The sequence below is a fragment of the Prunus avium genome, chromosome 3 (genome assembly GCF_965620075.1).
Source record: "Prunus avium chromosome 3, drPruAviu1.hap1.1, whole genome shotgun sequence".
NCBI lineage: Eukaryota > Viridiplantae > Streptophyta > Magnoliopsida > Rosales > Rosaceae > Prunus > Prunus avium.
Window position 1 is genome coordinate 21,711,263 of NC_142286.1, and position 144,179 is coordinate 21,855,441.

Below are 144,179 nucleotides of genomic sequence, written 5' to 3' on the forward strand. Positions count from 1 at the left end.
GTCCAATTTCGAACACCTATTGATTTCGGATCGAGCCCAAAACTTGGGCAACATCATAATATGGTGGGGGGAGTCATTTTGGTGTGTTTTGAGTGAAATCCAATCTCTAGAAGTATGGAATACACCAACCACTCCAATTAGGAACGAACTGCCGGTGAACTTGAATTGTCCAATTTGGAACACCTATTGATATCGGATCGAACCCCAAACTTGTGCAACATCGTAATATGGTGGGAGGAGTCATTTGGTGAGTTTTGAGTGAAATCCAATTGCTAGAAGTATGGAATACACCAACCACTCCAATTAGGAACGAACTGCCGTTGAACTTGAATTGTCCAATTTCTCACACCTATTGATTTCGGATCGATCCCAAAACTTGGGCAACGTCGAAATATGGTGGGAGGAGTCGTTTGGTTAGTTTTGAGTGAAATCCAATCGCTAGAAGTATGGAATACACCAACCACTCCAATGAGGAACGAACTGCCGTTCAACTTGAATTGTCCAATTTCTCACACCTATTGATTTCGGATCGACCCCCAAACTTGGGCAACAGTATAATATGGTGGGAGGAGTCGTTTGGTGAGTTTTGAGTGAAATCCAATCGCTAGAAGTATGGAATACACTAACCACTCCAATTAGGAACGAACTGCCGTTGAACATGAATTGTTCAATTTCTCACACCTATTGATTTCGGATCGAACCCCAAATTTGTGCTGCATCATAATACGGTGGGAGGAGTCATTTGGTGAGTTTTGAGTGAAATCCAATCGCTAGAAGTATGGAATACACCAACCACTCCAATTAGGAAAGAACTGCCGTTGAACTGGAATTGTCCAATTTGGAACACCTATTGATTTCTGATCGAGCAAAAAACTTGGGCAACATCATAATACGGTGGGAGGAGTCATTTGGTTAGTTTTGAGTGAAATCCAATCGCTAGAAGTATGGAATACACCAACCACTCCAATTAGGAACGAACTGCCGTTGAACTTGAATTGTCCAATTTGGAACACATATTGATTTCGGATCGAAACAAAAGCTCGGGCAACATCATAATATGGTGGGAGGAGTCATTTTGGTGAGTTTTGATTGAAATCCAATCGCTAGAAGTACGGAATACACCAACCACTCCAATTAGGAACGAACTGCCGTTGAACTTGAATTGTCCAATTTGGAACACCTCTTGATTTCGGATCGAACCCCAAACTTGTGCAACATCATAATATGGTGGGAGGAGTCATTTGGTGTGTTTTGAGTGAAATCCAATCGCTAGAAGTGTGGAATACACCAACCACTCCAGTTAGGAACGAACTGGCGTTAAACTTGAATTGTCCAATTTGGAACACCTATACATTTCGGATCGAGGCCAAAACTTGGGCAACATCATAATATGGTGGGAGGAGTCATTTGGTGAGTTTTGAGTGAAATCCAATCGCTAGAAGTATGGAATACACCAACCACTCCAATTAGGAACGAACTGCCGTTGAACTTCACTTGTCCAATTTCTCACACCTATTGATTTCGGATCGAGCCCAAAACTTGGGCAACATCATAATATCGTGGGAGGAGTCATTTGGTGAGTTTTGAGTGAAATCCAAATGCTAGAAGTATGGAATACAACAACTACTCCGATTAGGAACAAAATGTCGTTGGAATTGAATTGACCAATTTCTCACACCTGTTGATTTCAGATCGAGCCCAAAACTTGGGCAACATCATAATGTGGTGGGAGGAGTCATTTGGTGAGTTTTGAGTGAAATCCAATCGCTAGAAGTATGGAATACACCAACCACTCCCATTAGGAACGAACTGCCGTTGAACTTGAATTGTCCAATTTCTCACACCTATTGATTTCAGATCGAGCCCCAAACTTGGGCAACATCATAATATGGTGGGAGGAGCCATTTGGTGAGTTTTGAGTGAAATCCAATCGCTAGAAGTATGGAATACACCAACCACTCCAATTAGGAACAAACTGCCGTTGAACTTGAATTGTCCAATTTCGAACACCTATTGATTTCGGATCGAGTCCAAAACTTGGGCAACATCATAATATGATGGGAGGAGTCATTTGGTGAGTTTTGAGTGAAATCCAATCGCTAGAAGTATGGAATACACCAACCACTCCCATTAGGAACGAACTGCCGTTGAACTTGAATTGTCCAATTTCTCACACCTATTGATTTCAGATCGAGCCCCAAACTTGGGCAACATCATAATATGGTGGGAGGAGCCATTTGGTGAGTTTTGAGTGAAATCCAATCGCTAGAAGTATGGAATACACCAACCACTCCAATTAGGAACAAACTGCCGTTGAACTTGAATTGTCCAATTTCGAACACCTATTGATTTCGGATCGAGTCCAAAACTTGGGCAACATCATAATATGGTGGGAGGACTCATTTGGTGAGTTTTGAGTGAAATCCAATCGCTAGAAGTATGGAATACAACAACTACTCCAATTAGGAACGAATTGTCGTTGAAATTGAATTGACCAATTTCTCACACCTATTGATTTCGGATCGAGCCCAAAACTTGGGCGACATCATAATATGGTGGGAGGAGTCATTTGGTGAGTTTTGAGTGAAATCCAATCGCTAGAAGTATGGAATACACCAACCACTCCAATTAGGAACGAACTGCCGTTCAACTTGAATTGTCCAATTTCTCACACCTATTGATTTCGGATAGAGCCCCAAACCTGGGCAACATCATAATATGGTGGGAGGAGTCATTTGGTGAGTTTTGAGTGAAATCCAATCGCTAGAAGTATGGAATACACCAACCACTCCAATGAGGAACGAACTGCCGTTCAACTTGAATTGTCCAATTTCTCACACCTATTGATTTCGGATCGAGCCCCAAACTTGGGCAACATCATAATATGGTGGGAGGAGTCATTTTGTGAGTTTTGAGTGAAATCCAATCACTAGAAGTATGGAATACACCAACCACTCCAATTAGGAACGAAGTGCCGTTGAAATTGAATTGACCAATTTCTCACACCTATTGATTTCGGATCGAGCCCAAAACTTGGGCAACATCATAATATGGTGGGAGGAGTCATTTGGTGAGTTTTGAGTGAAATCCAATCGCTAGAAGTATGGAATACACCAACCACTCCAATTAGGAACGAACTGCCGTTGAACTTGAATTGTCCAATTTCGAATACCTATTGATTTCGGATCGAGCCCAAAACTTGGGCAACAACATAATGTGGTGGGAGGAGTCATTTGGTCAGTTTTGAGTGAAATACAATCGCTAGAGGTAAGGAATACACCAACCACTCCAATTAGGAACGAAGTGCCGTTGAACTTGAATTGTCCAATTTGGAACACCTATTGATTTCGGATCGAGCCCAAAACTTGGGCAACAACATAATGTGGTGGGAGGAGTCATTTGGTGAGTTTTGAGTGAAATCCAATCGCTAGAAGTATGGAATACACCAACCACTCCCATTAGGAACGAACTGCCGTTGAACTTGAATTGTCCAATTTCTCACACCTATTGATTTCGGATCGAACCCCAACCCTGTGCAACATCATAATATGGTGGGAGGAGTCATTTGGTCAGTTTTGAGTGAAATACAATCGCTAGAGGTAAGGAATACACCAACCACTCCAATTAGGAACGAAGTGCCGTTGAACTTGAATTGTCCAATTTGGAACACCTATTGATTTCGGATCGAGCCCAAAACTTGGGCAACATCATAATATGGTGGGAGGAGTCATTTGGTGAGTTTTGAGTGAAATCCAATCGCTAGAAGTATGGAATACACCAACCACTCCAATTAGGAACGAATTGTCCAATTTGGAATACTACAACTACTCCGATTAGGAACGAACTGTCGTTGAAATTCAATTGACCAATTTCTCACACCTATTGATTCGGATCGAGACCAAAAGTTGGGCAACCTCATAATATCGTGGGATGAGTCATTTGGTGAGTTTAGAGAGAAATCCAATCTCTAGAAGTATGGAATACAACAACTACTCCGATTAGGAACGAACTGTCGTTGAAATTGAATTGGCCAATTTCTCACACCTATTGATTTCGGATCGAGCCCAAAACTTGGGCAACAACATAATATGGTGTGAGGAGTCATTTGGTGAGTTTTGAGAGAAATCCAATCGCTAGAAGTATGGAATACACCAACCACTCGAATTAGGAACGAACTGCCGTTGAACTTGAATTGTCCAATTTCTCACACCTATTGATTTCGGATCGAGCCCCAAACTTGGGAAACACCATAATATGGTGGGAGGAGTCATTTGGTGAGTTTTGAGTTAAATCCAATCGCTAGAAGTATGGAATACACCAACCACTCCAATTAGGAACGAACTGCCGTTCAACTTGAATTGTCCAATTTCTCACACCTATTGATTTCGGATCGAGCCCCAAACTTGGGCAACATCATAATATTGTGGGAGGAGTCATTTGGTGAGTTTTGAGTGAAATCCAATCGCTAGAAGTATGGAATACACCAACCACTCCAATTAGGAACGAACTGCCGTTGAACTTGAATTGTCCAATTTGGAACACCTATTGATTTCGGATCGAGCCCAAAACTTGGGCAACATCATTATATGGTGGGAGGAGTCATTTGGTGAGTTTTGAGTGAAATCCAATCGCTAGAAGTATGGAATACACCAACCACTCCAATTAGGAACGAACTGTCGTTCAACTTGAATTGTCCAATTTCTCACACCTATTGATTTCGGATCGAGCCCAAAACTTGGGCGACATCATAATATGGTGGGGGGAGTCATTTGGTGAGTTTTGAGTGAAATCCAATCGCTAGAAGTATGGAATACACCAACCACTCCAATTAGGAACGAACTGCCGTTCAACTTGAATTGTCCAATTTCTCGCACCTATTGATTTCGGATCGAGCCCCAAACTTGGGCAACATCATAATATGGTGGGAGGAGTCATTTGGTGAGTTTTGAGTGAAATCCAATTGCTAGAAGTATGGAATACACCAACCACTCCAATTAGGAACGAACAGCCGTTGAACTTGAATTGTCCAATTTGGAACACCTATTGATTTCGGATCGAGCCCCAAACTTGGGCAACATCATAATATGGTGGGAGGAGTCATTTGGTGAGTTTTGAGTGAAATCCAATCGCTAGAAGTATGGAATACACCAACCACTCCAATTAGGAACGAACTGCCGTTGAACTTGAATTGTCCAATTTCGAATACCTATTGATTTCGGATCGAGCCCAAAACTTGGGCAACAACATAATGTGGTGGGAGGAGTCATTTGGTGAGTTTTGAGTGAAATCCAATCGCTAGAAGTATGGAATACACCAACCACTCCCATTAGGAACGAACTGCCGTTGAACTTGAATTGTCCAATTTCTCACACCTATTGATTTCGGATCGAACCCCAACCTTGTGCAACATCATAATATGGTGGGAGGAGTCATTTGGTCAGTTTTGAGTGAAATACAATCGCTAGAGGTAAGGAATACACCAACCACTCCAATTAGGAACGAAGTGCCGTTGAACTTGAATTGTCCAATTTGAAACACCTATTGATTTCGGATCGAGCCCAAAACTTGGGCAACATCATAATATGGTGGGAGGAGTCATTTGGTGAGTTTTGAGTGAAATCCAATCGCTAGAAGTATGGAATACACCAACCACTCCAATTAGGAACGAATTGTCCAATTTGGAATACTACAACTACTCCGATTAGGAACGAACTGTCGTTGAAATTCAATTGACCAATTTCTCACACCTATTGATTCGGATCGAGACCAAAAGTTGGGCAACATCATAATATCGTGGGATGAGTCATTTGGTGAGTTTAGAGAGAAATCCAATCTCTAGAAGTATGGAATACAACAACTACTCCGATTAGGAACGAACTGTCGTTGAAATTGAATTGGCCAATTTCTCACACCTATTGATTTCGGATCGAGCCCAAAACTTGGGCAACAACATAATATGGTGTGAGGAGTCATTTGGTGAGTTTTGAGAGAAATCCAATCGGTAGAAGTATGGAATACACCAACCACTCGAATTAGGAACGAACTGCCGTTGAACTTGAATTGTCCAATTTCTCACACCTATTGATTTCGGATCGAGCCCCAAACTTGGGCAACACCATAATATGGTGGGAGGAGTCATTTGGTGAGTTTTGAGTTAAATCCAATCGCTAGAAGTATGGAATACACCAACCACTCCAATTAGGAACGAATTGCCGTTCAACTTGAATTGTCCAATTTCTCACACCTATTGATTTCGGATCGAGCCCCAAACTTGGGCAACATCATAATATTGTGGGAGGAGTCATTTGGTGAGTTTTGAGTGAAATCCAATCGCTAGAAGTATGGAATACACCAACCACTCCAATTAGGAACGAACTGCCGTTGAACTTGAATTGTCCAATTTGGAACACCTATTGATTTCGGATCGAGCCCAAAACTTGGGCAACATCATTATATGGTGGGAGGAGTCATTTGGTGAGTTTTGAGTGAAATCCAATCGCTAGAAGTATGGAATACACCAACCACTCCAATTAGGAACGAACTGTCGTTCAACTTGAATTGTCCAATTTCTCACACCTATTGATTTCGGATCGAGCCCCAAACTTGGGCAACATAAAATATGGTGGGGGGAGTCATTTGGTGAGTTTTGAGTGAAATCCAATCGCTAGAAGTATGGAATACACCAACCACTCCAATTAGGAACGAACTGCCGTTCAACTTGAATTGTCCAATTTCTCGCACCTATTGATTTCGGATCGAGCCCCAAACTTGGGCAACATCATAATATGGTGGGAGGAGTCATTTGGTGAGTTTTGAGTGAAATCCAATTGCTAGAAGTATGGAATACACCAACCACTCCAATTAGGAACGAACAGCCGTTGAACTTGAATTGTCCTATTTGGAACACCTATTGATTTCGGATCGAGCCCCAAACTTGGGCAACATCATAATATGGTGGGAGGAGTCATTTGGTGAGTTTTGAGTGAAATCCAATCGCTAGAAGTATGGAATACACCAACCACTCCAATTAGGAACGAACTGCCGTACAACTTGAATTGTCCAATTTCTCACACCTATTGATTTCGGATCGAGCCCCAAACCTGGGCAACATCATAATATGGTGGGAGGAGTCATTTGGTGAGTTTTGAGTGAAATCCAATCGCTAGAAGTATGGAATACACCAACCACTCCAATGAGGAACGAACTGCCGTTCAACTTGAATTGTCCAATTTCTCACACCTATTGATTTCGGATCGACCCCCAAACTTGGGCAACAGTATAATATGGTGGGAGGAGTCGTTTGGTGAGTTTTGAGTGAAATCCAATCGCTAGAAGTATGGAATACACCAACCACTACAATTAGGAACGAACTTCCGTTGAACTTGAATTGTCTAATTTCTCACACCTATTGATTTCGGATCGAGCCCATAACTTGGGCTACATCATAACATGGTGGGAGGAGTCATTTGGTGAATTTTGAGTGAAATCCAATCGCTAGAAGTGTGGAATACACCAACCACTCCAATTAGGAACGAACTGCCGTTCAACTTGAATTGTCCAATTTCTCACACCTATTGATTTCGGATCGAGCCCCAAACCTGGGCAACATCATAATATGGTGGGAGGAGTCATTTGGTGAGTTTTGAGTGAAATCCAATCGCTAGAAGTATGGAATACACCAACCACTCCAATTAGGAACGAACTGCCGTTCAACTTGAATTGTCCAATTTCTCACACCTATTGATTTCGGATCGAGCCCCAAACTTGGGCAACATCATAATATGGTGGGAGGAGTCATTTGGTGAGTTTTGAGTGAAATCCAATTGCTAGAAGTATGGAATACACCAACCACTCCAATTAGGAACGACCTGCCGTTGAACTTGAATTGTCCAATTTGGAACACCTATTGATTTCGGATCGAGCCCAAAACTTGGGCAACATCATAATATGGTGGGAGGAGTCATTTGGTGAGTTTGAAGTGAAATCCAATCGCTAGAAGTATGGAATAAACCAACCACTCCAATTAGGAACGAACTGCCGTTGAACTTGGATTGTCCAATTTGGAACAACTATTGATTTCGGATCGAGCCCAAAACTTGGGCAACATCATAATATGGTGGGAGGAGTCATTTGGTGAGTTTTTAGTGAAATCCAATCGCTAGAAGTTTGGAATAAACCAACCACTCCAATTAGCAACGAACTGCCGTTGAACTTGGATTGTCCAATTTGGAACAACTATTGATTTCGGATCGAGCCCAAAACTTGGGCAACATCATAATATGGTGGGAGGAGTCATTTGGTGAGTTTTGAGTGAAATCCAATTGCTAGAAGTATGGAATACACCAACCACTCCAATTAGGAACGACCTGCCGTTGAACTTGAATTGTCCAATTTCGAACAACTATTGATTTCGGATCGAGCCCAAAACCTGGGCAACATCATAATATGGTGGGAGGAGTCATTTGGTGAGTTTTGAGTGAAATCCAATCGCTAGAAGTTTGGAATAAACCAACCACTCCAATTAGCAACGAACTGCCGTTGAACTTGGATTGTCCAATTTGGAACAACTATTGATTTCGGATCGAGCCCAAAATTTGGGCAACATCATAATATGGTGGGAGGAGTCATTTGGTGAGTTTTTGGTGAAATCCAATCGTTAGAAGTATGGAATACACCAACCACTCCAATTAGGAACGAACTGCCGTTGAACTTGAATTGTCCAATTTCTCACACCTATTGATTACGGATTGAGCCCAAAACTTGGGCAACATCATAATATGGTGGGAGGAGTCATTTGGTGTGTTTTGAGTGAAATCCAATCACTAGACGTATGGAATACACCAACCTCTCCATTTAAGAACGAACTGTCGTTGAAATTGAATTGAACAATTTCTCACACCTATTGATTTCAGAACGAGCCCAAAACATGGGCAACATCATAATATGGTGGGAGGAGTCGTTTGGTGAGTTTTGAGTGAAATCCAATCGCTAGAAGTATGGAATACACCAACCACTCCAGTTAGGAAGGAACTGCCGTTGAACTTGAATTGTCCAATTTGGAACAACTATTGATTTCGGATCGAGCCCAAAACTTGGGCAACATCATAATATGGTGGAAGGAGTCATTTGGTGAGTTTTGAGTGAAATCCAATCGCTAGAGGTATGCTATACACCAACCACTCCAATTAGGAACGAACTGCCGTTGAACTTGAATTGTCCAATTTGGAACACCTATTGATTTCGGATCGAGCCCAAAACTTGGGCAAAATCATAATATGGTGGAAGGAGTCATTTGATGAGTTTTGAGTGAAATCCAATCGCTAGACATATGGAATACACCAACCACTCCGATTAGGAACGAACTGTCGTTGAAATGGAATTGACCAATTTATCACACCTATGGATTTCGGATTGAGCCCAAAACATGGGCAACATCATAATATGGTGGGAGGAGTCATTTGGTGAGTTTTGAGTGAAATCCAATCGCTAGAAGTATGTGATACAGCAACCACTCCAGTTAGGAAGGAACTGCCGTTGAACTTGTATTGTCCTTTTTGGAACACCTATTGATTTCGGGTCGAGCCCAAAACTTGGGCAACATCATAATGTGGTGGGAGGAGTCATTTGGTGAGTTTTGAGTGACATCCAATCGTTAGAAGTAAGGAATACACCAACCACTCCAATTAGGAACGAACTGCCGTTGCACTCGAATTGTCCAATTTGGAACACCTATTGATTTCGGATCGAGCCCAAAACTTGGGCAACATCATACTATGGTGGGAGGAGTCATTTGGTGAGTTTTGAGTAAAATCCAATCGCTAGAAGTATGGAATACACCATCCACTCCACTTAGGAAGGAACTGCCGTTGAACTTGAATTGTCCAATTTGGAACACCTATTGATTTCGGATCGAGCCCCAAACTTGGGCAACAACATAATATGGTGGGAGGAGTGATTTGGTGAGTTTTGAGTGAAATCCAATCGCTTGAAGTATGGAATACACCAACCACTCCAATTAGGAACGAACTGCCGTTGAACTTGAATTGTCCAATTTCTCACACCCTTTGATTTCGGATCGAGCCCAAAACTTGGGCAACATCATAATATGGCGGGAAGAGTCATTTGGTGTGTTTTGAGTTAAATCCAATCGCTAGAAGTATGGAATACACCAACCACTCCAATTAGGAACGAACTGCCGTTGCACTCGAATTGTGCAATTTGGAATACCTATTGATTTCGGATCGAGCCCAAAACTTGGGCAACATCATAATATGGTGGGAGGAGTCATTTGGTGAGTTTTGAGTAAAATTCAATCGCTAGAAGTATGGAATACACCAATCACTCCAATTAGGAACGAGCTGCCGCTGAACTTGAATTGTCCAATTTGGAAAACCTATTGATTTCGGATCCAGCCCAAAACTTGGGCCACATCATAATATGGTGGGAGGAGTCATTTGGTGAGTTTTGAGTGAAATCCAATCGCTAGAAGTATGGAATACACCAACCACTCCAATTACGAACGAACTGCCGTTGAACTTGAATTGTCCAATTTGGAACACCTATTGATTTCAGATCGAGCCCAAAACTTGGGCAACATCTTAATATGGTGGGAGGAGTCATTTGGTGAGTATTGAGTGAAATCCAATCGCGAGAAGTATGGAATAAGCCAACCACTCCAATTAGGAACGAACTGCCGTTGAACTTGAATTGTCCAATTTGGAACACTTATTGATTTCGGATCGAGCCCAAAACTTGGGCAACATCATAATATGGTGGGAGGAGTCATTTCGTTAGTTTTGAGTCAAATCCAATCGCTAGAAGTATGGAATACACCAACCACTCCAATTAGGAACGAACTGCCGTTGAACTTGAATTGTCCAATTTCTCACACCCATTGACTTCGGATCGAGCCCCAAACTTGGGCAACATCATAATATGGTGGGAGGAGTCATTTGGTAAGTTTTGAGTGAAATCCAATCGCTAGAAGTATGGAATACACCAACCACTCTAATTAGGAACGAACTGCCGTTGAAATTGAATTGTCCTATTTCTCACACCTATTGATTTCGGATCGAGCCCAAAACTTGGGCAACATCATAATATGGTGGGAGGAGTCAACTGGTGAGTTTTGAGTGAAATCCAATCTTTAGAAGTATGGAATACACCCACCACTCCAGTTAGGAACGAACTGCCGTTGAACTAGAATTGTCCAATTTGGAACACCGATTGATTTCGGATCGAGCCCAAAACTTGGGCAACATCATAATATGGTGGGAGGAGTCATTTGGTGAGTTTTGAGTGAAATCCAATCGCTAGAAGTACGGAATACACCAACCACTCCAATTAGGAACGAACTGCCGTTGAACTTGAATTGTCCAATTTCGAACACCTAGTGATTTCGGATCGATCCCAGAACTTGCGCAACATCATAATATGGTGGGAGGAGTCATTTGGTTAGTTTCGAGTTAAATCCAAACGCTAGAAGTATGGAATACACCAACCACTCCAGTTAGGAACGAACTGCCGTTGAACTTGAATTGTCCAATTTCTCACACCTATTGATTTCGGATCGAGCCCAAAACTTGGGCAACATCATAATATGGTGGGAGGAGTCATTTGGTGAGTTTTGAGTGAAATCCAATCGCTAGATGTATGGAATACACCAACCACTCCAATTAGGAACGAACTGCCATTGAACTTGAATTGTCCAATTTGGAACAACTATTGATTTTGGATCGAGCCCAAAACCTGGGCAACATCATAATATGGTGGGAGGAGTCATTTGGTGAGTTTTGAGTGAAATCCAATCGCTAGAAGTATGGAATACACCAACCACTCCAATTAGGAACGAACTGCCGTTGAACTTGAATTGTCCAATTTGGAACACCTATTGATTTCGGATCGAGCCCAAAACTTGGGCAACATCATAATATGGTGGGAGGAGTCATTTGGTTAGTTTTCAATGAAATCCAATCGCTAGAAGTATGGAATACACCAACCACTCCAATTAGGATGAACTGCCGTTGAACTTGAATTGTCCTATTTGGAAAACCTATTGATTACGGATCGAGCCCAAAACTTGGGCAACATCATAATATGGTGGGAGGAGTCATTTGTTGAGTTTTGAGGGAAATCCAATCGCTAGAAGTATGGAATACACCAACCACTCCAATTAGGAATGAACTGCCGTTGAACTTGAATTGTCCAATTTGGAACACCTATTGATTTCGGATCGAGCCCAAAACTTGGGCAACATCATAATATGGTGGGAGGAGTCATTTGGTGAGTTTTCAGTGAAATCCAATCGATAGAAGTATGGAATACACCAACCAGCCCAATTAGGAACGAACTGCCGTTGAACTTGAATTGTCCAATTTCTCACACCTATTGATTTCGGATCGAGCCCAAAACGTGGGCAAAATCATAATATGGTGGGAGAAGTCAATTGGTGAGTTTTGAGTGAAATCCAGTCGCTAGAAGTATGGAATACACCAACCACTCCAGTTAGGAACGAACTGCCGTTGAACTAGAATTGTCCAATTTGGAACACCGATTGATTTCGGATCGAGCCCAAAACTTGGGCAACATCATAATATGGTGGAAGGAGTCATTTGGTGAGTTTTGAGTGAAATCAAATCGCTAGAAGTATGGAATACACCAACCACTCCACTTAGGAACGAACTACCGTTGAACTTGAATTGTCCAATTTGGAACACCTATTGATTTCGGATCGAGCCCAAAACTTGGACAACATCATTATATGGTGGGAGGAGTCAATTGGTGAGTTTTGAGAGAAATCCAATCGCAAGAAGTGTGGAATACACCAACCACTCCAGTTACGAACGAACTGCCGTTGAACTTGAATTGTCCAATTTGGAACACCTATTGATTTCGGATCGAGCCCAAAACTTGGGCAACATCGTAATATGGTGGTAGGAGTCATTTGGTGAGTTTTGAGTGAAATCCAATCGCTAGAAGTATGGAATAGACCAACCACTCCAATTTGGAACGAACTGCCGTTGAACTTGAATTGTCCAATTTGGAACACCTATAGATTTCGGATCGAGCCCAAAACTTGGGCAACATCATAATATGGTGGGAGGAGTCATTTGGTGAGTTTTGAGTGAAATCCAATCGTTAGAAGTATGGAATACACCAACCACTCCAATTAGGAACGAACTGCCGTTGAACTTGAATTGTCCAATTTCGCACACCTATTGATTTCGGATCGAGCCCAAAACTTTTGCAACATCATAATATGCTGGGAGGAGTCATTTGGTGAGTTTTGAGTGAAATCCAATCGCCAGACGTATGGAATACACCAACCACTCCAATTAGGAACGAACTGTCGTTGAAATTGAATTGACCAATTTCTCAGAGCTATTGATTTCGGATCGAGCCCAAAACTTGGGCAACATCATAATATGGTGGGAGCAGTCATTTGGTGAGTTTTGAGTGAAATCCAATCGCTAGAAGTATGGAATACACCAACCACTATAGTTAGGAACGAACTGCCGTTCAACTTGAATTGTCCAATTTCGAACAGATTTCGGATCGAGCCCAAAACTTGGGCAACATCATAATATGGTGTGAGGAGTCATTTGGTGAGTTTTGAGTGAAATCCAATCGCTAGACGTACGGAATACACCAACCACTACAATTAGGAACGAACGGTCGTTGAAATTGAATTGACCAATTTCTCGGACCTATTGATTTCGAATCGAGCCCAAAACTTGGGCAACAACATAATATGGTGGGAGGAGTCGTTTGGTGAGTTTTGAGTGAAATCCAATCGCTAGAAATATGGAATACACCAACCACTCCAGTTAGGAACGAACTGCCGTTGAACTTGAATTGTCCAATTTCACACACCTTTTGATTTCGGATCGAGCCCAAAACTTGGGCAACATCATAATATGGTGGGAGGAGTCATTTCGTGAGTTTTGAGTGAAATCCAATCGCTAGAAGTATGGAATAGACCAACCACTCCAATTAGGAACGAACTGCCGTTGAACTTGAATTGTCCAATTTGGAACACCTATTGATTTCGGATCGAGCCCAAAACATGGGCAACATCATAATATTGTGGGAGGAGTCATTTGGTGAGTTTTGAGTGAAATCCAATCGCTAGAAGTATGGAATACACCAACCACTCCAATTAGGAACGAACTGCCGTTGAACTTGAATTGTCCAATTTCTCACACCTAATGATTTCGGATCGAGCCCAAAACTTGGGCAACATCATAATATGGTGGGAGGAGTCATTTGGTGAGTTTTGAGTGAAATCCAATCGCTAGAAGTATGGTATACACCAACCACTCCAGTTAGGAACGAACTGCCGTTGAACTTGAATTGTCCAATTTGGAACACCTATTGATTTCGGATCGAGCCCAAAACAAGGGGAACATCATAATATGGTGGGAGGAGTAATTTGGTGAGTTTTGAGTGAAATCCAATCGCTAGAAGTATGGTATACACCAACCACTCCAGTTAGGAACGAACTGCCGTTGAACTTGAATTGTCCAATTCGGAACACCTATTGATTTCGGATCGACTCCAAAACTTGGGCAACATCATAATATGGTCGGAGGAGTCATTTGGTGAGTTTTGAGTGAAATCCAATCGCTAGAAGTATGGAATACACCAACCACTCCAATTAGGAACGAACTGCCATTGAACTTGAATTGTCCAATTTGGAACATCTATTGATTTCGGATCAATCCCAAAACTTGGGCAACATCATAATATAGTGGGAGGAGTCATTTGGTGAGTTTTGAGTGAAATCCAATCGCTAGACGTATGGAATACACCAACCACTCCAATTAGGAACGAACTGTCGTTGAAATTGAATGGACCAATTTCTCACACCTATTGATTTCGGATCGAGCCCAAAACTTTTGCAACAACATAATATGGTGGGAGGAGTCATTTGGTGAGTTTTGAGTGAAATCCAATCGCTAGAAGTATGGAATACACCAACCACTCCAGTTAGGAACGAACTGCCGTTGAACTTGAATTGTCCAATTTGGAACACCTATTGATTTCGGATCGAGCCCAAAACGTGGGCAACATCATAATATGGTGGGAGGAGTCATTTGGTGAGTTTTGAGTGAAATCAAATCGCTAGAAGTATGGAATACACCAACCACTCCAGTTTGGAACGAACTGCCGTTGAACTTGAATTGTCCAATTTGGAACACCTATTGATTTCGGATCGAGCCCAAAACTTGGGCAACATGATAATATGGTGGGAGGAGTCATTTGGTGAGTTTTGAGTGAAATCCAATCGCTAGAAGTATGGAATACACAAACCACTCCAATTTGGAACGAACTGCCGTTGAACTTGAATTGTCCAATTTGGAACATCTATTGATTTCGGATCGAGCCTAAAACTTGGGCAACATCGTAATATGGTGGGAGGAGTCATTTGCTGAGTTTTGAGTGAAATCCAATCGCTAGACGTATGGAATACACCAACCACTCCAACTAGGAACGAACTGTCGTTGAAATTGAATTGACCAATTTCTCACACCTATTGATTTCGGATCGAGCCCAAAACTTGGGCAACATCATAATATGGTGGGAGGAGTCATTTGGTGAGTTTTGAGTGAAATCCAATCGCTAGAAGTATCGAATACACCAACCACTCCAATTAGGAACGAACTGCCGTTGAACTTGAATTGTCAAATTTGGAACATCTATTGATTTCGGATCGAGCCCAAAACTTGGGCAACATCATAATATAGTGGGAGGAGTCATTTGGTGAGTTTTGAGTGAAATCCAATCGCTAGACGTATGGAATACACCAACCACTCCAATTAGGAACGAACTGTCGTTGAAATTGAATTGACCAATTTCTCACACCTATTGATTTCGGATCGAGCCCAAAACTTTTGCAACAACATAATATGGTGGGAGGAGTCATTTGGTGAGTTTTGAGTGAAATCCAATCGCTAGAAGTATGGAATACACCAACCACTCCAGTTAGGAACGAACTGCCGTTGAACTTGAATTGTCCAAATTGGAACACCTATTGATTTCGGATCGAGCCCAAAACTTGGGCAACATCATAATATGGTGGGAGGAGTCATTTGGTGAGTTTTGAGTGAAATCCAATCGCTAGAAGTATGGAATACACCAACCACTCCAATTAGGAACGAACTGCCGTTGAACTTGAATTGTCCAATTTGGAACATCTATTGATTTCGTATCGAGCCCAAAACTTGGGCAACATCATAATATGGTGGGAGGTGTCATTTGGTGAATTTTGAGTGAAATCCAATCGCTAGAAGTATAGAATACACCAACCACTCCAATTAGGAACGAACTGCCGTTGAACTTGAATTGTCCAATTTGGAACATCTATTGATTTCGGATCGAGCCCAAAACTTGGGCAACATCATAATATGGTGGGAGGAGTCTTTTGGTGAGTTTTGAGTGAAATCCAATCGCTAGAAGTACAGAATACACCAACCACTCCAATTAGGAACGAACTGCCGCTGAACTTGAATTGTCAAATTTGGAACATCTATTGATTTCGGATCGAGACCAAAACTTGGGCAACATCATAATATAGTGGGAGGAGTCATTTGGTGAATTTTGAGTGAAATCCAATCGCTAGAAGTATGGAATACACCAACCACTGCAATTAGGAACGACCTGCCGTTGAACTTGAATTGTCCAATTTCGAACACCTATTGATTTCGGATCGAGCCCAAAACTTGGGCAGCATCATAATATGGTGGGAGGAGTCATTTGGTGAGTTTTGAGTGAAATCCAATCGCTAGAAGTATGGTATACACCAACCACTCCAGTTAGGAACGAACTGCCGTTGAACTTGAATTGTCCAATTTGGAACACCTATTGATTTCGGATCGAGCCCAAAACTTGGGCAACATCATAATATGGTGGGAGGAGTCATTTGGTGAGTTTTGAGTGAAATCCAATCGCTAGAAGTATGGAATACACCAACCACTCCAATTAGGAACGAACTGCCGTTGAACTTGAATTGTCCAATTTGGAACATCTATTGATTTCGGATCGAGCCCAAAACTTGGGCAACATCATAATATAGTGGGAGGAGTCATTTGGTGAGTTTTGAGTGAAATCCAATCGCTAGACGTATGGAATACACCAACCACTCCAATTAGGAACGAACTGTCGTTGAAATTGAATTGACCAATTTCTCACACCTATTGATTTCGGATCGAGCCCAAAACTTTTGCAACAACGTAATATGGTGGGAGGAGTCATTTGGTGAGTTTTGAGTGAAATCCAATCGCTAGAAGTATGGAATACACCAACCACTCCAGTTAGGAACGAACTGCCGTTGAACTTGAATTGTCCAATTTGGAACACCTAATGATTTCGGATCGAGCCCAAAACTTGGGCAACATCATAATATGGTGGGAGGAGTCATTTGGTGAGTTTTGAGTGAAATCCAATCGCTAGAAGTATGGAATACACCAACCACTCCAATTAGGAACGAACTGCCGTTGAACTTGAATTGTCCAATTTGGAACACCTATTGATTTCGGATCGAGCCCAAAACTTGGGCAACATCATAATATGGTGGGAGGAATCATTTGATGAGTTTTGAGTGAAATCAAATCGCTAGAAGTATGGAATACACCAACCACTCCAATTAGGAACGAAGTGCCGTTGAACTTGAATTGTCCAATTTCTGACACCTATTGATTTCGGATCGAGCCCAAAACTTGGGCAACATCATAATATGGTGGGAGGAGTCATTTGGTGAGTTTGAGTGAAATCAAATCGCTAGAAGTATGGAATACCACAACCACTCCAGTTAGGAACGAACTGCCGTTGAACTTGAATTGTCCAATTTGGAACACCTATTGATTTCGGATCGAGCCCAAAACTTTTGCAACATCATAATATGGTGGGAGGAGTCATTTGGTGAGTTTTGAGTGAAATCCAATCGCTAGAAGTATGGAATACACCAACCACTCCAGTTAGGAACGAACTGCCGTTGAACTTGAATTGTCCAATTTGGAACACCTATTGATTTCGGATCGAGCCCAAAACTTGGGCAACATCATAATATGGTGGGAGGAGTCATTTGATGAGTTTAGAGTGAAATCAAATCGCTAGAAGTATGGAATACACCAACCACTCCAATTAGGAACGAACTGCCGTTGAACTTGAATTGACCAATTTCTCACACCTATTGATTTCGGATCGAGCCCAAAACTTGGGCAACATTATAATATGGTGGGAGGAGTCATTTGGAGAGTTTCGAGTGAAATCCAATCGCTAGAAGTATGGAATACACCAACCACTCCAATTAGGAACGAACTATCGTTGAAATTGAATTGACCAATTTCTCACACCTATTGATTTCGGATCGAGCCCAAAACTTGGGCAACACCGTAATATGGTGGGTGGAGTCATTTGGTGAGTTTTGAGTGAAATCCAATCGCTAGAAGTATGGAATACACCAACCACTGCAATTAGGAACGACCTGCCGTTGAACTTGAATTGTCCAATTTCTCACACCTATTGATTTTGGATCGAGCCCAAAACTTGGGTAACATCATAATATGGTGGGAGGAGTCATTTGGTGAGTTTTGAGTTAAATCTAATCGCTAGAAGTATGGAATACACCAACCACTCCAATTAGGAACGAACTGCCGTTGAAATTGAATTGACCAATTTCTCACACTTATTGAACTCGGATCGAGCCCAAAACTTGGGCAACATCATAATATGGTGGGAGGAGTCATTTGGTGAGTTTTGAGTGAAATCCAATCGCTAGAAGTACGGAATACACCAACCAGTCCAATTAGGAAAGAACTGTCGTTGAAATTGAATTGACCAATTTCTCACACCTATTGAATTCGGATCGAGCCCAAAACTTGGCCAACATCATAATATGGAGGGAGGAGTCATTGGCTGAGCTTTGAGTGAAATCCAATCGCTAGAAGTACGGAATACACCTACCACTCCAATTAGGAACGAACTGTCGTTGAAATTGAATTGACCAATTTCTCACACCTATTCATTTCGGATCGAGCCCAAAACTTGGGCAACATCGTAATATGGTGGGGGGAGTCATTTGGTGAGTTTTGAGTGAAATCCAATCGCTAGAAGTATGGAATACACCAACCACTGCAATTAGGAACGACCTGCCGTTGAACTTGAATTGTCCAATTTCTCACACCTATTGATTTCGGATCTAGCCCAAAACTTGGGTGACATCATAATATGGTGGGAGGAGTCATTTGGTGAGTTTTGAGTGAAATCCAATCGCTAGAAGTATGTAATACACCAACCACTCCAATTAGGAACGAACTGCCGTTGAACTTGAATTGTCCAATTTCTCACACCAACTGATTTCGGCTCGAGCCCCAAACTTGGGCAACATCATAATATGGTGGGAGGAGTCATTTGTTGAGTTTTGAGTGAAATCCAATCGCTAGAAGTATGGAATACACCAACCACTCCAATTAGGAACGAACTGTCGTTGAAATTGAATTGACCAATTTCTCACACCTATTCATTTCGGAACGAGCCCAAAACTTGGGCAACATCATAATATGGTGGGAGGAGTCATTTGGAGAGTTTTGAGTGAAATCGAATCGCTAGAAGTATGGAATACACCAACCACTCCAATTAGGAACGAACTGCCGTTGAACTTGAATTGTCCAATTTCTCACACCTATTGATTTCGGATCGAACCCAAAACTTGGGCAACATCATAATATGGTGGTAAGAGTGATTTGGTGACTTTTGAGTGAAATCCAATCGCCAGAACTATGGAATACACCAACCACTCCAATTTGGAACGAACTGCCGTTGAACTTGAATTGTCCAATTTGGAACACCTATTGATTTGGGATCGACCCCAAAACTTGGGCAACATCATAATTTGGTGGGAGGAGTCATTTGGTGAGTTTTGTGTGAAATCCAATCGCTAGAAGTATGGAATACACCAACCATTCCAATTAGGAACGAACTGCCGTTGAACTTGAATTGTCCAATTTCTCACACCTATTGATTTCGGATCGAACCCAAAACTTGGGCAACATCATAATGTGGTGGTAAGAGTGATTTGGTGACTTTTCAGTGAAATCCAATCGCCAGAACTATGGAATACACCAACCACTCCAATTTGGAACGAACTGCCGTTGAACTTTAATTGTCCAATTTGGAACACCTATTGATTTCGGATCGACCCCAAAACTTGTGCAACATCATAATATGGTGGGAGGAGTCATTTGGTGAGTTTTGTGTGAAATCCAATCGCTAGAAGTATGGAATACACCAACCACTCCAATTAGGAACGAACTGCCGTTGAACTTGAATTGTCCAATTTGGAACACCTATTGATTTCGGATCGAGCCCAAAACTTGGGCAACATCATAATATGGTGGGAGGAGTCATTTGGTGAGTTTTGAGTGAAATCCAATCGCTAGAAGTATGGAATACACTAACCACTCCAATTAGGAAAGAACTGTCGTTGAAATTGAATTGACCAATTTCTCACACCTATGGAATTCGGATCGAGCCCAAAACTTGGGCAACATCATAATATGGTGGGAGGCGTCATTTGGTGAGTTTTCAGTGAAATCCAATCGCTAGAAGTACGGAATACACCAACCACTCCAATTAGGAAAGAACTGTCGTTGAAATTGAATTGACCAATTTCTCAAACCTATTGAATTCGGATCGACCCCAAAACTTGGGCAACATCATAATATGGAGGGAGGAGTCATTTGCTGAGTTTTGAGTGAAATCCAATCGCTAGAAGTAAGGAAAAGACCAACCACTCCAATTAGAAACGAACTGCCGTTGTACTTGAATTGTCCAATTTGGAACACCTATTGATTTCGGATCGAGCCCAAAACTTGGGCAACATCATAATATGGTGGGAGGAGTCATTTGGAGAGTTTTGAGTGAAATCCAATCGCTAGAAGTATGGAATACAACAACCACTCCAATTAGGAACGAACTGCCGTTGAACTTGAATTGTCCAATTTCTCACACCTATTGATTTCGGATCGAGCCCAAAACTTGGGCAACATCATAATATGGTGGGAGGAGTCATTTGGTGAGTTTTGAGTGAAATCCAATCGCTAGAAGTACGGAATACACCAACCACTCCAATTAGGAAAGAACTGTCGTTGAAATTGAATTGACCAATTTCTCACAGCTATTGAATTCGGATCGAGCCCAAAACTTGGGCAACATCATAATATGGGGGGAGGAGTCATTTGATGAGTTTTGAGTGAAATCCAATCGCTAGAAGTATGGAAAACACAAACCACTCCAATTTGGAACGAACTGCCGTTGAACTTGAATTGTCCAATTTGGAACACCTATTGATTTCGGATCGAGCCCAAAACTTGGGCAACATCATAATATGGTGCTAAGAGTCATTTGGTGACTTTTGAGTGAAATCCAATCGCCAGAACTATGGAATACACCAACCACTCCAATTTGGAACGAACTGCCGTTGAACTTGAATTGAACAATTTGGAACACCTATTGATTTCGGGTCGACCCCAAAACTTGGGCAACATCATAATATGGTGGCGGGAGTCATTTGGTGAGTTTTGAGTGAAATCCAATCGCTAGAAGTATGGAATGCACTAACCACTCCAATTAGGAAAGAACTGTCGTTGAAATTGAATTGACCAATTTCTCACACCTATTGAATTCGGATCGAAACCAAAACTTGGGCAACATCATAATATGGTGGGAGGAGTCATTTGGTGAGTTTTCAGTGAAATCCAATCGCTAGATATACGGAATACACCAACCACTCCAATTAGGAAGTAACTTTCGTTGAATTTGAATTGACCAATTTCTCACACCTATTGATTTCGGATCAAGCCCAAAACTTGGGCAACATCATAATATGGTGGGAGGAGTCATTCGGTGAGTTTTGAGTGAAATCCAATCGGTAGATGTATGGAATACACCAACCACTCCAGTTAGGAACGAACTGCCGTTATACTTGAATTTTCCAATTTGGAACACCTATTGATTTCGGATCGAGCCCAAAACTTGGGCAACATCATAATATGGTGGGAGGAGTCATTTGGTGAGTTTTGAGTGAAATCCAATCGCTAGAAGTATGGAATACACTAACCACTCCAATTAGGAAAGAACTGTCGTTGAAATTGAATTGACCAATTTCTCACACCTATTGAATTCGGACCGAGCCCAAAATTTGGGCAACATCATAATATGGTGGGAGGAGTCATTTGGTGAGTTATGAGTGAAATCCAATCGCTAGAAGTATGGAATACACCAACCACTCCAATTAGGAACGAACTGCCATTGAAATTGAATTGTCCAATTTCTCACACGTACTGATTTCGGATCGAGCCCAAAACTTGGGCAACATCATAACATGGTGGGAGGAGTCATTTGGTGAGTTTTGAGTGAAATCCAATCGCTAGAAGTATGGAATACACCAACCACTCCAGTTATGAACGAACTCCAGTTGAACTTGAATTGTCCAATTTCTCACACCTATTGATTTCAGATCGATCCCAAAACTTGGGCAACATCATAATATGGTGGGAGGAGTCATTTGGTGAGTTTTGAGTGAAATCCAATCGCTAGAAGTATGGAATACACCGACCACCCCAATTAGGAAAGAACTGTCGTTGAAATTGATTTGACCAATTTCTCACACCTATCGAATTCGGATCGAGCCCAAAACTTGGGAAACATCATAATATGGTGGGAAGAGTCATTTGGTGAGTTTTGAGGGAAATCCAATCGCTAGAAGTATGGAATACACCAACCACTCCAATTAGGAACGAACTGCCGTTGAGGTTGAATTATCCAATTTCTCACACGTATTGATTTCTGATCGAGCCCAAAACATGGGCAACATCATAATATGGTGGGAGGAGTCATTTGTTGAGTTTTGAGTGAAATCCAATCGCTAGAAGTATGGAATACAACAACCACTCCAATTAGGAACGAACTGCCGTTAAACTTGAATTGTCCAATTTGGAACACCCATTGATTTCGGATCGAGCCCAAAACTTGGGCAACATCATAATATGGTGGGAGGAGTCATTTGGTGAGTTTTGAGTGAAAGCCAATCGCTAGAAGTATGGAATACACCAACCACTCCAATTAGGAATGAACTGCCGTTGAACTTGAATTGTCCAATTTGTAACACCTATTAATTTCGGATCGAGCCCAAAACTTGGGCAACGTCATTATATGGTGGGAGGAGTCATTTGGTGCGTTTTGAGTAAAATCCAATCCCTAGAAGTATGGAATACACCAACCACTCCAATTAGGAACGAACTGCGGTTGAACTTGAATTGTCCAATTTCTCACACCTATTGATTTCGGATCGAGCCAAAACTTGGGCAACATCATAATATGGTGGGAGGAGTCATTTGGTGAGTTTTGAGTGAAATCCAATCCCAAGAAGTATGGAATACACCAACCACTCCAATTAGGAACGAACTGCTGTTGAACTTGAATTGGCCAATTTCTCACACCTATTGATTTCGGATCGAGCCCCAAACTTGGGCAACATCATAATATGGTGGGAGGAGTCATTTGGTGAGTTATGAGTGAAATCCAATCGCTAGAAGTATGGAATACACCAACCACTCCAATTAGGAACGAACTGCCGTTGAACTTGAATTGTCCAATTTGGAACACGTATTGATTTCGGATCGAGCCCAAAACTTGGGCAACATCATAATATGGTGGGAGTAGTCATTTGGTGAGTTTTGAGTGAAATCCAATCGCTAGAAGTATGGAATACACCAACCACTCCAATTAAGAACGAACTGCCGTCGAACTTGAATCGTCCAATTTGGAACACCTATTGATTTCGGATCGAGCCCAAAACTTGGGCAACGTCATTATATGGTGGGAGGAGTCATTTGGTGAGTTTGGAGAGAAATCCAATCACTAGAAGTATGGAATACACCAACCACTCCAATTAGGAACGAACTGCCGTTGAACTTGAATTGTCCAATTTGGAACACGTATTGGTTTCTGATCGAGCCCAAAACTTGGGCAACATCATAATATGGTGGGAGGAGTCCTTTGGTGAGTTTTGAGTGAAATCCAATCGCTAGAAGTATGGAATACACCAACCACTCCAGTTAGGAACGAACTGCCGTTGAACTTGAATTGTCCAATTTCTCACACCTATTGATTTCGGATCGAGCCCAAAACTTGGGCAACATCATAATATGGTGGGAGGAGTCATTTGGTGAGTTTTGAGTGAAATCCAATCGCTAGAAGTATGGAATACACCAACCACTCCAATTAGGAACGAACTGCCGTTGAACTTGAATTGTCCAATTTGGAAGACCTATTGATTTCGGATCGATTCCAAAACTTGGGCATCATCATAATATGGTGGGAGGAGTCATTTGGTGAGTTTTGAGTGAAATCCAATCGCTAGAAGTATGGAATACACCAACCATTCCAATTAGGAACGAACTGCCGTTGAACTTGAATTATCCAATTTCTCTCACCTATTGATTTCGGATCGAGCCCCAAACTTGGGCAACATCATAATATGGTGGGAGGAGTCATTTGGTGAGTTTTGTGTGAAATCCAATCGCTAGAAGTATGGAATACACCAACCACTCCAATTAGGAACGAACTGCCGTTGAACTTGAATTATCCAATTTCTCTCACCTATTGATTTCGGATCGAGCCCCAAACTTGGGCAACATCATAATACGGTGGGAGGAGTCATTTGGTGAGTTTTGAGTGAAATCCAATCGCTAGAAGTACGGAATACACCAACCACTCCAATTAGGAAAGAACTGTCGTTGAAATTCAATTGACCAATTTCTCACACCTATTGAATTCGGATCAAGCCCAAAACTTGGGCAACATCATAATATGGTGGGAGGAGTCATTTGGTGAGTTTTGAGTGAAATCCAATCGCTAGAAGTATGGAATACACCAACCGCTCCAATTAGGAACGAACTGCTGTTGAACTTGAATTGTCCAATTTGGAAGACCTGTTCTTTTCGGATCGAGCCCAAAACTTGGGAAACATCATAATATGGTGGGAGGAGTCATTTGGTGAGTTTTGAGTGAAATCCAAACGCTAGAAGTATGGAATACACCAACCACTCCAATTAGGAAAGAACTGTCGTTGAAATTCAATTGACCAATTTCTCACACCTATTAAATTCGGATCAAGCCCAAAACTTGGGCAACATCATAATATGGTGGGAGGAGTCATTTGGTGAGTTTTGAGTGAAATCCAATCGCTAGAAGTATGGAATACACCAACCGCTCCAATTAGGAACGAATTGCCGTTGAACTTGAATTGTCCAATTTCTCACACCTGTTGATTTCGGATCGAGCCCAAAACTTGGGCAACATCATAATATGGTGGGAGGAGTCATTTGGTGAGTTTTGAGTGAAATCCAATCGCTAGAAGTATGGAATACACCAACCACTCCAATTAGGAACGAACTGCCGTTGAACTTGAATTATCCAATTTCTCACACCTATTGATTTCGAATCGAGCCCCAAACTTGGGCAACATCATAATACGGTGGGAGGAGTCATTTGGTGAGTTTTGAGTGAAATCCAATCGCTAGAAGTACGGAATACACCAACCACTCCAATTAGGAAAGAACTGTCGTTGAAATTGAATTGACCAATTTCTCACACCTATTGAATTCGGATCAAGCCCAAAACTTGGGCAACATCATAATATGGTGGGAGGAGTCATTTGGTCAGTTTTGAGTGAAATCCAATCGCTAGAAGTATGTAATACACCAACCGCTCCAATTAGGAACGAACTAACGTTGAACTTGAATTGTCCAATTTCTCACTCCTGTTGAATTCGGATCGAGCTCAAAACCTGGGCAACAGCATAATATGGTGGGAGGAGTCATTTGGTGAGTTTTGAGTGAAATCCAAACGCTAGAAGTTTGGAATACACCAACCACTCCAATTAGGAAAGAACTGTCGTTGAAATTGAATTGACCAATTTCTCAAACCTATCGAATTCGGATCGAGCCCAAAACTTGGGCAACATCATAATATGGTGGGAGTAGTCATTTGGTGCGTTTTGAGTGAAATCCAATCGCTAGAAGTATGGAATACACCAACCACTCCAATTAGGAACGAACTGCCGTTGAAATTGAATTATCCAATTTCTCACACGTATTGATTTCTGATCGAGCCCAAAACTTGGGCAACATCATAATATGGTGGGAGGAGTCATTTGTTGAGTTTTGAGTGAAATCCAATCGCTAGAAGTGTGGAATACACCAACCACTCCAATTAGGAACGAACTGCCGTTGAACTTGAATTGTCCAATTTGGAACACCCATTGATTACGGATCGAGCCCAAAACTTGTGCAACATCATAACATGGTGGGAGGAGTCATTTGGTGAGTTTTGAGTGAAATCCAATCGCTAGAAGTATGGAATACACCAACCACTCCAATTAGGAACGAACTGCCGTTGAACTTGAATTGTCCAATTTGGAACACCTATTGATTTCGGATTGTGCCCAAAACTTGGGCAACGTCATTATATGGTGGGAGGAGTCATTTGGTGAGTTTTGAGTAAAATCCAATCGCTAGAAGTATGGAATACACCAACCACTCCAATTAGGAACAAACTGCCGTTGAACTTGAATTGTCAAATTTGGAAGACCTATTGATTTCGGATCGAGCCCAAAACTTGGGCAACATCATAATATGGTGGGATGAGTCATTTGGTAAGTTTTGAGTGAAATCCAATTGCTAGAAGTATGGAATACACCAACCACTCCAATTAGGAACGAACTGCCATTGAACTTGAATTGTCCAATTTCTCGCACCTATTGATTTCGGATCTAGCCCAAAACTTGGGCAACATCATAATATGGTGGGAGGAGTCATTTGGTGAGTTTTGAGTGAAATCCAATCGCTAGAAGTACGGAATACACAAACCACTCCACTTAGGAACGAACTACTGTTGAACTTGAATTGTCCAATTTGGAACACCTATTGATTTCGGATCGAGCCCCAAACTTGGGCAACATCATAATATGGTGGGAGGAGTCATTTGGTGAGTTTTGAGTGAAATCCAATCGCTAGAAGTATGGAATACACCAACCATTCCAATTTGGAACGAACTGCCGTTGAACTTGAATTGTCCAATTTGGAAGACCTATTGATTTCGGATCGAGCCCCAAACTTGGGCAACATCATAATATGGTGGGAGGATTCATTGGGTGAGTTTTGAGTGAAATCCAATCGCTAGAAGTACGGAATACACCAACCACTCCAGTTAGGAACGAACTGCCGTTGAATTGAATTGTCCAATTTCTCACACCTATTGATTTCGGATCGAGCCCAAAACTTGGGCAACATCATAATATGGTGGGAGGAGTCATTTGGTGACTTTTGCGTGAAATCCAATCGCAAGAAGTATGGAATACCCCAACCACTCCAATTAGGAACGAACTGCCGTTGAACTTGAATTGTCCAATTTGGAAGACCTATGGATTTCGGATCGAGCCCAAAACTTGGGCAACACCATAATATGGTGGGAGGAGTCATTTGATGAGTTTTGAGTGAAATCCAATCGCTAGAAGTATGGAATACACCAACCACTCAAATTAGGAACGAACTGCCGTTGAACTTGAATTGGCCAATTTCTCACACCTATTGACTTCGGATCGAGCCCCAAACTTGGGCAACATCATAATATGGTGGGAGGAGTCATTTGGTGAATTTTGAGGGAAATCCAATTGCTATAAGTGTGGAATACCCCAACCACTCCAATTAGGAACGAACTGCCATTGAACTTGAATTGTCCAATTTCTCACACCTATTGATTTCGGATCGAGCCCCAAACTTGGGCAACATCATAATATGGTGGGAGGAGTTATTTGGTGAGTTTTGAGTGAAATCCAACCGCTAGAAGTATGGAATACACCAACCACTCCAATTAGGAACGAACTGCCGTCGAACTTGAATTGTCCAATTTGGAACACCTATTGATTTCGGATCGAGCCCAAAACTTGGGCAACGTCATTATATGGTGGGAGGAGTCATTTGGTGAGTTTTGAGTAAAATCCAATCGTTAGAAGTATGGAATACACCAACCACTCCAATTAGGAACGAACTGCCGTTGAACTTAAATTGTCCAATTTCTCAAACCTATTGATTTCGGATCGAGCCCCAAACTTGGGTAACATCATAATATGGTGGGAGGAGTCATTTGGTGAGTTTTGAGTGAAATCCAATCGCTAGAAGTATGGAATACACCAACCATTCCAATCAGGAACGAACTGCCGTTGAACTTGAATTGTGCAATTTGGAAGACCTATTGATTTCGGATCGACCCCCAAACTTGGGCAACATCATAATATGGTGGGAGGAGTCATTGGGTGAGTTTTGAGTGAAATCCAATCGCTAGAAGTATGGAATACACCAACCATTCCAATTAGGAACGAACTGCCGTTGAACTTGAATTGTCCAATTTGGAAGACCTATTGATTTCGGATCGAGCCCAAAACTTGGGCAACATCATAATATGGTGGGAGGAGTCATTTGGTGAGTTTTGAGTGAAATCCAATCCCAAGAAGTATGGAATACACCAACCACTCCAGTTCGGAACGAACTGCCGTTGAACTTGAATTGTCCAATTTCTCACACCTATTGATTTCGAATCGAGCCCAATACATGGGCAACATCATAATATGGTGGGAGGAGTCATTTGGTGAGTTTTGAGTGAAATCCAATCCCAAGAAGTATGGAATACACCAACCACTCCAATTAGGAACGAACTGCCGTTGAACTTGAATTGTCCAATTTGGAACACCTATTGATTTCGGATCGCGCCCAAAACTTGGGCAACATCATAATATGGTGGGAGGAGTCATTTGGTGAGTTTTGAGTGAAATCCAATCGCTAGAAGTATGGAATACACCAACCATTCCAATTAGGAACGAACTGCCGTTGAACTTGAATTGTCCAATTTGGAAGACCTATTGATTTCGGATCGAGCCCAAAACTTGGGCAACATCATAATATGGTGGGAGGAGTCATTTGGTGAGTTTTGAGTGAAATCCAATCCCAAGAAGTATGGAATACACCAACCACTCCAATTCGGAACGAACTGCCGTTGAACTTGAATTGTCCAATTTCTCACACCTATTGATTTCGAATCGAGCCCAAAACATGGGCAACATCATAATATGGTGGGAGGAGTCATTTGGTGAGTTTTGAGTGAAATCCAATCCCAAGAAGTGTGGAATACACCAACCACTCCAATTAGGAACGAACTGCCGTTGAACTTGAATTGTCCAATTTGGAACACCTATTGATTTCGGATCGCGCCTAAAACTTGGGCAACATCATAATATGGTGGGAGGAGTCATTTGGTGAGTTTTGAGTGAAATCCAATCGCTAGAAGTATGGAATACACCAACCACTCCAATTAGGAACGAAATGATGTTGAACTTGAATTGTCCAATTTCGAACACCTATTGATTTCGGATGGAGCCCAAAATTTGGGCAACATCATAATATGGTGGGAGGAGTCATTTGGTGAGTTTTGAGTGAAATCGAATCCCCAGAAGTATGGAATACACCAACCACTCCGATTAGGAACGAACTACCGTTGAACTTGAATTGTCCAATTAGGAACACCTATTGATTTCGGATCGAGCCCAAAACTTGGGCAACATCATAATATGGTGGGAGGAGTCATTTGGTTAGTTTTGAGTGAAATCCAATCGCTACAAGTACGGAATACACCAACCAGTCCAATTAGGAACGAACTGCCGCTGAACTTGAATTGTCCAATTTGGAAATCCTTTTGATTTCGGATCGACCTCAAAACTTGGGCAACATCATAATATGGTAGGAGGAGTCATTTGGGGAGTATTCAGTGAAAACCAATTGCTAGAAGTGTGGAATACGCCAATTAGGAACGAACTGCCGTTGAACTTGAATTGTCCAATTTGGAACACCTATTGATTTCGGATCGAGCCCAAAACATGGGAAACATCATAATATGGTGGGAGGAGTCATTTGGTGAGTTTTGAGTGAAATCCAATCGCTAGAAGTATGGAATACACCAACCACTCCAATTAGGAACAAACTGCCGTTGAACTTGAATTGTCCAATTTGGAAGACCTATTGATTTCGGATCGAGCCCAAAACTTGGGCAACATCATAATATGGTGGGAGGAGTCATTTGGTGAGTTTTGAGTGAAATCCAATCGCTAGAAGTATGTAATATTCCAACCACTCCAATTAGGAACGAACTGCCGTTGAACTTGAATTGTCCAATTTGGAACACCTATTGATTTCGGATCGAGCCCAAAACTTGGGCAACATCATAATATGGTGGGAGGAGTCATTTGGTGAGTTTTGAGTGAAATCCAATCACTAGAAGTATGGAATACACCAACCACTCCAATTAGGAACGAACTGCCGTTGAACTTGAATTGTCCAATTTGGAACACCTATTGATTTCGGATCGAGCCCAAAACATGGGAAACATCATAATATGGTGGGAGGAGTCATTTGGTGAGTTTTGAGTGAAATCCAATCGCTAGAAGTATGGAATACACCAACCACTTCAATTAGGAACGAAATGCTGTTGAACTTGAATTGTCCAATTTCTCATACCTATTGACTTCAGATCGAGCCCAAAACTTGGGCAACAACATAATATGGTGGGAGGAGTCATTTGGTGAGTTTTGAGCGAAATCCAATCGCTAGAAGTATGGAATACACCATGCACTCCAATTAGGAACGAACTGCCGTTGAACTTGAATTGTCCAATTTCGAACAACTATTGATTTCGGATCGAGCCCAAAACATGGGCAACATCATAATATGGTGGGAGGAGTCATTTGGTGACTTTTGAGTGAAATCCAATCGCTAGAAGTATGGAATACACCAACCACTTCAATTAGGAACGAACTGCTGTTGAACTTGAATTGTCCAATTTCTCATACCTATTGACTTCAGATCGAGCCCAAAACTTGGGCAACATCATAATATGGTGGGAGAAGTCATTTGGTGAGTTTTGAGTGAAATCCAATCGCTAGAATTATGGAATACACCAACCACTCCAATTAGGAACGAACTGCCGTTGATCTTGAATTGTCCAATTTGGAACGCCTATTGATTTCGGATCGAGCCCAAAACTTGGGCGACATCATAATATGGTGGGAGGAGTCATTTGGTGAGTTTTGAGTGAAATCCAATCGCTAGAAGTATGGAATACACCAACCACTCCAATTAGGAACGAACTGCCGTTGAACTTGAATTGTCCAATTTGGAACACCTATTGATTTCGGATCGAGCCCAAAACTTGGGCAACATCATAATATGGTGGGAGGAGTCATTTGGTGAGTTTTGAGTGAAATTCAATCGCTAGAAGCATGGAATACACCAACCACTCCAATTAGGAACGAACTGCCGTTGAAATTGAATTGTCCAATTTCTCACAGCTACTGATTTCGGATCGAGCCCAAAACTTGGGCAACATCATAATACGGTGGGAGGAGTCATTTGGTGAGTTTTGAGTGAAATCCAATCGCTAGAAGTACGGAATACACCAACCACTCCAATTAGGAACGAACTGTGATCGGTTCATAATTGTATATCATTTTGTACCCTTCTAGCTTATGATTTGGTTATGTTATTGAGTTAAACTTGTGTTTTTAATCCATTTTCTGTTTTGATAAGTCCATAATTTCGTACACTTGCTTGCCTTCTTTACTTAGTGATTTTGCTTAGTTTCTCTTTATTTTGAGTCACTTACCTCTGTTTTTGTGTTTTGTAGGTTAAGCTAGCAAGAGATCACATTTGATGCAATCCATGCATGTTAAGGGCTGATTGGGATAAGAGCAAGAGCTTAAAGACAAAACCAAAGTTGGGCCACACTTCTTGTCAGTCCAGTTTCGTAAGTCACCTTGCAGGTCTCATTTCAGCAATCTGCACAATTCGGATGAGGAGACATTCTTCATAGAAGTTGTTCAATTGGGTGTCTAGTATAACATATCCAAAATTCAGCCCAATTGAACATATGTGGAGTCCTTAGCCGGTCCAACACTGAACCATGCTCAGGAGGATTTGCAGCTGCCAGCTTTGAGCCTTGTCTCCTCCTTTGAGCCATGTGCCTCACCCATGCTGCAACTGACTTTGGATCCAACATAATGAGTGAAGTGGGGAGACATTCCAGCTATGAAATTCTAAAGGATCAAGTTGGTACATGCTGGAGTTATTATAGAGAAAGCATGTGCATGCATGTAAAGCATAAATGAAATGAAGTCAATTCCAGTCTCTGTTCGGCATCCAAATTGCAAGGCCCAAAACGCATACTTCTACTACTCCGATGGGAATACTTTCTTCATAGAAGTTGTTCCAATGGGTGTCTACTATAACATATCCAAATTGGAGCCCCATTGGATAGGTTTTGAAACCTCTGGCCTTCCTACACCAAGTCTGGTTCAGAAGACTCGTTTTTGTTCAACAACCAAAAGAAGACCACATGAGTTGGCAGCAAAAGGCAGCCACAATTGATCACCTTTGATCCCATGTGAAGAAAGCTTGAGGTGCAGCAAAAGAAGTATGGGATGGGATTGATTCCAACCACACTAACATAGACAAGATGAAGTGGGAGTTATGGGTTGTATTAAATGAGGAATGGTGGTGTTGGATTTCATCATGATGTTCCTCCCTCTTAGCCCTATAAATAGAGGAGTCTTCAAGCTACAAAATGCACTTCAGCCATCCTCCACACTTCCATCATCCATAAATCATCCTCATACATTCCCACAACCCCAAACACTCAAGCAATCAACCCAATACTCTAAACTGCCCCAAAATCACCAAAACAGCTCCAGAAAACCTCCCTTCCATTTCCCTACGAATTTCCTCTTTCTCAGCCATCACCACTCACTCAAACTCATCTCAAATCACCTCCATATCCTTCATACATCCTTCTAGACGTGGAGAAGCTCTTGGAGAAGCATTGGACACTACAAGAACTTCAGAAAAGGGTTTTTCTACTCTTATGGCATTCATTATGTTTTCCCATTTCTATTTTAGTTTCTTTTCCATTATGAGTAGCTAAATCCATAACTAGGGCTTCGATGTAACCTAACATGAATATTCTGGGTTTATAAGTTTGGAGTTTCAAGTTTGATTCATGATTCATGTTCTTATTCATTATGCTTATAAGTTAACATGCTTGTTTGAATGATTGATCACCATTAGAACTTGTTTGTTAACTATCTTGGTTTGAATTAAGAGTAGACACCATGCTTTAATTCGAATTGAACTATGAATAGGAAGAGTATGTATGGACATTCGACAACAGGGATTAGATACATGCTTGGTTGTTTAAATTGTTCTTCTATGCTTAATGGGTTCCTAATGCTTAATTTTAGGTTAGACAACAAATGATCAAATTAGGGAATTAGGAACACAAGGTTAGGACCAAACACCATGGCCTAATCATACTTTAGCTAGAATCAATCTTTGAATCTGAATTAGACTTGTTACTTGACTCCATATAACCCAGAATTGAATTGTTATGGTGATTCGAATGCCCTAGTCTCCAAATCTGTTTTCCAACTCTTAAAACCACTCTTTGTTACACTTGTTTATTTGCTTTCATTTGCAATTTCAGTTTGCTCACTTCCTTTCACAATCACAATCACTCTCACTTTAATTTCTGTTTTAGACTTAACTTCCTAACTTCTTGAATTCGGTAATCTACGTACATAACTAATTTGAACTTCTCAGTCTTCGTGGGTACGACCTCGTACTTGTCTTGCTATACTACTAATTGCCCCGTACAATTGCGAGTTAACATAATAATTAACAACAAATTTTGGCGCCGTTGCCGGGGACTGAACGAAAGTTCTTCCCTGGTTATGTGCCCAAGGTTACCCTATTCTTTTTAGTGTTTCTAATTAATCTAATTTTCTGTTTCAGGTAGTTTATGTCTAAAAGACCGTTCCTTGAACAAGTGAGGTCTTCGTTCCAACGCTCCAAATCTTTGAACGCAGGACCATCGTTGCAACCCAACCGGGTGATCTCTGAAGTTCATAATCGTCTAGAAAGAGAGTTGTCAACTGCAAAAGAGCAAGCTCTTGCCACATTTACAAGTATTGCTCTCCACACTGAACTTCCTGGTTCTTCACCTTCAAATTCGGAAGCAAGTTCAGACCAAGAAGAAGAAGAAGAAGAGATGGCTGCCAATGAGTTCATGGGAGAACTTGATATCCCAACAATTCCAGCATCTCCTTCAAGCATTTTGATGCCCACTGTAGCTCGAAATTATGAGCTTAAATCTTCTCATCTTAATATGCTGCCTTCCTTTTATGGTTTACCTAATGAAGATCCATTAACTCATATAAAGGATATTTTTAATGTTGTGAGTTCTTTTCCCTTGACAGGTGTGACAGAAGATCAACTTCGAATGAGAGTGTTTCCATACACTTTGAAGGATAAGGCGAAATATTGGTTGAATTCTTTGAAGCCTGGTTCACTCACTACATGGGCTGCCATTCAAAAGAAGTTCTTGGAGAAATACTTCTCCACGCAAAAGACCGACATGCTTAGGGATAAGATCTTGTTATTTGCACAGCAAGATGATGAATGGTTTTGTGAAGCATGGGAGAGATTCAATGGGCTGCTCAACCAATGTCCTCATCATGGGATTCCATTGAAGCTTCAAATGCGTATGTTTTATAAAGGACTAACCCTTTCTAGTCATAATATAGTCACCAATTTTGCAGGTGGTTCTTTTAAAACCAAAACTCCAGAAGAAACATACGAACTCTTTGAGGAGATAGCAATGGAGACCCAACATACGGATACAAGAGGTAAACGTGTTATTAGTGGTTCTAATGATGCTTCTAGTGTGCAGATTTCAAAACTGGAACAAAAGCTAGATGCTCTTCTTGCATTAAACTCAAGAAGCCCTTCGAAGGAAGTGTGTAGTATTTGCGAAACTCCTGACCATGCTACCATAGCTTGTCCACTTGGGGCTGGATATCCAGAATTTGTGCAAGAGCAAGCTAAGTTGGTAAATTCCTACAACCAAGGTCCAAGAAATGATCCATACTCTCAAAGTTATAATCCAGGTTGGAGGAATCATCCAAACTTTTCATGGAGGAATACTCAGAATCAAGCCAATCCCCCTTCATTCCAAAAGCCACAACAAACATCATCATTGGAGGATATAGTTAAGCAGATGGCAGTCAACCAATCCAATTTCCAGCAAACTACACAAGCTGCCATTGCCAAATTGGAAGTTCAAATAGGCCAATTAGCTGCTGAAATAACTCAAAGAGCACCTGGGAAATGGCCAAGCCAAACCGAGATCAATCCAAAGAACCAAGAAGCCAAGGCCATTCATGTGCTCAGATCAGGTAAGATCATTGATAGTAAAGTTGATTCTAATCTTTCAAATGATGTTGTGATTGTAGAAGATGAAGAGGAGGAGACCACGGCTACAGAAGGGGAACATCTCAAAACTTCTCAATCTGCTCCTAATGCCAAATCAGATTCTCAGGAATCCAAACAATTCCAATTGCATAAGAGAGATGACAAATTTGTGCCACCACATCTTCAAGAAGATAGATACGTGCCACCCGCTCCATATGTTCCATCGATTCCATTTCTAGGCCATCTTAAGAAAGCAAAGCAAGATAAGGCTTTTAAAGAGATTTATGATATTTTGAGTAAAGTCAATATCAATTTGCCTTTGCTTGATGTTATTGAACAGATTCCTGCATATGGAAAGTTCATCAAGGACTTGAAAACTCACAAGCTCAATTTCACTCCAAATGAAGATGTAAAGCTTGACCAGAATGTAAGTGCTGTGTTGCAAAGGAAGCTTCCACCCAAGGACGGAACCAGGAATTTTTATAGGGGTGGGCTAATTTTTTTTTTCCAATAAGATATCTAACATAAACTTGTTTGTCATAAAGTAATATATACATAAACACCAAATTAAACACACATTGTCAAACCTCAAACAAATAATACATTGCTTAAAAAAAAAAAAGAGCTTACCTAATGAAGTGGAACCCTACGCTCCTTGAGTGCATCAAAGTCATCAATTATTGAATCTGAATCAATGTTCACCGAAATTTCTTTCTCGATATAGACAATAATTCGCAAGATACTCATCCTCCATCTTGTTGCGAAGTACAGTCTTAACATGCTTCATAGCTGAAAATGCTCGTTCTGTAGTTGCTGTAGATACTGGAAGAGTTAACACTAAACGAATCAACCTATCAATCAAATAATAAGTCTTTGCTCTGTTCGTTTTGATGAATCCTAGACATAGTTCAGAAAGAGTAGACATGTTTTGAAAGATACCATGATGTTGGTCAAACTTAAAAGGTTCTAGCTGACATCTCAACAAACGCAAGTCTTTAACACTGAAATCATCGGGATAAAATTTCTCTGCAAGTTTGCAAATATCATCAATCTTAAATGCTTTAAAATCATTGCTAGGGTCCAAAGCAGAACTAAGAATAAGAAGTTCCATTGTTCCTTCACTGAATCTACTGTTTAATTCTTCCAATTGATAATCTATTGTATCATTGAATAAATCAACCCGGTAATGATGCTCATTTGTAATATCATCATGTTGTTGACAAGAACGACGCGTACCAACTTTATAACGAGCATTCATATCTGGCATATCAATGTCATGCTTTTTGCAAAATGATTCCACATTTTCTAAGAAAATATCCCATCCATCCAATCTAAATTTCTTCAGAACATCTTTTGTACTACGAACTAAATTCATAGCTGTCAAGATATCTTGAGATTTATTTTGTAATGCTCGACAAAGGCTATCAGTAAATCCCATTATTTTTTCTAACAAATGCAAGACAAATATGAACTTGTAAGATGTCATCGCTTGGAAAGTACCAGTAGCTTCCCCACGTATAGAGTTAGAGGCTCCATCCTTAATCAAGGTCTCAACAACTGTACAAGATGCATTATACATATCTATTAAGTCTGAACAAGAATCATAATGAGATCCCCAACGAGTAGCTCCAGGCCGATGCAAAGTACCAATCTGATTAGCCCCTTTACCTGTCGCACGTTCACCAGTACCCAACATATTTGCAATATCCATTTTTTGAGTAGATTGTAACTGACCATGGCGCTTGGGGGAAGCAGTGATGAGATTGATAATTGAATTCAATGTTGAAAAGAACAACCAAATAGAAGCCACATCTTTTGACGCAGCAACTAATGCTAATTGTAGTCTGTGAGCAAAACAATGCACATAATATGCATAAGGACAATCTCTAAGAAATAATGCTTGTAGTCCATTCCATGCACCTCTCATGTTGCTAGCACCATCATATCCTTGACCTCGCATTTTATCAATTTGGAGATTAGAATTAATAAGGACCCGAGATATCTCTTGTTTAAGTGTTAAAGAACTAGTATCTTCAACCCTCACAATCTCAAAAAAACGTTCTCGTACAAAACCATCCTTATCAACAAATCTTAACACAATAGCCATTTGCTCTCTATTAGATGCATCTTTTGCTTCATCAACTAGAATACAATAATGCGATTCTCCAACTTCTTCACGAATTTTAGTTCGAACTTTGTCTGCAAGAATATGCAAAATTTCCTTCTGAATCAACCCTGAGATATATTTAGCATTTCCAGGAGCATTATCTAAAACAACTTCATTAACTTTGTCATTCCATTGAGCTGTATATTTTATCAATTCAACAAAATTTCCACGATTCATTGAGTCTATCGATTCATCATTACCTCTAAGAGCACATGCTTGAAATGTAAGCCACCGAACACTCTCAATTGTTGCCTTGAGCCGTAATCGGTTCTTTAATATTTGCTCTTTCGGTTGTTTCTGAATAACTTTCTCAATATGTTGAGATGATTTCATTAAGTCCTCAGCACATCTTATATAGTTGTTATGTGGTGAAGATGGACCTCCAACATGAAGCAGAAATGCACAATTCTTTCCATCATTTACTCTTTTCCAATTGTTGAACCCATCAGTAATTAGTGCAGACCTACTTGCTGGATTTTTTTCAAAAACAAAACATGGTAAACAATATGCCATGTGTGATGAAGGAGAATACTCTAACCATGGAAACTGTGAGAACCAAGAATATTGAAATCGACGTCTCTGTTGCCCGAACACGGTCCTTCGATACTCAAAAAGTTTAGGTTGATAAGGCCCCAATTTGATATAAGCCCTTCGAACCTCATCATGTTGATTAATGGGGTATTCACAAATTGCAATGCGTTTCCCTGGATCCCGTTCTAAACAAGTAGCATCAAATTCTTTAGGGCCAACTATTTGAGATTCAAGATGAGTAGGTTCTTCCGGAATCGAAGTATCATTCCCACTTTTTTTAAAGAATGAATCAATAGTTTTTCCTCTCTTTGTCAATCTATTATTATCATCATTTGACATTATGTCCAAACAAGAAATAATACTATAAAGATAGAGAAGCAATAATGCTAACGCAATCAGCAATCCAAAATATGCAATCCAAACTGCATAAAGCAAAATATGTAATAGTTTATTGCATTGCATTTGCAAATTGCATCTACTGCCATATACCATCAAGAACTATAGATAACATACGCCAAAATTTCAATTAAAAAAAATCAATAAGATTATTGTACCTGAAGAGTGTATTGTAGCCTTTGGTAGAATTCCAATTTCAAATTTCCTTATTTTCTCAATACCTGTAGAAATACATATAAACCCAAATATTAATTTAAAATGACATTTTATCATTTACCAAATGCGCCATAAACACATAAATTGAATTTTGAAATACAAACTACAATGATGAAGTTTACCTCTTGTGAGGAAATCAGTATCGCCGGCTCATTCATTATCAAGATGCAAGAGGAAATCAGTATCGCCAAGAGTAAGACCAAGAGAAACGAAAACAGAGAAGAGAGCTGAAGGTTAATAGGGAAAAGAGAAGAATGTCTGCGATGGGAGAAGAGAAGAATGTTTTTTATTAGTTTATTATATTAAAGACAAGGAATGTGATGAGCTTTGTTGTTTTGTCAAACTAATATTAAACAAAAGAAAAAAGCACAAGACAAGGGAACATGTTCGGCTGACATTAGGCACAGATGATGGGCTAATATTTTTGGGAGTCAAAATAACCGTATAAAATCTGCACTCAGTTTAATATTTTAAAATTTTTGCACTGGGCTAGAGCCCACCTGAGCCTATACACAGTTCCGCCCTTGACTCTAGGTACACAGCCAGATACTCTAAACTGCCCCAAAACACCAAAACAGCTCCAGAATATGGTGGGAGGAGTCATTTGGTGAGTTTTGAGTGAAATCCAATCCCAAGAAGTATGGAATACACCAACCACTCCAATTAGGAACGAACTGCCGTTGAACTTGAATTGTCCAATTTCTCACACCTATTGATTTCGGATCGAGCCCAAAACTTGGGCAACATCATAATATGGTGGGAGGAGTCATTTGGTGAGTTTTGAGTGAAATCCAATGGCTAGAAGTATGGAATACACCAACCACTCCAATTAGGAACGAACTGCCGTTGAACTTGAATTGTCCAATTTCCCGCACCTATTGATTTCGGATCGAACCCCAAACTTGGGCAACATCATAATATGGTGGGAGTTGTCATTTGGTGAGTTTTAACTGAAATCCAATCGCTAGAAGTATGGAATACACCAACCACTCCAATTAGGAACGAACTGCCGTTGAACTTGAATTGTCCAATTTCCCGAACCTATTGATTTCGGATCGAACCCCAAACTTGGGCAACATCATAATATGGTGGGAGGAGTCATTTGGTGAGTTTTGAGTGAAATCCAATCGCTAGAAGTATGGAATACACCAACCACTACAATTAGGAACGAACTGCCGTTCAACTTGAATTGTCCAATTTGGAACACCTATTGATTTCGGATCGAGCCCAAAACTTGGGCAACATCATAATATGGTGGGAGGAGTCATTTGGTGAGTTTTGAGTGAAATCCAATGGCTAGAAGTATGGAATACACTAACCACTCCAATTGGGAACGAACTGCCGTTGAACTTGAATTGTCCAATTTCTCGCACCTATTGATTTCGGATCGAGCCCAAAACTTGGGCAACATCATAATATGGTGGGAGGAGTCATTTGGTGAGTTTTGTGCGAAATCCAATCGCTAGAAGTATGGAATACACCAACCACTCCAATTAGGAACGAACTGCCGTTGAACTTGAATTGTCCAATTTCTCGCACCTATTGATTTCGGATCGAAACCCAAACTTGGGTAACATCATAATATGGTGGGAGGAGTCATTTGGTGATTTTCGAGTGAAATCCAATCGCTAAAAGTATGGAATACACCAACCACCACAATTAGGAACGAACTTCCGTTGAACTTGAATAGTCCAATTTCTCACACCTATTGAGTTCGGATCGAGCCCAAAACTTGGGCAATATCATAATATGGTGGGAGGAGTCATTTGATGAGTTTTGAGTGAAATCCAATCGCTAGAAGAACGGAATACACCAAACACTCCAATTAGGAACGAACTGCCGTTGAACTTGAATTGTCCAATTTGGAACACCTATTGATTTCGGATCGAGCCCAAAACTTGGGAAACATCATAATATGGTGGGAGGAGTCATTTGGTGAGTTTTGAATGAAATCCAATCGCTAGAAGTTTGGAATACACCAACCACTCCAATTAGGAACGAACTGCCGTTGAACTTGAATTGTCCAATTTCTCACTCCTATTGATTTCGGATCGAGCCCAAAACTTGGGCAACATCATAATATGGTCGGAGTAGTCATTTGGTGAGTTTTGAGTGAAATCCAATCGCTAGAAGTATGGAATACACCAACCACTCCAATTAGGAACGAACTGCCGTTGAACCTGAATTGTCCAATTTGGAACACCTATTGATTTCGGATCGAGCCCAAAACTTGGGCAACATCATAATATGGTGGGAGGAGTCATTTGGTGATTTTTGAGTGAAATCCAATCGCTAGAAGTATGGAATACACCAACCACTCCAATTAGGAACGAACTGCCGTTGAACTTGAATTGTCCAATTTGGAACACCTATTGATTTCGGATCGAGCCCAAAACTTGGGCAACATCATAATATGGTGGGAGGAGTCATTTGGTGAGTTTTGAGTGAAATCCAATGGCTAGAAGTATGGAATACACCAACCACTCCAATTAGGAACGAACTGCCGTTGAACTTGAATTGTCCAATTTCCCGCACCTATTGATTTCGGATCGAACCCCAAACTTGGGCAACATCATAATATGGTGGGAGTTGTCATTTGGTGAGTTTTAACTGAAATCCAATCGCTAGAAGTATGGAATACACCAACCACTCCAATTAGGAACGAACTGCCGTTGAACTTGAATTGTCCAATTTCCCGAACCTATTGATTTCGGATCGAACCCCAAACTTGGGCAACATCATAATATGGTGGGAGGAGTCATTTGGTGAGTTTTGAGTGAAATCCAATCGCCAGAAGTATGGAATACACCAACCACTACAGTTAGGAACGAACTGCCGTTCAACTTGAATTGTCCAATTTGGAACACCTATTGATTTCGGATCGAGCCCAAAACTTGGGCAACATCATAATATGGTGGGAGGAGTCATTTGGTGAGTTTTGAGTGAAATCCAATGGCTAGAAGTATGGAATACACTAACCACTCCAATTGGGAACGAACTGCCGTTGAACTTGAATTGTCCAATTTCTCGCACCTATTGATTTCGGATCGAGCCCAAAACTTGGGCAACATCATAATATGGTGGGAGGAGTCATTTGGTGAGTTTTGTGCGAAATCCAATCGCTAGAAGTATGGAATACACCAACCACTCCAATTAGGAACGAACTGCCGTTGAACTTGAATTGTCCAATTTCCCGCACCTATTGATTTCGGATCGAAACCCAAACTTGGGTAACATCATAATATGGTGGGAGGAGTCATTTGGTGATTTTCGAGTGAAATCCAATCGCTAAAAGTATGGAATACACCAACCACCACAATTAGGAACGAACTGCCGTTGAACTTGAATAGTCCAATTTCTCACACCTATTGAGTTCGGATCGAGCCCAAAACTTGGGCAATATCATAATATGGTGGGAGGAGTCATTTGATGAGTTTTGAGTGAAATCCAATCGCTAGAAGAACGGAATACACCAAACACTCCAATTAGGAACGAACTGCCGTTGAACTTGAATTGTCCAATTTGGAACACCTATTGATTTCGGATCGAGCCCAAAACTTGGGAAACATCATAATATGGTGGGAGGAGTCATTTGGTGAGTTTTGAATGAAATCCAATCGCTAGAAGTTTGGAATACACCAACCACTCCAATTAGGAACGAACTGCCGTTGAACTTGAATTGTCCAATTTCTCACTCCTATTGATTTCGGATCGAGCCCAAAACTTGGGCAACATCATAATATGGTCGGAGGAGTCATTTGGTGAGTTTTGAGTGAAATCCAATCGCTAGAAGTATGGAATACACCAACCACTCCAATTAGGAACGAACTGCCGTTGAACCTGAATTGTCCAATTTGGAACACCTATTGATTTCGGATCGAGCCCAAAACTTGGGCAACATCATAATATGGTGGGAGGAGTCATTTGGTGAGTTTTGAGTGAAATCCTATCACTAGAAGTATGGAATACACCAACCACCCCAATTAGGAAGGAACTGCCGTTGAACTTGAATTGTCCAATTTCTCACACCTATTGATTTCGGATCGAGCCCAAAACTTGGGCAACATCATAATATGGTGGGAGGAGTCATTTGGTGATTTTTGAGTGAAATCCAATCGCTAGAAGTATGGAATACACCAACCACTCCAATTAGGAACGAACTGCCGTTGAACTTGAATTGTCCAATTTGGAACACCTATTGATTTCGGATCGAGCCCAAAACTTGGGCAACATCATAATATGGTGGGAGGAGTCATTTGGTGAGTTTTGAGTGAAATCCAATGGCTAGAAGTATGGAATACACCAACCACTCCAATTAGGAACGAACTGCCGTTGAACTTGAATTGTCCAATTTCCCGCACCTATTGATTTCGGATCGAACCCCAAACTTGGGCAACATCATAATATGGTGGGAGTTGTCATTTGGTGAGTTTTAACTGAAATCCAATCGCTAGAAGTATGGAATACACCAACCACTCCAATTAGGAACGAACTGCCGTTGAACTTGAATTGTCCAATTTCCCGAACCTATTGATTTCGGATCGAACCCCAAACTTGGGCAACATCATAATATGGTGGGAGGAGTCATTTGGTGAGTTTTGAGTGAAATCCAATCGCCAGAAGTATGGAATACACCAACCACTACAGTTAGGAACGAACTGCCGTTCAACTTGAATTGTCCAATTTGGAACACCTATTGATTTCGGATCGAGCCCAAAACTTGGGCAACATCATAATATGGTGGGAGGAGTCATTTGGTGAGTTTTGAGTGAAATCCAATGGCTAGAAGTATGGAATACACTAACCACTCCAATTGGGAACGAACTGCCGTTGAACTTGAATTGTCCAATTTCTCGCACCTATTGATTTCGGATCGAGCCCAAAACTTGGGCAACATCATAATATGGTGGGAGGAGTCATTTGGTGAGTTTTGTGCGAAATCCAATCGCTAGAAGTATGGAATACACCAACCACTCCAATTAGGAACGAACTGCCGTTGAACTTGAATTGTCCAATTTCCCGCACCTATTGATTTCGGATCGAAACCCAAACTTGGGTAACATCATAATATGGTGGGAGGAGTCATTTGGTGATTTTCGAGTGAAATCCAATCGCTAAAAGTATGGAATACACCAACCACCACAATTAGGAACGAACTGCCGTTGAACTTGAATAGTCCAATTTCTCACACCTATTGAGTTCGGATTGAGCCCAAAACTTGGGCAATATCATAATATGGTGGGAGGAGTCATTTGATGAGTTTTGAGTGAAATCCAATCGCTAGAAGAACGGAATACACCAAACACTCCAATTAGGAACGAACTGCCGTTGAACTTGAATTGTCCAATTTGGAACACCTATTGATTTCGGATCGAGCCCAAAACTTGGGAAACATCATAATATGGTGGGAGGAGTCATTTGGTGAGTTTTGAATGAAATCCAATCGCTAGAAGTTTGGAATACACCAACCACTCCAATTAGGAACGAACTGCCGTTGAACTTGAATTGTCCAATTTCTCACTCCTATTGATTTCGGATCGAGCCCAAAACTTGGGCAACATCATAATATGGTCGGAGGAGTCATTTGGTGAGTTTTGAGTGAAATCCAATCGCTAGAAGTATGGAATACACCAACCACTCCAATTAGGAACGAACTGCCGTTGAACCTGAATTGTCCAATTTGGAACACCTATTGATTTCGGATCGAGCCCAAAACTTGGGCAACATCATAATATGGTGGGAGGAGTCATTTGGTGAGTTTTGAGTGAAATCCTATCACTAGAAGTATGGAATACACCAACCACCCCAATTAGGAAGGAACTGCCGTTGAACTTGAATTGTCCAATTTCTCACACCTATTGATTTCGGATCGAGCCCAAAACTTGGGCAACATCATAATATGGTGGGAGGAGTCATTTGGTGATTTTTGAGTGAAATCCAATCGCTAGAAGTATGGAATACACCAACCACTCCAATTAGGAACGAACTGCCGTTGAACTTGAATTGTCCAATTTGGAACACCTATTGATTTCGGATCGAGCCCAAAACTTGGGCAACATCATAATATGGTGGGAGGAGTCATTTGGTGAGTTTTGAGTGAAATCCAATGGCTAGAAGTATGGAATACACCAACCACTCCAATTAGGAACGAACTGCCGTTGAACTTGAATTGTCCAATTTCCCGCACCTATTGATTTCGGATCGAACCCCAAACTTGGGCAACATCATAATATGGTGGGAGTTGTCATTTGGTGAGTTTTAACTGAAATCCAATCGCTAGAAGTATGGAATACACCAACCACTCCAATTAGGAACGAACTGCCGTTGAACTTGAATTGTCCAATTTCCCGAACCTATTGATTTCGGATCGAACCCCAAACTTGGGCAACATCATAATATGGTGGGAGGAGTCATTTGGTGAGTTTTGAGTGAAATCCAATCGCCAGAAGTATGGAATACACCAACCACTACAGTTAGGAACGAACTGCCGTTCAACTTGAATTGTCCAATTTGGAACACCTATTGATTTCGGATCGAGCCCAAAACTTGGGCAACATCATAATATGGTGGGAGGAGTCATTTGGTGAGTTTTGAGTGAAATCCAATGGCTAGAAGTATGGAATACACTAACCACTCCAATTGGGAACGAACTGCCGTTGAACTTGAATTGTCCAATTTCTCGCACCTATTGATTTCGGATCGAGCCCAAAACTTGGGCAACATCATAATATGGTGGGAGGAGTCATTTGGTGAGTTTTGTGCGAAATCCAATCGCTAGAAGTATGGAATACACCAACCACTCCAATTAGGAACGAACTGCCGTTGAACTTGAATTGTCCAATTTCCCGCACCTATTGATTTCGGATCGAAACCCAAACTTGGGTAACATCATAATATGGTGGGAGGAGTCATTTGGTGATTTTCGAGTGAAATCCAATCGCTAAAAGTATGGAATACACCAACCACCACAATTAGGAACGAACTGCCGTTGAACTTGAATAGTCCAATTTCTCACACCTATTGAGTTCGGATCGAGCCCAAAACTTGGGCAATATCATAATATGGTGGGAGGAGTCATTTGATGAGTTTTGAGTGAAATCCAATCGCTAGAAGAACGGAATACACCAAACACTCCAATTAGGAACGAACTGCCGTTGAACTTGAATTGTCCAATTTGGAACACCTATTGATTTCGGATCGAGCCCAAAACTTGGGAAACATCATAATATGGTGGGAGGAGTCATTTGGTGAGTTTTGAATGAAATCCAATCGCTAGAAGTTTGGAATACACCAACCACTCCAATTAGGAACGAACTGCCGTTGAACTTGAATTGTCCAATTTCTCACTCCTATTGATTTCGGATCGAGCCCAAAACTTGGGCAACATCATAATATGGTCGGAGGAGTCATTTGGTGAGTTTTGAGTGAAATCCAATCGCTAGAAGTATGGAATACACCAACCACTCCAATTAGGAACGAACTGCCGTTGAACCTGAATTGTCCAATTTGGAACACCTATTGATTTCGGATCGAGCCCAAAACTTGGGCAACATCATAATATGGTGGGAGGAGTCATTTGGTGAGTTTTGAGTGAAATCCAATCACTAGAAGTATGGAATACACCAACCACCCCAATTAGGAAGGAACTGCCGTTGAACTTGAATTGTCCAATTTCTCACACCTATTGATTTCGGATCGAGCCCAAAACTTGGGCAACATCATAATATGGTGGGAGGAGTCATTTGGTGATTTTTGAGTGAAATCCAATCGCTAGAAGTATGGAATACACCAACCACTCCAATTAGGAACGAACTGCCGTTGAACTTGAATTGTCCAATTTGGAACACCTATTGATTTCGGATCGAGCCCAAAACTTGGGCAACATCATAATATGGTGGGAGGAGTCATTTGGTGAGTTTGAGTGAAATCCAATCGCTAGAAGTATGGAATACACCAACCACTCCAATTTGGAACGAACTGCCGTTGAACTTGAATTGTCCAATTTCTCACACCTATTGATTTCGGATCGAACCCCAAACTTGTGCAACATCATACTACGGTGGGAGGAGTCATTTGGTGAGTTTTGGGTGAAATCAAATCGCTAGAAGTATGGAATACACCAACCACTCCAATTAGGAACGAACTGCCGTTGAACTTGAATTGTCCAATTTGGAACATCTATTGATTTCAGTTCGAGCCCAAAACTTGGGCAACATCATAATATGGTTGGAGGAGTCATTTGGTGAGTTTTGAGTGAAATCCAATCGCTAGAAGTATGGTGTTCGGTTCATTTTTGCACATGATTTTTCATGTTATTCACCCACTATTTTGAGTTAGTTCTTGACATTTTATAGCTTTTTACTTCCTTTTTGTGTTTTCTTAGATTTTACCTTGGTTGGAATGAAAATGAGCTAAAAGTGCACTATTTGTTATAATTTCTGTTTTTGTTCATTTTCGTAGGTCAACTTCTTGGCCTGGGATCAACATGCTCCGGTGCTCGGATGAGGTCATGATCTTCACGAGACTTGTTCCAATGGATGTTAACTACAACATATTCAAATTTGAGCTCCATTGGACAAGTATTGCCCATCCAACCAATCCAGCATGTTACCACAGCTCTGAAAATCCGAACTTGGCCAGCTTTTATCTCCTTTGTGTTATTTTGATTTTCTTGTTACCATAACTCTTGGTAACAAGAAGTTACCTTAGCTTTGAGATAATTTCTGAAGCAATTGGCATCTTTGTGAGGACAAAGCTTCATGATGGCAAGGGGACAATGGGCTAAGGCTTTATCAAAGGTGGTAGTTTTATATTAAAAGGTAAAAGCTGGAAAGGAGGAGAGAGGGAGAAGAAGTCAAAGGGCAATCTGATTTGGGGGAGCTTTGCAACGGGAGAGAGAGGCTATTCCATCAGTCTACACATTGAGAGCAGATTTTGGAGAGGGAGCTAAGAGAAAGCCAAGGTGCAGCCAAGAAAAGTGGAGAAGAAGACTTCCACCATTGATGATCTTGAAGCTTTCATCATTTTCTGAAAATCTGTAAACTCTTTCTAATTTTATTTTGAGTTTGTATTTGGAATAAGTATGAGCAACTAAACTCCATAGCTAGGGCTTAGGTTGAAGCCCTAAACATGATTACCTTATTGTTTTGATGCTTGAGTGTATGAATTTCTAAATATTGTTGATGAATTCCAATTCACCAAATTAATCTATCCTTGATGTGTGTTTTTCCTTGGTTGGCCATCTTTGAAAGCATGCCTCTTGAGATTGTTGGGATTATGTGTATCTTCATGTTTTCCTAAGCAATAGATGGATGGAGTAAGAACCATCCATGTGAATTGGTTTCTTGAATACCTAATGTAAACACCATGCTATTAGGATTCTTGTGATGTTCATATTCTCTTTGAACTTAATGGGTTTTCCTTGTAATCGAATCGAAGTACGAACCATACCTAGGTTCGGTTATGAGGAGAGCACAAGTATTGTAGCACGAACCATGCACTTTACGTATATTAGAGAGAATCAATGCGTCTTGAGCCACGACCCATGGTCTTGATTGCGAACATCTTCATCAACACGTTTAGAGTTCATCACTTGAGTATTCATGAACTTTGGTAGAATTGTTTAGGGTGGATTCCGAAACCCTAGTGTTTGTTACATTTTAATTTCACAATTTGATAATTCATCTCTGCCTTTCTCATTTAAATTCAAAGTCCATTTACTTTCATGCAATAGAAATAGGTCACTTGAAACAAATCAAAACCCCCCCCAATGTGTGTGTGAGTTGTGAGTTCGACACGTGGTGTGTCTTTGTTACTAAATTTTATTTGTTTCCGTAATTGTTTTGGACTTTTGGTCCGCGCTATGTTCTTGCATTTTCTGTTCTGAATCCAACCGTATAAAGAACGTGAATTTTCGACGTACGGTTGGAAAGTTATAGACAAAACACTGGACAGAGGTCGAAACTGAAAAACAGAGAAACGAATCTGCCCAAAAACGACCGGTCGTCACTGTTCACTGTTCACGGCGCTGTTCATGTCATTGTTCACTGTTCACGGCACTGTTCACAGGTGATAAACAGGTGATAAAATGGCGATAGAAAATGCTGTTTGTGTTTTTCTTTAGTTTTCTTGTGTTGTTTCATTTCTTTTGCACTTCTTTACTTATTTTTAGTTTCCATTTTGCATTTGCGTATTTGTGGTGTGTCAATTAAGTGTTCTTTACGTACTCAAATTAGAACTTATAGGGAGCCGACAAGTTCTTCGTGGGATCGACCCCGTACTTACATAATCTATACTTCAATAGATTCGTGCACTTGCGGGTATTTTTAATTGGTTGTTGCACATTAATTTGTGTCCTTTTAGGAATGCAACATATGGAATACACCAACCACCCCAATTAGGAACGAACTGCCGTTGAACTTGAATTGTCCAATTTCTCACATCTATTGATTTCGGATTGAGCCCAAAAATTGGGCAACATCATAATATGGTCGGAGGAGTCATTTGGTGAGTTTTGAGTGAAACCCAATCGCTAGAAGTATGGAATACACCAACCACCCCAATTAGGAACGAACTGCCGTTGAACTTGAATTGTCCAATTTCTCACACCTATTGATTTCGGATCGAGCCCAAAACTTGGGCAACATCATAATATGGTCGGAGGAGTCATTTGGTGAGTTTTGAGTGAAATCCAATCGCTAGAAGTATGGAATACACCAACCACTCCAATTAGAACGAACTGCCGTTGAACTTGAATTGTCCAATTTGGAACACCTATTAATTTCGGATCGAGCCCAAAACTTGGGCAACATCATAATATGGCGGGAGCAGTCATTTGGTGAGTTTGAGTGAAATCCAATCGCTAGAAGTATGGAATACACCAACCACTCCAATTAGGAACGAACTGCCGTTGAACTTGAATTGTCCAATTTGGAACACCTATTAATTTCGGATCGAGCCCAAAACTTGGGCAACATCATAATATGGCGGGCGGAGTCATTTGGTGAGTTTGAGTGAAATCCAATCGCTAGAAGTATGGAATACACCAACCACTCCAATTAGGAACGAACTGCCGTTGAACTTGAATTGTCCAATTTCTCACACCTATTGATTTCGGGTCGAACCCCAAACTTGTGCAACAGCATAATACGGTGGGAGGAGTCATTTGGTGAGTTTTGGGTGAAATCCAATCGCTAGAAGTATGGAATACACCAACCACTCCAATTAGGAACGAACTGCCGTTGAACTTGAATTGTCCAATTTGGAACACCTATTGATTTCGTATCGAGCCCAAAACTTGGGAAACGTCATAATATGGTGGGAGGAGTCATTTGGTGAGATTTGATTGAAATTCAATCGCTAGAAGTATGGAATACACCAACCAATCCAATTAGGAACGAAATGCCGTTGAACTTGAATTGTCCAATTTGGAACACCTATTGATTTCGGATCGAGCCCAAAACTTGGGCAACATCATAATATGGTGGGAGGAGTCATTTGGTGAGTTTTGAGTGAAATCCAATTGCTAGAAGTATGGAATACACCAACCACCCCAATTAGGAAGGAACAGCCGTTGAACTTGAATTGTCCAATTTCTCACACCTATTGATTTCGGATCGAGCCCAAAACTTGGGCAACATCATAATATGGTGGGAGGAGTCATTTGGTGAGTTTTGAGTGAAATCCAATCGCTAGAAGTATGGAATACACCAACCACTCCAATTAGGAACGAACTGCCGTTGAACTTGAATTGTCCAATTTCCCACACCTATTGATTTCGGACCGAGCCAAAAGCTTGGGGAACATCATAATATAGTGGGTGGAGTCATTTGGTGAGTTTTGAGTGAAATCCAATCGCTAGAAGTATGGAATACACCAACCACACCAATTAGGAACGAACTGCCGTTGAACTTGAATTGTCCAATTTGGAACACCTATTGATTTCGGATCGAGCCCAAAACTTGGGCAACATCATAATATGGTGGGAGGAGTCATTTGGTGAGTTTTGAGTGAAATCCAATCGCTACAAGTATGGAATACACCAACCACCCCAATTAGGAAGGAACTGCCGTTGAACTTGAATTGTCCAATTTGGAAGACCTATTGATTTCGGATCGAGCCCAAAACTTGGGCAACATCATAATATGGTGGGAGGAGTCATTTGGTGATTTTTGAGTGAAATCCAATCGCTAGAAGTATGGAATACACCAACCACTCCAATTAGGAACGAACTGCCGTTGAACTTGAATTGTCCAATTTCTCACACCAATTGATTTCGGATCGCGCCCAAAACTTGGGCAACATCATAATATGGTGGGAGGAGTCATTTTGGTGAGTTTTGAGTGAAATCCAATCGCTAGAAGTATGGAATACACCAACCACTCCAATTAGGAACGACATGCCGTTGAACTTGAATTGTCCAATTTTGGAACACCTATTGATTTCGGATCGAGCCCAAAACTTGGGCTGTTCGTAATATGGTGGGAGAGTCATTTGGTTAGTTTTGAGTGAAATGCAATCGCTAGAAGTACGGAATACACCAACCACTCCAATTAGGAACGAACTGCCGTTGAACTTGAATTGTCCAATTTCTCACACCTATTGATTTCGGATCGAGCCCAGAACTTGGGCAACGTCATAGTATGGTGGGAGGAGTCATTTGGTGAGTTTTGAGAGAAATCCAATCGCTAGAAGTAAGGAATACACTAACCACTACAATTAGGAAAGAACTGCGGTTGAACTTTAATTGTCCAATTTCTCACACCTATTGATTTCGGATCGAGCCCAAAACTTGGGCAACATCATAATATGGTGGGTGGAGTCATTTTGGTGAGTTTGAGTGAAATCCAATCGCTAGAAGTATGGAATACACCAACCACTCCAATTAGGAACGAACTGCCGTTGAACTTGAATTGTCCAATTTGGAACACCTATTGATTTCGGATCGAGCCCAAAGCTTGGGCAACATCAGAATATGGTGGGAGGAGTCATTTGGTGAGTTTTGAGTGAAACCCAATCGCTAGAAGTATGGAATACACCAACCACCCCAATTAGGAAGGAACTGCCGTTGAACTTGAATTGTCCAATTTGGAACACCTATTGATTTCGGATCGAGCCCAAAACTTGGGCAACATCATAGTATGGTGGGAGGAGTCATTTGGTGAGTTTGAGTGAAATCCAATCGCTAGAAGTATGGAATACACCAACCACTCCAATTAGGAACGAACTGCCGTTGAACTTGAATTGTCCAATTTGGAACACCTGTTGATTTCGGATCGAGCCCAAAACTTGGCCAACATCATAATATGGTGGGAGGAGTCATTTTGGTTAGTTTTGAGTGAAATCCAATCGCTAGAAGTATGGAATACACCAACCACTCCAATTAGGAACGAACTGCCGTTGAACTTGAATTGTCCAATTTCTCACAACTATTGATTTCGGATCGAGCCCAAAACTTGGGCAACAACATAATATGGTGGGAGGAGTCATTTGGTGAGTTTTGAGTGAAATCCAATCGCTAGAAGTATGGAATACACCAACCACACCAATTAGGAACGAACTGCCGTTGAACTTGAATTGTCCAATTTGGAACACCTATTGATTTCGGATCGAGCCCAAAGCTTGGGCAACATCAGAATATGGTGGGAGGAGTCATTTGGTGAGTTTTGAGTGAAACCCAATCGCTAGAAGTATGGAATACACCAACCACCCCAATTAGGAAGGAACTGCCGTTGAACTTGAATTGTCCAATTTGGAACACCTATTGATTTCGGATCGAGCCCAAAACTTGGGCAACATCATCATATGGTGGGAGGAGTCATTTGGTGAGTTTTGAGTGAAATCCAATCGCTAGAAGTATGGAATACACCAACCACTCCAATTAGGAACGAACTGCCGTTGAACATGAATTGTCCAATTTGGAACAACTATTGATTTCGGATCGAACCCCAAACTTGTGCAACATCGTCATACGGTGGGAGGAGTCATTTGGTGAGTTTTGAGTGAAATCCAATCGCTAGAAGTGTGGAATACACCAACCACTCCAATTAGGAACGAACTGCCGTTGAACTTGAATTGTCCAATTTGGAACACCTATTGATTTCGGATCGAGCCCCAAACTTGGGCAACATCATAATATGGTGGAAGGAGTCATTTGGTGAGTTTTGAGTGAAATCCAATCGCTAGAAGTATGGAATACACCGACCACTCCAATTAGGAACGAACTTTCGTTGAACTTGAATTGTCCAATTTTGAACACCTATTGATTTCGGATCGAGCCCAAAACTTGGGGAACATCATAATATGGTGGGGGGAGTCATTTTGGTGAGTTTTGGGTGAAATCCAATCTCTAGAAGTATGGAATACACCAACCATTCCAATTAGGAACGAACTGCCGGTGAACTTGAATTGTCCAATTTGGAACACCTATTGATTTCGGATCGAACCCCAAACTTGTGCAACATCGTAATACGGTGGGAGGAGTCATTTGGTGAGTTTTGAGTGAAATCCAATTGCTAGAAGTAAGGAATACACCAACCACTCCAATTAGGAACGAACTGCCGTTGAACTTGAATTGCCCAATTTCTCACACCTATTGATTTCGGATCGATCCCAAAACTTGGGCAACGTCGTAATATGGTGGGAGGAGTCATTTGGTTAGTTTTGAGTGAAATCCAATCGCTAGAAGTATGGAATACACCAACCACTCCAATTAGGAAAGAACTGCCGTTGAACATGAATTGTCCAATTTGGAACACCTATTGATTTCGGATCGAGCCCAAAACTTGGGCAACATCATCATATGGTGGGAGGAGTCATTTGGTGAGTTTTGAGTGAAATCCAATCGCTAGAAGTATGGAATACACCAACCACTCCAATTAGGAACGAACTGCCGTTCAACTTGAATTGTCCAATTTCTCACACCTATTGATTTCGGATCGAGCCCAAAACTTGGGCAACATCATAATATGGTAGTAAGAGTCATTTGGTGACTTTTGAGTGAAATCCAATCGCCAGAACTATGGAATACAGCAACCACTCCAATTTGGAACGAGCTGCCGTTGAACTTCAATTGTCCAATTTGGAACACCTATTGATTTCGGATCAAGCCCAAAACTTGGGCAACATTATAATATGGTGGGAGGAGTCATTTGGTGAGTTTTGAGTGAAATCCAATCGCTAGAAGTATGGAATACACCAACCACTCCAATTAGGAACGAACTGCCGTTGAACTTGAATAGTCCAATTTGGAACACCTATTGATTTCGGATCGATCCTAAAACTTGGGCAACATTATAATATGGTGGGAGGAGTCATTTGGTGAGTTTTGAGTGAAATCCAATGGCTAGAAGTATGGAATACACCAACCACTCCAATTAGGAACGAACTGCCGTTGAACTTGAATTGTCCAATTTGGAACACCTATTGATTTCGGATCGAGCCCAAAACTTGGGCAACATTATAATATGGTGGGAGGAGTCATTTGGTGAGTTTTGAGTGAAATCCAATGGCTAGAAGTATGGAATACACCAACCACTCCAATTAGGAACGAACTGCCGTTGAACTTGAATTGTCCAATTTCTCACACCTATTGATTTCGGATCTAGCCCAAAACTTGGGCAACATCATAATATGGTGGGAGGAGTCATTTGGTGAGTTTTGAGTGAAATCCAATCGCTAGAAGTATGGAATACACCAACCACTCCAATTAGGAACGAACTGCCGTTGAACTTGAATTGTCCAATTTGGAACACCTATTGATTTCGGATCGAGCCCAAAACTTGGGCAACATTATAATATGGTGGGAGGAGTCATTTGGTGAGTTTTGAGTGAAATCCAATGGCTAGAAGTATGGAATACACCAACCACTCCAATTAGGAACGAACTGCCGTTGAACTTGAATTGTCCAATTTCTCACACCTATTGATTTCGGATCAAGCCCAAAACTTGGGCAAGATCATAATATGGTGGGAGGAGTCATTTGGTGAGTTTTTAGTGAAATCCAATCGCTAGAAGTATGCAATACACCAACCACTCCAATTTCGAAAGAACTGCCGTTGAACTTGAATTGTCCAATTTCTCACACCTATTGATTTCGGATCGAGCCCAAAACTTGGGCAACACCATAATATGGTGGGAGGAGTCATTTGGTGAGTTTTGAATGAAATCCAATCGCTAGAAGTATGGAATACACCAACCACTCCAATTAGGAATGAACTGCCGTTGAACTTGAATTGTCCAATTTCTCACACCTATTGATTTCGGATCGAACCCCAAACTTGTGCAACATCATAATACGGTGGGAGGAGTCATTTGGTGAGTTTTGAGTGAAATACAATCGCTAGAAGTATGGAATACACCAACCACTCCGATTAGGAACGAAATGTCGTTGAATTTGAATTGTCCAATTTCTCACACCTATTGATTTCGGATCGAAACAAAAGCTGGGGTAACATCATAATATGGTGGGAGGAGTCATTTGGTGAGTTTTGAGTTAAATCCAATCGCTAATTTCTCACACCTATTAATTTCAGATCGAGCCCAAAATTTGGGTAACTGATCGGTTCATAATTGTATATCATTTTGTACCCTTCTAGCTTATGATTTGGTTATGTTTTTGAGTTAAACTTGTGCTTTTAATCCTTTTTGTGTTTATCTTTCAGTTCATTGAGCTTTAGGTAATAATGATGGCTTTGGATAGTAAATGATGCAATCCATGCATGTTAGGGCCTAATTTGGATGAATGGATGAAGAGCTTAAAGACAAACTCAATTTTGGCTACAGTCCCCTGCCAGCCCAGTTTCGTAGGTCATATTGCAAGCTTTGTTTCAGCAACCTACATAGCTCGGATGAGGCCACATTCTTCATGAAAGTTGTTCCAATGGGTGTATACTATAACATATCCGAAATTCAGCCCCATTGGATAATTGTGGATTCTGTTACCTAGCAAACACAGAGCCATGCTCAGGATGGATTTTATCAGCGCGCAAAATGAGTTAGCAATTTGTTTTGGCCTTAACTTCCTCCTCCGACCTTGGATTGGCCCAAACGATATATGGCTGGAAAGAAGACATTCTGAACTTCAAGTTTGAGTGCTTAAAGTCTTAATTTGCTTAAGGGAAGCCCAATTCGTAAGCCCTTGAAGTTGCTGGTCATGCTGACCTCAGGATGAGCTATTATTTCTGGTTGGAAGCTTGGTCATGGTGACATGAAGATGAGCTAGGGCTGCTGGTGGGATTTATTAGTGAAGTGCATCAACCATTTCAGATTTTATAATGCAAGTGTTGTATGCATTAGTGAAGTGCATCAACCATTTCAGATTTTATAAAACAAGTGTTGTATGCATTAGCCATACTTAATTCAGATTTTCAGCTTCCTTAGGCCTATATATAGTGAGGTTTCCCAAGCTTGTAAACACACCCCAAGGGGGGGGAGCTCTCAAACACTTCTCTAGAGCTCCCTTCCCTTCTCTCCCTCAAATTCTCTTAGTTTCTCTTTCTAGTTTTCAATTGTTATAATGAGATCTTTGTGCTGAAATTTTCCTTTAAGTCTTTCCAAGTTCTACTTTAATTTTCATTGTTATGTAAATTCTTTTCTTTAGTTTCAAGTTTGATTAGTTTCCAAGTTTCAATTATGGTTTTTGTTCTTATTCATTATGCTTATAAGTTAATATGCTAGTTTGAATGATTGATCACCATTTAGGCTTGCATGTTAGCTATCTTGGTTTGAATTAAGAGTAGACACCATGCTTTAATTCGAATTGAACTATGAATAGGAAGAGTATGTATGGACATTCGAAAACAGGGATTAGATACATGCTTGGTTGTTTAAATTGTTCTTCTATGCTTAATGGGTTCCTAATGCTTAATTTTAGGTTAGACAACAAATGATCAAATTAGGGAATTAGGAACACAAGGTTATGACCACACACCATGGCTTAATCATACTTTAGCTAGAATCAATCCATTAATCTAAATTGAACTTGGGAACTTATCTGCTTGAGTTAGTTATTTCGTTCTTCCTTGTTTTATTTATTTCCTTTCTTTTTCATTTCTGTTTTGTGTAGGAAAAATGAATTGGATCATTCAATCACCAATCCTCGTGGGATCGACCTCGCACTTACATATGCTATACTACCAAACGGCTCGTGCACTTGCGAGTATCACAAGTTGAGGATGCAACTGAATCCATTTTGGTGCAGCTGTATCTACGCAACAAGTTTTTGGCGCCGTTGCCGGGGATCGGTAACATTGTTTGATTCTATTTGGCTTTCCTACTTTTTTTTTTTTTTTTTTTTTTTTTCTTAACTGGACAATTTCAAGTTTTAAAGTTAATGACGTTAATGGACAAGTTGTGTTTGTAGTCCAACAGAAAAGGACAATTGCCCAACAAGCAAGAGAACTGGGTTTAAGTCCCAGCTTACACAACCCATTGGTGCTTGTTGCTTTGAAGCATGGAATTGGACTTGTATTGATTTTTCCTTTTCATTTTTAGTTTTTTTTTTATATTTCATAATCCTTTAATTCCGTTTCAAGTTTTTCTGTGTGTTTGTTTTACAATGTAAATAGCTCAATAAAAATGGAGAGAGATGGCAACTTCAAAGATAGGAAGTGTGGAGTAGTGGGAGAAGTCGCGACCTCCAAGTGCATCACATTCGACCTAATCGCTTCAAGGGGGAGCATTTCAATCCTTTCTCTTCTTTGAATTATGTTTATTTCCGTCATTGTTTTTACCTTTTGGTCCGTGTTGAGTTCTTTGTTTTTCTGTGCTGAATCCAATCATATAAAGAACGTGAAATTTGGACTTACGGTTGGAAAGTTATAGCCTAAAAACTGAACACAGGTCGAAGCTGAAAAACAGAGAAACGAATCTGTCCAAATGGTGGTAAACGGGTGATAGAAAGTGCTGTTTGTGTTTTTCTTTGGTTTATTGGTTTGTTTCTTTTAGTACAACAATTTATGTTGTTTGTTTGAATTTGTTTAGAGTACTTAGTTCATTTTCGTTTATGGTTTGTTGTTCCATTTTATCTTAATTTGTTTTTGTTTCTTATCTTAAAAATTTTAAAAAGATTTTTCATATGAGCTGACTTATGGTAACTCCAGTGAGCACTTCCGTCAATACAGTGTCTAGGAGTTCTATAGGCGACACCTTCGGTGTCTAAGAAGTTTGGGTTTTAAGCGGGACCATTGTGACCCCTCCAACCTTCCCGGATCCCCTGGCTGTGTTTTCTGAGGCCCTTAACTGGTCATCCGTGAGTTGCTTGTATATTCGTGTGTTTTTAAATTAAGTTTATTTTTATTTTCTTTGTTTTCTTTTCTGTTGAGTCTTTGTTTTTGATTTGTTTTTGTTTTTGTTTCGTTAAGTTAGTTTATGTTTTTATTTACGTGGTTTGGTTGGTTAGTTTATTTCTGAGTGTTAAAACACATTTCTATTTCAAACATTGCATAAAAAAAAAAAAAAAAAAAAAAAAACAACAACAAAACAACAAAAACAAAATAAAAACAAAAACAATAAAAATAAAAAAAATAAAAAAAAAGAAATATTCTTCATCTTCTTCATCATCATGGCTTGCCTCTATTTTCTCGCACTTGTAGAATCTGCAGCAGCTCCACATGGTCCTCATTTTTTCTTTGCAGTGCTTCCACGTGCTGATTGGCACAGTAGAGCCGCTTCTGCAAGTCCGCCACCATAGCCTTCAAGGAAGCTATTTCCTCGCTCATCGCGGCACACTCCCTTGTCCTCGCTAGTAGGCGCATGCCCAAATTGGTAGCGGAGACCGCGTGGAGCACAGTTAAATTGTGGGACTCCTCTACCGCTGCCTTGTCAGACCTCTGTGCCACATGCAGATGATCTGTCGGAGTGAGCTTGCTGCTAATCATGCCTCCTAGCAGCACTGCTCTGTTCGGCAGTGCCTCAGAAAAGTTCGGTATTGCCTCAGCAAAGTTTGAGGCCGTACCGTGATGATATGTGGAGTTTGGGAAGACACGGTTTGGAGGAGCCCTTATCTGGGCATTCGGAGGTGCAAGGGACAGCTCAAGGTCGAGATCATCAAGGTGAGTGCATGAGGATGCCATTTTTTTTGTTTCTGGATTTTTTGATGTTTTTCCTTGAGTTTGCAGGAAAAAATGCTGGGTATCATCCGCTTGCGGAGGTATGGTTTAAATAGACATACGCTGATGAAGGTGCCAACACCATTTCGGATTTCCCGGGCATGCTCGACCTAATCGCTTCAAGGGGGAGCACCTTTACTTTCACTTTACTTTTCTTTTTTCCGTGTTTTCTGGTGTTTTATTGTTTTGCCCGTTACTTTCATTTTCTAGAGCTTTGTGTTTTTGCCTTTCCCTTTCGGCTATCATCTTTATTTTATTTTAGTTAGGGAACTGTGCTTCCATTTCCGTTTGTCGTCTTCGTTTGATTTAAGTTTGGAAAGTGTGCTTTCTTTTCCGTTTTCTTTTTCCTTCTGCAAATTTACTCTTTTATTTCCAAAACAAAATAAAGACAAAAACAACCAAAAAAATAAATTAAATTAAAATAAAAACATCAATAATGCAGTAGAAGTCATTTCTTCACAGTGCTCGGTGTCTCGACCATTGGAGCTTTGAGTTTGGCCCTCTGGCTGTCCTCTTCCTGGGCTTCATGCACAGCCTCTTGGGGCTCACCACTTGAGCTCCCAAAGATCGCAATCTTAGCTTGAGCGTAACTACTCTCACGATCTGCTTGCTTGCGTTTACCCGGTCGGTCTAGGTCTTCCAGCTGTTTTCGCATGTCGCGAGAGTACAACTCTACCATCTTTGATAGGTTTCTATTCTCGTCCCGCAATACTTCTAGCTGGTGTCGATTCACCTCCACTATCCTTGACCTCTCCCTTTTCAAGCTTTTTATAGCAGTCTGACACTCCTCAACCATACTTCGCTCCGCCGCCAACTGACCTTTCAGCACCTCTATCTCATGGGACTTCGCAAGTAGGCGATGACCCAAACTTGCGACTGTTGCCGTACTCTGCACGCTCAGTGCCAGGGCATCGCTCACGACCCGGTTGTCATCCCTTGTCCCCAGAACACGTATATCTTTAGGAGTCACCAGATTTCTGCCCACTCCAATGGCAACATCGTTGTCCAGGAGTATTGAGTCAGTTACTGTCACAGGCCCCCGTGCGGAAGCAAAGTAGGGCATCCATACTGGTGCCGCTGCTTGGCCTCGTGTTTGAGTCGGTGGAGCTAGGTTGAGATCCAACGAAAATGGGTAGGAAGAGGCCATTTGATTTCTCACTTCTTATCTTCTTTCTTTTCTCTTTTGTGTGTTTCTGAGTTTGTGTTTTTTTACCCTTTCTTTTTTTTACCTTTTATAGACTTAGTTTTTGCTAACCCTAGCCATTGCGGTTCTGAGTTCTGTGCGGCCCTTACGGCTTATCTCTATATGTCGCCGCACCCGTTTCCCAACCCCCTTAATTGCATTTTCACCTTTCACCACCTTCAAGTGAAAAAGTCGTCGCGCCTTCCTACGAGTCTAATAATTCTAGCTTGGGGGATGTGAAAGCGGCCTCTGCACGCCGACACGTCCCTCACCTATTTTCCCCGTGACTTCCCAGGAACCAAGGCATCAAGGACCACACTTTTTCTGTTTCGTAAATACCCGCCTTCGCACTCCCAATTCACGTTTCATTAAATTAAAATAAATAAATAAATAAAAATAAATTAATAATAACATGTGGGCTTCGGACTTCATTGTGGGCTTCGGGTTTTCACCGTTGTTAGGTTTCAAAGTGTGTTAACTTCTTTTGGGTTGGGCTTTCAATCGTTTGGGTTTTGGTTTGTGTAAGACTGTTTGTTTTCTGTTTCGAGTGTTTTACTGTTTCATTTTTTTTTTTTTTTTTTTTGTTTGTTTGTAATTTTTATTTTGTAATTATTTTATTTCAATTCTTGTGTGTTTTGTGATTTTATATTTACTTTAGTACCTTTCATTTCTTGTTATGACATTGCTTGTTCCTAATTTTTAAACATTGAGGACAATGTTCATATCTAGGTTTGGGGGTATTGGAGTTTACCAAGTAAATTTAGTTTCTCTTATTAAAAAAAATATATATATATATATATATATTTCTTGCTTGTTTTTTTTCTTTTTCTATATTTTGAGTCTTGTTTTGTTTTGAGTCACTTTCCGAACACATTTGATGAGATTGTGATAAATGTTTGCATGACTTAAATGAAAATTGAATTTTATTTATTTATTTATTTATTTTTTTGTTCCTTGTAAATTCTTCTTGTAAAATAAAAAAAATAAAACAATTCATTAATTAATTAATTTGGCATCGTTCTAGCATGATACGTTCGAAACCTTCTTTGCACTTGCCATTTGTTTCATAATTTTCCAATTAAAGGATTTGCATGACCCAAAGAATTGTATCAAGCATAAATTAGACTTATATAACCATATAATGTGAGCTTTTGAGTCTTGTGCTTCATTTCATGAGTGTTATACACATACTCTTATTTTCTTGTCATCAAAGTTGTTGTTTGATCTCATTATTCATTGATTTGGTTGAACACTTAAAAGTCATTCATTCTTATGCAATTTGATTTCATGACATTTAAAGAAATGATATTAAGGCCTTCTTTGGATCGTTTGTGCCTTTCAAGCTAACCTTATGCATGCTTAAGCATGATTTTCCATTGTTAACCATTTTGAGCCTACATGTAAACCTTTTCTTTCATTTTACCAATTATATTTCCTCGCCTTAGCCAGAAAAACAAATATTTACCTTTCTAAGGAACTCATGAGCTCTAATTCGGATGTGTTTTTCATGCTAAGTTTGGGAAGGGATATTACATAAAAGAAAAAAAAAAAAAATCACACAATTGGTGAAAGAAAAGAAAAGAAAAAAGTTATGATTAAATGGTAGTTGAATGAAATTTTGTTTTTGGGTTTCATTGGTGTTTGGAAAGGAGTTTAAATCATTGTAAATGAAGGTATAAGGAGTTTTGATCGTGTAAAAGAAAAAATCTAATCGTGATGATTCGAAGTCTTGTAAACAATTGTTTTATGCTCTTATATTTTGAGTTTCTTGGACTTTGTTTTATCCATACCCTTCATTTCTTACTCACCTTACACCCTTGGCCCCATTACAACCTATGCTAAAGACCTAAATTGATCTTAAATGTCATGTGGTTGAATTGCATTCATTTTTCTACTTTTAAGTGTTTGGCCTCCTTCTTGAGATCATATTAATGCAAGTTCTTCATCTTCCTATTTTTGAGTTAAGTACCTTATGATTTAACTCTAATCCCATGTCTATAACTGAGTGTTGCATTGTAGCCCTCTTCTGAGTGATTCATTTGTGAGAGGACAACTTTGGTGAGATTTGAAGTTGCATTTGTGCTTGGTATGATTTTTGAAATTGTGTGGAAACTAAGATTGGGGAATTTGTTGCATTTGGCTATCACACTACTACACTTTGAGCATATTATGTTTTGAACTTTGCCGCTTTGTGAATAATGTCTAAAATTGAGCTTTTATTGTCAAAACGTTTAAGTCATGTGCATGAGTCATTTCTCTTCACAAAATGTTCGGAAAGATTGTTTTGAGTTTTTATTTTGATTTTGTTTTTTTTGTTTTTTGTGTTTTGTGTTTTGTTTTTATTTTTATGTTTGTTGTTGGTTTTGGTTTTGCTTAAGAACTAACAAATCTAATAAGTTTTCTAACCATTTTGTTTTGTAGAGTTAGAAAAACGTTTGTGGGTATCGTAACTGTTAAACCCTCAGGAGACACAACTCCTCCTACTAGGGATGCCTAGAGGTTTAAAGGCTTGTTGCATTCGCTCAATGCAATCGAGTTACCTACGAAAGTGGTCTAGTTAACTTCTTGTTTTGTTTTTAACTTTGTTTTGTGTTGTTTTGCTCGAGGACTAGCAAAATCTAGGTTTGGGGGTATTTGATCGGTTCATAATTGTATATCATTTTGTACCCTTCTAGCTTATGATTTGGTTATGTTTTTGAGTTAAACTTGTGCTTTTAATCCTTTTTGTGTTTATCTTTCAGTTCATTGAGCTTTAGGTAATAATGATGGCTTTGGATAGTAAATGATGCAATCCATGCATGTTAGGGCCTAATTTGGATGAATGGATGAAGAGCTTAAAGACAAACTCAATTTTGGCTACAGTCCCCTGCCAGCCCAGTTTCGTAGGTCATATTGCAAGCTTTGTTTCAGCAACCTACATAGCTCGGATGAGGCCACATTCTTCATGAAAGTTGTTCCAATGGGTGTATACTATAACATATCCGAAATTCAGCCCCATTGGATAATTGTGGATTCTGTTACCTAGCAAACACAGAGCCATGCTCAGGATGGATTTTATCAGCGCGCAAAATGAGTTAGCAATTTGTTTTGGCCTTAACTTCCTCCTCCGACCTTGGATTGGCCCAAATGATATATGGCTGGAAAGAAGACATTCTGAACTTCAAGTTTGAGTGCTTAAAGTCTTAATTTGCTTAAGGGAAGCCCAATTCGTAAGCCCTTGAAGTTGCTGGTCATGCTGACCTCAGGATGAGCTATTATTTCTGGTTGGAAGCTTGGTCATGGTGACATGAAGATGAGCTAGGGCTGCTGGTGGGATTTATTAGTGAAGTGCATCAACCATTTCAGATTTTATAATGCAAGTGTTGTATGCATTAGTGAAGTGCATCAACCATTTCAGATTTTATAAAACAAGTGTTGTATGCATTAGCCATACTTAATTCAGATTTTCAGCTTCCTTAGGCCTATATATAGTGAGGTTTCCCAAGCTTGTAAACACACCCCAAGGGGGGGGAGCTCTCAAACACTTCTCTAGAGCTCCCTTCCCTTCTCTCCCTCAAATTCTCTTAGTTTCTCTTTCTAGTTTTCAATTGTTATAATGAGATCTTTGTGCTGAAATTTTCCTTTAAGTCTTTCCAAGTTCTACTTTAATTTTCATTGTTATGTAAATTCTTTTCTTTAGTTTCAAGTTTGATTAGTTTCCAAGTTTCAATTATGGTTTTTGTTCTTATTCATTATGCTTATAAGTTAATATGCTAGTTTGAATGATTGATCACCATTTAGGCTTGCATGTTAGCTATCTTGGTTTGAATTAAGAGTAGACACCATGCTTTAATTCGAATTGAACTATGAATAGGAAGAGTATGTATGGACATTCGAAAACAGGGATTAGATACATGCTTGGTTGTTTAAATTGTTCTTCTATGCTTAATGGGTTCCTAATGCTTAATTTTAGGTTAGACAACAAATGATCAAATTAGGGAATTAGGAACACAAGGTTATGACCACACACCATGGCTTAATCATACTTTAGCTAGAATCAATCCATTAATCTAAATTGAACTTGGGAACTTATCTGCTTGAGTTAGTTATTTCGTTCTTCCTTGTTTTATTTATTTCCTTTCTTTTTCATTTCTTTTTTGTGTAGGAAAAATGAATTGGATCATTCAATCACCAATCCTCGTGGGATCGACCTCGCACTTACATATGCTATACTACCAAACGGCTCGTGCACTAGCGAGTATCACAAGTTGAGGATGCAACTGAATCCATTTTGGTGCAGCTGTATCTACGCAACAGTAACATCATAATATAGTGGGAGGAGTCCTTTGGAGAGTTTTGAGTGAAATCCAATCGCTAATTTCTCACACCTTTTAATTTCGGATCGTGCCCAAAATTTGGGTAACATCATAATATGGTGGGAGGAGTCATTTGGTGAGTTTTGAGGGAAATTCAATCGCTAGAAGTATGGAATACACCAACCACTCCAACTTGGGCAACATCGTAATTTGGTGGGAGGAGTCATTTGGTGAGTTTTGAGTGAAATCAAATCGCTAGAAGTGTGGAATACACCAACCACTCCAATTAGGAACGAACTGCCGTTGAACTTGAATTGTCCAATTTCTCACACCTATTGATTTCGGATCGAGCCCCAAACTTGGGCAACATCTTAATATGATGGGGGGAGTCATTTGGTGAGTTTTGTGTGAAATTCAATCGCTAGAAGTATGGAATACACCAACCACTCCAATTAGGAACGAACTGCCGTTGAACTTGAATTGTCCAATTTGGAACACCTATTGATTTCGGATCAAGCCCAAAACCTGGGCAACAACATAATATGGTGGAAGGAGTCATTTGGTGAGTTTTGAGTGAAATCCAATCGCTAGAAGTATGGAATACACCAACCACTCCAATTAGGAACGAACTGCCGTTGAACTTGAATTGTCCAATTTGGAACACCTATTGATTTCGGATCGAGCCCCAAACTTGGGCAACATCATAATATGGTGGGAGGAGTCATTTGGTGAGTTTTGAGTGAAATCCAATCGCTAGAAGTATGGAATACACCAACCACTCCAATTAGGAACGAACTGCCGTTGAACTTGAATTGTCCAATTTGGAACACCTATTGATTTCGGATCGAGCGCCAAACTTGGGCAACATCATAATGTGGTGGGGGGAGTCATTTGGTGAGTTTTGAGGGAAATTCAATCGCTAGAAGTATGGAATACACCAACCACTCCAATTAGGAACGAACTGCCGTTGAACTTGAATTTTCCAATTTCTCACACCTATTGATTTCGGATCGGGCCCAAAACTTGGGCAACATCATAATATGGTGGGAGGAGTCATTTGGTTAGTTTTGAGTGAAATCCAATCGCTAGAAGTATGGAATACACCAACCACTCCAATTAAGAACGAACTGCCGTTGAACTTGAATTGTCCAATTTGGAACACCTATTAATTTCGGATCGAGCCCCAAACTTGGGCAACATCATAATATGGTGGGAGGAGTCATTTGGTGAGTTTTGAGGGAAATCCAAACGCTATAAGTATGGAATACACCAACCACTCCAATTAGGAACGAACTGCCGTCGAACTTGAATTGTCCAATTTGGAACACCTATTCCCAAAAGTTGGGCAACATCATAATATGGTGGGAGTAGTCATTTGGTGAGTTTTGAGTGAAATCCAATCGCTAGAAGTATGGAATACACCAACCATTCCAATTAGGAACAAACTGCCGTTGAACTTGAATTGTCCAATTTCTAACACCTATTGATTTCGGATCGAGCCCCAAACTTGGGCACCATCATAATATGGTGGGAGGAGTCCTTTGGTGAGTTTTGAGTGAAATCCAATTGCTAGAGGTATGGAATACACCAACCACTACAATTAGGAACGAACTGCCGTTGAACTTGAATTGTCCTATCTCTCACACCTATTTATTTCGGATCGAGCCCAAAACTTGGGCAACATCATAATATGGTGGGAGGAGTCATTTGGTGAGTTTTGAGTGAAATCCAATCGCTAGAAGTATGGAATACACCAACCACTCCAATTAGGAACGAACTGCCGTTGAACTTGAATTGTCCAACTTGGAACACCTATTGATTTCGGATCGAGCCCCAAACTTTGGCAACATCATAATATGTTGGGGGGAGTCATTTGGTGAGTTTTGTGTGAAATTCAATCGGTAGAAGTATGGAATACACCAACCACTCCAATTAGGAACGAACTGCCGTTGAACTTGAATTGTCCAATTTCTCACACCTATTGATTTCGGATCGAGCCCCAAACTTGGGCAACATCATAATATGGTGGGAGGAGTCATTTGGTTTGTTTTGAGTGAAATCCAATTGCTAGAAGTATGGAATACACCAACCACTCCAATTAGGAACGAATTGCCGTTGAACTTGAATTTTCCAATTTCTCACACCTATTGATTTCGGATCGAGCCCCAAACTTGGGCAACATCGTAATATGGTGGGAGGAGTCATTTGGTGAGTTTTGAGTGAAATCCAAATGCTAGAAGTATGGAATACACCAACCACTACAATTAGGAACGAATTGCCGTTGAACTTGAATTGTCCAATTTCTCACACCTATTGATTTCGGATCGAGCCCCAAACTTGGGCAACATCATAATATGGTGGGAGGAGTCATTTGGTTTGTTTTGAGTGAAATCCAATTGCTAGAAGTATGGAATACACCAACCACTCCAATTAGGAACGAACTGCCGTTGAACTTGAATTTTCCAATTTCTCACACCTATTGATTTCGGATCGGGCCCAAAACTTGGGCAACATCATAATATGGTGGGAGGAGTCATTTGGTGAGTTTTGAGTGAAATCCAATCGCTAGAAGTTAGGAATACACCAACCACTCCAATTAAGAACGAACTGCCGTTGAACTTGAATTGTCCAATTTGGAACACCTATTGATTTCGGATCGAGCCCCAAACTTGGGCAACATCATAATAGTGTGTAGCATTTGTGAATATCATGACCATGCTACCACAGCTTGTCCACTTGGGGCTGGATATCCAGAATTTGTGTAAGAACAAGCTAAGTTGGTAAATTCCTACAACCAAGGTCCAAGAAATGATCCATACTCTCAAAGTTATAATCCAGGTTGGAGGAATCATCCAAACTTTTCATGGAGAAATACCCAGAATCAAGCAAATCCCCCTTCATTCCAAAGGCCACAACAATCATCATCATCATTGGAAGATATAGTGAAGCAGATGGCAATCAACCAATCCAATTTTCAGCAAACAACACAAGCTGCCATCTCCAAATTGGAAGTCCAATTAGGCCAAATAGCTGCTGAAATAACTCAAAGAGTGTGTTAAGCTCATAATTTCATACATATACATGCCCTATTTACTTACTTCTTTTGCTTAGTTTCTTAGATTTCTAAGTTATTTGCCTCCCTTTGTGTGTTTTGTAGGCAAATAGAGCAAGAGAGCATAATTCATGCAATTCAAGCATGTTAAGGCCTAATTTGGATGAAGGGAAGAAGAGCTTAAAGACAAACTCAATTTTGGCTACAGCCCTCTGCCAGTCCAGTTTCGTAGGTCATATTGCAAGCTTTGTTTCAGCAACCTACATAGCTCGGATGAGGCAACATTCTTCATGAAAGTTGTTCCAATGGGTGTGTACTATAACATATCCAAACGTTAGCCCCATTGGATAAATATGGAGTCTGTTACCTAGCAAACACAGAGCCATGCTCAGGATGGATTTTATCAGCGCGCAAAATGAGTTAGCAATTTGTTTTGGCCTTAACTTCCTCCTCCGACCTTGGATTGGCCCAAATGATATATGGCTGGAAAGAAGACATTATGAACTTCAAGTTTGAGTGCTTAAAGTCTTAATTTGCTTAAGTGAAGCCCAATTTGTAAGCCCTTGAAGTTTCTGGTCATGCTGACCTCAGGATGAGCTATTGTTTCTGGTTGGAAGCTTGGTCATGATGAGCTAGGCATGAGCTATTGTAGCTGGTTGGAAGCTTGGTCATGGTGACATGAAGATGAGCTAGGGCTGCTGGTGGGATTTATTGGTCAAGTGCATCAACCAATTCAAATTTTCTAATACAAGTGCATCAGCCAATTCAAGATTTTATAATACAAGTGTTGTATGCATTAGCCATATTGAATTCAGATTTTCACTTCCCCTAGGCCTATAAATAGGGAAGTTCTCTAAGCTTGTAAACACACCCCAAGGGGGGGAGCTCTCAAACACTTCTCTAGAGCTCCCTTCCCTTCTCTCCCTCAAATTCTCTTAGTTTCTCTTTCTAGTTTTCAATTGTTATAATGAGATCTTTGTGCTGAAATTCTCCTTAAGTTTTTCTTAGTTCCACTTTACTTTTCATTATGTAAATTCTTTTCTTTAGTTTTTCAAGTTTGATTAGTTTCCAAGTTTCAATTATGGTTCATGTTCTTATTCATTATGCTTATAAGTTAATATGCTAGTTTGAATGATTGATCACCATTTAGGCTTGCATGTTAGCTATCTTGGTTTGAATTAAGAGTATACACCATGCTTTAATTCGAATTGAACTATGAATAGGAAGAGTATGTATGGACATTCGACAACAGGGATTAGATACATGCTTGGTTGTTTAAATTGTTCCTCTATGCTTAATGGGTTCCTAATGCTTAATTTTAGGTTAGACAACAAATGATCAAATTAGGGAATTAGGAACACAAGGTTATGACCACACACCATGGCTTAATCATACTTTAGCTAGAATCAATCCATTAATCTAATTGAACTTGGGAACTTATCTACTTGAGTTAGTTATTTTCTTTCTTCCTTGTTTTATTTATTTCCTTTCTTTTTCATTTCTGTTTTGTGTAGGGAAAATGAATTGGATCATTCAATCACCAATCCTCGTGGGATCGACCTCGCACTTACATATGCTATACTACCAAACGGCTCGTGCACTTGCGAGTATCACAAGTTGAGGATGCAACTGAATCCATTTTGGTGCAGCTGTATCTACACAACAGAGTGCCTGGGAAATGGCCAAGCCAAACTGAGATCAATCCAAAGAACCCAGAAGCCAAGGCCATTCATGTGCTCAGATCAGGTAAGATCATTGATAATAAAGATGATTCTAATCTTTCAAATGATATTGTGATTGTAGAAGATAAAGACGAGGAGACCATGGCTACGGAAGGAGAACAACTCAAAACTTCTCAATCTGCTCCTAAGGCCAAATCAGATTCTCAGAAATCCGATCAATTCCAATTGCATAAAAGGGATGACAAATTTGTGCCACCACATCTTCAAGAAGATAGATACGTGCCACCCGCTCCATATGTTCCACAGATTCCATTTCCAGGCCGTCTTAAGAAAGCAAAGCAAGATAAGGCTTTTAAAGAGATTTATGATATTTTGAGTAAAGTTAATATCAATTTGCCTTTGCTTGATCTTATTGAACAGATTCCTGCATATGGAAAATTCATCAAGGACTTGAAAACTCACAAGCTCAATTTCGCTCCAAATGAAGGAGTAAAGCTCGACCAGAATGTAAGTGCTGTGTTGCAAAGGAAGCTTCCACCAAAACTAGATGATCCTGGCAGCTTTGACATTCCCATTAACATTGGAGGCAAGAAGGTTGGAAGAGCCATGTTGGACTTGGGAGCAAGCATCAATGTTTTGCCATATTCAGTTTATCAAGAGCTTGGCTTAGAAGGGATGAAGAAGACTTCAATGCGACTTGAACTAGCTGATCATTCTATAAAATATCCAAAAGGTATTGTAGAAGATATTCTAGTTCAAGTTAATACACTAATTCTCCCTGCTGATTTTGTAGTGATGGACATGGAAGACAATCCAAATGGAGATCGTGTTGATCCCATTCTCCTAGGCAGGCCATTCATGGCCACTGCAGACACAATCATCAAAGTGAAAGATAGCACCCTCTCCATGACTGTTTTGGGTGAAACTGTTGAATTTAAAATGCTTAATGCTCTATCTCAACCTTCTATCTCTCTTGATTCTTGCTTTTCAATTGATGTTGTGGATCATGAGGTTTCTTCCATAATTTTGCAGAGAAAGTCTAATGATGCTCTAGAAGCTGTCTTAACACAAGAAGAGGAAGATCTTTGTGAACCGGAGTTCCAAGAAGTGGTGGCTGCCTTAGAAGTGTTTCTGCCATACCCACCATCCTTTAGGCCACCAATTGAGCCTCTTGGACCATCATCCACGAAATTGGAGCCATCCATTGTCATCCCACCAAAGCTAGAACTTAAACCTCTTCCCAATAATCTTAAATATACATATTTGGGTGCTAACGAAACTCTCCCTGTTATAATTGCTGCAGGTCTCTCCTCACATGAAGAAGAGAGCTTAATTAAAGTTCTAAAAGAGCATAAAACAGCCATTGGGTGGACCATAGCAGACATCAAAGGAATTAGTCCAAGCATGTGCATGCACCGGATTTTAATGGAAGAAGACAGCAAACCATCTCGTGATGCCCAAAGGAGGCTAAATCCCAACATGAAAGAGGTGGTTAGAGCTGAAGTTTTAAAGCTACTCGATGTAGGAATCATCTACCCAATTTCAGATTCTAAGTGGGTGAGCCCTGTGCAAGTTGTTCCAAAGAAGTCCGGAATCACCGTTGTGAAGAATGAGAAGAATGAGCTAGTTCCTACACGAACTGTCACTGGTTGGAGAGTTTGCATTGATTACAGGAAGTTGAACACATCCACTAGAAAAGATCATTTCCCCTTGCCTTTTATTGATCAAATGCTTGAACGTTTATCTGGCCATGCTTACTATTGTTTTCTTGATGGTTTTTCAGGTTATAATCAAATTCCCATTGCTCCGGAAGACCAAGAGAAAACCACATTCACATGCCCATTTGGTACGTTTGCTTATAGAAGGATGCCATTCGGTTTGTGCAATGCCCCAGCAACTTTCCAAAGATGATGTCAATCTTTTCAAATATGGTGGAACGATTCATTGAGGTATTTATGGATGATTTTTCAGTTTTTGGTTCCTCTTTTGATAATTGTCTTCACCACTTGTCTCTAGTGCTTAAAAGATGCCAGGAAACAAATCTGATTTTGAATTGGGAGAAGTGTCACTTCATGGTGAGACAAGGCATTGTGCTAGGCCATGTGATTTCAAGCAAGGGAATCGAAGTGGATAAAGCCAAGATCGACCTCATCTCAAATCTTCCACCCCCTACCTCTGTTAAAGGAATTAGAAGCTTTCTAGGTCATGCTGGATTCTATAGAAGGTTCATCAAAAATTTCTCAAGCATTACAAGGCCATTGTGTAATCTCCTTGCTAAGGATGCTGTTTTTGAGTTTAATGAAGCTTGCATGGAAGCTTTTACTACCTTGAAGAGGGAGCTAACTTCAGCCCCTATTATCATAGCTCCGGATTGGTCTTTACCATTTGAAATAATGTGTGATGCCTCTGACTTTGCTATTGGTGCAGTTTTAGGTCAAAAGAAGAACAAGCTGCCCCATGTGATTCATTATGCTAGCCGGACCTTGAATGATGCTCAAATCAACTACTCCACAACAGAGAAGGAGTTGCTTGCTGTGGTTTTTGCTTTAGAAAAATTTCGTTCTTACCTTGTTGGTTCTAAAGTAATTGTTTATTCTGACCATGCAGCTCTTAGATACTTGCTCACTAAGAAGGATGCCAAACCACGCTTGATTAGATGGATTCTCTTGCTGCAAGAATTCGATTTGGAGATTCGAGATAAGAAGGGATGTGAGAATGTGGTAGCTGATCATTTGAGCAGAATTGTGGTTGAAGAAAAAGGAGGAGTAGTGCTACCCTTGAATGAGACTTTCCCTGATGAACAACTATATGCTGCCCAAGTCAAAGAGCCATGGTATGCTGATTTTGTTAATTATCTTGCTTGTGGTGTTCTTAGAAATGATCTAACTTCTCAGGACAAGAAGAAGTTCTTTTCCATGGTGAAACATTATGTCTGGGATGAACCTTTCTTATTCAAGCATTGCCCGGATCAACTCATCAGAAGATGTGTTCCAGAAGAAGAGCAAGAAAGCATACTTAGGCATAGCCACGAATTGGCTTGTGGAGGTCACTTTGGAGCTAAGAAAACAGCACTTAAAATTCTGCAATCTGGTTTCTTTTGGCCCACTCTATTCAAAGATGCGTTTAATTTTTGTGTTAAGTGTGATAGGTGCCAAAGGATGGGGAACATAAGTCGCAGGAATGAAATGCCATTGAATAACATACTTGTTGTGGAGCTCTTCGATGTGTGGGGTATTGATTTCATGGGACCATTCCCATCTTCCTTTGGTTATACTTACATACTTGTTGCTGTTGATTATGTGTCTAAATGGGTGGAAGCCATAGCCACCAAAACCAATGATTATAAGGTGGTGCTGAAGTTCTTGAAGGATAATATTTTCACAAGGTTTGGTACTCCAAGGGCTGTCATTAGTGATGGAGGCAGCCACTTCTGTAACAAGCCATTCGAAGCACTCATGAAGAAGTACAACATCACCCATCGAGTCTCTACACCATATCATCCGCAAACTTCTGGTCAAGTGGAAATAAGCAATAGAGAAATTAAGCACATCCTGGAGAAGGTGGTGAACAATACAAGGAAAGATTGGGCAGCTAAGCTCAATGATTCATTATGGGCTTATAGGACTGCATATAAGACTCCCATTGGAATGAGCCCTTGTCGTCTTGTGTTTGGGAAAGCTTGTCACCTGCCAATGGAGCTTGAACACAATGCTTTTTGGGCCATCAAGAAGTTGAATTTTGATCTAGACAAGGCAGGCCATGCAAGAAAGTTTCAGCTCAATGAATTGGAAGAAATTAGACATGAGTCTTATGAGAATGCAAAGCTTTACAAAGAACGAACCAAGAGTTACCATGACAGAAACATTCAACGGAAAGAGTTCTCCAAAGGTATGTCAGTTCTTTTGTTTAACTCACGTTTGCGTCTCTTTCCAGGAAAATTGAAGTCTAGATGGCAAGGCCCATTCACCGTGGTCAATGTTTCTCCCTATGGAGCTGTGGAGATTCAAAACCCTAAAGATGGCTCGACTTTCAAAGTAAATGGACAACGTTTAAAGCCATTCTATGAGGGAGTTTCAGCTGGCATCCAAACTGGCCATGTGGTAGATCAACTTCCCTTCGTACCATCAACTTAGCTGATTGCACAATGTCTTGCCAAGACAGTAACTAAGGCGCTTCTTGGGAGGCAACCCATGTGTTCAAGAAGAAGGTGCTCGGTAGCAATCGACCTAATCGCATCAAGGGGAAGCATTTCAATCCTTTCTCTTTACTTGTTTTGTTTTTATTTTAGTCATTTTAAGTTTATGTTCCTTTTTATAAATAAATAAATATATAAAATAAAATAAAAATTCATATAAGCTAACTTTTGGTAACCCCAGTGAGCACCTCCGTCAATACAGTGTCTAGGAGTTCTTTAGGCGACACCTTCGGTGTCTAAGAAGTTTGGGTTTTAAGCGGGACCATTGTGACCCCTCCAACCTTCCCGGATCCCCTGGCTGTGTTTTCTGAGGCCCTTAACTGGTCATCCATGAGTTGCTTATATATTCATTTTTTTTATTTTTTATTTTTCCTAAACCTTCTTCTAAACTTTTCCCTTTATCATTTGTTTGTTCTCAATCATCTTTTGTATGCTTTCACATTGAGGACAATGTTCAATTCAGGTCTGGGGGGAAGGTTTTCAATTTCAATTTTCTTATCCATTTGTGTTTTCAATTTTCGTTCTCTTGTCACTATTTATTTTATTTATTTTTATTTTTTTAAAGAATGTCATACAATCAATGCTATGGAGCTGCTATTTGAGGTTTTCATATCAGAATTTTGCACTTCACAAAGCTTTTGCTCTTAGAATTCTGGTGGCTAAAGTACCACGCTCAAATTCTTGAAGGAAAATAGTGGAGACTACCCTAGTGAGCTATATCGAGCCTAATTGCTTTCTTGAGAGGGTTTAAAGTGTTCTATTTCTCATCCATACTTATTTTCTTCAATTCACTCTAATTGATCTCATTATTCCATTTTGATTGAATACTAAGGATGATTCTCTTTTGCAGATATCATGTGCTTGCTCTCATTCATGAATGAACTCATTGAAGTGATGCTAGGCTATGTGTGCATAACCATTCTATGTGCTTTCTTTTCACCCTACCTATATGTGTGTTCCATCAACCCTCTTGAAGCCAAACACTTAAAGCCTTTTCTTCTATCACCCTCATCATTTCCCTACCTTTGTATCTCAATCTGAGATACTTGACCTATTGTAGCCATACCCTATAGCTTAGAAATATACCAAGGTGTGCCAAGATAAAGTTTGAAGCAAGGAAGTTGCAGCCATGTACCTAAATAAAGATGATGTGAATCTGTGCAATGAAGTTAATGAAGATGCAGATCAAATCAACGAGGATGAAAGTGTTTCGATTTGATCTAAGTGTGAAAAATAAAGTCTATGCCAGGTGATACCATGAAGTTTGCTGCCATGCCAATCTAAATCAATGATGCCTTGCAGATTAATGAAGCATGCAACCTTGGTATGTTCTTAAGTTATTTGTTTTTCCTTCCAATTCTTCCATTTCCCCTAAACCTTAGCCTTTCATTACAACATTGTGAAAGACCTAGCTGATCTTTGAGGATGTATTCATGGGTGCTGGTAAGTATGTGTGTATCTCTATTCTTAGTATTTAATTCCTTTCATGAGATCTAACCAAATTTGTGCTTCTATTTCATACACTCACTTATGCTTTCTTGAGAGAATTAAAACATAGGTTCTGAGTGATTGAGTGTTATCTGTGAGAATTAGAGTCGAAGCATGTTCTCTATTCAAGGTTTGAGTGTGCTTGCTTTGAAACTGTGTGCCTTTGAGCTATAGCTTCCACTTGTACACACTGATTGATGACCTATCTTGGCAACTCTATGGTGTTGGAGGTATGACTAAAACTTTCTTTCATTTTCATTAGTTGATTTCAAAGTTGTTTTTCTAACCATTTTGTTTTGTAGAGTTAGAAAAACGTTTGTGGGTATCGTATCTGTTAAACCCTCAAGAGACACAACTCCTCCTACTAGGGATGCCTAGAGGTTTAAAGGCTTGTTGCATACGCTCAATGCAATCGAGTTACCTACGAAAGTGGTCTAGTTAACTTCTTGTTTTGTTTTTATCTTTGTTTCTCTTTTGTTTTGCTCGAGGACTAGCAACATCTAAGTTTGGGGGTGTGTTAAGCTCATAATTTCATACATATACATGCCCAATTTACTTACTTCTTTTGCTTAGTTCCTATAATTCTAAGTTATTTCCCTCCCTTTGTGTGTTTTGTAGGCCAATAGAGCAAGAGAGCATAATTCATGCAATTCAAGCATGTTAAGGCCTAATTTGGATGAATGGAAGAAGAGCTTAAAGACAAACTCATTTTTCCTACAGCCTCTTGCCAGTCCAGTTTCGTGGGTCATATTGCAAGCTTTGTTTCAGCAATCTACACAGCTCGGATGAGGCAGCATTCTTCATGAAAGTTGTTCCAATGGGTGTGTACTATAACATATCCAAAATTCAGCCCCATTGGATAACTATGGAGTCTGTTACCTAGCAAACACAGAGCCATGCTCAGGATGGATTTTATCAGCGCGCAAAATGAGTTAGCAATTTGTTTTGGCCTTAACTTCCTCCTCCGACCTTGGATTGGCCCAAATGATATATGGCTGGAAGGAAGACATTCTGAACTTCAAGTTTGAGTGCTTAAAGTCTTAATTTGCTTAAGGGAAGCCCAATTCGTAAGCCCTTGAAGTTGCTGGTCATGCTGACCTCAGGATGAGCTATTGTTTCTGGTTGGAAGCTTGGTCATGGTGAGCTAGGCATGAGCTATTGAGCTTGTTGGAAGCTTGGTCATGGTGACATGAAGATGAGCTAGGGCTGCTGGTGGGATTTATTGGTGAAGTGCATCAACCAATTCAGATTTTATAATGCAAGTGTTGTATGCATTAGTGAAGTGCATCAACCAATTTAGATTGTATAATGCAAGTGTTGAATGCATTAGCCATATTGAATTCAGATTTATCACTCCCCTCTCCCTATAAATACCACATCCATTCCACATTCAAGACACAACAAATCTTGGGATTCACAACCCCACAATTCACTCCAACCATCCTCAAACACTCTCACAATCCCAAACACTCCAACAATCACCAAAACAACTCCAGCAAACTTCTCTTCCATTTCCCTACGAATTTCATCTTCCTTAGCCATCACCACTCACTCAAACTCATCCCAAATCACCTCCATATCCTTCATACATCTTTCTAGAAGTGGGGAAGCTCTTGGAGAAGCATTAGAAGTGGAGAAGCACTTGGAGAAGCCTTGGACACCACAAGAACTTCAGAAAAAGGGTTTTTCTACTCTTATTGCATTCATTATGTTTTCTCATTTCTGTTCAAGTCTCTTTTCCATTATGAGTAGCTAAATCCATAACTAGGGCTTCGATGTAACCTAACATGAATATTCTGGGTTTATAAGTTTGGAGTTTCAAGTTTGATTCATGATTCATGTTCTTATTCATTATGCTTATAAGTTAACATGCTTGTTTGAATGATTGATCACCATTAGAACTTGTTTGTTAACTATCTTGGTTTGAATTAAGAGTATACACCATGCTTTAATTCGAATTGAACTATGAATAGGAAGAGTATGTATGGACATTAGACAACAGGGATTAGATACATACTTGGTTGTTTAAAATGTTCTTCTATGCTTAATGGGTTCCTAATGCTTAATTTTAGGTTAGACAACAAATGATCAAATTAGGGAATTAGGAACACAAGGTTAGGACCAAACACCATGGCCTAATCATACTTTAGCTAGAATCAATCTTTGAATCTGAATTAGACTTGTTACTTGAATCTTTATAACCCAGAATTGAATTGTTATGGTGATTCGAATGCCCTAATCTCAAAATCTGTTTTCCAACTCTTAAAACCACTCTTTGTTACATTTGTTTACTTGTTTTTGTTTGCAATTTCATTTTGCTTCTTTTGTTCAACAATCACAACCACTCTTGTTCTAAATTCTGTTTTAGACATAACCTCCTACTTTCTTGAATTTGGTAATCTAAGTACATAACTAGTTTTAACTTCTCAGTCTTCGTGGGTACGACCTCGTACTTGTCTTGCTATACTACTAATTGCCCCGTACAATTGCGAGTTAACATAATATTAACAACAGAATACACCAACCACTCCAATTAGGAACGAACTGCCGTTGAACTTGAATTGTCCAATTTGGAACACCTATTGATTTCGGATCGAGCCCAAAACTTGGGCAACATCATAATATGGTAGGAGGAGTCATTTGGTGAGTTTTGAGTGAAATCCAATCGCTAGAAGTATGTGTTGTTAATTATTATGTTAACTCGCAATTGTACGGGGCAATTAGTAATATAGCAAGACAAGTACGAGATCGTACCCACGAAGACTGAGAAGTTCAAATTAGTTATGTACGTAGATTACCGAATTCAAGAAGTTAGGAAGTTAAGTCTAAAACAGAAATTAAAGTGAGAGTGATTGTGATTGTGAAAGGAAGTGAGCAGACTGAAATTGCGAATGAAAGCACATAAACAAGTGTAACAAAGAGTGGTTTTAAGAGTTGGAAAACAGATTTGGAGACTAGGGCATTCGAATCACCATAACAATTCAATTCTGGGTTATATGGAGTCAAGTAACAAGTCTAATTCAGATTCAAAGATTGATTCTAGCTAAAGTATGATTAGGCCATGGTGTTTGATCCTAACCTTGTGTTCCTAATTCCCTAATTTGATCATTTGTTGTCTAACCTAAAATTAAGCATTAGGAACCCATTAAGCATAGAAGAACAATTTAAACAACCAAGCATGTATCTAATCCCTGTTGTCGAATGTCCATACATACTCTTCCTATTCATAGTTCAATTCGAATTAAAGCATGGTGTCTACTCTTAATTCAAACCAAGATAGTTAACAAACAAGTTCTAATGGTGATCAATCATTCAAACAAGCATGTTAACTTATAAGCATAATGAATAAGAACATGAATCATGAATCAAACTTGAAACTCCAAACTTATAAACCCAGAATATTCATGTTAGGTTACATCGAAGCCCTAGTTATGGATTTAGTTACTCATAATGGAAAAGAAACTAAAATAGAAATGGGAAAACATAATGAATGCCATAAGAGTAGAAAAACCCTTTTCTGAAGTTCTTGTAGTGTCCAATGCTTCTCCAAGAGCTTCTCCACGTCTAGAAGGATGTATGAAGGATATGGAGGTGATTTGAGATGAGCTTGAGTGAGTGGTGATGGATGAGAAAGAGGAAATTCGTAGGGAAATGGAAGGGAGGTTTTCTGGAGCTGTTTTGGTGATTTTGGGACAGTTTAGAGTATTGGGTTGATTGCTTGAGTGTTTGGGGTTGTGGGAATGTATGAGGATGATTTCTGGATGATGGAAGTGTGGAGGATGGCTTAAGTGAATTTTGTAGCTTGAAGACTCCTCTATTTATAGGGCTAAGAGGGAGGAACATCATGATGAAATCCAACACCACCATTCCTCATTTAATACAACCCATAACTCCCACTTCATCTTGTCTATGTTAGTGTGGTTGGAATCAATCCCATCCCATACTTCTTTTGCTGTACCTCAAGCTTTCTTCACATGGGATCAAAGGTGATCAATTGTGGCTGCCTTTTGCTGCCAACCCATGTGGTCTTCTTTTGGTTGTTGAACAAAAACGAGTCTTCTGAACCAGACTTGGTGTAGGAAGGCCAGAGGTTTCAAAACTTATCCAATGGGGCTCAAATCTGGATATGTTATAGTAGACACCCATTGGAACAACTTCTATGAAGAAAGTAGTCCCATCGGAGCAGTAGAAGTATGCGTTTTGGGCCTTGCAATTTGGCTGCCGAACAGAGACTGGAATTGACTTCATTTCATTTATGCTTTACATGCATGCACATGCTTTCTCTATAATAACTCCAGCATGTACCAACTTGATCCTTTAGAATTTCATAGCTGGAATGCCTCCCCACTTCACTCATTATGTTGGATCCAAAGTCAGTTGCAGCATGGGTGAGGCACATGGAGGCACATGACAAAGCTGGCAGCTGCAAATCCTCCTGAGCAGGGTTGAGTGTTGGGCGGGCTGAGCACTCCACAAATATCCAATTGGGCTGCAATTTGGATATGTTGTACTAGACACCCATTGGAACAAGTTTCATGAAGATCTTCACCTCATCCAAGCCCCATAGCATGCTGATCCAAGGCCAAGAAGCTGACCTACGAAATTGGGCTGGAAAGGAGTTGTAGCCAAAATGTGTTTGTCTTTAAGCCCTTCTTCCATTCACCCAAATCAAGCCTTAACATGCATGGATTGCATCATTTCCTATCCAAAGTCATCATTGTTACCTAAATGTCAATTAACTGAAAGATAAACACAAAAAGGATTAAAAGCACAAGTTTAACTCAAACACATAGCCAAATCATAAGCTAGAAGGGTACAAAATGATATACAATTATGAACCGATCAGTATGGAATACACCAACCACCCCAATAAGGAACGAACTGCCGTTGAACTTGAATTGTCCAATTTCTCACACCTATTAATTTCGGATCGAGCCCAAAACTAGGGAAACATCGTAATATGGTGGGAGGAGTCATTTGGTGAGTTTTGAGTGAAATCCAATCGCCAGAAGTAAGGAATACACCAACCACTCCAATTAGAAACGAACTGCTGTTGAACTTGAATTGTCCAATTTCTCACACCTATTAATTTCGGATCGAGCCCAAAACTAGGGAAACATCGTAATATGGTGGGAGGAGTCATTTGGTGAGTTTTGAGTGAAATCCAATCGCCAGAAGTATGGAATACACCAACCACTCCAATTAGGAACGAATTGCCGTTGAACTTGAATTGTCCAATTTCTCACAACTATTGATTTCGGATCGAGTCCAAACCTGGGAAACATCATAATATGGTCGGAGGAGTCATTTGGTGAGTTTTGATTGAAATCCAATCGCTAGAAGTATGGAATACACCAACCACTCCAATTAGGAACGAACTGCCGTTGAACTTGAATTGTCCAATTTCTCACACCTATTGATTTTGGATCGAGCCCCAAACTTGGGCAACATAATAATATGGTGGGAGGAGTCATGTGGTGAGTGAAATCCAATCGCTAGAAGTATGGTATACACCAACCACTCCAATTAGAAACGAACTGCCGTTGAACTTGAATTGTCCAATTTCTCACACCTATTGATTTCGGATCGAGCCCCAAACTTGGGCAACATCATAATATGGTGGGAGGAGTCAGTTGGTGAGTTTTGAGTGAAATCCAATCGCTAGAAGTATGGAATACACCAACCACTCCAATTGGGATCAAACTGCCGTTGAACCTGAATTGTCCAATTTCTCACACCTATTCATTTCGGATCGAGCCCCAAACTTGGGCAACATCGTAATATGGTGGGAGGAGTCATTTAGTGAGTTTTGAGTGAAATCCAATCGCTAGAAGTATGAAATACACCAACCACTCCAATTAGGAACGAACTGCCGTTGAACTTGAATTGTCCAATTCCTCACACCTATTGATTTCGGATCGAGCCCCAAACTTGGGCAACATCGTAATATGGTGGGAGGAGTCATTTGGTGAGTTTTGAGTGAAATCCAATCGCTCGAAGTATGGAATACACCAACCACTCCAATTAGGAACGAACTGCCGTTGAACTTGAATTGTCCAATTTCTCATAACTATTGATTTCGGATCGAGTCCAAACTTGGGCAACATCATAATATGGTCGGAGGAGTCATTTGGTGAGTTTTGAGTGAAATCCAATCACTAGAAGTATGGAATACACCAACCACTCCAATTAGGAACGAACTGCCGTTGAACTTGAATTGTCCAATTTCTCACGCCTATTGATTTCGGATCGAGTCCAAACTTGGGCAACATCATAATATGGTGGGAGGAGTCATTTCGTGAGTTTTGAGGGAAATCCAATCGCTAGAAGTATGGAATACTCCAACCACACCAATTTGGAACGAACCGCCGTTAAACTTGAATTGCCCAATTTGGAACACCTATTGATTTCGGATCGAGCCCAAAATTTGGGCAACATCATAATATGGTGGGAGGAGTGATTTGGTGAGTTTTGAGTGAAATCCAATCGCTAGAAGTATGGAATACACCAACCACTCCAATTAGGAACGAACTGCCGTTGAACTTGAATTGTCCAATTTCTCAAACCTATTGATTTCGGATCGAGCCCCAAACTTGGGCAACATCGTAATATGGTGGGAGGAGTCATGTGTTGAGTTGTGAGGGAAATCCAATCACTAGAAGTATGGAATACACCAACCACTCCAATTAGGAACGAACTGCCGTTGAACTTGAATTGTCCAATTTCTCACACCTATTGATATCGGATCGAGTCCCAAACTTGGGCAACGTCATAATATGGTGGGAGGAGTCATTTGGTGAGTTTTGAGTGAAATCCAATCGCTAGAAGTATGGAATACACCAACCACTCCAATTAGGAACGAACTGCCGTTGAACTTGAATTGTCCAATTTCTCACACCTATTGATTTCGGATCGAGCCCCAAACTTGGGCAACATCGTAATATGGTGGGAGGAGTCATGTGGTGAGTGAAATCCAATCGCTAGAAGTATGGAATACACCAACCACTCCAATTAGGAACGAACTGCCGTTGAACTTGAATTGTCCAATTTCTCACACCTATTGATATCGGATCGAGCCCCAAACTTAGGCAATGTCATAATATGGTGGGAGGAGTCATTTGGTGAGTTTTGAGTGAAATCCAATCGCTAGAAGTATGGAATACACCAACCACTCCAATTAGGAACGAACTGCCGTTGAATTTGAATTGTCCAATTTCTCACACCTATTCATTTCGGATCGAGCCCCAAACTTGGGCAACATCGTAATATGGTGGGAGGAGTCATTTGGTGAGTTGTGAGTGAAATCCAATCGCTAGAAGTATGGAATACACCAACCACTCCAATTAGGAACGAACTGCCGTTGAACTTGAATTGTCCAATTTCTCACACCTATTGATTTCGGACCGAGCCCCAAACTTGGGCAACATCATAATATGGTGGGAGGAGTGATTTGGTGAGTTTTGAGTGAAATCCAATCGCTAGAAGTATGGAATACACCACCCACTCCAATTAGGAACGAACTGCCGCTGAACTTGAATTGTCCACTTTGGAACACCTATTGATTTCGGATCGAGCCCAAAACTTGGGAAACATCATAATATCGTGGGAGGAGTCATTTGGTGAGTTTTGAGTGAAATCCAATCGCTAGAAGTATGGAATACACCAACTACTACAATTAGGAACGAACTGCCGTTGAACTTGAATTGTCCAATTTGGAACTCCTATTGATTTCGGATCAAGCCCAAACCTTGGGCAACACCGTAATATGGTGGGAGGAGTCAATTGGTGAGTTTTGAGTGAAATCCAATCGCTAGAAGTATGGAATACACCAACCACTCCAGTTAGGAACGAACTGCCGTTGAACTTGAATTGTCCCATTTGGAACACCTATTAATTTCGGATCGAACCCAAAACATGGGCAACATCATAATATGGTGGGAGGAGTCATTTGGTGAGTTTTGAGTGAAATCAAATCGCTAGAAGTATGGAATACACCAACCACTCCAATTAGGAACGAACTGCCGTTGAACTTGAATTGTCCAATTTCTCACACCTATTGATTTCGGATCGAGCCCAAAACTTGGGCAAAATAATAATATGGTGGGAGAAGTCAATTGGTGTGTTTTGAGTGAAATCCAATCGCTAGAAGTATGGAATACACCAACCACTCCAGTTAGGAACGAACTGCCGTTGAACTTGAATTGTCCCATTTGGAACACCTATTGATTTCGGATCGAGCCCAAAACATGGGCAACATCATAATATGGTGGGAGGAGTCATTTGGTGAGTTTTGAGTGAAATCAAATCGCTAGAAGTATGGAATACACCAACCACTCCAATTAGGAACGAACTGCCGTTGAACTTGAATTGTCCAATTTCTCACACCTATTGATTTCGGATCGAGCCCAAAACTTGGGCAAAATAATAATATGGTGGGAGAAGTCAATTGGTGTGTTTTGAGTGAAATCCAATCGCTAGAAGTATGGAATACACCAACCACTCCAATTAGGAACGAACTGCCGTTGAACTTGAATTGTCCAATTTCTCACACCTATTGATTTCGGATCGAGCCCAAAACTTGGGCAAAATAATAATGTGGTGGGAGAAGTCAATTGGTGTGTTTTGAGTGAAATCCAATCGCTAGAAGTATGGAATACACCAACCACTCCAGTTAGGAACGAACTGCCATTGAACTTGAATTGTCCAATTCGGAACACCTATTGATTTCGGATCGAGCCCAAAACTTGGGCAACATCATAAAATGGTGGGAGGAGTCATTTGGTGAGTTTTGAGTGAAATCCAATCGCTAGAAGTGTGGAATACACGAACCACTCCAGTTAGGAACGAACTACCGTTGAACTTGAATTGTCCAATTTGGAACACCTATTGATTTCGGATCGAGCCCAAAACTTGGAAAACCTAATAATATGGTGGGAGGAGTCAATTGGTGAGTTTTGAGTGAAATCCAATCGGTAGAACCTATTGATTTCGGATCGAGCCCAAAACTTGGAAAACATCGTAATATGGTGGGAGGAGTCAATTGGTGAGTTTTGAGTGAAATCCAATCGCTAGAAGTATGGAATACACCAACCACTCCAGTTAGGAACGAACTGCCGTTGAACTTGAATTGTCCAATTTGGAACACCTATTGATTTCGGATCGAGCCCAAAACTTGGGCAACATCATAATATGGTGGGAGGAGTCAATTGGTGAGTTTTGAGTGAAATCCAATCGCTAGAAGTATGGAATACACCAACCACTCCAGTTAGGAACGAACTGCCGTTGAACTTGAATTGTCCAATTTGGACACACCTATTGATTTCGGATCGAGCCCAAAACTTGGGCAACATCATAATATGGTGGGAGGAGTCATTTGGTGAGTTTTGAGTGAAATCCAATCGCTAGAAGTATGGAATACACCAACCACTCCAATTAGAAACGAACTGTCGTTGAACTTGAATTGTCCAATTTCTCACACCTATTGATTTCGGATCGAGACCAAAACTTGGGCAACATCATAATATGGTGGGAGGGGTCAATTGGTGAGTTTTGAGTGAAATCCAATCGCTAGAAGTATGGAATACACCAACCACTCCAGTTAGGAACGAACTGCCGTTGAACTTGAATTGTCCAATTTGGAACACCTATTGATTTCGGATCTAGCCCAAAGCTTGGGCAACATCATAACATGGTGGGAGGAGTCAATTGGTGAGTTTTGAGTGAAATCCAATCGCTAGAAGTATGGAATACACCAACCACTCCAGTTAGGAACGAACTGCCGTTGAACTTGAATTGTCCAATTTGGAACACCTATTGATTTCGGATCGAGCCCAAAACTTGGGCAACATCATAATATGGTGGGAGGAGTCATTTAGTGAGTTTTGAGTGAAATCCAATCGCTAGAAGTATGGAATACACCAACCACTCCAGTTAGGAACGAACTGCCGTTGAACTTGAATTGTCCCATTTGGAACACCTATTGATTTCGGATCGAGCCCAAAACTTGGGCAACATCGTAATATGGTGGGAGGAGTCATTTGGTGAGTTTTGAATGAAATCCAATCGCTAGAAGTATGGAATACACCAACCACTCCAATTAGGAATGAACTGCCGTTGAACTTGAATTGTCCAATTTGGAACACCTATTGATTTCGGATCGAGCCCAAAACTTGGGCAACATCGTAATATGGTGGGAGGAGTCATTTGGTGAGTTTTGAATGAAATCCAATCGCTAGAAGTATGGAATACACCAACCACTCCAATTAGGAACGAACTGCCGTTGAACTTGAATTGTCCAATTTCTCACACCTATTGATTTCGGATCGAGCCCAAAACTTGGGCAACATCATAATATGGTGGGAGGAGTCAATTGGTTAGTTTTGTGTGAAATCCAATCGCTAGAAGTATGGAATACACCAACCACTCCAGTTAGGAACGAACTGCCGTTGAACTTGAATTGTCCAATTTGGAACACCTATTGATTTCGGATCGAGCCCAAAGCTTGGGCAACATCATAATATGGTGGGAGGAGTCATTTGGTGAGTTTTGAGTGAAATCCAATCGCTAGAAGTATGGAATTCACCAACCACTCCAATTAGGAATGAACTGCCGTTGAACTCGAATTGTCCAATTTCTCACACCTATTGATTTCAGATCGAGCCCAAAACTTGGACAACATCATAATATGGTGGGAGGAGTCAATTGGTGAGTTTTGAGTGAAATCCAATCGCTCGAAGTATGGAATACACCAACCACTCCAGTTAGGAACGAACTGCCGTTGAACTTGAATTGTCCAATTTGGAACACCTATTGATTTCGGATCTAGCCCAAAGCTTGGGCAACATCATAACATGGTGGGAGGAGTCAATTGGTGAGTTTTGAGTGAAATCCAATCGCTAGAAGTGTGGAATACACCAACCACTCCAGTTAGGAACGAACTGCCGTTGAAATTGAATTGTACAATTTCTCACAGCTATTGACTTCGGATCGAGCCCCAAACTTGGGTAACATCATAATATGGTGGGAGGAGTCATTTGTTGAGTTTTGAGTGAAATCCAATCGCTAGAAGTATGGAATACACCAACCACTCCAGTCAGGAACGAACTGCCGTTGAACTTGAATTGTCCAATTTGGAACACCTATTGATTTCGGATCGAGCCCAAAACTTGGGCAACATCGTAATATGGTGGGAGGAGTCATTTGGTGAGTTTTGAGTGAAATCCAATCGCTAGAAGTATGGAATACACCAACCACTCCAATTAGGAACGAACTGCCGTTGAACTTGAATTGTCCAATTTCTCACACCTATTGATTTCGGATCGAGCCCAAAACTTGGGCAACATCATAATATGGTGGGAGGAGTCATTTGGTGAGTTTTGAGTGAAATCCAATCGCTAGACGTACGGAATACACCAACCACTACAATTAGGAACGAACGGTCGTTGAAATTGAATTGGCCAATTTCTCGGACCTATTGATTTCGGATCGAGCCCAAAACTTGGGCAACAACATAATATGGTGGGAGGAGTCGTTTGGTGATTTTTGAGTGAAATCCAATCGCTAGAAGTATCGAATACACCAACCACTCCAATTAGGAACGAACTGCCCTTGAACTTGAATTGTCCAATTTGGAACAGCTATTGATTTCGGATCGAGCCCAAAACTTGGGCAACATCATAATATGGTGGGAGGAGTCATTTGGTTAGTTTTGAGTGAAATCCAATTGCCAGAAATATGGAATACACCAACCACTCCAATTAGGAACGAACTGTCGTTGAACTTGAATTGTCCAATTTCTCACGCCTATTGATTTCGGATCGAGCCCAAAACTTGGGCAACATCATAATATGGTGGGAGGAGTCATTTGGTGAGTTTTGAGTGAAATCCATTCGCTAGAAGTATGGAATACACCAACCACTCCAGTTAGGAACGAACTGCCGTTGAACTTGAATTGTCCAATTTGGAAAACCTATTGATTTCGGATCGAGCCCAAAACTTGGGCAACATCATAATATAGTGGGAGGAGTCATTTGGTGAGTTTTGAGTGAAATCCAATCGCTAGACGTATGGAAAACACCGACCACTCCAATTAGGAACGAACTGTCGTTGAAATTAAATTGACCAATTTCTTAGACCTATTGATTTCGGATCGAGCCCAAAACATGGGCAACATCATAATATGGTGGGAGGAGTCATTTGGTGAGTTTTGAGTGAAATCCAATCGCTAGAAGTATGGAATACACCAACCACTCCAATTAGGAACGAACTGCCATTGAACTTGAATTGTCCAATTTGGAAGACCTATTGATTTCGGATCGAGCCCAAAGCTTGGGCAACATCATAATATGGTGGGAGGAGTTATTTGGTGAGTTTTGAGTGAAATCCAATCGCTAGAAGTATGGAATACACCAACCACTCCAGTTAGGAACGAACTACCGTTGAACTTGAATTGTCCAATTTGGAACACCTATTGATTTCGGATCGAGCCCAAAACTTGGAAAACATCATAATATGGTGGGAGGAGTCAACTGGTGAGTTTTGACTGAAATCCAATCGCTAGAAGTATGGAATACACCATCCACTCCAGTTAGGAACGAACTGCCGTTGAACTTGAATTGTCCAATTTGGAAGACCTATTGATTTCGGATCGAGCCCAAAGCTTGGGCAACATCATAATATGGTGGGAGGAGTCATTTGGTTAGTTTTGAGTGAAATCCAATTGCCAGAAATATGGAATACACCAACCACTCCAATTAGGAACGAACTGCCGTTGAACTTGAATTGTCCAATTTCTCACACCTATTTATTTCGGATCGAGCCCAAAACTTTTGCAACATCATAATATGGTGGGAGGAGTCATTTGGTGAGTTTTGAGTGAAATCCAATCGCTAGAAGTATGGAATACACCAACCACTCCAGTCAGGAACGAACTGCCGTTGAACTTGAATTGTCCAATTTGGAACACCTATTGATTTCGGATCGAGCCCAAAACTTGGGCAACATCGTAATATGGTGGGAGGAGTCATTTGGTGAGTTTTGAGTGAAATCCAATCTTTAGAAGTATGGAATACACCAACCACTCCAATTAGGAACGAACTGCCGTTGAACTTGAATTGTCCAATTTCTCACACCTATTGATTTCGGATCGAGCCCAAAACTTGGGCAACATCATAATATGGTGGGAGGAGTCATTTGGTGAGTTTTGAGTGAAATCCAATCGCTAGACGTACGGAATACACCAACCACTACAATTAGGAACGAACGGTCGTTGAAATTGAATTGGCCAATTTCTCGGACCTATTGATTTCGGATCGAGCCCAAAACTTGGGCAACAACATAATATGGTGGGAGGAGTCGTTTGGTGATTTTTGAGTGAAATCCAATCGCTAGAAGTATCGAATACACCAACCACTCCAATTAGGAACGAACTGCCCTTGAACTTGAATTGTCCAATTTGGAACACCTATTGATTTCGGATCGAGCCCAAAACTTGGGCAACATCATAATATGGTGGGAGTAGTCATTTGGTGAGTTTTGAGTGTAATCCAATCGCTAGAAGTATGGAATACACCAACCACTCCAATTAGGAACGAACTGCCGTTGAACTTGAATTGTCCAATTTCTCACACCTATTGATTTCGGATCGAGCCCCAAACTTGGGCAACCTCATAATATGGTGGGAGAAGTCATTTGGTGAGTTTTGACTGAAATCCAATTGCTAGAAGTATGGAATACCCCAACCACTCCAATTAGGAACGAACTGCCGTTGAACTTGAATTGTCCAATTTGGAACACCTATTGATTTCGGATCGAGCCCAAAACTTGGGCAACATCATAATATGGTGGGAGGAGTCATTTGGTGAGTTTTGAGTGAAATCCAATCGCTAGAAGTATGGAATACACCAACCACTCCAATTAGGAACGAACTGTCGTTGATATTAAATTGACCAATTTCTTAGACCTATTGATTTCGGATCGAGCCCAAAACATGGGCAACATCATAATATGGTGGGAGGAGTTATTTGGTGAGTTTTGAGTGAAATCCAATCGCTAGAAGTATGGAATACACCAACCACTCCAATTAGGAACGAACTTCTGTTGAACTTGAATTGTCCAATTTGGAACACCTATTGATTTCGGATCGAGCCCAGAACTTATGCAACATCATAATATGGTGGGAGGAGTCATTTGGTGAGTTTTGAGTGAAATCCAATCGCTAGAAGTATGGAATACACCTACCACTCCAGTTAGGAACGAACTGTCGTTGAACTTGAATTGTCCAATTTGGAACACCTATTGATTTCGGATCGAGACCAAAACTTGGGCAACATCATAATATGGTGGGAGGAGTCATTTGGTGAGTTTTGAGAGAAATCCAATCGCTAGAAGTATGGAATACACCAACCACTCCAATTAGGAACGAACTGCCGTTGAACTTGAATTGGAATTTGGAAGACTTGTTCATTTCGGATGGAGCCCAAAACTTGGGCAACATCATAATATGGTGGGAGGAGTCATTTGGTGAGTTTTGAGTGAAATCCGATCGCTAGAAGTTTGGAATACACCAACCACTCCAATTAGGAAAGAACTGTCGTTGAAATTGAATTGACCAATTTCTCACACCTATTGAATTCGGATCGAGTCCAAAACTTGGGCAACATCATAATATGGTGGGAGGAGTCATTTGGTGAGTTTTGAGAGAAATCCAATCGCTAGAAGTATGGAATACACCAACCACTCCAATTAGGAACGAACTGCCGTTGAACTTGAATTGTCCAATTTCTCACACCTATTCATTTCGGATCGAACCCAAAACTTAGGCAACATCATAATATGGTGGGAGGAGTCATTTGGTGAGTTTTGAGTAAAATCCAATCGCTAGAAGTATGGAATACACCAACCACTACAATTAGGAACGAACTGCCGTTGAACTTGAATTGTCCAATTTGGAAGACCTATTGATTTCGGATCGCGCTCCAAACTTGGACAACATCATAATATGGTGGGATGAGTCATTTGGTGAGTTTTGAGTGAAATCCAATCGCTAGAAGTATGGAATACACCAACCACTCCAATTAGGAACGAACTGCCGTTGAACTTGAATTGTCCAATTTCTCACACCTATTCATTTCGGATCGAGCCCAAAACTTGGGCAACATCATAATATGGTGGGAGGAGTCATTTGGTGAGTTTTGAGTGAAATCCAATCCCAAGAAGTATGGAATACACCAACCACTCCAATTAGGAACGAACTGCCGTTGAACTTGAATTGTCCAATTTCTCACACCTATTGATTTCGGATCGAGCCCAAAACTTGGGCAACATCATATTATGGTGGGAGGAGTCATTTGGTGAGTTTTGAGTGAAATCCAATCGGTAGAAGTATGAAATACACCAACCACTCCAATTAGGAAAGAACTTTCGTTGAAATTGAATTGACCAATTTCTCACACCTGTTGAATTCGGATCGAGCCCAAAACTTGGGCAAAATCATAATATGGTGGGAGGAGTCATTTGGTGAGTTTCGAGTGAAATCCAATCGCTTGAAGTATGGAATACACCAACCACTCCAGTTAGGAACGAACTGCCGTTGAACTTGAATTGTCCAATTTGGAAAACCTATTGATTTCGGATCGAGCCCAAAACTTGGGCAACATCATAATATGGTGGGAGGAGTCATTTGGGGAGTTTTGAGTGAAATCCAATCGCTAGAAGTATGGAATACACCAACCACTCCAATTAGGAACGAACTGCCGTTGAACTTGAATTGTCCAATTTGGAACACCTATTGATTTCGGATCGAGCCCAAAACTTGGGCAACATCATAATATGGTGGGAGTAGTCATTTGGTGGGTTTTGAGTGTAATCCAATCGCTAGAAGAATGGAATACACCAACCACTCCAATTAGGAACGAACTGCCGTTGAACTTGAGTTGTCCAATTTCTCACACCTATTGATTTCGGATCGAGCCCCAAACTTGGGCAACCTCATAATATGGTGGGAGAAGTCATTTGGTGAGTTTTGAGTGAAATCCAATTGCTAGAAGTATGGAATACCCCAACCACTCCAATTAGGAACGAACTGCCGTTGAACTTGAATTGTCCAATTTGGAACACCTATTGATTTCGGATCGAGCCCAAAACTTGGGCAACATCATAATATGGTGGGAGGAGTCATTTGGTGAGTTTTGAGTGAAATCCAATCGCTAGAAGTATGGAATACACCAACCACTCCAATTAGGAACGAACTGTCGTTGATATTAAATTGACCAATTTCTTAGACCTATTGATTTCGGATCGAGCCCAAAACATGGGCAACATCATAATATGGTGGGAGGAGTCATTTGGTGAGTTTTGAGTGAAATCCAATCGCTAGAAGTATGGAATACACCAACCACTCCAATTAGGAACGAACTGCCGTTGAAATTGAATTGTCCAATTTGGAACACCTATTGATTTCAGATCGAGCCCAAAACTTGGGCAACATCATAATATGGTCGGAGGAGTCATTTGGTGAATTTTGAGTGAAATCCAATCGCTAGACGTACGGAATACACCAACCACTACAATTTGGAACGAACGGTCGTTGAAATTGAATTGACCAATTTCTCGGACCTATTGATTTCGGATCGAGCCCAAAACTTGGGCAACAACATAATATGGTGGGAGGAGTCGTTTGGTGAGTTTTGAGTGAAATCCAATCGCTAGAAGTATCGAATACACCAACCACTCCAATTAGGAACGAACTGCCGTTGAACTTGAATTGTCCAACTTGGAACACCTATTGATTTCGGATCGAGCCCAAAACTTGGGCAACATCATAATATGGTGGGAGGAGTCATTTGGTTAGTTTTGAGTGAAATCCAATCGCCAGAAATATGGAATACACCAACCACTCCAATTAGGAACGAACTGCCGTTGAACTTGAATTGTACAATTTCTCACACCTATTGATTTCGGATCGAGCCCAAAACTTGGGCAACATCATAATATGGTGGGAGGAGTCATTTGATGAGTTTTGAGTGAAATCCAATCGCTAGAAGTATGGAATACACCAACCACTCCAATTAGGAACGAACTGCCGTAGAACTTGAATTGTCCAATTTGGAAGACCAATTGATTTCGGATCGAGCCCAAAACTTGGGAAACATCGTAATATGGTGGGAGGACTCATTTGGTGAGTTTTGAGTGAAATCCAGTCGCTAGAAGTATGGAATACACTAACCACTCCAATTAGGAAAGAACTGTCGTTAAAATTGAATTGACCAAATTCTCCCACCTATTGATTTCGGATCGAGCCCAAAACTTGGGCAACATCATAATATGGTCGGAGGAGTCATTTGGTGAGTTTTGAGTGAAATCCAATCCCAAGAAGTGTGGAATACACCAACCACTCCAATTAGGAACGAACTGCCGTTGAACTTGAATTGTCCAATTTCTCACACCTATTGATTTCGGATCGAGCCCAAAACTTGGGCAACATCATAATATGGTGGGAGGAGTCATTTGGTAAGTTTTGTGTGAAATCCAATCGCTAGAAGTATGGAATACACCAACCACTGCTATTAGGAAAGAACTGTCGTTGAAATTGAATTGACCAATTTCTCACACCTGTTGAATTCGGATCGAGCCCAAAACTTGGGCAACATTATAATATGGTGGGAGGAGTCATTTGGTGAGTTTTGAGTGAAATCCAATTGCTAGAAGTATGGAATACCCCAACCACTCCAATTAGGAACGAACTGCCGTTGACCTTGAATTGTCCAATTTCTTACACCAATTGATTTCGGATCGAGCCCAAAACTTGGGCAACATCATAATATGGTGGGATTAGTCATTTGGTGAGTTTTGAGGGAAATCCAATCGCTAGAAGTATGGAATACACCAACCACTCCAATTAGGAACGAACTGCCGTTGAAATTGAATTATCCAATTTCTCACACGTATTGATTTCTGATCGAGCCCAACACCTGGGCAACATCGTAACCTGGTGGGAGGAGTCATTTGTTGAGTTTTGAGTGAAATCCAATCGCTAGAAGTATGGAATACACCAACCACTCCAATTAGGAACGAACTGCCGTTGAACTTGAATTGTCCAATTTGGAATACCCATTGATTTCGGATCGAGCCCAAAACTTGTGCAACATCATAATATGGTGGGAGGAGTAATTTGGTGAGTTTTGAGTGAAATCCAATCGCTAGAAGTGTGGAATACACCAACCACTCCAATTAGGAACGAACTGCCGTTGAACTTGAATTGTCCAATTTGGAACACCTATTGATTTCGGATTGAGCCCAAAACTTGGGCAACGTCATTATATGGTGGGAGGAGTCATTTGGTGAGTTTTGAGTAAAATCCAATCGCTAGATGTATGGAATACACCAACCACTCCAATTAGGAACGAACTGCCGTTGAACTTGAATTGTCCAATTTGGAAGTCCTATTGATTTCGAATCGAGCCCAAAACTTGGGCAACATCATAATATGGTGGGAGGAGTCATTTGTTGTGTTTTGAGTGAAATCCAATCGGTAGAAGTAAGGAATACACCAACCACTCCAATTAGGAAAGAACTGTCGTTGAAATTGAATTGACAAATTTCTCACACCTATTGATTTCGGATCGAGCCCAAAACTTGGGCAACATCATAATATGGTGGGAGGAGTCATTTGGTGTGTTTTGGGTGAAATCCAACTGCTAGAAGTATGGAATACCCCAACCACTCCAATTAGGAACGAACTGCCGTTGAACTTGAATTGTCCAATTTCTCACAGCTATTGATTTCGGATCGAGCCCAAAACTTGGGCAACATCATAATACGGTGGGAGGAGTCATTTGGTGAGTTTTGAGTGAAATCCAATCGCTAGAAGTAAGGAATACACCAACCACTCCAATTAGGAACGAACTGTCGTTGAACTTGAATTGTCCAATTTGAAACATCTATTGATTTCGGATCGAGCCCAAAACTTGGGCAACATCATAATATAGTGGGAGGAGTCATTTGGTGAGTTTTGAGAGAAATCCAATCGCTAGACGTATGGAATACACCAACCACTCCAATTAGGAACGAACTGTCGTTGAAATTGAATTGACCAATTTCTCACACCTATTGATTTCGGATCGAGCCCAAAACTTGGGCAACATCATAATATGGTGGGAGGAGTCATTTGGTGAGTTTTGAGTGAAATCCAATCGCTAGAAGTATGGAATACACCAACCACTCCAATTAGGAAAGAACTGTCGTTGAAATTGAATTGACCAATTTCTCACACCTGTTGAATTCGGATCGAGCCCAAAACTTGGGCAACATCATAATATGGTGGGAGGAGTCATTTGGTGAGTTTTGAGTGAAATCCAATCGCTAGAAGTATGGAATACACCAACCACTCCAATTAGGAAAGAACTGTGATTGAAATTGAATTGACCAATTTCTCACACCTATTGATTTCGGATCGAGCCCAAAACTTGGGCAACATCATAATATGGTGGGAGGAGTCATTTGGTGAGTTTTGAGTGAAATCCAATCGCTAGAAGTATGGAATACACCAACCACTCCAATTAGCAAAGAACTGTCGTTGAAATTGAATTGACCAATTTCTCACACCTGTTGAATTCGGATCGAGCCCAAAACTTGGGCAACATCATAATATGGTGGGAGGAGTCATTTGGTGAGTTTTGAGTGAAATCCAATCGCTAGAAGTATGGAAAACACCAACCACTCCAATTAGGAACGAACTGCCGTTGAACTTGAATTGACCAATTTGGAACACCTATTGATTTCGGATCGAGCCCAAAACTTGTGCAACATCATAATATGGTGGGAGGAGTCATTTGGTGAGTTTTGAGTGAAATCCAATCGCTAGAAGTATGGAACACACCAACCACTCCAATTAGGAACGAACTGCCAATGAACTTGAATTGTCCAATTTCGAACACCTATTAATTTCGGATCGAGCCCAAAACTTGGGCAACATCATAATATGGTGGGAGGAGTCATTTGGGGAGTTTTGAGTGAAATCCAATCGCTAGAAGTATGGAATACACCAACCACTCCAATTAGGAACGAACTGCCGTTGAACTTGAATTGTCCAATTTGGAACACCTATTGATTTCGGATCGAGCCCAAAACTTGGGCAACATCATAATATGGTGGGAGGAGTCATTTGGTGAGTTTTGAGTGAAATCCAATCGCTAGAAGTATGGAAAACGCCAACCACTCCAATTAGGAACGAACTGCCGTTGAACTTGAATTGTCCAATTTCTCACATCTATTGATTTCGGATCGAGCCCAAAACTTGGGCAACGTAATAATATGGTGGTAAGAGTCATTTGGTGACATTTGAGTGAAATCCAATCGCCAGAACTATGGAATACACCAACCACTCCAATTTGGAACGAACTGCCGTTGAACTTGAATTGTCCAATTTGGAACACCTATTGATTTCGGATCGAGCCCAAAACTTGGGCAACATCATAACATGGTGGGAGGAGTCATTTGGTGAGTTTTGGGTGAAATCCGATTGCTAGAAGTATGGAATACACCAACCACTCCAATTAGGAATGAACTGCCGTAGAACTTGAATTGTCCAATTTGGAACACCTATTGATTTCGGATCGGGCCCAAAACTTGGGCAACATCATAATATGGTGGGAGGAGTCATTTGGTGAGTTTTGAGTGAAATCCAATCGCTAGAAGTATGCAATACACCAACCACTCCAATTAGGAACGAACTGCCGTTGAACTTGAATTGTCCAATTTCTCACACCTATTGATTTCGGATCGAGCCCAAAACTTGGCCAACATCATAATATGGTGGGAGGAGTCATTTGGTGAGTTTTGAGTGAAATCCAATCGCTAGAAGTATGGAATACACCAACCACGCCAATTAGGAACGAACTGCCGTTGAACTTGAATTGTCCAATTTCTCACATCTACTGATTTCGGATCGAGCCCCAAACTTGGGCAACATCATAATATGGTGGGAGGAGTCATTTGGTGAGTTTTGAGTGAAATCCAATCGCTAGAAGTATGGAATACACCAACCACGCCAATTAGGAACGAACTGCCGTTGAACTTGAATTGTCCAATTTCTCACATCTACTGATTTCGGATCGAGCCCCAAACTTGGGCAACCTCATAATATGGTGGGAGGAGTCATTTGGTGAGTTTTGAATGAAATCCAATCGCTAGAAGTATGGAATACGCCAACCACTCCACTTAGGGACGTACTGCCGTTGAACTTGAATTGTCCAATTTGGAATACCTATTGATTTCGGATCGAGCCCAAAACTTGGGCAACATCATAATATGGTGGGAGGAGTCATTTGGTGGGTTCTGAGTGAAATCCAATCACTAGAAGTATGGAATACACCAACCACTCCAATTAGGAACGAACTGCTGTTGAACTTGAATTGTCCAATTTGGAAGACCTATTGATTTCGGATCGAGCCCAAAACTTGGGCAACATCATAATATGGTGGTAAGAGTCATTTGGTGACTTTTGAGTGAAATCCAATCGCCAGAACTATGGAATACACCAACCACTCCAATTTGGAACGAACTGCCGTTGAACTTGAATTGTCCAATTTGGAACACCTATTGATTTCGGATCGACCCCAAAACTTTGGCAACATCTTAATATGGTGGGAGGAATCATTTGGTAAGTTTTGTGTGAAATCCAATCGCTAGAAGTATGGAATACACCAACCACTCCAATTAGGAACGAACTGCCGTTGAACTTGAATTGTCCAATTTGGAACACCTATTGATTTCGGATGGAGCCCAAAACTTGGGCAACATCATAATATGGTGGGAGGAGTCATTTGGTGAGTTTTGAGTGAAATCCGACTGCTAGAAGTATGGAATACACCAACCACTCCAATTAGTAATGAACTGCCGTTGAACTTGAATTGTCCAATTTGGAACACCTATAGATTTCGGATCGAGCCCAAAACTTGGGGAACATCATAATATGGTGGGAGGAGTCATTTGGTGAGTTTTGAGTGAACGGTAGAAGTATGGAATACACCAACCACTCCAATTAGGAACGAACTGCCGTTGAACTTGAATTGTCCAATTTCTCACACCTATTGATTTCGTATCGAACCCAAAACTTGGGCAACATCATAATATGGTGAGAGGAGTCATTTGGTGAGTTTTGAATGAAATCCAATCGCTAGAAGTATGGAATACACCAACCACACCAATTAGGGACGTACTGCCATTGAACTTGAATTGTCCAATTTGGAATACCTATTGATTTCGGATCGAGCCCAAAACTTGGGCAACATCATAATATGGTGGGTGGAGTCATTTGGTGAGTTTGGAGAGAAATCCAATCACTTGAAGTATGGAATACACCAACCACTCCAATTAGCAACGAACTGCCGTTGAACTTGAATTGTCCAATTTGGAAGACCTATTGATTTCGGATCGAGGCCAAAACTTGGGCAACATCATAATATGGTGGGAGGAGTCATTTGGTGAGTTTTGAGTGAAATCCAATCGCTAGAAGTATGGAATACACCAACCACTCCAATTAGGAACGAATTGCCGTTGAACTTGAATTGTCCAATTTCTCACACCTATTTATTTCGGATCGAGTCCCAAACTTGGGCAACATCATAATATGGTGGGAGGAGTCATTTGGTGAGTTTTGAGAGAAATCCAATTGCTAGAAGTATGGAATACCCCAACCACTCCAGTTAGGAACGAACTGCCGTTGAACTTGAATTGTCCAATTTCTCACACCTATTGATTTCGGATCGAGCCCAAAACTTGGGCAACATCATAATATGGTGGGAGGAGTCATTTAGTGAGTTTTGAGTGAAATCCAATCGCTAGAAGTATGGAATACACCAACCACTCCAATTAGGAACGAACTGCCGTTGAACTTGAATTGTCCAATTTGGAAGACCTATTGATTTCGGATCGAGCCCAAAACTTGGGCAACATCATAATATGGTGGGAGGAGTCATTTGGTGAGTTTTGAGTGAAATCCAATCGGTAGAAGTATGGAATACACCAACCACTCCAATTCGGAAAGAACTGTCGTTGAAATTGAATTGACCAATTTCTCACACCTATTGATTTTGGATCGAGCCCAAAACTTGGGCAACATCATAATATGGTGGGAGGAGTCATTTAGTGAGTTTGGACAAATATCCAATCACTAGAAGTATGGAATACAACAACCACTCCAATTAGGAACGAACTGCCGTTGAACTTGAATTATCCAATTTCTCACACGTATTCATTTCTGATCGAGCCCAAAACTTGGGCAACAACATAATATGGGGGGAGGAGTCATTTGGTGAGTTTGAAGAGAAATCCAATCACTAGAAGTATGGAATACACCAACCACTCCAATTAGGAACGAACTGCCGTTGAAGTTGAATTGTCCAATTTCTCACACCTATTGATTTCGGATCAAGCCCAAAACTTGGGCAACAACATAATATGGGGGGAGGAGTCATTTGGTGAGTTTGAAGAGAAATCCAATCACTAGAAGTACGGAATACACCAACCACTCCAATTAGGAACGAACTGCCGTTGAACTTGAATTGTCCAATTTGGAAGACCTATTGATTTCGGATCGAGGCCAAAACTTGGGCAACATCATAATATGGTGGGAGGAGTCATTTGGTGAGTTTTGAGTGAAATCCAATCGCTAGAAGTATGGAATACACCAACCACTCCAATTAGGAACGAATTGCCGTTGAACTTGAATTGTCCAATTTGGAAGACCTATTGATTTCGGATCGAGGCCAAAACTTGGGCAACATCATAATATGGTGGGTGGAGTCATTTGGTGAGTTTGGAGAGAAATCCAATCACTAGAAGTATGGAATACACCAACCACTCCAATTAGGAACGAACTGCCGTTGAACTTGAATTGTCCAATTTGGAAGACCTATTGATTTCGGATCGAGCCCAAAACTTGTGCAACATCATAATATGGTGGGAGGAGTCATTTGGTGAGTTTTGAGTGAAATCCAATCGCTAGAAGTATGGAATACACCAACCACTGCAATTAGGAACGAACTGCCGTTGAACTTGAATTGTCCAATTTGGAAGACCTGTTCATTTCGGATCGAGCCCAAAACTTGGGCAACATCATAATATGGTGGGAGGAGTCATTTGGTGAGTTTTGAGTGAAATCCAATCGCTAGAAGTATGGAATACACCAACCACTCCAATTAGGAACGAACTGCCGTTGAACTTGAATTGTCCAATTTGGAACACCCATTGATTTCGGATCGAGCCCAAAACTTGGGCAACATCATAATATGGTGGGAGGAGTCATTTGGGGAGTTTTGAGTAAAATCCAATCGCTAGAAGTATGGAATACACCAACCACTCCAATTAGGAACGAACTGCCGTTGAACTTGAATTGTCCAATTTGGAAGACCTATTGATTTCGGATCGAGCCCAAAACTTGGGCTACAACATAATATGGTGGGAGGAGTCATTTGGTGAGTTTTGAGTGAAATCCAATCGGTAGAAGTGTGGAATACACCAACCACTCCAATTAGGAAAGAACTGCCGTTGAACTTGAATTGTCCAATTTCTCACACCTATTGATTTCGGATCGAGCCCAAAACTTGGGCAACATCATAATATGGTGGGAGGAGTCATTTGGTGAGTTTTGAGTGAAATCCAATCGCTAGAAGTACGGAATACACCAACCACTCCAATTAGGAACGAACTGCCGTTGAACTTGAATTGTCCAATTTCTCACACCAGTTGATTTCGGATCGAGCCCAAAACTTGGGCAACATCATAATATGGTGGGAGGAGTCATTTGGTGAGTTTTGAGTGAAATCCAATCGCTAGAAGTATGGAATACACCAACCACTCCAATTAGGAAAGAACTGTCGTTGAAATTGAATTGACCAATTTCTCACACCTATCGAATTCGGATCGAGCCCAAAACTTGGGCAACATCATAATATGGTGGGATGAGTCGTTTGGTGAGTTTTGAGGGAAATCCAATCGCTAGAAGTATGGAATAAACCAACCACTCCAATTGGGAACGAACTGCCGTTGAAATTGAATTATCCAATTTCTCACACGTATTGATTTCTGATCGAGCCCAAAACTTGGGCAACATCATAATATGGTGGGAGGAGTCATTTGTTGAGTTTTGAGTGAAATCCAATCGCTAGAAGTATGGAATACACCAACCACTCCAATTAGGAACGAACTGCCGTTGAACTTGAATTGTCCAATTTGGAACACCCATTGATTTCGGATCGAGCCCAAAACTTGTGCAACATCATAATATGGTGGGAGGAGTCATTTGGTGAGTTTTGAGTGAAATACAATCTCTAGAAGTATGGAATACACCAACCACTCCAATTAGGAACGAACTGCCGTTGAACTTGAATTGTCCAATTTGGAACACCCATTGATTTCGGATCGAGCCCAAAACTTGTGCAACATCATAATATGGTGGGAGGAGTCATTTGGTGAGTTTTGAGTGAAATCCAATCGCTAGAAGTATGGAATACACCAACCACTGCAATTAGGAACGAACTGCCGTTGAACTTGAATTGTCCAATTTGGAAGACCTGTTCATTTCGGATCGAGCCCAAAACTTGGGCAACATCATAATATGGTGGGAGGAGTCATTTGGTGAGTTTTGAGTGAAATCCAATCGCTAGAAGTATGGAATACACCAACCACTCCAATTAGGAACGAACTGCCGTTGAACTTGAATTGTCCAATTTGGAACACCCATTGATTTCGGATCGAGCCCAAAACTTGGGCAACATCATAATATGGTGGGAGGAGTCATTTGGGGAGTTTTGAGTAAAATCCAATCGCTAGAAGTATGGAATACACCAACCACTCCAATTAGGAACGAACTGCCGTTGAACTTGAATTGTCCAATTTGGAAGACCTATTGATTTCGGATCGAGCCCAAAACTTGGGCTACAACATAATATGGTGGGAGGAGTCATTTGGTGAGTTTTGAGTGAAATCCAATCGGTAGAAGTGTGGAATACACCAACCACTCCAATTAGGAAAGAACTGTCGTTGAAATTGAATTGACAAATTTCTCACACCTGTTGAATTCGGATCGAGCCCAAAACATGGGCAAAATCATAATATGGTGTGAGGAGTCATTTGGTGAGTTTTGAGTGAAATCCAATCGCTAGAAGTATGGAATACACCAACCACTGCAATTAGGAACGAACTGCCGTTGAACTTGAATTGTCCAATTTGGAAGACCTGTTCATTTCGGATCGAGCCCAAAACTTGGGCAACATCATAATATGGTGGGAGGAGTCATTTGGTGAGTTTTGAGTGAAATCCAATCGCTAGAAGTATGGAATACACCAACCACTCCAATTAGGAACGAACTGCCGTTGAACTTGAATTGTCCAATTTGGAACACCCATTGATTTCGGATCGAGCCCAAAACTTGGGCAACATCATAATATGGTGGGAGGAGTCATTTGGGGAGTTTTGAGTAAAATCCAATCGCTAGAAGTATGGAATACACCAACCACTCCAATTAGGAACGAACTGCCGTTGAACTTGAATTGTCCAATTTGGAAGACCTATTGATTTCGGATCGAGCCCAAAACTTGGGCTACAACATAATATGGTGGGAGGAGTCATTTGGTGAGTTTTGAGTGAAATCCAATCGGTAGAAGTGTGGAATACACCAACCACTCCAATTAGGAAAGAACTGTCGTTGAAATTGAATTGACAAATTTCTCACACCTGTTGAATTCGGATCGAGCCCAAAACATGGGCAAAATCATAATATGGTGTGAGGAGTCATTTGGTGAGTTTTGAGTGAAATCCAATCGCTAGAAGTATGGAATACACCAACCGCTCCAGTTAGGAACGAACTGCCGTTGAACTTGAATTGTCCAATTTCTCACACCTATTGATTTCGGATCGAGCCCAAAACTTGGGCAACATCATAATATGGTGGGAGTAGTCATTTGGTGAGTTTTGAGTGAAATCCAATCGCTAGAAGTATGGAATACACCAACCACTCCAATTAGGAACGAACTGCCGTTGAACTTGAATTGTCCAATTTGGAAGACCTATTGATTTCGGATCGAGCCCAAAACTTGGGCAACAGCATAATATGGTGGGAGGAGTCATTTGGTGAGTTTTGAGTGAAATCCAAAACCAAGAAGTATGGAATACACCAACCACTCCAATTAGGAACGAACTTTCGTTGAAATTGAATTGACCAATTTCTCACACCTATTGACTTCGGATCGAGCCCAAAACTTGGGCAACATCATAAGATGGTGGGAGGAGTCATTTGGTGAGTTTTGAGAGAAATCCAATCGCTAGAAGTATGGAATACACCAACCACTCCAATTAGGAACGAACTGCCGTTGAACTTGAATTGTCCAATTTGGAACACCCATTGATTTCGGATCGAGCCCAAAACTTGTGTAACATCATAATATGGTGGGAGGAGTCATTTGGTGAGTTTTGAGTGAAATCCAATCGCTAGAAGTATGGAATACACCAACCCGCTCCAGTTAGGAACGAACTGCCATTGAACTTGAATTGTCCAATTTCTCACACCTATTGATTTCGGATCGAGCCCAAAACTTGGGCAACATCATAATATGGTGGGAGGAGTCATTTGGGGAGTTTTGAGTAAAATCCAATCGCTAGAAGTGTGGAATACACCAACCACTCCAATTAGGAACGAACTGCCGTTGAACTTGAATTGTCCAATTTGGAAGACCTATTGATTTCGGATCGAGCCCACAACTTGGGCTACAACATAATATGGTGGGAGGAGTCATTTGGTGAGTTTTGAGTGAAATCCAATCGGTAGAAGTGTGGAATACACCAACCACTCCAATTAGGAAAGAACTGTCGTTGAAATTGAATTGACAAATTTCTCACACCTGTTGAATTCGGATCGAGCCCAAAACATGGGCAAAATCGTAATATGATGGGAGGAGTCATTTGGTGAGTTTTGAGTGAAATCCAATCGCTAGAAGTATGGAATACACCAACCGCTCCAGTTAGGAATGAACTGCCGTTGAACTTGAATTGTCCAATTTCTCACACCTATTGATTTCGGATTGAGCCCAAAACTTGGGCAACATCATAATATGGTGGGAGGAGTCATTTGGTGAGTTTTGAGTGAAATCCAATCCCAAGAAGTATGGAATACACCAACCACTCCAATTAGGAAAGAACTGATGTTGAAATTGAATTGACCAATTTCTCACATCTATCGAATTCGGATCGAGCCCAAAACTTGGGCAACATCATAATATGGTGGGAGGAGTCTTTTGGTGAGTTTTGAGGGAAATCAAATCGCTAGAAGTATGGAATACACCAACCACTCCAATTAGGAACGAACTGTCGTTGAAATTGAATTATCCAATTTCTCACACGTATTGATTTCTGATCGAGCCCAAAACTTGGGCAACATCATAATATGGTGGGAGGAGTCATTTGTTGAGTTTTGAGGGAAATCCAATCGCTAGAGGTATGGAATACACCAACCACTCCAATTAGGAATGAACTGTCGTTGAAATTGAATTGTCCAATTTCTCACACGTACTGATTTCGGATCGAGCCCAAAACTTGGGCAACATCATAATATGGTGGGAGGAGTCATTTGGTGAGTTTTGAGTGAAATCCAATCGCGAGAAGTATGCAATACACCAACCACTCCAATTACGAACGAACTGCCGTTGAACTTGAATTGTGCAATTTCGAACACCTATTGATTTCGGATCTAGCCCAAAACTTGGGCAACATCATAATATGGTGGGAGGAGTCATTTGGTGAGTTTTGAGTGAAATCCAATCGCTAGAAGTATGGAATACACCAACCACTCCAATTAGGAACGAACTGCCGTTGAATGTTGTTAATTATTATGTTAACTCGCAATTGTACGGGGCAATTAGTAATATAGCAAGACAAGTACGAGGTCGTACCCACGAAGACTGAGAAGTTCAAATTAGTTATGTATGTAGATTACCGAATTCAAGAAGTTAGGAAGTTAAGTCTAAAACAGAAATTAAAGTGAGAGTGATTGTGATTGTGAAAGGAAGTGAGCAAACTGAAATTGCAAATGAAAGCAAATAAACAAGTGTAACAAAGAGTGGTTTTAAGAGTTGGAAAACAGATTTGGAGACTAGGGCATTCGAATCACCATAACAATTCAATTCTGGGTTATATGGAGTCAAGTAACAAGTCTAATTCAGATTCAAAGATTGATTCTAGCTAAAGTATGATTAGGCCATGGTGTTTGGTCCTAACCTTGTGTTCCTAATTCCCTAATTTGATCATTTGTTGTCTAACCTAAAATTAAGCATTAGGAACCCATTAAGCATAGAAGAACAATTTAAACAACCAAGCATGTATCTAATCCCTGTTGTCGAATGTCCATACATACTCTTCCTATTCATAGTTCAATTTGAATTAAAGCATGGTGTCTACTCTTAATTCAAACCAAGATAGTTAACAAACAAGTTCTAATGGTGATCAATCATTCAAACAAGCATGTTAACTTATAAGCATAATGAATAAGAACATGAATCATGAATCAAACTTGAAACTCCAAACTTATAAACCCAGAATATTCATGTTAGGTTACATCGAAGCCCTAGTTATGGATTTAGCTACTCATAATGGAAAAGAAACTAAAATAGAAATGGGAAAACATAATGAATGCCATAAGAGTAGAAAAACCCTTTTCTGAAGTTCTTGTAGTGTCCAATGCTTCTCCAAGAGCTTCTCCACGTCTAGAAGGATGTATGAAGGATATGGAGGTGATTTGAGATGAGCTTGAGTGAGTGGTGATGGCTGAGAAAGAGGAAATTCGTAGGGAAATGGAAGGGAGGTTTTCTGGAGCTGTTTTGGTGATTTTGGGGCAGTTTAGAGTATTGGGTTGATTGCTTGAGTGTTTGGGGTTGTGGGAATGTATGAGGATGATTTCTGGATGATGGAAGTGTGGAGGATGGCTGAAGTGAATTTTGTAGCTTGAAGACTCCTCTATTTATAGGGCTAAGAGGGAGGAACATCATGATGAAATCCAACACCACCATTCCTCATTTAATACAACCCATAACTCCCACTTCATCTTGTCTATGTTAGTGTGGTTGGAATCAATCCCATCCCATACTTCTTTTGCTGCACCTCAAGCTTTCTTCACATGGGATCAAAGGTGATCAATTGTGGCTGCCTTTTGCTGCCAACCCATGTGGTCTTCTTTTGGTTGTTGAACAAATACGAGTCTTCTGAACCAGACTTGGTGTAGGAAGGCCAGAGGTTTCAAAACTTATCCAATGGGGCTCAAATTTGGATATGTTATAGTAGACACCCATTGGAACAACTTCTATGAAGAAAGTATTCCCATCGGAGCAGTAGAAGTATGCGTTTTGGGCCTTACAATTTGGCTGCCGAACAGAGACTGGAATTGACTTCATTTCATTTATGCTTTACATGCATGCACATGCTTTCTCAATAATAACTCCAGCATGTACCAACTTGATCCTTTAGACTTTCATAGCTGGAATGCCTCCCCACTTCACTCATTATGTTGGATCCAAAGTCAGTTGCAGCATGGGTGAGGCACATGGAGGCACATGACAAAGCTGGCAGCTGCAAATCCTCCTGAGCAGGGTTGAGTGTTGGGCGGGCTGAGCACTCCACAAATGTCCAATTGGGCTGAAATTTGGATATGTTGTACTAGACACCCATTGGAACATGTTTCATGAAGATCTTCACCTCATCCAAGCCCCATAGCATGCTGATCCAAGGCCAAGAAGCTGACCTACGAAATTGGGCTGGAAAGGAGTTGTAGCCAAAATGTGTTTGTCTTCAAGCCCTTCTTCCATTCACCCAAATCAAGCCTTAACATGCATGGATTGCATCATTTCCTATCCAAAGTCATCATTGTTACCTAAATGTCAATTAACTGAAAGATAAACACAAAAAGGATTAAAAGCACAAGTTTAACTCAAAAACATAACCAAATCATAAGCTAGAAGGGTACAAAATGATATACAATTATGAACCGATCAAATACCCCCAAACCTAGATTTTGCTAGTCCTCAAGCAAAACAACACAAAACAAAGTTAAAAACAAAAAGTTAACTAAACCACTTTCGTAGGTAACTCGATTGCATTGAGCGTATGCAACAAGCCTTTAAACCTCTAGGCATCCCTAGTAGGAGGAGTTGTGTCTCCTGAGGGTTTAACAGAAACGATACCCACAAACGCATTACTAACTCTACAAAACAAAGTGGTTAGTAAAACTTGAAATCAACTAATGAGAACAAAAGAAAACTTTAGTCATACCTCCAACACCGTAGAGTTGCCAAGATAGGTGATCAATCAGTGTGTAATGTGGAAGCTATAGCTCAAAGGCACACGGTTTCAAAGCAAGCACACTCAAACCTTGAATAAAGAACATGCTTCGACTCTAATTCTCACAGATAACACTCAATCACTCAGAATCAATGGTTTTATTCTCTTAAACAAGCTTAAGTGAGTATATGAAATAGAAGCACAATATTTGGTTAGATCTCATGAAGGGAATCAAATACTAAGAATAGAGATACACACATACCTACCATCACCCATGAATACATCCTCAAAGATCAGCTAGGTCTTTCACAAGGTTTGTAATGAAAGGTAAGGTTAGGGGAAATGGAAGAATTGGAAGGAAAAACAGGTAACTTAAGAACATACCAAGGTTGCATTCTTCATTGATCTGCAAGGTAGCATTGACTTATAATGGCATGGCTGCAAACTTCATGGTACCACCTGGCATAGACTTTATTTATTTATTTATTTATTTATTATTATTTTTTTTTTTACACTTAGATCAAATCGAAACACTTTCATCTTCGTTGATTTGATCTGCATCTTCATTAACTTCATTGCACAGAATCACACCATCTTTCATTTAGGCACATGGCAGCAACTTCCTTGCTTCAAACTTTATCTTGGCAGACCTTGGTATATTTCTAAGCTATAGGGTATGGCTACAATAGGTGAAGTATCTCAGATTGAGATACAAAGGTAGGGAAATGATGAGGGTGATAGAAGAAAAGGCTTTAAGTGTTTGGCTTCAAGAGGGTTGATGGAACACACATATAGGTAGGGTGAAAAGAAAGCACATCGAATGGTTATGCACACATAGCCTAGCATCACTTCAATGAGTTCATTCATGAATGAGAGCAAGCACATGATATCTGCAAAAGAGAATCATCCTTAGTATTCAATCAAAATGGAATAATGAGATCATTTAGAGTGAAATGAAGAAAATAAATTGGGATGAGAAATAGAAACACTTTAAACCCTCTCAAGAAAGCAATTGGGCTCAAAATAGCTCACTAGGGTAGTCTCCACTATTCTCCTTCGAGAATTTGAGCATGGTACTTTAGCCACCAGAATTCTAGGAGCCAAAGCTTTGTGAAGTGCAAAATTCTGATATGAAAACCTCAATGGCAGCTCCATAGCATCGATTGTATGACATTAAAAAAAAAAAAAAAAAAAAAAAAATTAGTGACAAATGAACGAAAAATTGAAAACACAAATGAATGAAATTTGAAAACCTTCCCCCCAGACCTGAATTGAACATTGTCCTCAATGTTAAAGCAAAGTAAAGATGATTGAGAACAAGTAAATGATAAAGGGAAAAGTTAAGAAAAAGTTTAGAAGAAAAAAAAAAAAAAAAAAAAAAAAAAAACACAAATATACAAGCAACTCACGGATGACCAGTTAAGGGCCTCAGAAAACACAGCCAGGGGATCCGGGAAGGTTGGAGGGGTCACAATGGTCCCGCTTAAAACCCAAACTTCTTAGACACCGAAGGTGTCGCCTAAAGAACTCCTAGACACTGTATTGACGGAGGTGCTCACTGGGGTTACCCAAAGTTAGCTCATATGAAAAAAAAATTATTTAAAGAAACAGAAACTTAAAATGACTAAAATAAAAACAAAACAAGTAAAGAGAAAGGATAGAAATGCTCCCCCTTGATGCGATTAGGTCGATTGCTACCAAGCACCTTCTTCTTGAACACATGGGTTGCCTCCCAAGAAGCGCCTTAGTTACTGTCTTGGCAAGACATTATGTGATCAGCTAAGTTGATGGTACAAAGGGAAGTTGATCCACCACATGGCCTGTTTGAATGCCAGCTGAGATTCCCTCATAGAATGGCTTTAAACGTTGTCCATTTACTTTGAAAGTTGAGCCGTCTTTAGGGTTTTGAATCTCCACAGCTCCATAGGGAGAAACATTGACCACGGTGAATGGGCCTTGCCATCTAGACTTCAATTTTCCTGGAAAGAGACGCAATCGTGAGTTAAACAAAAGAACTGACATACCTTTGGAGAACTCTTTCCGTTGAATGTTTCTGTCATGGTAACTCTTGGTTCGTTCTTTGTAAAGCTTTGCATTCTCATAAGACTCATGTCTAATTTCTTCCAATTCATTGAGCTGAAACTTTCTTGCATGGCCTGCCTTGTCTAGATCAAAATTTAACTTCTTGATGGCCCAAAAAGCATTGTGTTCAAGCTCCATTGGCAGGTGACAAGCTTTCCCAAACACAAGACGATAAGGGCTCATCCCAATGGGAGTCTTATATGCAGTCCTATAAGCCCATAATGAATCATTGAGCTTGGCTGCCCAATCTTTCCTTGTATTGTTCACCACCTTCTCCAGGATGTGCTTAATTTCTCTATTGCTTATTTCCACTTGACCAGAAGTTTGCGGATGATATGGTGTAGAGACTCGATGGGTGATGTTGTACTTCTTCATGAGTGCTTCGAATGGCTTGTTACAGAAGTGGCTGCCTCCATCACTAATGACAGCCCTTGGAGTACCAAACCTTGTGAAAATATTATCCTTCAAGAACTTGAGCACCACCTTATGATCATTGGTTTTGGTGGCTATGGCTTCCACCCATTTAGACACATAATCAACAGCAACAAGTATGTAAGTACAACCAAAGGAAGATGGGAATGGTCCCATGAAATCAATACCCCACACATCGAAGAGCTCCACAACAAGTATGCTATTCAATGGCATTTCGTTCCTGCGACTTATGTTCCCCATCCTTTGACACCTATCACACTTAACACAAAAATTAAACGCATCTTTGAATAGAGTGGGCCAAAAGAAACCAGATTGGAGAATTTTAAGTGCTGTTTTCTTAGCTCCAAAGTGACCTCCACAAGCCAATTCGTGGCTATGCCTAAGTATGCTTTCTTGCTCTTCTTCTGGAACACATCTTCTAATGAGTTGATCTGGGCAATGCTTGAATAAGAAAGGTTCATCCCAGACATAATGTTTCACCATGGAAAAGAACTTCTTCTTGTCCTGAGAAGTTAGATCATTTCTAAGAACACCACAAGCAAGATAATTAACAAAATCAGCATACCATGGTTCTTTGACTTGGGCAGCATATAGTTGTTCATCAGGGAAAGTCTCATTCAAGGGTAGCACAGCTTCTCCTTTTTCTTCAACCACAATTCTGCTCAAATGATCAGCTACCACATTCTCACATCCCTTCTTGTCTCGAATTTCCAAATCGAACTCTTGCAGCAAGAGAATCCATCTAATCAAGCGTGGTTTTGCGTCCTTCTTAGTGAGCAAGTATCTAAGAGCTGCATGGTCAGAATAAACAATTACTTTAGAACCAACAAGATAAGAACGAAATTTTTCTAAAGCAAAAACCACAGCAAGGAACTCCTTCTCTGTTGTGGAGTAGTTGATTTGAGCATCATTCAAGGTCCGGCTAGCATAATGAATCACATGGGGGAGCTTGTTCTTCTTTTGACCTAAAACTGCACCAATACCAAAGTCAGAGGCATCACACATTATTTCAAATGGTAAAGACCAATCTGGAGCTATGATAATAGGGGCTGAAGTTAGCTCCCTCTTCAAGGTAGTAAAGGCTTCCATGCAAGCTTCATTAAACTCAAAAACAGCATCCTTAGCAAGGAGATTACACAATGGCCTTGTAATGCTTGAGAAATTTTTGATGAACCTTCTATAGAATCCAGCATGACCTAGAAAGCTTCTAATTCCTTTCACAGAGGTAGGGGGTGGCAGATTTGAGATGAGATCGATCTTGGCTTTATCCACTTCAATTCCCTTGCTTGAAATCACATGGCCTAGCACAATGCCTTGTCTCACCATGAAGTGACACTTCTCCCAATTCAAAATCAGGTTTGTTTCCTGGCATCTTTTAAGCACTAGAGACAAGTGGTGAAGACAATTATCAAAAGAGGAACCAAAAACTGAAAAATCATCTATAAATACCTCAATGAATCGTTCCACCATATCTGAAAAGATTGACATCATGCATCTTTGGAAAGTTGCTGGGGCATTGCACAAACCGAATGGCATCCTTCTATAAGCAAACGTACCAAATGGGCATGTGAATGTGGTTTTCTCTTGGTCTTCCGGAGCAATGGGAATTTGATTATAACCTGAAAAACCATCAAGAAAACAATAGTAAGCATGGCCAGATAAACGTTCAAGCATTTGATCAATAAAAGGCAAGGGGAAATGATCTTTTCTAGTGGATGTGTTCAACTTCCTGTAATCAATGCAAACTCTCCAACCAGTGATAGTTCGTGTAGGAACTATCTCATTCTTCTCATTCTTCACAACGGTGATTCCGGACTTCTTCGGAACAACTTGTACAGGGCTCACCCACTTAGAATCTGAAATTGGGTAGATGATTCCTACATCGAGTAGCTTTAAAACTTCAGCTCTAACCACCTCTTTCATGTTGGGATTTAGCCTCCTTTGGGCATCACGGGATGGTTTGCTATCTTCTTCCATTAGAATCCGGTGCATGCACATGCTTGGACTAATTCCTTTGATGTCTGCTATGGTCCACCCAATGGCTGTTTTATGCTCTTTTAGAACCTTAATTAAGCTCTCTTCTTCATGTGAGGTGAGACCTGCAGCAATTATAACAGGGAGAGTTTCGTTAGCACCCAAATAAGTATATTTAAGATGATTGGGCAGTGGTTTAAGTTCTAGCTTTGGTGGGGTGATAATGGATGGCTCCAATTTCGTGGATGATGGTCCAAGAGGCTCGAGTGGTGGCCTAAAGGATGGTGGGTATGGTTGAAACACTTCTAAGGCAGCCACCACTTCTTGGAACTCCGGTTCACAAAGATCTTCCTCTTCTTGTGTTAAGACAGCTTCTAGAGCATCATTAGACTTTCTCTGCAAAATTTTGGAAGAAACCTCATGATCCACAACATCAATTGAAAAGCAAGAATCAAGAGAGATAGAAGGTTGAGATAGAGCATTAAGCATTTTAAATTCAACAGTTTCACCCAGAACAGTCATGGAAAGGGTGCTATCTTTCACTTTGATAACTGTGTCTGCAGTGGCCATGAATGGCCTGCCTAGGAGAATGCGATCAACATGATCTCCATTTGGATTGTCTTCCATGTCCATCACTACAAAATCAGCAGGGAGAATTAGTGTATTAACTTGAACTAAAATATCTTCTACAATACCTTTTGGATATTTTATAGAATGATCAGCTAGTTCAAGTCGTATTGAAGTCTTCTTCATCCCTTCTAAGCCAAGCTTTTGATACAATGAATATGGCATTAGGTTGACACTTGCTCCCAAGTCCAACATGGCTCTTCCAACCTTATTGCCTCCAATGTTAATGGGAATGTCAAAGCTGCCAGGATCAACTAGTTTTGGTGGAAGCTTCCTTTGCAACACAGCACTTACATTCTGGTCAAGCTTTACATCTTCATTTGGAGCGAAATTGAGCTTGTGAGTTTTCAAGTCCTTGATGAACTTTCCATATGCAGGAATCTGTTCAATAACATCAAGCAAAGGCAAATTGATATTAACTTTACTCAAAATATCATAAATCTCTTTAAAAGCCTTATCTTGCTTTGCTTTCTTAAGACGGCCTGGAAATGGAATCGGTGGAACATATGGAGCGGGTGGCACGTATCTATCTTCTTGAAGATGTGGTGGCACAAATTTGTCATCTCTCTTATGCAATTGGAATTGTTTGGATTCCTGAGAATCTGATTTGGCATTAGGAGCAGATTGAGAAGTTTTGAGATGTTCCCCTTCTGTAGCCGTGGTCTCCTCCTCTTCATCTTCTACAATCACAACATCATTTGAAAGATTAGAATCAACTTTACTATCAATGATCTTACCTGATCTGAGCACATGAATGGCCTTGGCTTCTTGGTTCTTTGGATTGATCTCGGTTTGGCTTGGCCATTTCCCAGGTGCTCTTTGAGTTATTTCAGCAGCTAATTGGCCTATTTGAACTTCCAATTTGGCAATGGTAGCTTGTGTAGTTTGCTGGAAATTGGATTGGTTGATTGCCATCTGCTTAACTATATCCTCCAATGATGATGTTTGTTGTGGCTTTTGGAATGAAGGGGGATTGGCTTGATTCTGAGTATTCCTCCATGAAAAGTTTGGATGATTCCTCCAACCTGGATTATAACTTTGAGAGTATGGATCATTTCTTGGACCTTGGTTGTAGGAATTTACCAACTTAGCTTGCTCTTGCACAAATTCTGGATATCCAGCCCCAAGTGGACAAGCTATGGTAGCATGGTCAGGAGTTTCGCAAATACTACACACTTCCTTCGGAGGGCTTCTTGAGTTTAATGCAAGAAGAGCATCTAGCTTTTGTTCCAGTTTTGAAATCTGCACACTAGAAGCATCATTAGAACCACTAATAACACGTTTACCTCTTGTATCCGTATGTTGGGTCTCCATTGCTATCTCCTCAAAGAGTTCGTATGTTTCTTCTGGAGTTTTGGTTTTAAAAGAACCACCTGCAAAATTGGTGACTATATTATGACTAGAAGGGGTTAGTCCTTTATAAAACATACGCATTTGAAGCTTCAATGGAATCCCATGATGAGGACATTGGTTGAGCAGCCCATTGAATCTCTCCCATGCTTCACAAAACGATTCATCATCTTGCTGTGCAAATAACAAGATCTTATCCCTAAGCATGTCGGTCTTTTGCGTGGAGAAGTATTTCTCCAAGAACTTCTTTTGAATGGCAGCCCATGTAGTGAGTGAACCAGGCTTCAAAGAATTCAACCAATATTTCGCCTTATCCTTCAAAGTGTATGGAAACACTCTCATTCGAAGTTGATCTTCTGTCACACCTGTCAAGGGAAAAGAACTCACAACATTAAAAATATCCTTTATATGAGTTAATGGATCTTCATTAGGTAAACCATAAAAGGAAGGCAGCATATTAAGATGAGAAGATTTAAGCTCATAATTTCGAGCTACAGTGGGCAGCAAAATGCTTGAAGGAGATGCTGGAATTGTTGGGATATCAAGTTCTCCCATGAACTCATTGGCAGCCATCTCTTCTTCTTCTTCTTGGTCTGAACTTGCTTCCGAATTTGAAGGTGAAGAACCAGGAAGTTCAGTGTGGAGAGCAATACTTGTAAATGTGGCAAGAGCTTGCTCTTTTGCAGTTGACAACTCTCTTTCTAGACGATTATGAACTTCAGAGATCACCCGGTTGGGTTGCAACGATGGTCCTGCGTTCAAAGATCTGGAGCGTTGGAACGAAGACCTCACTTGTTCAAGGAACGGTCTTTTAGACATAAACTACCTGAAATAGAAAATTAGATTAATTAGAAACACTAAAAAGAATAGGGTAACCTTGGGCACATAACCAAGGAAGAACTTTCGTTCAGTCCCCGGCAACGGCGCCAAAGATGCATGATGTCAATCTTTCAATGAAGAATGCAACCTTGGTATGTTCTTAAGTTACCTGTTTTTCCTTCCAATTCTTCCATTTCCCCTAACCTTACCTTTCATTACAAACCTTGTGAAAGACCTAGCTGATCTTTGAGGATGTATTCATGGGTGATGGTAGGTATGTGTGTATCTCTATTCTTAGTATTTGATTCCCTTCATGAGATCTAACCAAATATTGTGCTTCTATTTCATATACTCACTTAAGCTTGTTTAAGAGAATAAAACCATTGGTTCTGAGTGATTGAGTGTTATCTGTGAGAATTAGAGTCGAAGCATGTTCTTTATTCAAGGTTTGAGTGTGCTTGCTTTGAAACCGTGTGCCTTTGAGCTATAGCTTCCACATTACACACTGATTGATCACCTATCTTGGCAACTCTACGGTGTTGGAGGTATGACTAAAGTTTTCTTTTGTTCTCATTAGTTGATTTCAAGTTTTACTAACCACTTTGTTTTGTAGAGTTAGTAATGCGTTTGTGGGTAGCCATTGGATTTCACTCAAAACTCACCAAATGACTCCTCCCACCATATTATGATGTTGCCCAAGTTTTGGGCTCGATCCGAAATCAATAGGTGTGAGAAATTGGACAATTCAAGTTCAACGGCAGTTCGTTCCTAATTGAAGTGGTTGGTGTATTCCATACTTCTAGCCGTTGGATTTCACTCAAAACTCACCAAATGACTCCTCCCACCATATTATGATGTTGCCCAAGTTTGGGGTTCGATCCGAAATCAATAGATGCGGGAAATTGGACAATTCAAGTTCAATGATCGGTTCATAATTGTATATCATTTTGTACCCTTCTAGCTTATGATTTGGTTATGTTTTTGAGTTAAACTTGTGCTTTTAATCCTTTTTGTGTTTATCTTTCAGTTAATTGACATTTAGGTAACAATGATGACTTTGGATAGGAAATGATGCAACCCATAGCATGCTGATCCAAGGCCAAGAAGCTGACCTACGAAATTGGGCTGGAAAGGAGTTGTAGCCAAAATGTGTTTGTCTTCAAGCCCTTCTTCCATTCACCCAAATCAAGCCTTAACATGCATGGATTGCATCATTTGGTGAGTTTTGAGTGAAATCCAATCGCTAGAAGTATGGAATACACCAACCACTCCAATTAGGAACGAACTGCCGTTGAACTTGAATTGTCCAATTTGGAACACCTATTAATTTCGGATCGACTCCAAAACTTGGGCAACATTATAATATGGTGGGAGGAGTCATTTGGTGAGTTTTGAGTGAAATCCAATGGCTAGAAGTATGGAATACACCAACCACTCCAATTAGGAACGAACTGCCGTTGAACTTGAATTGTCCAATTTCTCACACCTATTGAGTTCGGATCGAGCCCAAAACTTGGGCAACATCATAATATGGTGGGAGGAGTCATTTGGTGAGTTTTGAGTGAAATCCAATGGCTAGAAGTATGGAATACACCAACCACTCCAATTAGGAACGAACTGCCGTTGAACATGAATTGTCCAATTTGGAACACCTATTGATTTCGGATCGAGGCCAAAACTTGGGCAAAATCATAATATGGTGGGAGGAGTCATTTGATGAGTTTTGAGTGCTATCCAATCCCTAGAAGTATGGAATACACCAACCACTCCAATTAGGAACGAACTGCCGTTGAACTTGAATTGTCCAATTTGGAATACCTATTGTTTCGGATCAAGCCCAAATCTTGGGCAACATCATAATATGGTGGTAGGAGTCATTTGGTGAGTTTTGAGTGAAATCCAATGGCTAGAAGTATGGAATACACCAACCACTCCAATTAGGAACGAATTGCCGTTGAACTTGAATTGTCCAATTTCTCACACCTATTGATTTCGGATCGAGCCCAAAACTTGGGCAACATCATAATATGGTGGGAGGAGTCATTTGGTGAGTTTTGAGTGAAATCCAATCGCTAGAAGTATGGAATACACCAACCACTCCAATTAGGAACGAACTGCCGTTGAACTTGAATTGTCCAATTTGGAACACCTATTAATTTCGGATCGACTCCAAAACTTGGGCAACATTATAATATGGTGGGAGGAGTCTTTTGGTGAGTTTTGAGGGAAATCAAATCGCTAGAAGTATGGAATACACCAACCACTCCAATTAGGAACGAACTGTCGTTGAAATTGAATTATCCAATTTCTCACACGTATTGATTTCTGATCGAGCCCAAAACTTGGGCAACATCATAATATGGTGGGAGGAGTCATTTGTTGAGTTTTGAGTGAAATCCAATCGCTAGAAGTATGGAATACACCAACCACTCCAATTAGGAACGAACTGCCGTTGAACTTGAATTGTCCAATTTCTCACACCTATTGATTCGGATCGAGCCCCAAACTTGGGCAACATCATAATATGGTGGGAGGAGTCATTTGGTGAGTTTGGAGTGAAATCCAATTTCTAGAAGTATGGAATACACCAACCACTCCAATTTGGAACGAACTGCCGTTGAACTTGAATTGTCCAATTTGGAACACCTATTAATTTCGGATCGAGCCCAAAACTTGGGCAACAATATAATATGGTGAGAGGAGTCATTTGGTGAGTTTTGAGTGAAATCCAATGGCTAGAAGTATGGAATACACCAACCACTCCAATTAGGAACGAACTGCCGTTGAACTTGAATTGTCCAATTTCTCACACCTATTGATTTCGGATCGAGCCCAAAATTTGGGCAACATCATAATATGGTGGGAGGAGTCATTTGGTGAGTTTTGAGTGAAATCCAATCGCTAGAAGTACGGAATACACCAACCACTCCAATTAGGAACGAACTGCCATTGAACTTGAATTGTCCAATTTGGAACACCTATTAATTTCGGATCGAGCCCAAAACTTGGGCAACATTATAATGTGGTGGGAGGAGTGATTTGGTGAGTTTTGAGTGAAATCCAAAGGCTAGAAGTAAGGAATACACCAACCACCCCAATTAGGAACGAACTGCCGTTGAACTTGAATTGTCTAATTTCTCACACCTATTGATTTCGGATCGAGCCCAAAACTTGGGCAACATCATAATATTGTGGGAGGAGTCATTTGGTGAGTTTTGAGTGAAATCCAATCGCTAGACGTATGGAATACACCAACCATTACAATTAGGAACGAACGGTCGTTGAAATTGAATTGACCAATTTCTCGGACCTATTCATTTCGGATCGAGGCCAAAACTTGGGCAACAACATAATATGGAGGGAGGAGTCGTTTGGTGAGTTTTGAGCGAAATCCAATCGCTAGAAGTATCGAATACACCAACCACTCCAATTAGGAACGAACTGCCGTTGAACTTGAATTGTCCAATTTGGAACACCTATTGATTTCGGATCGAGCCCAAAACTTGGCCAACATCGTAATATGGTGGGAGGAGTCATTTGGTGAGTTTTGAGTGAAATCCAATCGCTAGAAGAATGTAATACACCAACCACTCCAATTAGAAACGAACTGCCGTTGAACTTGAATTGTCCAATTTCTCACACCTATTGATTTCGGATCGAGCCCAAAACTTGGGGAACATCATAATATGGTGGGAGGAGTCAATTGGTGAGTTTTGAGTGAAATCCAATCGCTAGAAGTATGGAATACAAAAAACCACTCCAGTTAGGAACGAACTGCCGTTGAACTTGAATTGTCCAATTTGGAACACCTATTGATTTCGGATCGAGCCCAAAACTTGGGCAACATCATAATATGGTGGGAGGAGTCAATTGGTGAGTTTTGAGTGAAATCCAATCGCTAGAAGTATGGAATACACCAACCACTCCAGTTAGGAACGAACTGCCGTTGAACTTGAATTGTCCAATTTCTCACACCTATTGATTTCGGATCGAGCCCAAAACTTGGGCAACATCATAATATGGTGGGAGGAGTCAATTGGTGAGTTTTGAGTGAAATCCAATCGCTAGAAGTGTGGAATAGACCAACCACTCCAGTTAGGAACGAACTGCCGTTGAACTTGAATTGTCCAATTTGGAACACCGATTGATTTCGGATCGAGCCCGAAACTTGGGCAACATCATAATATGGTGGGAGGAGTCAATTGGTGAGTTTTGAGTGAAATCCAATCGCTAGAAGTATGGAATACACCAACCACTCCAGTTAGGAACGAACTGCCGTTGAACTTGAATTGTCCAATTTGGAACACCTATTGATTTCGGATCGAGCCCAAAACTTGGGCAACGTCAAAATATGGTGGGAGGAGTCATTTAGTGAGTTTTGAGTGAAATCCAATCGCTAGAAGTATGGAATACACCAACCACTCCAGTTAGGAACGAACTGCCGTTGAACTTGAATTGTCCAATTTGGAACACCTATTAATTTCGGATCGAGCCCAAAACTTGGGCAACATTATAATATGGTGGGAGGAGTCATTTGGTGAGTTTTGAGTGAAATCCAATGGCTAGAAGTATGGAATACACCAACCACTCCAATTAGGAACGAACTGCCGTTGAACTTGAATTGTCCAATTTCTCACACCTATTGATTTCGGATGGAGCCCAAAACTTGGGCAACATCATAATATGGTGGGAGGAGTCATTTGGTGAGTTTTGAGTGAAATCCAATCGCTAGAAGTATGGAATACACCAACCACTCCAGTTTGGAACGAAGTGCCGTTGAACTTGAATTGTCCAATTTGGAACACCTGTTGATTTCGGATCGAGCCCAAAACTTGGGCAACATCATAATATGGTGGGAGGAGTCATTTGGTTAGTTTTGGGTGAAATCCAATCGCTAGAAGTATGGAATACACCAACCACTCCAATTAGGGACGAACTGCCGTTAGACTTGAATTGCCCAATTTCTCACACCTATTGATTTCGGATCGAGCCCCAAACTTGGGCAACATCATAATATGGTGGGAGGAGTCATTTGGGGAGTTTTGAGTGAAATCCAATCGGTAGACGTACGGAATACACCAACCACTACAATTAGGAATGAACGGTCGTTGAAATTGAATTGACCAATTTCTCGGACCTATTGATTTCGGATCGATTCCAAAACTTGGGCAACAACATAATACGGTGGGACGAGTCTTTTGGTGAGTTTTGGGTGAAATCCAATCGACAGAAGTATCGAATACAACAACCACCCCAATTAGGAACGAACTGCCGTTGAACTTGAATTGTCCAATTTGGAACACCTATTGATTTCGGATCGAGCCCAAAACTTGGGCAACATCATAATATGGTGGGAGGAGTCATTTGGTTAGTTTTGAGTGAAATCCAATCGCCAGAAATATGGAATACACCAACCACTCCAATTAGGAACGAACTGCCGTTGAACTTGAATTGTCCAATTTCTCACACCTATTGATTTCGGATCGAGCCCAAAACTTGGGCAACATCATAATATGGTGGGAGGAGTCATTTGGTGAGTTTTCAGTGAAATCCAATCGCTAGAAGTATGGAATACACCAACCACTCCAGTTAGGAACGAACTGCCGTTGAACTTGAATTGTCCAATTTGGAAAACCTATGGATTTCGGATCGAGCCCAAAACTTGGACAACATCATAATATGGTGGGAGGAGTCATTTGGTGAGTTTTGAGTGAAATCCAATCGCTAGAAGTATGGAATACACCAACCACTCCAATTAGGAATGAACTGCCGTTGAACTTGAATTGTCCAGTTTGGAACACCTATTGATTTCGGATCGAGCCCAAAACTTCGGCAACATCATAATATGGTGGGAGGAGTCATTTGGTGAGTTTTCAGTGAAATCCAATCGCTAGAAGTATGGAATACACCAACCACTCCAGTTAGGAACGAACTGCCGTTGAACTTGAATTGTCCAATTTGGAAAATCTATTGATTTCGGATCGAGCCCAAAACTTGGGCAACATCGTAATATGGTGGGAGGAGTCATTTGGTGAGTTTTGAGTGAAATCCAATCGCTAGAAGTATGGAATACACCAACCACTCCATTTAGGAACGAACTGCCGTTGAACTTGAATTGTCCAATTTGAAACACCTATTGATTTCGGATCGAGCCCAAAACTTGGGCAACATCATAATATGGTGGGAGGAGTCATTTGGTGAGTTTTGAGTGAAATCCAATCGCTAGAAGTATGGAATACAACAACCACTCCAACTTGGAACGAACTGCCGTTAAACTTGAATTGTCCAATTTGGAACATCTATTGATTTCGGATCGAGCCCAAAACTTGGGCAACACGATAATATAGTGGGAGGAGTCATTTGGTGAGTTTTGAGTGAAATCCAATCGCTACACGTATGGAATACACCAACCACTCCAATTAGGAATGAACTGTCGTTGAAATTGAATTGACCAATTTCTCACACCTATTGATTTCGGATCGAGCCCAAAACTTGGGCAACATCATAATATGGTGGGAGGAGTCATTTGGTGAGTTTTGAGTGAAATCCAATCACTAGAAGTATGGAATACACCAACCACTCCAGTTAGGAACGAACTGCCGTTGAACTTGAATTGTCCAATTTGGAACACCTATTGATTTCAGATCGAGCCCAAAACTTGGGCAACATCATAATATCGTGGGAGGAGTCATTTGGTGAGTTTTGAGTGAAATCCAATCGCTAGAAGTATGGAATACACGAACCACTCCAGTTTGGAACGAACTACCGTTGAACTTGAATTGTCCATTTTGGAACACCTATTGATTTCGGACCGAGCCCAAAACTTTTGCAACATCATAAAATGGTGGGAGGAGTCATTTGGTGAGTTTTGAGTGAAATCCAATCGCTAGACGTATGGAATACACCAACCACTCCAATTAGGAACGAACTGTCGTTGAAATTGAATTGACCAATTTCTCACACCTTTTGATTTCGGATCGAGCCCAAAACTTGGGCAACATCATAATATGGTGGGAGGAGTCATTTGGTGAGTTTTGAGTGAAATCCAATCGCTAGACGTATGGAATACACCAACCACTCCAATTAGGAACGAACTGTCGTTGAAATTGAATTGACCAATTTCTCACACCTATTGATTTCGGATCGAGCCCAAAACTTGGGCAACATCATAATATGGTGGGAGGAGTCATTTGGTGAGTTTTGAGTGAAATCCAATCACTAGAAGTATGGAATACACCAACCACTCCAGTTAGGAACGAACTGCCGTTGAACTTGAATTGTCCAATTTGGAACACCTATTGATTTCGGATCGAGCCCAAAACTTGGGCAACATCATAATATGGTGGGAGGAGTCAATTGGTGAGTTTTGAGTGAAATCCAATCGCTAGAAGTGTGGAATAGACCAACCACTCCAGTTAGGAACGAACTGCCATTGAACTTGAATTGTCCAATTTGGAACACCGATTGATTTCGGATCGAGCCCGAAACTTGGGCAACATCATAATATGGTGGGAGGAGTCAATTGGTGAGTTTTGAGTGAAATCCAATCGCTAGAAGTATGGAATACACCAACCACTCCAGTTAGGAACGAACTGCCGTTGAACTTGAATTGTCCAATTTGGAACACCTATTGATTTCGGATCGAGCCCAAAACTTGGGCAACGTCAAAATATGGTGGGAGGAGTCATTTAGTGAGTTTTGAGTGAAATCCAATCGCTAGAAGTATGGAATACACCAACCACTCCAGTTAGGAACGAACTGCCGTTGAACTTGAATTGTCCAATTTGGAACACCTATTAATTTCGGATCGAGCCCAAAACTTGGGCAACATTATAATATGGTGGGAGGAGTCATTTGGTGAGTTTTGAGTGAAATCCAATGGCTAGAAGTATGGAATACACCAACCACTCCAATTAGGAACGAACTGCCGTTGAACTTGAATTGTCCAATTTCTCACACCTATTGATTTCGGATGGAGCCCAAAACTTGGGCAACATCATAATATGGTGGGAGGAGTCATTTGGTGAGTTTTGAGTGAAATCCAATCGCTAGAAGTATGGAATACACCAACCACTCCAGTTTGGAACGAAGTGCCGTTGAACTTGAATTGTCCAATTTGGAACACCTGTTGATTTCGGATCGAGCCCAAAACTTGGGCAACATCATAATATGGTGGGAGGAGTCATTTGGTTAGTTTTGGGTGAAATCCAATCGCTAGAAGTATGGAATACACCAACCACTCCAATTAGGGACGAACTGCCGTTAGACTTGAATTGCCCAATTTCTCACACCTATTGATTTCGGATCGAGCCCCAAACTTGGGCAACATCATAATATGGTGGGAGGAGTCATTTGGGGAGTTTTGAGTGAAATCCAATCGGTAGACGTACGGAATACACCAACCACTACAATTAGGAATGAACGGTCGTTGAAATTGAATTGACCAATTTCTCGGACCTATTGATTTCGGATCGATTCCAAAACTTGGGCAACAACATAATACGGTGGGACGAGTCTTTTGGTGAGTTTTGGGTGAAATCCAATCGACAGAAGTATCGAATACAACAACCACCCCAATTAGGAACGAACTGCCGTTGAACTTGAATTGTCCAATTTGGAACACCTATTGATTTCGGATCGAGCCCAAAACTTGGGCAACATCATAATATGGTGGGAGGAGTCATTTGGTTAGTTTTGAGTGAAATCCAATCGCCAGAAATATGGAATACACCAACCACTCCAATTAGGAACGAACTGCCGTTGAACTTGAATTGTCCAATTTCTCACACCTATTGATTTCGGATCGAGCCCAAAACTTGGGCAACATCATAATATGGTGGGAGGAGTCATTTGGTGAGTTTTCAGTGAAATCCAATCGCTAGAAGTATGGAATACACCAACCACTCCAGTTAGGAACGAACTGCCGTTGAACTTGAATTGTCCAATTTGGAAAACCTATGGATTTCGGATCGAGCCCAAAACTTGGACAACATCATAATATGGTGGGAGGAGTCATTTGGTGAGTTTTGAGTGAAATCCAATCGCTAGAAGTATGGAATACACCAACCACTCCAATTAGGAATGAACTGCCGTTGAACTTGAATTGTCCAGTTTGGAACACCTATTGATTTCGGATCGAGCCCAAAACTTCGGCAACATCATAATATGGTGGGAGGAGTCATTTGGTGAGTTTTCAGTGAAATCCAATCGCTAGAAGTATGGAATACACCAACCACTCCAGTTAGGAACGAACTGCCGTTGAACTTGAATTGTCCAATTTGGAAAATCTATTGATTTCGGATCGAGCCCAAAACTTGGGCAACATCGTAATATGGTGGGAGGAGTCATTTGGTGAGTTTTGAGTGAAATCCAATTGCTAGAAGTATGGAATACACCAACCACTCCATTTAGGAACGAACTGCCGTTGAACTTGAATTGTCCAATTTGAAACACCTATTGATTTCGGATCGAGCCCAAAACTTGGGCAACATCATAATATGGTGGGAGGAGTCATTTGGTGAGTTTTGAGTGAAATCCAATCGCTAGAAGTATGGAATACAACAACCACTCCAACTTGGAACGAACTGCCGTTAAACTTGAATTGTCCAATTTGGAACATCTATTGATTTCGGATCGAGCCCAAAACTTGGGCAACACGATAATATAGTGGGAGGAGTCATTTGGTGAGTTTTGAGTGAAATCCAATCGCTACACGTATGGAATACACCAACCACTCCAATTAGGAATGAACTGTCGTTGAAATTGAATTGACCAATTTCTCACACCTATTGATTTCGGATCGAGCCCAAAACTTGGGCAACATCATAATATGGTGGGAGGAGTCATTTGGTGAGTTTTGAGTGAAATCCAATCACTAGAAGTATGGAATACACCAACCACTCCAGTTAGGAACGAACTGCCGTTGAACTTGAATTGTCCAATTTGGAACACCTATTGATTTCAGATCGAGCCCAAAACTTGGGCAACATCATAATATCGTGGGAGGAGTCATTTGGTGAGTTTTGAGTGAAATCCAATCGCTAGAAGTATGGAATACACGAACCACTCCAGTTTGGAACGAACTACCGTTGAACTTGAATTGTCCATTTTGGAACACCTATTGATTTCGGACCGAGCCCAAAACTTTTGCAACATCATAAAATGGTGGGAGGAGTCATTTGGTGAGTTTTGAGTGAAATCCAATCGCTAGACGTATGGAATACACCAACCACTCCAATTAGGAACGAACTGTCGTTGAAATTGAATTGACCAATTTCTCACACCTTTTGATTTCGGATCGAGCCCAAAACTTGGGCAACATCATAATATGGTGGGAGGAGTCATTTGGTGAGTTTTGAGTGAAATCCAATCGCTAGACGTATGGAATACACCAACCACTCCAATTAGGAACGAACTGTCGTTGAAATTGAATTGACCAATTTCTCACACCTATTGATTTCGGATCGAGCCCAAAACTTGGGCAACATCATAATATGGTGGGAGGAGTCATTTGGTGAGTTTTGAGTGAAATCCAATCACTAGAAGTATGGAATACACCAACCACTCCAGTTAGGAACGAACTGCCGTTGAACTTGAATTGTCCAATTTGGAACACCTATTGATTTCAGATCGAGCCCAAAACTTGGGCAACATCATAATATGGTGGGAGGAGTCATTTGGTGAGTTTTGAGTGAAATCCAATCGCTAGAAGTATGGAATACACGAACCACTCCAGTTTGGAACGAACTACCGTTGAACTTGAATTGTCCATTTTGGAACACCTATTGATTTCGGACCGAGCCCAAAACTTTTGCAACATCATAAAATGGTGGGAGGAGTCATTTGGTGAGTTTTCAGTGAAATCCAATCACTAGAAGTATGGAATACACCAACCACTCCAGTTAGGAACGAACTGCCGTTGAACTTGAATTGTCCAATTTGGAAAACCTATTGATTTCGGATCGAGCCCAAAACTTGGGAAACATCATAATATGGTGGGAGGAGTCATTTGGTGAGTTTTGAGTGAAATCCAATCGCTAGAAGTATGGAATACACCAACCACTGCAATTAGGAACGAACTGCCGTTGAAGTTGAATTGTCCAGTTTGGAACACCTATTGATTTCGGATGGAGCCCAAAACTTCGGCAACATCATAATATGGTGGGAGGAGTCATTTGGTGAGTTTTGAGTGAAATCCAATCGCTAGAAGTAGGGAATACACCAACCACTCCAATTAGGAACGAACTGTCGTTGAAATTAAATTGACCAGTTTCTTAGACCTATTGATTTCGGATCGAGCCCAAAACTTGGGCAACATCATAATATGGCGGGAGGAGTCATTTGGTGAGTTTTGAGTGACATCCAATCGCTAGAAGTATGGAATAATCCAACCACTCCAATTAGGAACGAATTGCCGTTGAACTTGAATTGTCCAATTTCTCACACCTATTGATTTCGGTTCGAGCCCAAAACTTGGGCAACATCGTAATATGGTGGGAGGAGTCATTTGGTGAGTTTTGAATGAAATCCAATCACTAGAAGTATGGGATACACCAACCACACCAATTAGGGACGTACTGCCGTTGAACTTGAATTGTCCAATTTGGAATACCTATTGATTTCGGATCGAGCCCAAAACTTGGGCAACATCATAATATGGTGGGAGGAGTCATTTGGTGAATTTTGAGTGACATCCAATCGCTAGAAGTATGGAAAACACCAACCACTCCAATTAGGAACGAACTGCCGTTGAACTTGAATTGTCCAATTTCTCACACCTATTGATTTCGGATCGAGCCCAAAACTTGGGCAACATCATAATATGGTGGTAAGAGTCATTTGGTGACTTTTGAGTGAAATCCAATCGCCAGAACTATGGAATACAGCAACCACTCCAATTTGGAACGAACTGCCGTTGATCTTCAATTGTCCAATTTGGAACACCTATTGATTTCGGATCGAGCCCAAAACTTGGGCAACGTCATAATATGGTGGGAGGAGTCATTTGGTGAGTTTTAAGTGAAATCCAATCGCTAGAAGTACGGAATACACCAACCACACCAATTAGGAAAGAATTGTCGTTGAAATTGAATTGACCAATTTCTCACAACTATTGAATTCGGATCGACCCCAAAACTTGGGCAACATCATAATATGGAGGGAGGAGTCATTTGCTGAGTTTTGAGTGAAATCCAATCGCTAGAAGTATGGAAAACAACAACCACTCCAATTAGGAACGAACTGCCGTTGAACTTGAATTGTCCAATTTCTAACACCTATTGATTTCGGATCGAGCCCAAAACTTGGGCAACATCATAATATGGTGGTAAGAGTCATTTGGTGACTTTTGAGTGAAATCCAATCGCCAGAACTATGGAATACAGCAACCACTCCAATTTGGAACGAACTGACGTTGAACTTCAATTGTCCAATTTGGAACACCTATTGATTTCGGATCGAGCCCAAAACTTGGGCAACGTCATAATATGGTGGGAGGAGTCATTTGGTGAGTTTTAAGTGAAATCCAATCGCTAGAAGTACGGAATACACCAACCACTCCAATTAGGAAAGAACTGTCGTTGAAATTGAATTGACCAATTTCTCACAACTATTGAATTCGGATCGGCCCCAAAACTTGGGCAACATCATAATATCGTGGGAGGAGTCATTTGGTGAGTTTTGAGTGAAATCCAATCGCTAGAAGTATGGAATAATCCAACCACTCCAATTAGGAACGAATTGCCGTTGAACTTGAATTGTCCAATTTCTCACACCTATTGATTTCGGTTCGAGCCCAAAACTTGGGCAACATCGTAATATGGTGGGAGGAGTCATTTGGTGAGTTTTGAATGAAATCCAATCACTAGAAGTATGGGATACACCAACCACACCAATTAGGGACGTACTGCCGTTGAACTTGAATTGTCCAATTTGGAATACCTATTGATTTCGGATCGAGCCCAAAACTTGGGCAACATCATAATATGGTGGGAGGAGTCATTTGGTGAATTTTGAGTGACATCCAATCGCTAGAAGTATGGAAAACACCAACCACTCCAATTAGGAACGAACTGCCGTTGAACTTGAATTGTCCAATTTCTCACACCTATTGATTTCGGATCGAGCCCAAAACTTGGGCAACATCATAATATGGTGGTAAGAGTCATTTGGTGACTTTTGAGTGAAATCCAATCGCCAGAACTATGGAATACAGCAACCACTCCAATTTGGAACGAACTGCCGTTGAACTTCAATTGTCCAATTTGGAACACCTATTGATTTCGGATCGAGCCCAAAACTTGGGCAACGTCATAATATGGTGGGAGGAGTCATTTGGTGAGTTTTAAGTGAAATCCAATCGCTAGAAGTACGGAATACACCAACCACTCCAATTAGGAAAGAACTGTCGTTGAAATTGAATTGACCAATTTCTCACAACTATTGAATTCGGATCGACCCCAAAACTTGGGCAACATCATAATATGGAGGGAGGAGTCATTTGCTGAGTTTTGAGTGAAATCCAATCGCTAGAAGTATGGAAAACAACAACCACTCCAATTAGGAACGAACTGCCGTTGAACTTGAATTGTCCAATTTCTAACACCTATTGATTTCGGATCGAGCCCAAAACTTGGGCAACATCATAATATGGAGGGAGGAGTCATTTGCTGAGTTTTGAGTGAAATCCAATCGCTAGAAGTATGGAAAACGCCAACCACTCCAATTAGGAACGAACTGCCGTTGAACTTGAATTGTCCAATTTGGAACACCTATTGATTTCGGATCGAGCCCAAAACTTGGGCAACATCATAATATGGCGGGAGGAGTCATTTGGTGACTTTTGAGTGAAATCCAATCGCCAGAACTATGGAATACTCCAACCACTCCAATTTGGAACGAACTGCCGTTGAACTTGAATTGTCCAATTTGGAACACCTATGGATTTCGGATCGACCCCAAAACTTGGGCAACATCATAATATGGTGGGAGGAGTCATTTGGTGAGTTATGAGTGAAATCCAATCGCTAGAAGTATGGAATACACCAACCACTCCAATTAGGAACGAACTGCCGGTGAACATGAATTGTCCAATTTGGAAAACCTATTGATTTCGGATCGAGCCCAAAACTTGGGCAACATCATAATATGGTTGGAGTAGTCATTTGGTGAGTTTTGAGTGAAATCTAATCGCTAGAAGTATGGAATACACCAACCACTCCAATTAGGAACGAACTGCCGGTGAACATGAATTGTCCAATTTGGAAGACCTATTGATTTCGGATCGAGCCCAAAACTTGGGCAACATCATAATATGGTGGGAGGAGTCATTTGGTGAGTTTTGAGTGAAATCCAATCGCTAGAAGTATGGAATACACCAACCACACCAATTAGGGACGTACTGCCGTTGAACTTGAATTGTCCAATTTGGAATACCTATTGATTTCGGATCGAGCCTAAAACTTGGGCAACATCATAATATGGTGGGAGGAGTGATTTGGTGAGTTTTGAGTGAAATCCAATCGCTAGAAGTATGGAAAACAACAACCACTCCAATTAGGAACGAATTGCCGTTGAACTTGAATTGTCCAATTTCTCACACCTATTGATTTCGGATCGAGCCCAAAACTTGGGCAACATCATAATATGGTGGTAAGAGTCATTTGGTGACTTTTGAGTGAAATCCAATCGCCAGAACTATGGAATACAGCAACCACTCCAATTTGGAACGAACTGCCGTTGAACTTCAATTGTCCAATTTGGAACACCTATTGATTTCGGATCGAGCCCAAAACTTGGGCAACATCATAATATGGTGGGAGGAGTCATTTGGTGAGTTTTGAGTGAAATCCAATCGCTAGAAGTACGGAATACACCAACCACTCCAATTTGGAAAGAACTGTCGTTGAAATTGAATTGACCAATTTCTCACAACTATTGAATTCGGATCGAGCCCAAAACTTGGGCAACATCATAATATGGAGGGAGGAGTCATTTGCTGAGTTTTGAGTGAAATCCAATCGCTAGAAGTACGGAAAACGCCAACCACTCCAATTAGGAACGAACTGCCGTTGAACCTGAATTGTCCAATTTGGAACACCTATTGATTTCGGATCGACCCCAAAACTTGGGCAACATCATAATATGGTGGGAGGAGTCATTTGGTGAGTTTTGAGTGAAATCCAATCGCTAGAAGTATGGAATACACCACCCACTCCAATTAGGAACGAACTGCCGTTGAACATGAATTGTCCAATTTGGAAGGCCTATTGATTTCGGATCGAGCCCAAAACTTGGGCAACATCATAATATGGTGGGAGGAGTCATTTGGTGTGTTTTGAGTGAAATCCAATCGCTAGAAGTATGGAATACACCAACCACTCCAATTGGGAACGAATTGCCGTTGAACTTGAATTGTCCAATTTCTCACACCTATTGATTTCGGATCGAGCCCAAAACTTGGGCAACATCATAATATGGTAGTAAGAGTCATTTGGTGACTTTTGAGTGAAATCCAATCGCCAGAACTATGGAATACAGCAACCACTCCAATTTGGAACGAACTGCCGTTGAACTTCAATTGTCCAATTTGGAACACCTATTGATTTCGGATCGAGCCCAAAACTTCGGCAACATCATAATATGGTGGGAGGAGTCATTTGGTGAGTTTTGAGTGAAATCCAATCGCTAGAAGTACGGAATACACCAACCACTCCAATTTGGAAAGAACTGTCGTTGAAATTGAATTGACCAATTTCTCACACCTATTGAATTCGGATCGAGCCCAAAACTTGGGCAACCTCATAATACGGAGGGAGGAGTCATTTGCTGAGTTTTCAGTGAAATCCAATCGCTAGAAGTATGGAAAACGCCAACCACTCCAATTTGGAACGAACTGCCGTTGAACTTGAATTTTCCAATTTGGAACACCTATTGATTTAGGATCGAGCCCAAAACTTGGGCAACATCATAATATGGCGGGAGGAGTCATTTGGTGACTTTTGAGTGAAATCCAATGGCCAGAACTATGGAATACACCAACCACTCCAATTTGGAACGAACTGCCGTTGAACTTGAATTGTCCAATTTGGAACACCAATTGATTTCGGATCGACCCCAAAACTTGGGCAACATCATAATATGGTGGGAGGAGTCATTTGGTGAGTTTTGAGTGAAATCCAATCGCTAGAAGTACGGAATACACCAACCACTGCAATTAGGAACGAACTGCCGTTGAACATGAATTGTCCAATTTGGAAGACCAATTGATTTCGTATCGAGCCCAAAACTTGGGCAACATCAAAATATGGTGGGAGGAGTCATTTGGTGAGTTTTGAGTGAAATCCAATCGCTAGAAGTATGGAATACACCAACCACTCCAATTAGGAACGAATTGCCGTTGAACTTGAATTGTCCAATTTCTCACACCTATTGATTTCGGATCGAGCCCAAAACTTGGGCAACATCATAATATGGTGGGAGGAGTCATTTGGTGAGTTTTGAATGAAATCCAATCGCTAGAAGTATGGAATACACCAACCACACCAATTAGGGATGTACTGCCGTTGAACTTGAATTGTCCAATTTGGAATACCTATTGATTTCGGATCGAGCCCAAAACTTGGGCAACATCATAATATGGTGGGAGGAGTCATTTGGTGAGTTTTGAGCGAAATCCAATCGCTAGAAGTACGGAATACACCAACCACTCCAATTAGGAAAGAACTGTCGTTGAAATTGAATTGACCAATTTCTCACACCTATTGAATTCGGATCGAGCCCAAAACTTGGGCAACCTCATAATACGGAGGGAGGAGTCATTTGCTGAGTTTTCAGTGAAATCCAATCGCTAGAAGTATGGAAAACGCCAACCACTCCAATTTGGAACGAACTGCCGTTGAACTTCAATTGTCCAATTTGGAACACCTATTGATTTAGGATCGAGCCCAAAACTTGGGCAACATCATAATATGGCGGGAGGAGTCATTTGGTGACTTTTGAGTGAAATCCAATCGCCAGAACTATGGAATACACCAACCACTCCAATTTGGAACGAACTGCCGTTGAACTTGAATTGTCCAATTTGGAAAACCTATTGATTTCGGATCGACCCCAAAACTTGGGCAACATCATAATATGGTGGGAGGAGTCATTTGGTGAGTTTTGAGTGAAATCCAATCGCTAGAAGTACGGAATACACCAACCACTCCAATTAGGAAAGAACTGTCGTTGAAATTGAATTGACCAATTTCTCACACCTATTGAATTCGGATCGAGCCCAAAACTTGGGCAACCTCATAATACGGAGGGAGGAGTCATTTGCTGAGTTTTCAGTGAAATCCAATCGCTAGAAGTATGGAAAACGCCAACCACTCCAATTTGGAACGAACTGCCGTTGAACTTGAATTTTCCAATTTGGAACACCTATTGATTTAGGATCGAGCCCAAAACTTGGGCAACATCATAATATGGCGGGAGGAGTCATTTGGTGACTTTTGAGTGAAATCCAATCGCCAGAACTATGGAATACACCAACCACTCCAATTTGGAACGAACTGCCGTTGAACTTGAATTGTCCAATTTGGAACACCAATTGATTTCGGATCGACCCCAAAACTTGGGCAACATCATAATATGGTGGGAGGAGTCATTTGGTGAGTTTTGAGTGAAATCCAATCGCTAGAAGTACGGAATACACCAACCACTGCAATTAGGAACGAACTGCCGTTGAACATGAATTGTCCAATTTGGAAGACCAATTGATTTCGTATCGAGCCCAAAACTTGGGCAACATCATAATATGGTGGGAGGAGTCATTTGGTGAGTTTTGAGTGAAATCCAATCGCTAGAAGTATGGAATACACCAACCACTCCAATTAGGAACGAATTGCCCTTGAACTTGAATTGTCCAATTTCTCACACCTATTGATTTCGGATCGAGCCCAAAACTTGGGCAACATCATAATATGGTGGGAGGAGTCATTTGGTGAGTTTTGAATGAAATCCAATCGCTAGAAGTATGGAATACACCAACCACACCAATTAGGGACGTACTGCCGTTGAACTTGAATTGTCCAATTTGGAATACCTATTGATTTCGGATCGAGCCCAAAACTTGGGCAACATCATAATATGGTGGGAGGAGTCATTTGGTGAGTTTTGAGTGAAATCCAATCGCTTGAAGTATGGAAAACACCGACCACTCCAATTAGGAACGAACTGCCGTTGAACTTGAATTGTCCAATTTCTCACACCTATTGATTTCGGATCGAGCCCAAAACTTGGGCAACATCATAATACGGTGGTAAGAGTCATTTGGTGACTTTTGAGTAAAATCCAATCGCCAGAACTATGGAATACAGCAACCACTCCAATTTCGAACGAACTGCCGTTGAACTTCAATTGTCCAATTTGGAACACCTATTGATTTCGGATCGAGCCCAAAACTTCGGCAACATCATAATATGGTGGGAGGAGTCATTTGGTGAGTTTTGAGTGAAATCCAATCGCTAGAAGTACGGAATACACCAACCACTCCAATTAGGAAAGAACTGTCGTTGAAATTGAATTGACCAATTTCTCACACCTATTGAATTCGGATCGAGCCCAAAACTTGGGCAACATCATAATATGGAGGGAGGAGTCATTTGCTGAGTTTTGAGTGAAATCCAGTCGCTAGATGTATGAAAAACACCAACCACTCCAATTAGGAACGAACTGCCGTTGAACTTGAATTGTCCAATTTGGAACACCTATTGATTTCGGATCGAGCCCAAAACTTGGGCAACATCATAATATGGTGGGGGGAGTCATTTGGAGAGTTTTGAGTGAAATCCAATCGCTAGAAGTATGGAATACACCAACCACTCCAATTAGGAACGAACTGCCGTTGAACTTGAATTGTCCAATTTCTCACATCTATTGATTTCGGATCGAGCCCAAAACTTGGGCAACATCATAATATGGTGGTAAGAGTCATTTGGTGACTTTTGAGTGAAATCCAATCGCCAGGACTATGGAATACACCAACCACTCCAATTTGGAACGAACTGCCGTTGAACTTGAATTGTCCAATTTGGAACACCTATTGATTTCGGATCGAGCCCAAAACTTGGGCAACATCATAATATGGTGGGAGGAGTCATTTGGTGACTTTTGAGTGAAATCCAATCGCTAGAAGTATGGAATACACTAACCACTCTAATTAGGAAAGAACTGTCGTTGAAATTGAATTGACCAATTTGTCACACCTATTGAATTCGGATCGAGCCCAAAACTTGGATAACATCATAATATGGCGGGAGGAGTCATTTGGTGAGTTTTGAGTGAAATCCAATCGCTAGAAGTACGGAATACACCAACCACTCCAATTAGGAAAGAACTGTCGTTGAATTTGAATTAACCAATTTCTCACACCTATTGAATTCGGATCGAGCCCAAAACTTGGGCAACATCATAATATGGAGGGAGGAGTCATTTGCTGAGTTTTGAGTGAAATCCAATCGCTAGAAGTATGGAAAACACCAACCACTCCAATTAGGAACGAACTGCCGTTGAACTTGAATTGTCCAATTTGGAACACCTATTGATTTCGGGTCGAGCCCAAAACTTGTTCAACATCATAATATGGTGGGAGGAGTCATTTGGAGAGTTTTGAGTGAAATCCAATCGCTAGAAGTATGGAATACACCAACCACTCCAATTAGGAACGAACTGCCGTTGAACTTGAATTGTCCAATTTCTCACACCTATTGATTTCGGATCGACCCCAAAACTTGGGCAACATCATAATACGGTGGGAGGAGTCATTTGGTGAGTTTTGAATGAAATCCAATCGCTAGAAGTATGGAATACACCAACCACACCAATTAGGGACGTACTGCCGTTGAACTTGAATTGTCCAATTTGGAATACCTATCGATTTCGGATCGAGCCCAAAACTTGGGCAACATCATAATATGGTGGGAGGAGTCATTTGGTGAGTTTTGAGTGAAATCCAATCGCTAGAAGTATGGAAAACACCAACCACTCCAATTAGGAACGAACTGCCGTTGAACTTGACTTGTCCAATTTGGAACACCTATTGATTTCGGGTCGAGCCCAAAACTTGTGCAACATCATAATATGGTGGGAGGAGTCATTTGGAGAGTTTTGAGTGAAATCCAATCGCTAGAAGTATGGAATACACCAACCACTCCAATTAGGAACGAACTGCCGTTGAACTTGAATTGTCCAATTTCTCACACCTATTGATTTCGGATCGACCCCAAAACTTGGGCAACATCATAATATGGTGGGAGGAGTCATTTGGTGAGTTTTGTGTGAAATCCAATCGCTAGAAGTATGGAATACACCAACCACTCCAATTAGGAACGAACTGCCGTTGAACTTGAATTGTCCAATTTGGAACACCTATTGATTTCGGATCGCGCCCAAAACTTGGGTAACATCATAATATGGTGGGAGTAGTCATTTGGTGAGTTTTGAGTGAAATTCGATTGCTAGAAGTATGGAATACACCAACCACTCCAATTAGGAATGAACTGCGTTGAACTTGAATTGTCCAATTTGGAACACCTATTGATTTCGGATTGAGCCCAAAACTTGGGCAACATCATAATATGGTGGGAGGAGTGATTTGGTGAATTTTGAGTGAAATCCAATCGCTAGAAGTATGGAATACACCAACCACTCCAATTAGGAACGAACTGCTGTTGAACTTGAATTGTCCAATTTCTCACACCTATTGATTTCGGATCGAGCCCCAAACTTGGGCAACATCATAATATGGTGGGAGGAGTCATTTGGTGAGTTTTGAGTGAAATCCAATCGCTAGAAGTATGGAATACAGCAACCACTCCAATTAGGAACGAACTGCCGTTGAACATGAATTGTCCAATTTGGAACACCTATTGATTTCGGATCGACCCCAAAACTTGGGCAACGTCATAATATGGTGGGAGGAGTCATTTGGTGCGTTTTATGTGAAATCCAATCGCTAGAAGTATGGAATACACCAACCACTCCAATTAGGAACGAACTGCCATTGAACTTGAATTGTCCAATTTGGAACACCTATTGATTTCGGATCAAGCCCAAAACTTGGGCAACATCATAATATGGTGGGAGGAGTCATTTGGAGAGTTTTGAGTGAAATCCAATCGCTAGAAGTAAGGAATACACCAACCACTCCAATTAGGAACGAACTGCCGTTGAACTTGAATTGTCCAATTTGGAACACCTATTGATTTCGGATCAACCCCAAAACTTTGGCAACATCATAATATGGTGGGAGGAGTCATTTGGAGAGTTTTGAGTGAAATCCAATCGCTAGAAGTATGGAATACAACAACCATTCCAATTAGGAACGAACTGCCGTTGAAATTGAATTGTCCAATTTCTCACACCTATTGATTTCGGATCGAGCCCAAAACGGGGGCAACAGCATAATATGGTGGTAAGAGTCATTTGGTGACTTTTGAGTGAAATCCAATCGCCAGAACTATGGAATACACCAACCACTCCAATTTGGAACGAACTGCCGTTGAACTTGAATTGTCCAATTTGGAACACCTATTGATTTCGGATCGAGCCCAAAACTTGGGCAACATCATAATATGGTGGGAGGAGTCATTTGGTGAGTTTTCAGTGAAATCCAATCGCTAGAAGTACGGAATACACCAACCACTCCAATTAGGAAATAACTGTCGTTGAAATTGAATTAACCAATTTCTCACACCTATTAAATTCGGATCGAGCCCAAAACTTGGGCAACATCATAATATGGTGGGAGGAGTCATTTGGTGAGTTTTGAGTGAAATCCAATCGCTAGAAGTATGGAATACACTAACCACTCCAATTAGGAAAGAACTGTCGTTAAAATTGAATTCACCAATTTCTCCCACCTATTGATTTCGGATATAGCCCAAAACTTGGGCAACATCATAATATGGTGGGAGGAGTCATTTGGTGAGTTTTGAGTGAAATCCAATCGCTAGAAGTATGGAATACACCAACCACTCCAGTTAGGAACGAACTGCCGTTATACTTGAATTTTCCAATTTCTCACACCTATTGATTTCGGATCGAGCCCAAAACTTGGGGAACATCATAATATGGTGGGAGGAGTCATTTGGTGAGTTTGGAGAGAAATCCAATCGCTAGAAGTATGGAATACACCAACCACTCCAATTAGGAACGAACTGCCGTTCAACTTGAATTGTCCAATTTGGAACACCTATTGATTTCGGATCGAGCCCAAAACTTGGGCAACATCATAATATGGTGGTAAGAGTCATTTGGTGACTTTTGAGTGAAATCCAATCGCCAGAACTATGGAATACAGCAACCACTCCAATTTGGAACGAACTGCCGTTGAACTTCAATTGTCCAATTTGGAACACCTATTGATTTCGGATCGAGCCCAAAACTTGGGCAACATCATAATATGGTGGGAGGAGTCATTTGGTGAGTTTTGAGTGAAATCCAATCGCTAGAAGTACGGAATACACCAACCACTCCAATTAGGAAAGAACTGTCGTTGAAATTGAATTGACCAATTTCTCACAACTATTGAATTCGGATCGAGCCCAAAACTTGGGCAACATCATAATATGGAGGGAGGAGTCATTTGCTGAGTTTTGAGTGAAATCCAATCGCTAGAAGTACGGAAAACGCCAACCACTCCAATTAGGATCGAACTGCCGTTGAACCTGAATTGTCCAATTTGGAACACCTATTGATTTCGGATCGACCCCAAAACTTGGGCAACATCATAATATGGTGGGAGGAGTCATTTGGTGAGTTTTGAGTGAAATCCAATCGCTAGAAGTATGGAATAGACCAACCACTCCAATTAGGAACGAACTGCCGTTGAACATGAATTGTCCAATTTGGAAGACCTATTGATTTCGGATCGAGCCCAAAACTTGGGCAACATCATAATATGGTGGGAGGAGTCATTTGGTGAGTTTTGAGTGAAATCCAATTGCTAGAAGTATGGAATACCCCAACCACTCCATTTAGGAACGTACTGCCGTTGAACTTGAATTGTCCAATTTCTCACACCTATTGATTTCGGATCGAGCCCAAAACTTGGGCAACATCATAATATGGTGGGAGGAGTCATTTGGTGAGTTTTGAGAGAAATCCAATCGCTAGAAGTATGGAATACACCAACCACTCCAATTAGGAAAGAACTGTCGTTGAAATTGAATTGACCAATTTCTCACAACTATTGAATTCGGATCGAGCCCAAAACTTGGGCATCATCATAATATGGTGGGAGGAGTCATTTGGTGAGTTTTGAGGGAAATCCAATCGCTAGAAGTATGGAATACACCAACCACTCCAATTAGGAACGAACTGCCGTTAAAATTGAATTATCCAATTTCTCACACGTATTGATTTCTGATCGACCCCAAAACTTGGGCAACATCATAATATGGTGGGAGGAGTCATTTGTTGAGTTTTGAGTGAAATCCAATTGCTAGAAGTATGGAATACCCCAACCACTCTAATTAGGAACGTACTGCCGTTGAACTTGAATTGACCAATTTCTCACACCTATTGATTTCGGATCGAGCCCAAAACTTGGGCAACATCATAATATGGTGGTAAGAGTCATTTGGTGACTTTTGAGTGAAATCCAATCTCCAGAACTGTGGAATACAGCAACCACTCCAATTTGGAACGAACTGCCGTTGAAATTGAATTGACCAATTTCTCACACCTGTGGAATTCGGATCGAGACCAAAACTTGGGCAAAATCATCATATGGTGGGAGGAGTCATTTGTTGAGTTTTGAGTGAAATCCAATCGCTAGAAGTATGGAATACACCAACCACTCCAGTTGGGAACGAACTGCCGTTGAACTTGAATTGTCCAATTTGGAACACCTATTGATTTTGGATCGAGCCCAAAACTTGGGCAACGTCATTATATGGTGGGAGGAGTCATTTGGTGGGTTTTGAGAGAAATCCAATCGTTAGAAGTATGGAATACACCAACCACTCCAATTAGGAACGAACTGCCGTTGAACTTGAATTGTCCAATTTCTCACCCCTATTGATTTCTGATCGAGCCCCAAACTTTGGCAACATCATAATATGGTGGGAGGAGTCATTTGGTGAGTTTAGAGTGAAATCCAATCGCTAGAAGTATGGAATACACCAACCACTCCAGTTAGGAACGAACTGCCGTTGAACTTGAATTGTCCAATTTCTCACACCTATTGATTTCGGATCGAGCCCAAAACTTGGGCAACATCATAATATGGTGGGAGGAGTCATTTGGTGAGTTTTGAGTGAAATCCAATCGCTAGAAGTATGGAATACACCAACCACTCCTATTAGGAACGAACTTCCGTTGAACTTGAATTGTCCAATTTGGAACACCTATTGATTTCGGATCGAGCCCAAAACTTGGGCAACAACATAATATTGTGGGAGGAGTCATTTGGTGAGTTTTGAGTGAAATCCAATCGCTAGAAGTATGGAATACACCAACCACTCCAATTAGGAACGAACTGCCGTTGAACTTGAATTGTCCAATTTCTCACACCTATTGATTTCGGATCGAGCCCAAAACTTGGGCAACATCATAATATGGTGGGAGGAGTCATTTGGTGAGTTTTGAGTGACATCCAATCGCTAGAAGTATGGAATACACCAACCACACAAATTAGGAACGAACTGCCGTTGAACTTGAATTGTTCAATTTCTCACACCTATTGATTCCGGATCGAACCCCAAACTTGTGCAACATCATAATACGGTGGGAGGAGTCATTTGGTGAGTTTTGGGTGAAATCCAATCGCTAGAGGTATGGAATACACCAACCACTCCAACTAGGAACGAACTGCCGTTGAACTTGAATTGTCCAATTTCGAACACCTATTGATTTCGGATCGAGTCCAAAACTTGGGCAACATCATAATATGGTGGGAGGAGTCATTTTGGTGAGTTTTGAGTGAAATCCAATCGCTAGAAGTATGGAATACACCAACCACTCCAGTTAGGAACGAACTGCCGTTGAACTTGAATTGTCCAATTTCGAACACCTATTGATTTCGGATCGAGCCCAAAACTTGGGCAACATCATAATATGGTGGGGGGAGTCATTTTGGTGAGTTTTGAGTGAAATCCAATCTCTAGAAGTATGGAATACACCAACCACTCCAATTTGGAACGAACTGCCGGTGAACTTGAATTGTCCAATTTGGAACACCTATTGATTTCGGATCGAACCCCAAACTTGTGCAACATCGTAATACGGTGGGAGGAGTCATTTGGTGAGTTTTGAGTGAAATCCAATTGCTAGAAGTATGGAATACACCAACCACTCCGATTAGGAACGAACTGCCGTTGAACTTGAATTGTCCAATTTCTCACACCTATTGATTTCGGATCGAGCCCAAAACTTGGGCAACGTCATAATATGGTGGGAGGAGTCATTTGGTGAGTTTTGAGTGAAATCCAATCGCTAGAAGTAAGGAATACACCAACCACTACAATTAGGAACGAACTGCCGTTGAACTTGAATTGTCCAATTTGGAACACCTATTGATTTCGGATCGAGCCCAAAACTTGGGCAACATCATAACATGGTGGGAGGAGTCATTTGGTGAGTTTTGAGTGAAATCAAATCGCTAGAAGTATGGAATACACAAACCACTCCAATTAGGAATGAACTGCCTTTGAACTTGAATTGTCCAATTTGGAACACCTATTGATTTCGGATCGAGCCCAAAACTTGGGCAACATCATAATATGGTGGGAGGAGTCTTTTGGTGAGTTTTGAGTGAAATCGCATCGCCAGAAGTATGGAATACACCAACCACACCAATTAGGAACGATCTGCCGTTGAACTTGAATTGTCCAATTTGGAACTCCTATTGATTTCGGATCGAGCCCAAAACTTGGGCAGCATCGTAATATGGTGGGAGGAGTCATTTGGTTAGTTTTGAGTGAAATCCAATCGCTAGAAGTATGGAATACACAAACCACTCCAATTAGGAATGAACTGCCGTTGAACTTGAATTGTCCAATTTCTCACACCTATTGATTTCGGATCGAGCCCCAAACTTGGGCAACATCATAATACGGTGGGAGGAGTCATTTGGTGAGTTTTGAGTGAAATCCAATCGCTAGAAGTATGGAATACACCAACCACTCCAATTAGGAACGAACTGCCGTTGAACTTGAATTGTCCAATTTCTGACACCTATTGATTTCGGAACGAGCCCAAAACTTGGGAAACATCATAATATGGTGGGAGGAGTGATTTGGTGAGTTTTGAGTGAAATCCAATCGCTAGAAGTAAGGAATACACCAACTACTACAATTAGGAAAGAACTGCCGTTGAACTTAAATTGTCCAATTTCTCACACCTATTGATTTCGGATCGAGCCCAAAACTTGGGCAACGTCATAATATGGTGGGAGGAGTCATTTGGGAAGTTTTGAGTGAAATCCAATTGCTAGAAGTAAGGAATACACCAACCACTACAATCAGGAACGAACTGCCGTTGAACTTGAATTGTCCAATTTCTCACACCTATTGATTTCGGATCGAAACAAAAGCTTGGGCAACATCATAATATGGTGGGAGGAGTCATTTTGGTGAGTTTTGAGTGAAATCCAATCGCTAGAAGTACGGAATACACCAACCAATCCAATTAGGAACGAACTGCCGTTGAACTTGAATTGTCCAATTTGGAACACCTATTGATTTCGGATCGAGCCCAAAACTTGGGCAACATCATAATATGCTGGGAGGAGTCATTTGGTGAGTTTTGAGTGAAATCCAATCGCTAGAAGTATGGAATACACCAACCACTCCAATTAGGAACGAACTGCCGTTGAACATTAATTGTCCAATTTGGAACACCTATTTATTTCGGATCGAGCCCAAAACTTGGGCAACATCATAATATGGTGGGAGGAGTCATTTGTTGAGTTTTGAGTGAAATCCAATCGCTAGAAGTATGGAATACACCAACCACTCCAATTAGGAACGAACTGCCGTTGAACTTGAATTGTCCAATTTGGAACACCTATTGATTTCGGATCGAACCCAAAACTTGGGCAACGACATAATATGGTGGAAGGAGTCATTTGGTGAGTTTTGAGTGAAATCCAATCGCTATAATTATGGAATACACCAACCATTCCAATTAGGAACGAACTGCCGTTGAACTTGAATTGTCCAATTCGGAACTCCTATTGATTTCGGATCGAGCCCAAAACTTGGGCAACATCATAATATGGTGGGAGGAGTCCTTCGGTTAGTTTTGAGTGAAATCAAATCGCCAGAAGTATGGAATACACCAACCACTCCAATTAGGAATGAACTGCCGTTGAACTTGAATTGTCCAATTTCTCACACCTATTGATTTCGGATCGAGCCAAAAGCTTGAGCAACATCATAATATGGTGGGAGGACTCATTTTGGTGTGTTTTGAGTGAAATCCAATTGCTAGAAGTATGGAATACACCAACCACTCCAATTAGAAACGAACTGCCGTTGAACTTGAATTGTCCTATTTCTCACACCTATTGATTTCGGATCGAAACAAAAGCTTGGGCAACATCATAATATGGCGGGATGAGTCATTTTGGTGAGTTTTGAGTGAAATCCGATCGCTAGAAGTACGGAATACACCAACCACTCCAATTAGGAACGAACTGCCGTTGAACTTGAATTGTCCAATTTGGAACACCTATTGATTTCGGATCGAGCCCAAAACTTGGGCAACATCATAATATGGTGGGAGGAGTCATTTTGGTGAGTTTTGAGTGAAATCCAATCGCTAGAAGTATGGAATACACCAACCACTCCAATTAGGAACGAACTGCCGTTGAACTTGAATTGTCCAATTTGGAACAGCTATTAATTTCGGATCGAGCCCAAAACTTGGGCAACATCATAAGATGGTGGGAGGAGTCATTTGGTGAGTTTTTAGTGAAATCCAATCGCTAGAAGTATGGAATACACCAACCACTCCAATTTGGAACGAACTGCCGTTGAACTTGAATTGTCCAATTTCGAACACCTATTGATTACGGATCGAGCCCCAAACTTGGGCAACATCATAATACGGTGGGTGGAGTCATTTGGTGAGTGAAATCCAATCGCTAGAAGTATGGAATACACCAACCACTCCAATTAGGAACGAACTGCCGTTGAACTTGAATTGTCCAATTTCGAACACCTATTGATTTCGGATCGAGCCCAAAACTTGGGCAACATCATAATATGGTGGGAGGAGTCATTTGGTGAGTTTTGAGTGAAATCCAATCGCTAGAAGTATGGAATACACCAACCACTCCCATTAGGAACGAACTTCCGTTGAACTTGAATTGTCCAATTTCTCACACCTATTGATTTCGGATCGAGCCCCAAACTTGTGCAACATCATAATATGGTGGGAGGAGTCATTTGGTGAGTTTTGAGTGAAATCCAATCGCTAGAGCTACGGAATACACCAACCACTCCAATTAGAAAACGAAGTGCCGTTGAACTTGAATTGTCCAATTTGGAACACCTATTGATTTCGGATCGAGCCCAAAACTTGGGCAACATCATAATATGGTGGGAGGAGTCATTTGGTGAATTTTGAGTGAAATCCAATCGCTAGAAGTATGGAATGCAACAACTACTCCGATTAGGAACGAGCTGTCGTTGAAATTGAATTGACCAATTTCTCAAACCTATTGATTTCGGATCGAGCCCAAAACTTGGGCAACATCATAATATGGTGTGAGGAATCATTTGGTGAGTTTTGAGTGAAATCCAATCGCTAGAAGTATGGAATACACCAACCACTCCAATTAGGAACGAACTGCCGTTGAACTTGAATTGCCCAATTTCGAACACCTATTGATTTCGGATCGAGCCCAAAACTTGGGCAACATCATAATATGGTGGGAGGAGTTATTTGGTGAGTTTTGAGTGAAATCCAATCGCTAGAAGTACGGAATACACCACCCACTCCAATTAGGAACGAACTGCCGCTGAACTTGAATTGTCCAATTTGGAACACCTATTGATTTCGGATCGAGCCCAAAACTTGGGAAACATCATAATATCGTGGGAGGAGTCATTTGGTGAGTTTTGAGTGAAATCCAATCGCTAGAAGTATGGAATACACCAACCAATCCAATTAGGAACGAACTACCGTTGAACTTGAATTGTCCAATTTGGAACACCAATTGATTTCGGATCGAGCCCAAAACATGGGCAACACCGTAATATGGTGGGAGGAGTCATTTGGTGAGTTTTGAGTGAAATCCAAACACTAGAAGTATGGAATACACCAACCACTCCAGTTAGGAACGAACTGGCGTTGAACTTGAATTGTCCAATTTGGAACACCTATTCATTTCAGATCGAGGCCAAACCTTGGGCAACATCATAATATGCTGGGAGGAGTCATTTGGTGGTTTTTGAGTGAAATCCAATCGCTAGAACTATGGAATACACGTACCACTCCAATTAGGAACGAACAGCCGTTGAACTTGAATTGTCCAATCTCTCAGACCTATTGATTTCGGATCGAGCCCAAAACTTGGGCAACATCATAATATGGTGGGAGGAGTCATTTGGTTAGTTTTGAGTGAAATCCAATCGCTAGAAGTATGGAATACAACAACTACTCCGATTAGGAACGAACTGTCGTTGAAATTGAATTGACCAATTTCTCACACCTATTGATTTCGGATCGAGCCCAAAACTTGGGCAACATCATAATATGGTGGGAGGAGTCATTTGGTGAGTTTTGAGTGAAATCCAATCGCTAGAAGTATGGAATACACCAACCACTCCAATTAGGAACGAACTGCCATTGAACTTGAATTGTCCAATTTCGAATCCCTGTTGATTTCGGATCGAGCCCAAAACTTGGGCAACAACATAATGTGGTGGGAGGAGTCATTTGGTGAGTTTTGAGTGAAATCCAATCGCTAGAAGTATGGAATACACCAACCACTCCCATTATGAACGAACTGCCGTTGAACTTGAATTGTCCAATTTCTCACACCTATTGATTTCGGATCGAACCCCAACCTTGTGCAACATCATAATATGGTGGGAGGAGTCATTTGGTCAGTTTTGAGTGAAATACAATCGCTAGAGGTAAGGAATACACCAACCACTCCAATTAGGAACGAAGTGCCGTTGAACTTGAATTGTCCAATTTGGAACACCTATTGATTTCGGATCGAGCCCAAAACATGGGCAACATCATAATATGGTGGGAGGAGTCATTTGGTGAGTTTTGAGTGAAATCCAATCGCTAGAAGTATGGAATACACCAACCACTCCAATTAGGAACGAACTGCCGTTGAACTTGACTTGTCCAATTTCTCACACCTATTGATTTCGGATCGAGCCCAAAACTTGGGTAACATCATAATATCGTGGGAGGAGTCATTTGGTGAGTTTTGAGTGAAATCCAAACGCTAGAAGTATGGAATGCACCAACCACTCCAATTAGGAACGAACTGCCGTTGAACTTGAATTGTCCAATTTCTCACACCTATTGATTTCGGATCGAGCCCCAAACTTGCGCAACAACATAATATGGTGGGAGGAGTCACTCGGTGATTTTTGAGTGAAATCCAATCGCTAGAACTATGGAATACACCAACCACTCCAATTAGGAACGAACTGCCGTTGAACTTGACTTGTCCAATTTCTCACACTTATGGATTTCGAATCGAGCCCAAAACTTGGGCGACATCATAATATCGTGGGTGGAATCATTTGGTGAGTTTTGAGTGAAATCCAATCGCTAGAAGTATGGAATACAACAACTACTCCGATTAGGAACGCTCTGTCGTTGAAATTGAATTGACC

General features: G+C 40.8%; 2 protein-coding genes and 2 non-coding genes across 4 annotated transcripts; 1 reads left to right on the forward strand and 3 right to left on the reverse strand.

The window, feature by feature from the left end:
* Window positions 1-34,572: 34,572 nt before the first annotated feature.
* On the reverse strand, window positions 34,573-34,679 carry LOC148295742 (small nucleolar RNA R71). Its single transcript, XR_015834966.1, has one exon. It is a non-coding gene; the product is annotated as a small nucleolar RNA R71 (small nucleolar RNA).
* Window positions 34,680-36,099: 1,420 nt separating this feature from the next.
* Window positions 36,100-38,445, reverse strand: LOC148295743 (uncharacterized). The gene is made up of 2 exons (XM_088250581.1): window positions 37,329-38,445; window positions 36,100-37,235 (listed from the first exon to the last, which is right to left on the reverse strand). The coding sequence occupies exons 1-2, from the start codon at window positions 38,443-38,445 to the stop codon at window positions 36,100-36,102; spliced, it is 2,253 nt and encodes a 750-aa protein (XP_088106707.1).
* Window positions 38,446-38,501: 56 nt separating this feature from the next.
* LOC148295744 (uncharacterized) lies at window positions 38,502-109,881 on the reverse strand. The gene is made up of 4 exons (XM_088250582.1): window positions 109,475-109,881; window positions 108,952-109,084; window positions 107,920-108,816; window positions 38,502-38,528 (listed from the first exon to the last, which is right to left on the reverse strand). The coding sequence occupies exons 1-4, from the start codon at window positions 109,879-109,881 to the stop codon at window positions 38,502-38,504; spliced, it is 1,464 nt and encodes a 487-aa protein (XP_088106708.1).
* Window positions 109,882-112,606: 2,725 nt separating this feature from the next.
* On the forward strand, window positions 112,607-112,713 carry LOC148295745 (small nucleolar RNA R71). Its single transcript, XR_015834829.1, has one exon. It is a non-coding gene; the product is annotated as a small nucleolar RNA R71 (small nucleolar RNA).
* Window positions 112,714-144,179: the final 31,466 nt, after the last annotated feature.

What these genes read in the sequence shown, in the direction of transcription:
- LOC148295743 (XM_088250581.1), bottom strand. Translation starts at nt 38,445, where the DNA reads ATGTCAAATGATGATAATAATAGATTGACAAAGAGAGGAAAAACTATT. An exon ending in TGGTGCTAGCAACATGAGAG is followed by an intron (nt 37,236 to 37,328) that starts GTGCATGGAATG and finishes AATTAGCATTAG; the next exon opens with TTGCTGCGTCAAAAGATGTG.
- LOC148295744 (XM_088250582.1), bottom strand. Translation starts at nt 109,881, where the DNA reads ATGGTGAGACAAGGCATTGTGCTAGGCCATGTGATTTCAAGCAAGGGA. An exon ending in GTGATTCATTATGCTAGCCG is followed by an intron (nt 109,085 to 109,474) that starts GACCTTGAATGA and finishes TGCTTGTGGTGT; the next exon opens with TCTTAGAAATGATCTAACTT. An exon ending in AAGACGGCTCAACTTTCAAA is followed by an intron (nt 38,529 to 107,919) that starts GTAAATGGACAA and finishes TGCTTTATGCAG; the next exon opens with TTTGGATTGCATATTTTGGA.